Source organism: Scyliorhinus torazame, chromosome 5 (genome assembly GCF_047496885.1).
Source record: "Scyliorhinus torazame isolate Kashiwa2021f chromosome 5, sScyTor2.1, whole genome shotgun sequence".
Classification (NCBI taxonomy): domain Eukaryota; kingdom Metazoa; phylum Chordata; class Chondrichthyes; order Carcharhiniformes; family Scyliorhinidae; genus Scyliorhinus; species Scyliorhinus torazame.
Window position 1 is genome coordinate 275,899,282 of NC_092711.1, and position 144,179 is coordinate 276,043,460.

Sequence of the window (144,179 nt, forward strand, 5' to 3'; positions counted from 1 at the left end):
AAATTGTTCCAACCATCTCCATCGTAAAGACTGTCATCTTTCACATTTCCTACCTTCATCCCTTCCTAAGCCCATCTGCTACTGAAACCATGCTCTGCCCTGAGACCAATTACTCTGATGCCCCCCGGCAAGCTTCCATTCTCAATAAACTTCAGCTCAACCAAAACGCTGCTGCCTGTATAATATCATGTATCATCTCCTGCTCGTTGATCATATCTTGCCTTGCTGATGTTGTGGCTCTATATATCCCAATATTTCAAATTCTACTTAATTGAAAGTAAATTTCATTATCCCAATACCTTTTCTATCCCTACAATGCTTTGCCCATACATTCAGTTTCTCTTACACAAGATTATTGTGCAAACCTTCCTCCCTTTGCCTCATTGTGATCCTGACCAATTCTGAAAAATTGGTGGTGAAGGGGCAGAAAATCTAAGCCTTGGTGATTGGCATTCATTTTGAAATCTGAGGTCTCTCAAAAAGCAGTAACAATTGTATGTACAATATATATATATTTAACCACCTGGCATTTCCTAGCATCCTCCAGCTGTCTTAAAGAGTAGAATAGCCATGAAGATTCACTAAACCGTTGAGGAGGCTTAAAAGCCCTAATTGACCAATCACTAATACAAAAATACCCACAGTACGTGTTTATCGATCCTTGTGTGGTCCTAATAACTTGTAGGTATTAAAGAACCAATGTAATGTTTAATTAAGTGGGTGAAAAGCTAACTCATTTAAACCAGCGGCACTCAGCCTGATATCAGCCCAGCACGCTGTTACAAAAGCAGTGCATGACATGTGAATTTTGATGATATCATAAACCTTCATATCATCTGACCTCCAAGATTGGGTGTCAATGTAAAATTCAAGACTTTTTAAATGTAAAGCAGGCTAAGTCGAGGTAGGTTGTTGAATTCAGTGCTGCTCTCAAGTGAGTTGAAACCTCAGAAGAAGGTGGGTACCACTATGATTGGTTCTTAAATGTGCAAAATAGCAAACTATTTTATGTTTAAGGTTGGCTTTAAGCATTAAAATTATGTATGCTCTCTCTAATAAATGGAACATACATAAATCTCTTCCACCATGCATGCAATCACTTTTGAGTACCATCGTTGATGCAGTGGTATATAAGAGAAATGTGTAGTGTTTTGTTTGTTATGATGAGTATGTGCTTGCTACCTGATTAGAAAAATGTATTTGATTTTTTTTCTGTCATTTGATGATGAGTGATCAGCCACGTTTACTCCACAAATATGGAAGTTAGTCTATTATGGAGTTAGATTCTTAGTTCTTGAGCAGTCGCTTGAGTCCGTTTCCTCAGGAAATATTGCAACTTTAATGTCTCTGTAACCCTCACCAAAAAATGCCTGTTAGTCATAATGGGTGGTAACTGTGTTGTGACAACCTCTTTTGCCCAGACCAATTGGGGAAGCATTATCAAAATTTACAGCCATTAGCTGGTAAGACTGGTGGGAAAGTGGACAGCATAATCAAAGACCCCTCCCACCCAGCTTACTCACTCTTCCAACTTCTTCCATCGGGCAGGAGATACAAAAGTCTGAGAACGCACACAGATTCAAAAACAGCTTCTTCCCCGCTGTTACCAGACTCCTAAACGACCCTCAGGTCCTAAACTGACCTGATTAATACTGCGCTCCTGTATGCTTCACCTGATGCCGGTGTCTATGTATTTACATTGTATACCTTGTGTTGCCTATTATTTATTTTCTTTTTTAAAATTTTATTTTCATGTACTAAATGATCTGTTTGAACTGCTCACAGAAAAATATTTTTCACTGTACCTCGGTACACGTGACAATAAACAAACAAAACCGGCTATCGTGGGCCATTTTCTTTATTGGCTACACTCAGTGCCGCAGGGGTATCCACAGTACGCCCGCCGCATCACCAGAGAACTATAAATTTAAAAAAATAGTCACCCTATCCAAATAAAAAAGTTTTAAAAAACATAGTTTGAATATTTTCCAAATCGGTCGACATTCTGTGACGCACGATGGTGATGGAAAGCCTACAGTCTGTGATAACCTTGCTATGTGCCAGAACATGAAGTCATGTTGTCACTGAGCAGGGCATTCTCCCAGGAGAGAGAACAGCCAGAGAGATAACACATTAAGGCGCAGTCTCCTAACATTTGTGCTCCTAACCTAAAATGAGTCTGTGGGAAACCGAACCATTATCTCCAGAAAGCAATTGTATTGGTTTGAAATATGTATCTATATAATAAAACATAGTGCTCTCTGTAGAATGAAGCTGGCAATTTACATTTGTCCGGGGGGGGGGGGGGGGAAGAGGAGGAGCGAGCTCATGCGCACTACCCAATGTGTCACAGACTGGCGAACCCGATAGTTTACGTTTGTGGGAGGTGGGAGCTTGGTCATGCGCACTACCAAAAAGTGTCACAGACTTGCCCACCCGCCCCCCCCCCCCCCCCCGTGTGGTGGAATGACAGATCTCGCGATGGTTTTTGAATGTGACAGGAGGAAGGGGGTAGCTTTAATCCCTCCAATAACACGAGCGCGTTGAAAAGAAGCCGCGTCGATGAGGGAGAGAAAAAAAATAATAATAATAAGGCCTGCAGGTTGTTGTTTTGAAAGGCGATCGGGAGAGGAGAGCCAGGCCGCTGAGCGAGAATGAGTGAGGAGAAAGCCGGCACCTCGGGCCACATCGACGCGATGGGGGTGAGTGAGTGGATGGAACGCCGGTTCATTGTCTCCAACTTTGTAGCGAGCGGCGGCCGAACGCCGGGTATCAACGTTCGGTGGCGGGAAAAGGGCCCAAGTCCGGCAGCTGGAATGGCGCAGCTTCTCCCCGCCGGCTTTATAAACACAAACAAAAGGTGCAGCTGGCACTGCACTGTGACTCTCGGTTGATTGGTGTTTTTGTTTGGGGGGCGGGGAGGAGTGTGGCAGCGTTTTTATACGGACTTTGCCACACAAACACACCGGGTGGAGGGGGGGAAAAAAAAGATCTGAGGTTCCAAGACTGTGCGCCGTTTCCCCGGCCGTCTCGGGTTGCTCCGCCGGCAGCGGGACGAGCTGCCGCAAAGCCCGGCTGCTCCAGGCCTCGCTCTCCGACGACGTTTCAACTTAACGTGTATGATAAAATGTATTGGGTGACGTTTCAACTTAACGTGTATGATGAATATGTATTGGGTGACGTTTCAACTTAACGTGTATGATGAATATATATTGGGTGACGCGCCGGGGGGGGGGGGGGGGGTGGTGGAGGAGGAGGACAGGCACCTTCTCTCCCAAAACACACACAAGTCAGCTCCGACCCTCTTCTAAACACTCCTGCAATGCTGGGCCAGGCTCGCTGCACCCCCCGCCCCATCTGCGGGAGTGCTCTCTGTACAAATCCTGCCAGCAAAAGCAGCCTGAAAAGAAGCCAGCGCACGGGACCATCTCTTGAGAGTCGCAAATTGAATTGGTACAGATGAATAAACTCAAACTCCAGTGGAAATGGAACATAAATCATCCCTTTACTCGAAAACAAATACACAGCACCTTGTCACATCTCTCAAATGTCTCCAAAATGCAAACTCCTGGAAGTAACTTGAAGTATCTTAAATGTCACTTTGCATATCGTGATAAATACTTGCCAAACAAAGGGATGAAAGTAACAAATATTGGTGTTTCTCAAATTCTGATGTGAAGATGCCGGCGTTGGACTGGGGTGGACACAGTAAGAAGTCTTACAATACCAGGTTAAAGTCCCAACAGGTTTGTTTAGAATCACTAGCTTTCGGAGCGCACCTCCTTTATCAGGTGAGTGACTTGCCTGATGAAGGAGCTGCACTCCAAAAGCTAGTGATTCGAAACAAACCTGTTGGACTTTAACCTGGTGTTGTAAGACTTCTTACTGTTTCTTAAATTACAATTGCATGTCTTTCCACAAAAGCTGAATAATTCTGCCAGAAGGGTTAGTTTGAATCGGATGAATAGCCTATTTTCGACTCAAGATTTCAATTTTATTTCCTCTAGTACAACTGAAAGAACTTCTAATAGGAGTTGCATTCAGGACCCATGATGCTATTCTCTTTATTCTCCTTTCACTTCATGTACAGGGTCAGTGCTGATTGCAATTGAGTGACATCAATCTACACAATAGAATTTTCCTGTTGCAGTGTTTTCCCTAGTTTTCTTTCTCCCATTTCACTATTGTGATTATGTTGATACCCAATCTCAAGTGTACCATCACCCAAAATGCTGAATCCAAATGGTTTTGGTTGATGCCTACTACCCAAATACTCCAGGGACCTTTTTAACACCAGGATTCTCAAATGCTTTCATGCCTTCGAGCACCTCCACATTTCTCCTGGATCCTTTGATATTTTGACTCCCCCTGCAAGGCCCTGAAACCTCTCCTGAGTACTTCAGGACCACAGGACCTACAACCCACAGCATCCCTCTCAGTTCTTTCAAATGCTCGGAGGCCTCTAACTCCTCCCAGAATTCAATGGCCTGCCCACTCCCAATGCACCAAGACTTGATGCAAGCTTCCAACACGCCTTAGTATCCCTAACCATCCTCCCAGACCCTGGCCTCCCGAGTGTGATGATATGGCAGCTGTCATCCCACCTCAAACAATTAGCAAAAATCCCAGGCCCATACTCGCTCCCTGATATTGATGTAATAATACTTGCCGCAGAACTCCTACCTTCAATTTGGAACATCTTCTTCATGAACGTCTTCATCTCATAATTTCTTTAAAAAATTAAAATCAACAACATGTTTAAGACATCTAGAGTAATCAAGGCCACCTGGGAACAATTTCCACAATATTCAGAGTATCGAGGAACCAAAGGTAAACATGCTGTGGCGATACACTCCAATTTTAATATGTAATGGATGGGTCTTGTTCTTAATTAGAGTTGTAGTTTATAGCTACTGGAGTAATAAATGGCTAATGTTTTTCAGCAACTGGATGATCAGGCTTGCCCTGGACTTAATCAAGAAACTTCAAACATGCAGGTAAATGAACAATATCTGGTTGAGATATAAACATTCTGATATAAACACAGATATTTATTATTTAATTTTAGGCGTAACTGAGGTCTCCTAAGCTTTAGATCTTTTTGTCGTCTTCAGAGGAATTAAGTTCTAAATTTTAGTTTAATCTTTGCACCCAAGTTTTGGCTGTTGACTAACTTTCGTTATAAAGTTAGGTTTTGGTTTCCTCCTTTCACTTTAGTTTTCTCAGCATTTTCTATTTTCAGTATTAATTGTTACATTCCTCTTACAACCAATGAATGTAACGAGAGATATTGAGAAACAAGCTTGGACTTTATTTATTTGTTTCCATGCCCAGAAGATGTGGACTGCTGCCTGGTACTATGTTGCTCCTACACTACTTTTAAGTTTTAATATTTCTTCCAATTATGATGTGTTGTGACGGTGTATCTACTGTATGAAGATAGAGCCAGGAATTCCTGAGGTTTGATTATTGCTAAAATTATCTCCTAGTACCAAGTTTATTAATGACTGCACGTTGAAGGGATTAGCCTATTTGCATCAGTGGAGTTCACAAATTGCCTCCTGTCTAGAATGGTAACATTTATGTTTTACCTTATTTTACAGCTGCTTTGGTCTTATTCAGTTATTCCTGTGAGATGTTTGACTTACTTGTCCTCTGTATCTGTGAGGTTTTCTATCTATTTGCATAAATATTTTGAGTTTCTCTTCCACTGCCTACCCTAGCTCCCTCAAGCTAGGTTGATAACTCCAAACTCTGCTCATTTAAAGAGCACTCAGCATAAAAATCTATTCATCAACTATCCCTGATAATCCCAGATCACTAGTGTCAGCTCTCAAATGCTCGAGTGCTGTACTTAACTGCATTAAACTATCTAGAGCTCAGAAGATTTCCCTTCAATATTGAGAGTCATGATGTGATCTGAGAATCCCAGATGGCTTACAAAGCATGAAAAAATGTTGTGTAATTTTAATGTGACTGAAGATATGTATCTGTGTTTAGAAAATCATTAAACATGAGGGCTCACTTTCAGGTTGTTACCGACCTCCTTTATGTGCTCTAGAATCTAACCGATAAATCTAAAATAGTGTATGTATTTAATTGATTTTTGGCTTAGTTGCAGCTACATGCGTTTATTTAACCCATCTACAGCAATAATATGATATCCAACTTAAGTAGCTTTTATTATGGATCAAGTTACAAAGAGCCAAATAGTACGTTACAGTCTCTTGTGTTATTTAGATGAGTCTAAGAAGGTTGATCAATATAATGAGCATGTTTCTTTTGGCCCCTTTTCCATTCTAGAGACAATTAGCAACGATACGATCTTTTACTTGGAAAATCTTTGGGCTGTTCAAAGTAGGTAATCTTGATAGGAACTAGAATTGGTTCAGTAACAAAAGAAGGTTTAATCAGAGCTGCCGAAGAGAAATGGATTTAAAGGTGCCGGATAAGCAATAGAGATTTAAAAATTGCCAGCACAGAAGTAAAAAGAGAAAATGTTGGAGTTAAACAGCTGGCCGTTTAGTTTCTTAAAAGAGAAAGTACAGGTCAACAATTCACAGGGAGAACTTTTGTTGGAACTCAGAATATTCTAACAAAGGACCTTGAGTTTTTCCCTTTCACATACTGATGGCCTATTTTTTTATTATCGGTTATATCTGTCATGCTATTTACTAAGCAGTTCTCAGCATTATATTTCTGTACAATATATAGGGCAGTGAAGGAAGGTTAGTTTCTGAAACCTTTACTGCACTTAATTTTGTTAACCTAAGCTTCCCAGTAGCTCGTTGGGTTTGCACAGTAAGTTACTGATGACGACAACACAGGAATATCTCGCGTCTGATCTCTGGGTCATTGGTAAGTTGAGTGAGCTGAACTCAGCTGGGAATGACAAAGATGGGTGAGAAAATAGTTGTGAAGAGGACGTATGAAGGGTACAAAGGGATATAGATGGTTAAGTGAGTGGGAAGTATTTTGGCAAATGGAGTATAATGTGGGGAAAATGTAAAGTTGTCCATTTTGGCAGAAAGAATAAACAATAAGCTCTTATCTACATGGTGGGAGATTGCAGAGCACTCAGGAGCAGAGGGATATGGGTGTCCTAGTGCATGGATCTCAACAGGCTATTATACAGGTACAGCAAGCAATTAGAGCTAATAGAATGTTATCGTTTATTGTGTAGGAATATGATTACTAAGGCATGGAGGTTATACTTCAGTTGGACAGGCATTGGTGAGACCACATCTGGAGTACTGTGCACAGCACTGGTCTCCTTATTTAAAGAGAGATGTAAATGTATTCAAAGCCATTCCGAGAACGTTTCCAAAACTAATACCAGGAGTGGGCACAATGTCTTATGAGGAAAGTTTGGAAAGATTAGGTTCGTAGCTACGAGAATTTAGAAGAGTAAGAATTAGGGGCAGCACGGTAGCATTGTGGATAGCACAATTGCTTCACAGCTCCAGGGTCCCAGGTTCGATTCTGGCTTGGGTCACTGTCTGTGCGGAGTCTGCACATCCTCCCCGTGTGTGCGTGGGTTTCTTCCGGGTGCTCCGGTTTCCTCCCACAGTCCAAAGCTGTGCAGGTTAGGTGGATTGGCCATGATAAATTGCCCTTAGTGTCCAAAATTGCCCCTAGTGTTGGGTGGGGTTACTGGGTTATGGGGATCGGGTGGAGGTGTTGACCTTGGGTAGGGTGCTCTTTCCAAGAGCCGGTGCAGTCTCGATGGGCCGAATGGCCTCCTTTTGCATGTTAATCTATGTTAAAGAGGCAACTTGATCGAAGCCTTTCAGATCCTGAGGGGTAATAATACGGTGTACGTGAAGAGCATGTTTCCTCTTGTAGGAGAATCTAGGACTAGGAATCACTGTTTAAAAAATAAGTCGTCATTCATTTAAGACCGAGACGAGGAGAATTATTTTCTGAGGTTCGTGGGTCAAAGAACATCGACCATACAGTGCAGAAGGAGGCCATTCGGCCCATCGAGTCTGCACCGACCCACTGAAGCCCTCACTTCCACCCTATCCCTGTAACCCAATAACCCCTCCTAATCTTTTTTGGTCACTAAGGGCAATTTATCATGGCCAATCCACCTAACCTGCACGTCTTTGGACTGTGGGAGTAAACCGGAGCACCTGGAGGAAACCCACCCACACATGGGGAGAACGTGCAGATTCCGCACAGACAGTGACCCAAGCCGGAAATCGGATCTGGGACCCTGGCGCTGTGAAGCCACAGTGTTAATCACTTGTGCTACCGTGCTGCCCACGGTAGAACAAGTCCTGGAACTCTCTTCCTCAAAAGGCAGTGGAAGCAGAATCTTTTAATGCTTAAGGCAAAGCTGGATAAATTCTTCATTAACAAGAGGGTGAAAGGTTACTGGGGGTAAGCAGGAATGTGGGGTTGAGTTATAGGCAGATCCGCCATTATCTTATTGAACAGCGGAGCAGGCTCAAGGGGCTGGGTGGCCTCCCGCTCTTAATTCGTATGTTAGGACATTCCACTGGGAAACAAATGAGTGGTTTAGAAACAGAAAATGTAATTAAATGGAACCTTTATGTTGGTGTAAGTGTGGTCATTTGAGCGACACCAGGCAATCTGGTCAGCTGAGATCCCTGAGTTTATTTTGTGTGATGTCGGACAGGAGCAGCTGGAATAGGTGCAGTGATTGGCAAATTTATTTACTCTTTTATTGTCCACCAGGATAGCAAAAGTGTTCTATTTGGGTGAGGGAGGAAGGAGGGAGTGGTGGGGGCTCCCCACTCCCCTGCCGATTAGCCATATCCCTTCTTGGGCCGGCACCTGTCATGCGAACATCCACGCCCACTGACGGATGTCCACTGTCATCAATTTTTTCCCAACTGCGCCATACCAACCACACCCTTGTCAGCAACCCTCCCACCCTTCACCCTTGAACAAAACACCAACCCCATCCCCCCATGCCTGGCTCCTGACAACTTCCCACTTCACTCCCGTTACTAGCACACCCAGCTAGCATGGTGGCCCCCACCCAAGGCCTCCAGGCACTCTACCTGTCCCATTCCCCCCCAACCATACACCTCGAAAGAGTAACAAAAGGTGCATTGCCCTCTAAGTTTCCTCATGAAAAACGTGCCCTCGGAGGGAGGGGGGGGGGGGGGGGGCGGGGGGAACACCATCAAAAACTTTTTAAAAAAACAAACTCCTCCAAAGTTCAATATCTTCTTTCTCCTCCCAGTCCATTGGCCCTCATAAACTCCTCGCCTCCTCTGGCATGCCAAAATAGTACTCTCGCCTGTGGAAAGTCACCCACAGGCAGGCCAGGTCCAATACTCTGAACTTCACCCCCCTTTTTAAAGAGGGCAGCACGGTAGCACAGTGGTTAGCACTATGGCATCACAGCGCCAGGGTCCCAAGTTCGATTTCCACTTGGGTCACTGTCTGTGTGGTGTCTGCATGTTCTCCCTGTGTCAGTGTGGGTTTCCTCCGGGAGCTCCGGTTTCCTCCCACAGTTAAAAGATGTGCATGTTAGGTGGATTGGCCATGCTAAATTGCCCTTGGTTTAGATGGGGTTGCTGGGTTACGGCAATAGGGTTGAGGTGTGGGCTTATGTAGGGTGCTCTTTCCAAGAGCCGGTGCAGACTCGATTGGCCGAATGGCCTCCTTCTGCCCTGTAGATTCTATGATTCTATGACCCAGTTGAACCCGGCCTTCCTATTCGCCAGTTCTGCGCCCAGGTGTTGGTGCACCCAGGTACACTTCCTGGGCTGCCTCACCCATCAGTGAATCTTCTCCTTGTCCAGAAAGCGATGCAACCGCACTACCATTGAACTCGGTGGTTCGCCCGCCTGCGGCATCCTCGTCAGTGCCCTGTGCACTCAGTCTACCTCCAGGGGCCAGTCAAAGGCCCCCTCCCCCATCTGCTTCTCCAGCATCTTAGCCACATACACGCCGGCCTCTGCACCTTCGATGCCTTTGGGCATCCCCACAATCCTGAGGTTTTGTCTTCTGGAGCGACAGATCCTCCAACTCCTCGTTCAACTTCATTTGGGTCTCCCGCATCACCCCCACCTCAGCCACCAATGAAGCCAACTGCTCCTCATGCTCCCCACTGCCGCATCCACTTTATGGATCGCCCAGCCCTGGGACTCCAGCCACTGCTCCACTCTTGATCCCCGACTTAATTGGCTCCACCACCTTGGCCAGGTCCTCCAGGGCTTCTTCCCTCTGCTGGCAAAATTTTTCATTGAGGAACTCTATTACTGCTCCGTGGACCACTGCGCAGGCAGAACAGCCCCCTTGCCCCCCGACATGTTTTCCTGTGGCATACCATGAAGACTCTCCTGCTCCAGCAGCTCTTTCCTTCTTGCCTCACTCTTAATCCGTGGATCCATCCACCAGCCACACCAGAGGACTAAAGCCTTCCCCAGGCACGCCTGCACTTCTTGCACTCAAATGCTTCGTCCTACAGGCAGGGAAAAGTCGCCTTGAGCGGGAGCCACCAAATGTGCGACTGCTCACTCCTTGGCCGCCACCGGAGGTAAATGTGTGGATTCTAGACAAGAATTTTGGCTTCAGTCATGAAATAATCTCAAAAACTTGCATTTAATTAGATGGCTCCAAGTTGGGCCTTTTTGTTTGGTGCAGAAATTGGGTATCTTTTTACTTTGCAATATCTCTGGAGTTCAGAAATGGTTAATCGCACAGGTACACTGAAAAGCATGGAAGGCTCAACCATTGCTGACCTACATTGCAGCAGTTTTGCTCCTTGTCACCGTGCACCATGTATGGTTTTTCAGAGCTTCTAAATGATGTCTGCTGCATAATTTTACATCAGAGGTTTTCTCAGCTGTCTTGAATTTTCCTTGCCCAGTTAGTAGCTTGAGATTATACACCTATATTAAACTGGGTAGGTTTTGGAGTCAGAATAACTTCAGCAGACTGTCAATTCTTTGCTGTCGTGGCACTTAGCGATCATTACAAGCATTGTAATGCCCATGTAAAGAAGGCCTTCAAATAATGGACACATGCCTTCCGATTTCATTTCATTTGTGCTCTATAACAGCGGTGGTGCTAGGAATGCATGTTTCTGGCATGCACAGTTGAAATAGTGTGGAATTAAAATTTAAACAAGTTGAAACCACAACCCCAAGCAAAGTAATGAAAAAATAAATGTACATCACTCACCAACAGCTGATCTTGACAAGCTGGAGCGATGCACTAGACGTGTTTCCCCACTCCTGCCCCACACAGCACCACAAGGCAGGCTCCAGGATGGAGGTGAGAAATTCCCCAATTTTAACATTGGACATGGAACATTGGACAAGGAGCCAGTGGGGTGGACAAAATGTGTGCTGCACCTAGCCTCGGTACCTCAAGAAGGGAAGGAACAAAATCAGTACAAGGTCCCTGCTCCTGATAACTACCCAGTGGTTGCGACTCTTATGACTGTTGCTCGAAGTATAAGTGCATCACAATCACAGAGGATGACATTTGTAGCTTCGATTAAGACTGTTGCAATGCTGTGGCAGAGGCTGAATTCTGATTGGAGACATTCAAAACTAGAGTTGCATGAAAGAATGAGCACTGATTTGAGAGGTGACAACACGTCGAGGGACTTTGATGAGGAAAAGGAGGTTGGAGGTGGGGCCGTATTTGCATGGCAGAAGGGTTAAGGCGGATGTTTTGAAGAAGGGGTGGTAATGGTGGTTTTGAAAGGAGGGAGACGGTATCTGAGGCGAGGGAACAATTTTCCATATTGTTAAATGTGCATGTTGTTCACAATAACATAGGGCTTATTTGTGTGAAGTTTTCAGAATATCGCAACCGGTTGGTCGTCTCCGCATAAAGCAAGTAGCAATGCCATGTGTATGATGCTCAAACTGCTCCTGGTGCCCATAGAGATGTCATTGCTCCGCCTGTTCATTTGAAATGTTTGCAGCCATGGTGTCACTTTTTGCAAGTATTGATGGGAAATGGAGTACAAATAAAACCTGTACAGCTTAGTAAACCTCTTGACTTCATGGGTTAAACTGAAGTTTCAAAATAAAAAGTGCCTTGAGACTGATTTTATGTTGTTTCCAACTTTCAGAACTATGTTTTACCGTTGCAACTTAAAATGCCTCCAAAGACCTCAAATCCAGGGAATGATGTGGATCCTGAATACGAAGAGAAAATGGTAAGAATTTGAAAGCGTAAGACCTCCATTACATATCTTCTTGTTATGTGCCAATTATTCTCAATTATCTAACTATTAAATATACCGTAGGGTATCAGCCCTGATATTTTTTTTAAAACATAAATTTAGAGTACCCAATTCATTTTTTCCAATTAAGGGGCTATTTTAGTGTGGCCAATCTACCTATCCTGCACATTTTTGGGTTGTGGGGGCGAAACCCACACAAACACGGGGAGAATGCGCAAACTCCACACGGACAGTGACCCAGAGCCGGGATCGAACCTGGGACCTTGGCGCCACGAGGCTGCAGGGCTAACCCACTGCGCCACCGTGCTACCTTTCAGCCCTGATATTTAAGGGGTTGGCGAGTGTGGAGGTCTGTGGTTTTGCAGTCAGGAAAAGGCATTTGCTTTTGTATTTAACGGCAGGACCTAATTCCTATTTTTCCAAAAGCAGCAAATCAGATTGAAAGGATGACTGGCCGACTAGTGGATAGTCCTCCATGACCAGACCACAGCCACCATGTGTAGAGGACAATGGGAGAGAGATACATCAGATTTGGCTGGGCAGTAAACAGAGAGATCGGAAGAGGAATGGAGAAGGTCACAATGGTCTAGAGAGGGGAGGAGGAGAGAGACCGTAGAGGGCTATAGAGGAGATGGGGTTGGTATTGCGGAAGCCATAGAAGATATTAGGAGGGCATCCGATCTCTCTGGGTGTTGTTGGGGAGTTCCAATCATCGGGAGATTAACCCGTTTGCTTGGAGGGCCAGTGGGAAAGCACTCCTAGTTGCAGTCTTATTCGAAATTCAAAATTGTTTAATTTGAATTATTTGTTAATTTAGAAGTTTTTTTTAGGGGGCACAAATGGCACCATGATCTTCAGTTTGAATTTCTGGCTAATAGTTTTTTTCCAACTAAATTCTGCTGTGAAATACCAGGACCTGGCTGTAATAGTATTCTGTCCCTGGTGAATAAAATTAAGTAATATTGTGTCATTTTATTTTTATTTTGTCTTCATTTATTTGTCCAGATTAATGTTTAAAAATTAACTTTGGGGATTTTTGGTTATCTTCAGGTGGGTTTGAGGATGAGGTAGCAGAGGAAGGGACGGTAGCACAGTGCTTAGCACTGTTGCTTCTCCGTTCCAAGGTCCCAGGTTCGATTCCCGGCTTGGGTCACACTGTCTGTGGAGTCTGCACGTTCTCCCTGCGTCTGCGTGGGCTTCCTCCGGGTGCTCTGGTTTCCTCCCACAGGTCCCGAAAGACGTGCTGTTATGTAATTTAGTCATTCTGAATTCTCCCTCTATGTACCTGAACAGGTGCCGGAATGTGGCGACTAGGAGCCTTCAGTAACTTAATTGCAGTATTAATGTAAGCCTACTTGTGACAATAAAGATTTAAAAAAAAAAAAAAAAATCTCCTCCATTGTCACAGGTAACAGCGGTTCCACCATACCGTTATTATTAAAGTAGGGATTGTTTATGCGAAGGAGGAATGCTTAAAATGAAAACTATATTTTTGGGATTTCTCTTCAACAGAAAATGGACCGGACCAAAAGATTCGAATTCCTTTTAAAACAGACTGAGCTGTTTGCACATTTTATCCAACCAGCTGCTCAGAAAACCCCGTCGTCTCCACTCAAGTTAAAACTGGGAAGGCCTCGAACCAAACAAGATGAAAAGCAATCACTGCTTTCAGTTGGAGAGTAAGCACTCTGTTATTGATCAAAAATCTGGCACTTTTTACAAACTTGTTCTAATTTTCTTCGCCTTTCTAATGCCTGCTCATCGTTTGAGTGACATTTTGTATCATTCACTGTTTTCTTTAATTACCAGGGTTTTTAAACCCAAGAGCAGATTCTTGTCACAAGTTGGACAAGTGACTTTTACCCTGTGCCTTCCCCTCCTCACTTTATTTTGACTGAAAGGGTTTTTTCCAATTTACATCCTAGTTCTGATCAACTGTGTCCACCTAAAGCAGTAACTCCTCTCTTTTCAATTGCTCTTCAAATTGCTGTGTATATTTCCACCAGCTCCATCAATATCTGAAAAGAGAATAGGTAGAGTAACCACAATCTTTACACAAAATTCTACTCATTTGAATGTGAAGTGTGGATGTGAAAGTGATTAACAGTTGTATTGAGGTGGAATCATAGAATTTACAGTACAGAAGTACATGGTTTGATTTTTGAAACCAGTCCAGATGGTATTTAATGATATTCATGCAGCTGCAATTTTGTTCTGAAAGGTGTTATGATCTTGTTAGGGAGCAACAACATTTTGTCCAAAGTTTGAAAACACAGGTTACCCACATGATTCCATGGTTTTAAACAAACAAAATAGACTTTACTGTACAAAGTCAGACAAGTAAAACAATTTATAAACTCTGTTTTAAACTTAGATTCATAATTAACATGACTTGCAAACTGGTCGAACACATCACGGTATACATTAAACGATGCAACCAAGACGGCTCCATGGATTTCTCAGCAACCCACCCAGACATTAGTAACCAATGTGAGTCACACAATCTCGTTAAAACTGACTCCCTCATGAGGGATTCCAAATCTTTATTTTTAAAGATCTAGCCTCTGAATTCCCTCAAAAGCCACTTCAACTAGGACCCCTCAATAATTGCTCACCTTCCGATAGCTCAGCCTCTTCTCCAGAGACTGGGTCCTATGGGATTCACATAATTGCAGCCCTCCTAATTGCTTCTAAACACTTCCACCTCTTTCGCAGACTGCTTGTTTCACCAAGATGGCACTGCCCCTGGGAATCCAGTCTGCCATCTGCACTGAACTATAAATTCCTCCCAGGGCTTCTCTGAGCCCTTACTGCCTGGCACGAAACCAGTGGCCTTCCACCGAGCCTGATCTGCCTGGAGCCTCCTAACAGCTCCCGGAGCTGCTCTGTGAGTTGCAAAGCACACCAGCTCTTAACTGCAACTAACTTCTGCACTGAATGGCTCCCAGGGTTTTTTGAGTTCTTTCCCTGAGCTTACTAACGGTGGCACCCTTTCAGTATTCTCCGCTGCTGCAGAATACTCCGATGAATTGAAACCAGTGAATGCTCTCAAACCCCACCCAACTCCATGACGACATACCTTTTCAGTGTTCATTGAATGTTCTTATACTAATTTAGCTCCAACTCCCAAAAAGAGATCTCTATCTGGACTGCACTTTTCAAGCAGTATGAACTTCACATCTCCAGTTCTCCAGCTTTGTAAGCCAACCTGCTGTTTTATGGCTCCATCTCTTCAATTGTGACACTATTAAATAAATGTGGGTAATCCTTTGAACTGCCATTTTCTTCTAGGTGTTCTTGGAATCTCTATATCCAATGGGTAAATTTTATGTCTCCTGGCTGGGTGTGCCCGACCTGGAAGTCTGTTAAATAGTGCATGATGAAGTCGGGCCACATCCCGACGTAATTGCACGATATTTTGCAAGGTGGGCACAGGCACGGATTGGCTGTGTATCTGGCGATAATCAGAGGAGTGATTAAGGGGTTTAAAATCCCAATCGATCGCAATTTAACGTTGCCCATGCTATATTAAGTGATTGATTATTTTTATTTCCAGTACGGGATAAAATGCCGCTGCTGGCTATAATGGCTGAGGAGTTCAGCTTTTGTCGAGGTGAGATGAGGTGGTGTTCTGTCGTGTGGAAAGAGTGTTTTGTATGTTGGGTTCATCAGGGTGTTGAGCTCCACGGGGTTTTCTGTTAGCTTACGCCGGAGGGTCCCTTTGTCACCCTTTGTACACGATGGAGCCTCGTTCGCCGACCTGCTGATGGGCATTGTGTAAGGAGCAACTCCTCTGAGGAGGAGTGAAGAAAGATTGAGGAGGCAATGTGGTCCGCAGGCATCCTCCTTGGGCAGAGGTCCATGCATAGGATGCTCAGGGCTATCAGGGAGGGCAAGAAGAGCTAGGGTGTACAAGCAGCAATCAAACTACCTGGACATGATCAAGGTCCAGTGCTGCAGGAGGTTCGAGCTATCAAGGGAAGCAGTCACAAGCATCTGCCAGATGGCCAGGCTTGAGATAACCTCCAATTGAGTGGGGGGTACCCAATGGCCGTTGCTCTAAAGATCACTGCACTTTATGCCTCTGGATCATTCCAGGGTGCTCTGGGTGATCTCTGTGGAGTCTCTCAGTCAGCTGCACACAGCTGTGTTGAGCTAGTAACTGATGCACTGTTCAGGTCTGTGAGCAAATTTATCCATTTCAGCACAGACCAGGTCAGCTGGACTGAAAGGGTAAGAAATTTTGTGGCCATTGCTGGGCTCCCTCGCATTTGGAGAGTGATTGGTTATACCCATGTGGCCATCAAGGCGTCAGCTGGAAGTCTTTGTGAACAGAAAGGGCTTTCGTTCGATGAACATCCAGATTGTGTGTGACCAGAGGACCCTGATTCTGCAGACGTGTGCTTGGTACCCGGGCAGCTCCATGATTCATGCATTCTGCGTCACTCACAGGTGCCCAGGCTAGATGGGCGATTGATCGACGAGGGTTATTTGCTGAAAAGGTGGCTGATGACGCCTTTCAGACGCCCAAGGGCAGACGCAGAGGAGAGATATAACCGCTGCCAGGAATCATAGAATTTACACTGCAGAAGAAGGCCAGTCGGCCCATCGGCTCTGCACAGGGTCTTGGAAAGAGTATCCTACTTAAGAACACTCCTCCACCCTATCCCGGTAACCCCACCTAACCTTTTGGACGCTAAGGGGCAATTTATCATGGGCAATCCCCCTAACCTGCACATCTTTGGACTGTGGGGGGGGGGGGGAAACTGGAGCACCCGGAGGAAACCCACAGGGAGACACGAAGAAAGTGTAAACGCCACACGGACAGTCACTCGTGGCTGGAATTGAACCCGGGTCCTTCGCATTGTGAAGCAACAGTGTGGCCGACTGTGCCGCCCATGAGAGCGATGGTGGAAAGGACCACTGGCCTGTTGAAGATGACGTTCAAATGTCTTGACCAATCCGGGGTGCCCCGCAGTACCTGCCTGAGTGAGTGTTGCTCACTGTGGCAGTCTGCTGTGCTCTTCACAATCTTGCTTTTTCCAGGGAGGAGCCTCTTGAACAGCAGGATGATGATGCAGCGATTCCAATTGCTGACATGGACACAGTCAAGGACTTCAATGCTGATACCAGGCAGCCAGAGGGAGAGGACGACGAGGATCCGTTGAGGACCCCTCCGAGGAATGGGCACACCAGGGATGCGCTGATTCTTCATATAGGCTGGTATACCCTGCCTTCCAGCAGTGCCAGTGTGCAATACCATCATCCCAGGGACATAACACTCCTCTATTCAACAATTTCAAACAAATCAGTGGCACCGAGTGCGACCCCAACTTGTGCCTAGTGAATCCTCAGCTTATGTTTTCGGTTGCTATTTCTAGGTGCATCTATTCCTCTCATTTACAGTGGCATTGGAGATTGGTTGCTATTCCCATTGTCCGGTTGGCACAGATGACCTTGGCAGTTGTCCTTCGGTCAGCAGGCCATGAGCAGGTGTTGCTGCGGGTAGGGTTCATTTGACGACATGGTCAGGCAACCCTCAGTCGCCATGGATTCCTGTGATAGGGTGGAGGGTGTCAGAGAGGCGAGAGTCTGGTGCCTCATCTGCGACTCTGTGAGAGGGGTCCACTGAGGGATGGCGGCCACCTCTGCCACCATTCTGCGGTGAGTTCACCGATGAAGGATGAGCAACCATTGGTGTTGCTGGTTGACTCGTCCCTCTCCCACACAGGCGTGACCTTCTGAGGTCATTGCTTGTTGAAGGTCTATGTACAGCCCCAGAATTGTGTCATTGCATTTGTGGAGATGCCTCTCCATGAGACTCTCCAATCTGTCAGTGGATGAGGTTGTGTGTGCGGAGCTCAGCGTTATCCCACTATTCATTAGGACTTGAGGTCTACTCATGGAGACCTCAAGCAGACCAAGGCAAGCCAGCAGCACGGTTCAATTCCCGTACTAGCCTCCCCGAACAGGCGCCGGAATGTGGTGAGTAGGGGCTTTTCATAGTAACTTCATTTGAAGCCTACTTGTGACAATAAGCAATTTTGATTTTCATGACTGAGACCATGTCATGCAGACCCTCTGGACCTCTGTCAGACCTCCCCACGCATCCCGCTGGACATCCAGCATTTCTCGCTGTATGGAAGACTCCAGAGGCTCATCATCACCCTCGGACTTAGCATGGCCCTTGTCCGCAGCAGACTTCTGATTGCTGGTGCACTGGACACCCTACCTGCGCCATCTGCCCAGGAGAGCGTGAAGTGCCCGCACCGATGTGCCCTAACAACTCTCCCGATGCGGTACTGGCGTGAATGTCTCTGTGCTGGTGCTGGGAAGTGGTATGCGTATGCATCCATCGATGTGTCGGGTGGGGTTGTCTGCTTGCTGGATGACTCTGCCGGACTGTTCATCTGAGGGATGGAAACAAAAAGGGGTTGCCATCATTAATCATATTACACAGATTGACATCTTGGTGCCTGCTGACCATCGTGGTTGGCCTTGGTTGCATTGAGGTTTTTTAGTGCCCTGTGCAAAACTGAAGTTGCTGTGATGGAGCATAGTCTCCATCACAACCTTCATCCTAGATACCTCCCGCTTCAGCCCAAAGGGCTCTTGGCAGCAGCAGCCCCGGACTTTGGGGCGCACAGGGACATGTAGTCTCAGATCGCACGTGAGACCCGCACACGATCGCAAGGATGGCCGTTCGCCTCAGTGCCCCATTCAGCACAATGCCCATTCACTATTCACCCGTGTCAAGCGCAGAAGGTCAATGAACCTTTCCTGGCACTGGATCAAGGTTTCCAGACTAGGTCATACCCACTGGCCTCTGCTGCCACCTTGCTCCATGCCTTCTTGGTGAGTTGGGGTGGCCTTCTATCCTTCGGCATCACGACATTCCTCCTGGCTGTGACTGCCTCAACTAGGACTTAGAGGCAGTCATTGGGGAAATGGGGCACTTGCACGCCGCCTGAACTCCTCTCCTGCCTGCTGTGGTCTCTTGCTGTTGCCATGGCTCGCACAGTGTTCTTCTGCATCCTGTGGAGGCCGCTTTTGAAGTTTGCAGTTGGCCACCATTGGATACTGCACCCGCTGCATGCTCGTCCCTGCTGCACCCGCTCCACCGATTTGGCAGTGTTGCAGTTAGCCGCCTATCGCGGGCAGGATTCTCCAATAATGTCCCCATGCCGGCATGAAAACCAAGCACTCCGGCGTCAACGGTCCCCGATAATGGGGAATGCTCCCCTTCCTAGGGGGCTAGGTTGGCGCTGGAGTGGTCCCCGCAGCTCCAGTCAGCGCGGAACAGCCCGCGCGAGTTCGCGCATGCGCGCTACGGCCAGCGTGATTCCACACATGCGCAGGGGTTCCCTTCTCCGCGCCGGCTCCCGGGCAATATGGCAGAGCCCTACAGAGGCCCGGCGCAGAAGAAAATAGGCCCCCATGGAACCAGCCCGCCCGCTGGTCGGTAGGCCCCGATCGTGGGCCAGGCCATCGTGGGGACGCCCCCAACGGGGTCAGATCCCCCCCGCACACCCTCCAGGATGGCCCCTGCAGACTCACCTTCCAGGTCCCGCCATGTGGGACCTGAGTAGCCCACGCCGGCGGGACTCGGCCAAACTCATCGGCCACTCGGCCCATCAGGGCCCGGAGAATCGCCGGGTGGGCCGCTGTCAACGGCCCCCGACCGGCGCGGCGGGAACCCCCGGGGATTCTCCGACCCGGTGCTGGCTCGGAGAATCCCTGCCTGCAAGTTTCAATTGGATATGGACGGGACAAGATTCCAATTCCGCCCACTGAGTGCACCCGCCAAGGGTGAAATTCTACCCAATGTTTTAGTTTTACCATTTACAACAATACTCTTCCCAGAACTAAAAATTACCTCTTTTATTTGTCACAATGGTTTTTAAAAACACACCATCAGCAACAATAAGATGGATATTTGTAGAAACATACCAGTTTTGCTGGAGGGTAAAATTGAAACAAAATCTGAACTGGATCATTGTACTTGCAGAGAGGGTGAGGCAAGAAAAGTAGCAACATTGAATTGTGGGGGGGGTATGCAGAGGATATAGAGTGCAGTCCTTGGCAGGCTTTTGTGAACTACTGAAGCCTGAAATTACTGTCTGTGGTAATAAAAGATGAATATTTTGACTGGGTTAGCGTTACTGTTAAAATTGCAGATGGAAAATTGTCTCACAAACGTGGCATATGTTTATTTTGAAATATTGCCAAAATTAGTTTAAGCACCTCAATATTTTCCCCTTATGCTATGAGACTGGTAGACTAGGTGCTGGATTTTCTCTAAGGGTTCTGGATCCCACTGCCAGGCTGAAATGTGGGTCAGAACCTGCACTGAGGGGATAACTGTCATTGTGATTTTCCCCAATTAATGTTCATATGATACTGGGGTGGGTGGGGGGTGGGGGGTGGGGGGGGGGGGGGGGGTGCTCTCCAAGCTGGAGGGTCTTGTAGCATGTAAGGGCCTGTAGGCTCCAATGGACTGTACGTAAGAGAGAAGATGCTTCAAAGTGGGGGCATCCTGCCTCCAACATTTTTAAATATAAAATTTTAAAAATGGCTTTTGCAACCTGACCACAGCTCTTGGGTGGATGGTGCAGTGGGGAATCCACACCCACAGGGCAGCCTTTGACTGCTGCTGCATCCCAGGTATACAGGGAGTGTCTAGAATGCTGGCTCCTGCAGCTTGCTTCCGGGAAGCTACCCCCCAGGAAACTAAACTGGCCCCTGCCACTTGCAGGAACCTGGAGGCCGACTGAAAAATCCCAGTCAGATCCCTTTAATTGGCCTGAAATGCCCCTCAATTAGCATTTGTGGGTGGGTAGCCTTGTCTGGCACCCCCATCCTGTCTCTGTTAAAATGGCCTAGGGTCGTGTGAAGACCGGGAACTGGCTTGTCGGCTCACAATGCTATTTTTAATTCTCCTCCGTCTCCACTCTTGGGGCACCAACATCCTGTCCTAGCTGGCTCTTTGGCATTGTTTTGATCATTCCTTTAACAGCTCATCTGATGAGAATAACCATTCCAGCCTCCAGCGCTGATTGTAGGCTAAGTGGAACAATTCTACACCGCAGTCACAAAACAGTGTCATTTGTGACTTTGATTAAGGTTGTGGGATTCGCAAAATGGGAAAGGAGTTAATGAGATCAGGTCCCAGCAGGCAGCTGATTGGGAAGATCCACAGGAGAGAAGGATAGGACTGTTGGGTTTGCTTCTCATAAAATGAGTGCCTCGGGCCCTGCAGAGAATGTCTAGAGACTTATCCAAGGATGTTGCTAGCCTGGGAAGGTGAGATGAGGAATAGTGTTGAATTTGGACAGTGTCTGGAGGGGCAAAGTATCTGAGAGGAGATAAATAAAAGACAGCATGGTCGGGTGACCAGAAGAGAAGGAGGCAGAATAGAAGAGTTAAAAGGGAAAGAAAAAATTGAGATGGAAGTAATGGAAGGGTCAAATAGTTAATGGTTAGCTGATACGTTTGGTGCTAAATGTGTGAATGTCTTATTTGTTCACCGCTTTTAGAATGGCTTTTTGCCAGTGGAAGCCCTTCGGTTTCTTGTAGTGGCTGACTTTACAATGCGTACTGCATGGAAATTTTCCCCAAAGCTGAAAACCTGATAAAAATGCTCTCTTGTCTTCATTGTTGCGGTTGAATCTGCATTGTACATTGCAGTGGATTCATTGCAGTGACCCTAAAGTTCAATAATAGCACTGTGGATTCACTGTGATTATTGAGCATTTCCAAATAAATTTCATTCTATGTATTTTGACTGTGTCAAGCTTAAGAGTTAAAATATTTGGTGACTTCTTGAACTGTAATTTTTTCCCATGCTGTTCGGTTATAGCTGACAAAATTGTACCTTTTGTAATGACTGAAAGATGGGCTCATTGGTAATACCTGCAGTAAAGGAGCAGCCTGGATAAAGCTGGCATCGATTAAAAGATTCATGGGGCATAAAATAATATGGGCAAAAGCTTCGAACTGCATAACTGAAGAGCAAAAGGTGCCAACAGTGAAGTGTCATTGTAAAGAGTAATTATAGTGTTCTTTTCTTATCCTTTCTGTCTTGGAAGCAGCAATGGGATTAAACAGGCTGTTCTGCCAAGTTACTAAGGTTTAATTGAACAGCTGCACCAGAAATGGGGTTTGACGTTGTTTTGCGTCATAGTCTTAGTATAGAATCCACGCAAAACACATGAAAATTGGGGCCTCCTCTGACCAAGTGGATAAATAAATCACCAGGTGTACCAAGGCATAGAGGCCAGAAAGTCACCTGATGTCGTTAGCAATTCACCACATGGGCTGTACTTGCGAGGTTGGAGGGTCTGGCAGCAATTGCCTTCACATTGTAAAGTTTAACCGTATGGTTTGGAACATGCTGAGCTTGCACATTGAAATGATATGGCACATAGGACGCCTTGCCAACTGGCCCATATCTGAAACCTAACAATCTCAGGAGCTGCATCATTGCAGCAGTGATTTTATTGCCAAATGGATTTTGTTTCTTTCAGTAAACCTCTCCTCGCAAAAGGTTTGGCACAATTTTTGTTCTCTCTAAAACAGTAGGTTACATTAGAAGTTGATTTTAAATTCTCCCCACCCAGGTGAGGTGTGACAATAATATCTGTGACCGCCTAGTTCACTTGCTACACCATTACGATGCACCACCGCTACAGCTGACCTGTTTGTAGCTGCATTCTACATCTAGAGTCCAAGTTCGATAACTTGCCCGAACTACATTTTAATTACAAATAATGAGTGCTCTACCCAGTCAGACCTGCCAGTAAAACTAGCAGGATTGGTAACTGAGTTCCTCCTGAAACACAATAAATGGGAGCTCTCAGCTGCAGCCAACTTGCTCACTGGATCTTTCACTGTCTAGATTTCCATGAGTGTCTCCAACTTCTAGATCCCAACTTTCACACTTTTGCTCCTTTACTACCTTTCACCCAGGTGTCCTTTTGTTTGTCATTCTTGTTTCTGGACAGGGGAAGCCTTGCAGGGAGAATACAATAAGTGAAGGGGGCTGTGTGCTGCACACGGGGCCTAATGTCAACATTGCTTTCCTCCCTAACTGAGGAGCAGTGCAGCAGGACACTGCATTTCTCTTTCAGCTCCAGTCTCCTGGACTCGGGGAGGATTGCCCTTCTTGCCAGAGGATCTCAAAAGTCACCACAGTGCAAAATATATATGCCATGGGTCCTTTCATTAAGCAGTGGAGAAGATTGGTTATGCCAATGCCTCACTGGGTAATACTCCTGGTCTCATTTGATCTTCACTAAGGGATAGTTTCTGGCTTCAGAAAATGCTCTGATTGCTTTTAATGATGAATGTAAGCTTTTAATCTTTCGGCGAACAAGTCCTGATTGACCTGGGGCGTCATTCTCCGACCCCCCGTCGGGTCGGAGAATGGCCGTTGGCCGCCGTGAATCCCGCCCCCGCTGAAGTCTCCGCTCCCGGAGATTGGGCAGGGGCGGGAATCCGGCCGTGCCGGTTGGCGGGACCGTCCGCTGGATTCTCCGGCCCGGATGGGCCGAAGTCCCGCCCAGAAATTGCCTGTCCCGCCGGCGTAAATCAAACCTGGTATTTACCGGCGGGACCAGGCGGCGTGGGCGGGCTCCGGGGTCCTGGGGGGGGGGGACGCGGGGCGATCTGACCCCGGGGGGGTGCCCCCACGGTGGCCTGGCCCGCGATCGGGGCCCACCGATCCGCGGGCGGGCCTGTGCCATGGGGGCACTCTTTCCCTTCCGCCTCCGCCACGGCCTCCACCATGGCAGAGGCGGAAGAGACTCTCCCCACTGCGCATGCGCCGGGAAACTGACAGCGGCCGCTGACGCTCCTGCGCATGCGCCGGGAAACTGACAGCGGCCGCTGACGCTCCCCGCGCATGCGCCGCATTTCCGCGCCAGCTGGCGGGGAAACCAACGCCATTTCCGCCAGCTCGCGGGGCGGAAATCCCTCCGGCGTCGGCCTAGCCCCTCAAATGTTGGGGCTAGGCCGCCAAAGATACGGAGCATTCCGCACCTTTGGGCCGGCGCGATGCCCGTCTGATTGGCGCCGGCTTTGGCGCCAGTCGGCGGACATCCCGCCGTTGGGGGAGAATTTCGCCCCTGATGTCTGCCTGAACTTTTACGATTGTTGGTGAGTTAATTTGTTCATATTGAACACTAGAGGGATCGCGTGACTTTATACAAGATATGGCATCAGTGTTGGGGATAAAATATTTGTTTAGAGCCTGGTTACATTCAGATTGATGGACTTGTGACGGGGAAAGAGTGACTATTGTGCCAGAGCCACTTTCCTGTGCCTGATGGCTAATACCTTGATTAGTTCCTGTGGGACCTAATCCACTAATAAAGCTTGATCCACTAATAAAGCTTGGAACAGAGCTTATGAGAGGGGGAAATGGTATTTTACTTGGTGAACTATTCCTACCTTTTGTGATGTCTTAATATTTTGGAGTATCTCCAGAATGTTTTGAACATTAAGATAAAATGTAATTCAATTTAAGATCATGTGGCTATTTTAATGATCATTTGACTTTGCATTGTGACAGGGCAACACTTGGGATTCATCTGATATCTACAAAAAACTAATTTTCCAGTTTCACTTAAGACTAGAAATTATTGTCTTGTTTTGTGCACCAACATGGGATCTGAATCAGAACAGCATTCCCATTACATAACTGCTGATAGCTTTTGAGTTATTGTTGTTTTTCAGTCACAGTAGTTTAGATAGTGTGCAGCAACTATTCATTCATTATGGCGCAAGAATGCTTAACTGACCAGTGACTAAACAAATTCCTGGGCTTCTCAATTAGATTCCAACTGATGGCATTTCCAAGGCTGCCTTTGAGGCAACTCTCGCACGGACTAAATGTTACTACTATCTGGAGTAAATTGCAGCACAACACAAATGTTCAATCTTAGCAGCTGGTATTCTGTCCCTATAAGGAGGTTTCTCTCATCATTAAATCTCTGCTACTTTGGTATGTGTATGAAAGCTAAAGAATGATAGTGTGCTATCTACTCTTGTTGGGCTTTCATTTTTCAATTTTTTTACAAGCAGCACAACAGTCTTGCCCGTTTATATTCACAAGTCCTGCGAAGTTAAATTTTGGTCAGAAAGGAAGTAGGGCTAATTAGCTACATTCAAATAAACTGGCGCAATGACATTTGCCTTTCGGTTTCTTGTGACATGCGATTAAGAGACCACATCCAGCATCAGCAATGTCTTGATGATGTTTTTATGTGTATTCTCAACACTTGGGGGTGGTATTTAATGGAGGTGATGGGGAGTCTCAGCCGCCGACTGGAGAATTGGCGGGAGCCCCGCATTGCCTCCTTTGTAGAAAGCATGCCACATTAAGCGCCAATCGGGCACATAACTGGACAGCTCAGGCCTTGGCATCAAGGACCCTGTGGACGGAGATCGAACCCACCGAAAGCTGGCGGCCAGCCTGAGGCCAACAACTCTTCATTGATTGGCAGCGCCAATGGAGAGGCAGTGCCTACTGCTGGTCCTACACCCAACCAAGGCCCAGGATCGAGAATGGACCCTGGCACAGGTATATGAGGGGAGGCTGGGGTGCAGGGGGAGGAGTTCAGCAGCAAGGGGAAGGTTGTGTCTCTCAGTGACTGCCCCTCCCTGATGGCAGATTCCTTGATCAGGCACCGAGTGCCTTTGAGTGAGCCCTCGCACCCCACCCCTCCAAGAAGTTCATAAGCAACTTGGACAGGGATTACTTTGTGGGCTCCTTGCCTGCCCACTGCAGGGTGAATATCCGAAGAGTTGAGATAAGGCCCATAAGTGGGTATTAATTCTTGGCGGGGCAGGAAGGCTGACTACGAGGCTATTAGCCACAGATTTAATCTAAGCTGAGGCGGGAAGGTGGTGGGGTTGGCACCCTCCCACCTGATTAATTGTCACACCTACCGCCATGAAGGTCATTAAATTCCACCTATTGCTTCTCTAGAACCTATTAAGGACGTACATCAAAGAAGATGGCAAGTAATGTTCTAAGATTCTGTAATACATAGAACATACAGTGCAGAAGGAGGCCACTTAAGCCCTCACTTCCACCCTATTCCCCGAACCCAATAACCCCATCTAACCTTTTTGGACACTAAGGGCAATTTATCATGGTCAATCCACCTAACCTGCACGTCTTTGGACTGTGGTAGGAAACCGGAGCACCCGGAGGAAACCCACGCAGACACTGGGAGAACGTGCGGACTCCGCACAGACAGTGACCCCGCAGGGAATCAAACCTGGGACCCTGGTGCTGTGAAGCCACAGTGCTAACCACTATGCTACCGTGCTGCCCATTAATGCATAAGGTTAAGTACAAGTAATGCTGTTTAACTGCATGACATCGATTGCAGGGTTTTATTTTCCTCCGTGATCTTTATTAGTTAACAAAACTCGCCTGTGAGCGTTAATGTTTGTGTCGTGTGTGCCATTCCTTGTACTTACTATCTGGTAAATTTCCTGATTGTAATAATGGCACTGACCCCAAATGCAGATGCAATTTATTCATCAAGGTACTAGAATAACATTTGAAGTTGATGAGAAAAGCTATAATTCTACATGGCCAAATACAACTTATGTTTTGTACGAGAAGAAATTGTCAAATTGCATAAAATGCTGAAATGAACACGTTTGTCTTAATGCAGACCTGGAAGAACTTGGGGTTTTGATCACTGACATTGAGCAAGTTAACAACATCGTAGATGTTGGATATCTGTATGGGTATTGTAAATTGATACCAGAGTCTCTTGACTTAAGAGAGAGAAAAGTTAATATCCAGGCCTCTGGGTGAGTGACAAATTTTAACAAAAGGTTTCAAGGTCCCACTCGTCTTTGCTCTCCAGTGACCCCTGCTGGAGTTGTGCATGATTTGAATATGGGATCAGGTTCAGGTGTGACGTTCCCTGTAAATGAATAGTCTGTCAACACTCGCTTTGTAGTCTTGAACATGAATTCTCTTGTATAAGATACGAGAGAACATGTATCTCAATAAAGTGGTAAAAGAGGAAGGAATCATTGAAACAGGGAGCTGTTCCTTTGGGGAAATCAAGGAAGGAAAGTTGATGTCGCATTACAATAGAAATTAGGGGAATTAGTTTCTTTGTTAGTAAGAAAAATTAACATTTCTTTGATTTGGAATAATCAAAGGTAAAAATCTCATTGTCTATTGAGTAATAGCTTTAGTTATGGTATAGCTATCCGATGTGAATGATCATTTACCTTCTAGAGCTTCCTGCAGTAATAACATTTTTTTTCTACATGATTTTTGTTTTAAAGATTATGTCATAAGAGAAAAGGGAAGAAAATGACAGAGCGGAAGAGAAAGTGGTAAAGGCTAATCGGAGAGATGGGAGTTTAAGATTATCATGGATCAGATCCTGTAGTTAGATACGATTCAAGTCTTGCATTTATATCTGGATAAGACTGATTATGGAATACTAAGATTAATCTTGTGAATAAGAATAATGGTAACAAAATAAGCTTCTTATCATGCTACAGATCTGTGATTCTAATGATGTTGATCTGTATTTATCATAAGATGAAATGAAATGAAAATCACTTATTGTCACAAGTAGCTTCAAATGAAGTTACTGTGAAAAGCCCCTAGTCGCCACATTCCGGCGCCTGCTCGGGGAGGCTGGTACGGGAATTGAAACGTGCTGCTGGCCTGCCTTGGTCTGCTTTAAAAGCCAGCTCTTTAGCCCTGTACTAAACCAGTTAGGTGCAAGAGGAGGGCAGGATTGGGGGAAATAGCAGCACAAACGTACAAAATTCCTGATCGGGAAAAGCCTGCCCACACCCCTGTTGAGATGGTTTGTTTAGCTTTATGCAGGCAAGGTTTAATAAATGCAAGGGTGTTTTAAGTGTGTTCTGCATTTGTACGTTAATTGTGATTTATGCTTTTGACTATATCAATCTTTACCTTTTTGCAAATATCTAAATTACACTAATGTTACAGTATGCTGTATTTGAATTGGATAGAAGTAAGTTTAGCCTTTCTAGGAGGAGAGTCTCTTTCAGTAGAATCTAATAAACTCTGTAACTTATAGACAAGCTGCCATATACACTCACAATTCAGATCAGAAATATATATCCCCGTTTGAGGTTCAAATTGGAGAGCTGTTTTCACTGTTCATCATACCCCCATCTGGGATCCCGTCTACTGAAATTTATTTCTTCAAAGATGCAGCAGCAGCCCAGTGCCAGGGTCTTCCAATGGATGTAGGGAAAGGAGATTTGAAATCTCAAATGGGAGGCAAGACTAGCCTGTGGAGGTAGAGCTCTCATTTAAATGACACAACAAAAGAGTCAAATAGCTGTTAATGAGTATGGCTAATGCTGCGAACAACGTGGTTGCAATGAGAAGCAGTAGTGAGAAATGTATTTTCATGCAGAAGCTGCCGTTAAGGTGAATATTTTGATGGATAGAAGCTTTGTAATGTTGAAGCTCATCTTCCAAAACGTCATGCAAGTAGTTGGGTGGAAGTTTTGGAGGTGAGCAGTTCAGATGCACTGGTGTATGTCTTAACTTGTATGTGGGTGTAGAGTAAGTGATTTAATTCTACAGCTGAAAGCAGGGCAAGGGGGCCTGATAACTGAGCTGGATATCAGATGTTAAAAATCTAACCATCAACTGAAAGCTTGGAGTAGACTTCATTTGAGCTATATATCTGGCTCTGGCCACTGGAGCCATTCCCTACTTTGCTCTATTTGTAATTAGATGAAGCTGTGATAGTGGGAGAATAGACGCTCAATTTAAAAGGTGACATTCAAACATCTGCTATCTCACGGGAGGGTTTCCATTACAGTATTACTGGAGTACTGACTGATTTTACAACCATTCATTCTCACAGTAGGGTGCCTGCCATTTCATACTTTGACAACACCTTTATAGACGTTTTGATGTGAGACCAGGAATTCTAATGCTTTTTGTTATAAGGGATTGAGCACTTGAATGCATTTTTGTTGTTATAAATCTTTATGTAGCTGAAGGAATGCAAATGTAGTAAATAGGTTTTTAGTGAAGTCTGCAGTAGACTATATTTTATTTTATAGATCTTTATCTTATCTCATCTTTGTCCAAGGTAGATACCAGGTGAGTTGGTGTTGTAGGTATAATGTCAAAGGGTGGGGTGGGGGAGGGGGGGGGGGGTGGGTGGGGGTTTGGCATGAGTTGGCACAGGGGCCTATAAAGGGGACTATGGAGGTGGCTGGCTGGCACATAGGTTGCAACGAAGGGTTTGATGGACTCTGGGTGGGTGGTGGGAATCATAACTTAGCATTGAGGTTATGAGGGGCCATGGATGCTGTGTAGGTGGCATGGATATGAGGGCATGTGGAGGGTGAGTGAGGGCTGGAGGGATGTTTCTTGTTTCGTTCTTAATTTTTAAATTTTGGCCACCATGCTGCATCCCTGACAGAACCCCCCTCCCCATTCTCAGTGGGCAGCCTCCTCAGTTCTTCCATTTTTGCCTGCCCCGATTTCTAATCCAACATGCGCTCTCTCTCTCTCTCTCTCTCTCTCTCTCTCTTTTCCCCCACCGAATATGCAATTTTGAGCAGCCATTTTCGAGGTTGGATTCACAGAGCTAATAAGTGTCTCATCTGTGCATTCCATCCAGAAATATAAATTGGCACCTGTATAAGAACTAGAAGCAGGAGTAGGCCATCTGGCCCCTTGAGCCTGCTCCACCATTCAATGAGATCATGGCTGATCTTTTGTGGACTCAGCTCCACTTTCCGATCCGAACACCATAGCCCTTAATCCCTTTATTCTTCAAACAACTATCTATCTTTATCTTAAAAACATTTAATGAAGGATCTCTCTGGATGGTGCCTATGGATGTCCCATAGTTCCCCATTGTTCATAGGCTGTTAGATGAGATCAAATTAAGTATCGTCTACTGCAAATTTCGCTATATTGGAGAGAAAAAACTATTCAGTAAAACCTATTTACTACATTTACATTCCTTCAGACACATAATAAAAATAATCGCTTATTATCACGAGTAGGCTTCAATGAAGTTACTGTGAAAAGCCCCTAGTCGCCACATTCCGGCACCTGTTCGGGGAGGCCGGTACGGGAATTTGAACCCAAGCTGCTGCCTTGTTCTGCATTACAAGCCAGCTGCTTAGCCCAGTGTGCTAAACCAACTCCTGTAGCTATAGAACAACAAAAATGTATTGAAGTACACAATCCCTGATAACAAAAAGCTTTAGAATTCCTGGTCCCACATCAAAAGGTCTATAACCACTTGCAGCTGTTGGTCAAAGTGTGAAATGGTGTGTGAGTAGGGTTCTTTTGCACAGTCATCAAATTGCTTTGTGAGACTGTTTTTGAGTAAGAACACTTAATTCCTCCAATAAGAGAACCTGGAATTTTGGGCATGAAGGCATGAGATTTAGATTCTGAAGGTGCGAAGTGGGGGGAAGTTGAGGATCACCATAGTCTCATTTGTGGAATTCTTCCATGACCACTTGAAAGTAGGTTAACTCGAAATTCGGCCAATTTTTAAAACCTCTGTTCTGGGCTTTACTCGTTCTGCTGTTACACCTGCCTTGTGCCACTCCCAGTTCTACGCCAGAACGAGGCCAACAATGTTGTTTGGGCTATCAGACTCTAAATATCTTTAGAATAAGCTTATCTTTCACCTAGATCATTTTCCTGTGTAGTCGCCATAGTTTTTCCAGCATTCGACAATTATAACTAAGGTCTTCCTCTAAACAGAACAACACCACCCTCCGTTGATTAAGATCAACAGTCAGATCCTGAAAAAGTGGAACACTTTCCGCATCTTGGGAGCCTCCACTGGACATAGGCAAACATAGCTGACAAGGTTTATCGTTACCTCCAATGTGTCATCTTGGCCTTCGGCTGATTGAGGAAAAGAGTATTTAAGGACTAGGATCTCAAACTAGAGACTAAAGTCATGGTTTACTGGGCAGCAGTGACCCCCGCTTACCTCTATGCTCTGAGACTTTAGCAACCTTCAGCAGGTCCCACAAAGCACTGGAGAAGTAGGGCTTTCGAACAAGCCCCCTAATCTGATGGCAAGGAGGTGGTGAAACGGCAGTGTTCTCCCAAACCAACATGCCCAGCATTAATCACTCAAAAACCAGCTGTGCTGGGCAAGCCATAACATTCGTGTGCTTGACACCGGATTCCTGAACTAATTTTTCCACTCCGAACTTGATGGCAACAGGACACCCTCAGAAACACGTTAAAAATGTCCTTCAAAGGCAGCACGGTGGTGCAGTGGTTAGCACGGCAACCTCACGGCGCTGAGGTCCCAGGTTCGATCCCGGCTCTGGGTCACTGTCCGTGTGGAGTTTACACATTCTCCCCGTGTTTGCATGGGTTTCGCCCCCACAACCCAAAAGATGTGCAGGCTAGGTGGATTGGCCACGCTAAATTGTCCCTTAATTGGAAAAAAAAAAATGAATTGGGCATTCTAAATTTTTTTAAAAAATGTTCTTCAAGCATCCCTGAAAAGATCAAACATCCGTGCTGAATCATAGGAGTCCCTGGCTTGTGTCCGATCAAACTTGAGGGTTTAGTCGGGAAGGCACTGAACACATCAGTGGACTTAATTAGAAACACAGGCGATATTGAGGCATCCGAGAGAGTGAAGAAACCTCCTCACCTACCCAACCCGTCAAGCACCACCTATTCCAAATGTGGCAGTCATTAGATTGCATGTTGGACTAATCAGCCATCTCCAAATCCATTGAACTGGAATGGAAGCCAGTCATCCACAATCCTGAGCGACTGCCTAAGATGAATTGTAAAGAAGGCTGAGCTCACCCTCCTTGCGATAACACGAACAATAAGATTGAATGCCGGAACACAGGACATATAGAAAACCAGTGCTGCAATGCTCGGTCCATCAGCTGACTGTAGGGAAGGGAAAAATCAGATTCCCATTCCTGATTGTTATCCTGTGACTCCTGCTGCAAAGACCATATAGTCCAGCCGTGATATTCTCCATGTAGACCAAGCTGCTGACAATCACTGACATCGTGTGCTTGGCCGAGGTGCTGGTGGCTGTCAGTGAAATTCTATCTCCATAAGAAATCAGCAAAGGAAAAGGGAATAGAATTAATGGAGAAAGTAAAACTGCTGTTGCAGCAGAAAAAACACTTGCTGGCATTGTAATAAGGGGATGCGTCATGAAAGGGGAGAAGGCTGGGGAAGGGTATGTGTCTGTTTAAATAGAACTTTCTCCAAGCTGCCATCACAGTGCTGATATTTTCCTTTTAACACCATGCTGCGCTATTTACAATGCCATAGTTTTTCCTAGTGCCTTGTTCAAACATAATCAGTTTAGAATAGGAATGCTTGAACTATTTGAGCTTAAGTTGCTTCCTTATTACAGTCGGGTTTTTGTCATGTGTTTGCAAGAATGAAATCTACAGAGCACTAAAAATCTCAAAGCCCACAAGGAGGACTTAAACACCAAGAACATTGAGCAAACAATTCATTAACGTAAATACAATCATTGTATGCTGAGATAAAACTCTTCAAAAATAACATCCAAAGCAGCGAGCGCAGAAAATGACTGTTTTCACAACGGGAAATAACTAGGCACGTACCAAGAGTCGCAGCAATAAATATTGCAACACTGTTTGGGCGGCACGGTAGCACAGGGGTTAGCATTGTTGCTTCACAGCTCCAGGGTCCCAGGTTCGATTCCCGGCTTGGGTCACTATCGGGGCGGAGTCTGCAAGTTCTCCCCGTGTCTGTGTGGGTTTCCTCCAGGTACTCCGGTTTCCTACCACAATCCAAAGATGTGCAGGTTAGGTGGATTGGCCAAGCTAAATTGCCTTTAGTGTCCAAGGGTTGCTGGATTACAGGGATAGGGTGGAGGTGTGGGCTTGGGTCGGGTGCTCTATCCAAGGGCTGGTGCAGACTCAAAGGGCCGAATGGCCTCCTACCCTGTGAATTCTATGTATGAGAAGGAACGGACTCGAGTAAGTTTTCCTCAAAAAAGAAAGCTGGAAATAAAAACTCATTTTTAAAAATAGGCAAAACCATCAGAGAATTCTGGAAGAAAGTGTTGGTTTTTAAACGGCACAGTGGGATATTTCAAGTCTGGATGAATTGCAGGTGGACTCTCCGCTTGGTCAAGTTGTTTTTAACTAGTCCTACCTGGAACATTGGTGCAGAATGACTGACTGCTACATAAACATACATTAAAAAGAGTCACTGCATTCCAAAGAGCCATTAACTACGTGAGGAGGGAGGTGTTGGGAGTAATGAATGAAAAGGGGGACCTACACCTGTTGGTATAATTACCAGTTGGTACGTTCGTGTGCTGACTTTGAACATGTACACAAAGCGCAAGCAGACTTTCAATCTTTCAATGAGTGATTTTGGTTTAGAAATGTAATTTTCTCACCACACTTTGGAGGGGTGGAGGGGGGAAACAACAAAACTTAGCATATGTAGGTTTCTCAGTGGTTTGAAAGAGTGGTAATGGGTATTTGCATGTGTTAACTTCATAGCTTACCTCCTCACAACACCCCCCCGCATCATGGTGCACAGAAGGTTTGTCAGATTTTGCCCTTGTATTACATTTAAATATATAAAAATACTGATATAAAATGAATATGTTGCATTCTTGAAAATTTTGATTTTTCACTGCTGATTTACTGATTCCGATTTTGTCAATGTTAAGTAACCGCCATCGACGAACAGAGCAGGAGGAGGACGAGGAGCTACTTTCTGAGAGTAAAAAGGCATCGAATGTTTGCGTTCGATTTGAAGAATCACCATCCTGTAAGTATAGCCATCATTTGTTCTGTGGAATTATTCATGGTGGATAGAGGTCAGATTTTCACAGGTAGCAGCCAGGCAGCCTGTCCGGCTTCGGAGTCCTTTTTTCAGGATAAACTTGGACCCCTTGCGTTTATCCAAGTACCTCTGTGACATGGACTTCCGGTGGCGCTTGCGAACGGGTCGGCCGCATCAAGTGGAGCTCCCGCCGGTGGCCACTATTTGCAGTGCTTTCGGGGGTTTCCCCGATTCTTCGCTCCTCCCCCCCCCCCCCCCCCCCCCCCCCCCCCGATTATTGTCGGCCTTTGGGGCCGTCCCGGGCATCAAGCGGGGCCGGTTTGAAAACCGGCGAGGAACCCGGCGCGCGTGTGGACAAAGAGGAGAGGTTGGAGCGGCAGAAGGTAATAGATGAGATGTTGGAGATAGATAGGAGTTATGCAGAAGATGGGGACCCAGCAAAGCTGGAAAAGAGGAAGGAACTACAGGGGAGCTTTGACCGACTATCTACCAGGAAGGTGGTGCGCCAGAGTTAGAAAGGTACATGGGTTTCCGGTGGAATATTCCCAAAAATTCAAGGATGAGCTGCCATCCCTGATGGTGGGGATGTTTGAAGAGGCGATGGGGAAGGGGGTGTTGCGACAAACTTTGGGGAAAAAAGATAAGGATCCGACGGAGTGTGTGTCGTATAGGCCCATATCACTTCTGAATGTGGACGCAAAAGTATTGGCGAAGGTACTGGCGGGTAGGCTGGAGGAGTGCCTCCTGAAGGTGAAAGGTGAATATCAGACTGGGTTCGTGAGAGAGAGACAGCTCTTTTCAAACGTTAGAAGGGTATAGAGCGTCGTTATGGCACTGGCAGAGGGGAAGGAACTGAGGTGGTTGTGGCATTGGATGCTGAGAAGGTGTTTGACCAGGTAGAATGGGGGTACTTGATAGCAGTTCTGGAGTGGTTTGGGATTGGACCAAGATTTGTGAACTGGGTAAAGCTACTATATAAGCAGCCGAGGGCGAGTGTCCACACAAACAACATCAGCTCGAGATACTTTTCTCTCCACCGTGGGACAAGGCAGGGATGTCCTATGTCCCCCCTGCTGTTTGCACTCGCGATTGAGCCGTTGGCCATCGCATTAAGAAGTTCGGGGGTATGGAAAGGAATAGTGCAGGGGGATACAGCATAGGGTGTCCTTGTATGCCGATGACCTGCTGTTATACGTGTCGGAACCGAGTGTGTCGATAGGGGGAATATTGGAGCTGCTTCGAGCGTTTAGGTCTTTCTCGGGGTACAAACTAAATCTAGACAAGAGTGAGTATTTTGTGGTGTCTCGGCCAGGGGTGGGGGGGGGGGGGGGGGGGCTGCCATTCCGTAGGGCAGGGACTCATTTTAGGTACCTGGGGGTGTAGGTTGCCCGGGAGTGGGGGGGGGGGCTCCGCAGGTACAACATTTCTAGTTTGGTGGGGAGAGTGAAAACTGATCTGGCAAGGTGGGATGGTCTCCCTCTGTCACTGTCGGGTTGGGTACAGGCAGTTAAAATGAACGTGTTGCCGCGATTTCTGTTTATTTTTCAATGCCTGCTGATTTTCCTGCCAAAGGCTTTTTTTTAAGAGAGACTGAGGGAAGGATTACTTCGTTCATATGGGGAGGGAAGATGGCCAGAGTTAGAAAGGTACTGCTACAGAGGGGAAGGCAGGCAGGGGGTTTGGGTCTTCCGCACCTCATGTATTGCTACTCGATGGCGAATGTGGAGAAGGTGCGGAGCTGGGTCAGAGGGGTTGATTCCCAGTGGGTCAGAATGGAGGCGAGTTTGTGCAGGGGGTCGGGATTGAAAGCACTAGCAACAGCGCCGCTCTCGATAGCTCCGGGGAAATACTCAGGGAGTCCGGTAATAAAAGCTTAATTGAGAATTTGGAGGCAGCTTCGCCAACATGTCGGGTTGGAGGTAGGGTCAAGAGAAATGCCGATTCGGGGAACCACAGATTTGAGCCAGTGAGGTGGGATGGAAATTTTTGGAAATGGGAGGAGCAGGGGATTAAGACACTAAAAGATTTGTTTCTGAGGGGTCGCTTTTCAGGATTGAAGCGAAGTAAGGGCTGGAGCAGGGGGAAATGTTTAGATACACGCAGGTTCGAGATTTTGCCAGAAAGGAGATACAGAGCTTCCCGGTGGAGCCGGCCACCACATTGCTGGAGGAGGTGCTGACGACAGGGGGACTGGAGAAGGGGGTAATGTCAGCGGTTTGGAAGAGGAGAAGGCACCACTGGAAGGGATCAAAGCAAAGTGGGAGGAAGAGTTGGGAGAGGATATGGAGGAGGGGTTCTGGTGTGAGGTGCTCCGGAGAGTGAATGCCTCCACCTCGTGCGCGAGGTTGGGGCTGATACAGCTGAAGGTGGTATACAGAGCACACCTCACGAGGGCGAGGATGAGCCGATTCTTTGAAGGAGTAGATGTGTGTGAACTTTGCGTGGGGGGGGGGGGGGCGGCGCTAATCACGTTCATGTGTTTTGGTCCTGTCCAAAGCTAGAGGATTACTGGAAGGAGGTTTTTAGGGTAATTTCTAAAGTGGTGCACGTGAAACTGGACCCGGGCCCTCGGGTGGCCATATTCGGGGTGTCGGACCAGCCAGGGTTGGAAACGGGTGCAGAGGCAGATGTTGTAGCCTTCGCCTCGTTGATCGCCCGAAGGCGGATCCTGATAGGTTGGAGAGCAACCTCTCCACCCTGTGCCCTGGTGTGGTGGAGGGACCTGTTGGAATTCTTGACTCTTGAGAAGGTTAAGTTTGAACTGAGGGGAAGGATTGAGGGGTTCTACAATTCATGGGCATTATTCATTCTGCACTTTCAAGAACTGGATAACATCGAACATCAGTTGGGGCGTGTGTGTGGGAGGGTTGGGGGTAGGGGGGGCTGTGTGTGTTAATGGCAACTATGGGTAATCCCTAATTCCTTTTTGTCATTTGTTTGTGTGAACATGCGGGCTAATGTTTGGGGTTTGGTGGGAGGATGGGATCGTTGTTATTGATATGGAGATTGACATATTTGTTACTGATTATTGTTTATTGTTGGTGGATGTACATTTGGGAGAAAATGTGAAAAAGGAGAATAAAAATTTTTTTTTCAAAAAAGTATCTCTGTGACATGAATTTAAGTTTCAGACTTTTAAAATGAGCTGAAATGTGCAAAACCTTTCAGTGCCTGTAAGTGGTGCTACTGCACTTATAATAGTTGAGGTTACCCAATAGCATTGCCATGAACTAGCATAAAAGCAGATTTTAAAGGCAGCCTTTATTTCTTTTTTTACTGCTAATTAATCAAATTAACTCTGGCACATATTGGACAGGTTTGCGGACGGAATGAAGAGTGCCAGCACAACATAGCCTGAGTTTGTGCAAAGGCAATGGGCCCGAAGAGCATTCTGGCAATATTGCCCGAAGACTAGTTCTCTTGAACTAGCTGTGCTCCGAGCCAAGCAGTTACAGTACAGCTACAACATTTGCATCTATCTGGCAATGTAGAAGATTGTTTGGATTTATCCTGTCCATGAAGAGCAGGACCAATCCAATCTGGTCAATTATCGTGCCATTGGTCTACTCTTGATCAATAGTAAAGTGATTGAAGCGGTCATCGACAGTGTTATCAAGCAGCACTAACCCTGCAATAAACTGTTCACTGATGCCCAGTTTGGGCTACACCAATTGAAGGTGGTCATTCCCTGGCACCGGTGTGGGGCAAATGTCACTAGCCTCTTAACGGCTCAATAGCAGCCTCATTACAGCCTTGGTCGAGACATGGACAAAGAGCTGAACTTTAGGTGAGAGTGAAAGCTCTTGATATCAGGGCAACCTTTGACGGGAGTGTGGCATCAAAGAACCCTGGGAAAATTGAAATCAATGGAAATAATGTGGATAACTCCACTGATTGGAGTCCTACCTAGCATAAAGGACGATAGTTGGGTTGTTGGAGGTTAATCATCTCAGTTCCGGGAACCACTGCAAGACTCCCTCAGGGTCGTGTCCTATGCTCAACCATCTTCAGCTGCTTCATCAGTGACTTTCCCTCGATCATAAGTTTAGAAGTAGGGATGTTCACTGATGATTCCACAATGTCCAGTGCTATTTGCGAATCCTCAGGTACTGGAGCAGAACTGGACAACATGCAGGCTTTGGCTTATATGTAGCAAGTAACATTCGCGCCACCCAGGTTCCAGACAATACCCATCTCCCTATGACATTCATTGGCATTAGCATCGCTAAATGCATACAGAATTGGCATTACTGTCGCTAAGTACATACAGGAGAACCGTTTAGCTCCATATGTAGCGGATCCAACAAGGGACGATGCAATGCTGGACCTAATTCTGGGGAATGAAGCCAGACAGGTGGTTGATGTGTTGGTGGGGGAGCATTTTGGTGATGTGACCACAACATGGTTTAATTTAAATTTGTTATGGACAAAGAAATAGGCAAGTTGCAAAAAAACGTTTTGGCCAAGGTAGACTGGAAAGAGTTACTAATGGGGAAACCTACAAAAGAGCAGTGGGGGCGTACAAAGATGAAATGTGGAGAATACAGGCCCAATATGTTCCCTCTGGGGTGTAAGCAAGGTGTAACAAACCCAGAGAACCATGGATGATGAGAGACATTCAGGATATGAGAAGGAAAAGAGAGGCTTTTAACAAGTATAAGGGGAGCCAGTCTGCAGAAGAATTAATGGAGTACAGAAAGTGCAGGATGGAGCTTAAAAAATCAATTAGGAGAGCAAAGGGGGATTATGAGAAAGCTCTGGCTAGTAAAAGTAGGGAAAATCCCAAGATGTTCTAGAAGTATATCAATGGGAAGAGGATAACCATGGAAAGGGTAAGGCCCATTAAGGACCGAGGGTGAATCTGTGGGTGGAGCCAGAGGATATTGGTAGGGTGTTGAATGAATATTTCACATCTGGCTTCACCCAAGAGAATGAAGAGGTAGTTATGGAACTCTGGGAGAGAGATTGTGAGGCTCTTGAGCAAATTATCAAAGGGAGTGACCAGGTATTGGAGGGCTTAAAAGTGAACAAATCTCTAGGTCCGGATGAATTGTGTCCCAGGCTGCTGTGAGGAGGAGATTACTGGGGCTCTGACCCAAATTTTTAATTCCTCTCCAGCCACAGGGGATGTGTCAGAGGACTGAAGAACAGCTAATGCGGTCCCACAATTTAAGAAAGGCCACAGAGACAAGCCAGGGAACTACAAACCAGTGAGTCTCGTGTTAGTGTTTGGGAAACTACTGGAGAAGATTCTGAAGGAGAGAATCTATCTCCACTTGGAGAGGCAAGGTTTGATCAGGGATAGTCAGCATAGCTTTGTCAAGGCGGTCATGCGCAACAAATTTGATTGAATTTTTTGAGCATGTAACCAAGTGTATAGATGAGGGGAGTGTAGTTGATGTAGTTTACATGGATTTCAACAAAGCCTTTGACAAGGTCACACATCGGAGACTTATTAAGAAGGCAAATGCACATGGGTTACAGGGTGATTTGATAAGGTGGATTCATATTTGGCTCAGCAGTAGGAGACAGAGACTGCTTTAGTGTCTGGAAGCCAGTGACCAGTGGCGTATCACAGGGATCCGTGCTGGGCCCGCTATTGTTTTCATTTATATAAATGGCATAGATGACTATGTGGGGGGTAGGATCAGTAAGTTTGCGAATGACACAAAGATTGGCTGGGTGATTAAAACTGAGGTTGAGTGTCTTGGGTTACTGGAAGATATAGACGGGATGGTTAAATGGGTGGAAAAGTGGCAGGTGGAATTTAACCCTGAAATGTGTGAGGTGATGCACTTTGGAAGGAGTAGTTAAACAAGGAAGTATACTGTGAAAGGTCTGACGCTGAGAATTTCCGAAAACAAAGGGACTGTGGCGTGTTTGTCCATAGATCTCTGAAGGCAGAAGGGCAGGTTAATAGGGTGGTGAAAACGGCATATGGGACTCTTGCTTTTTGCTTTCGGGCCAAAAGCAGGGAGGTCATAATGGATAAAAGCAAATTACTGCGGATTCTGGAATCTGAAATGAAAGAGAAAATGCTAGAAAATCTCAGCAGGTCTGGCAGCATCTGTAGGGAGAGAAGAGGGCTAACGTTTAGAGTCCAATGACTCTTTGTCAAAGTCATCGGACTAACGAGCTAACGTTTCGAGTCCAATGACTCTTTGTCAAAGCTATCAAAGTCACCGGACTCGAAACGTTAGCACTCTTCTCTCCTTACAGATGCTGCCAGACCTGAAATTTTCCAGCATTTTCTCTTTCAGGTCATAATGGAGCTCTGTAGGCCACAGCTGGAGTACTGCGTGCAGTTCTGGTCGCCACATTATAGGAAGGATGTAATTGCACTGCAGGGGGTGCAGAGGCATTTCACCAGGATGTTGCCTGGAATGGAACATTTAAGATATGAAGAGAGGTTGTTTTCTCTGGAGCAGAGAAGACTAAGGGGTGACCTGATTGAGGTGTACAAGATTATGAGGGGCATGGACAGGGTGGGTAGGAAGCAGCTGTTTCCCCTGAGTTGAAGAGTTAGTTACAAGGGGACACAAGTTCATAGTGAGGGGTGGGAGGTTTAGGGGGGATTTGAAGCAAAAACTTTTTACCCAGAGAGTGGTGATGGTCTGGAATGCACTGCCGGGGAGGGTGGTAGAGGCGGGTTGTCTTACATCCTTTAAAAAGTATCTGGATGAGTACTTGGCATGACTTATTCAAGGCTGCGGGCCAAGTGCTGGCAAGTGGGATTAGATGGGCAGGTCAGGGCCTTTCATACTTCGGTGCAGACTTGATGGGCAGAAGGGCCTCGTTTGCACTGTAGGATTCTGTGATTCTGTAAATTCCCCAATATCGACATCGTGGTGGTTTACCATTGATTAGTAGATGACCTGGACCACGCTCTTGTGGTTACAAGAGCAGTCAGGCTGGGAAATCTGCAATGAGAAACCCACCACCTGACTTCCCAAAGCATGTCAATCAACGACAAGGCACAGTCTGGAGTGTGATGGAATACACTCCACTTGCCTGAATGAGTGCTGCTCCAACAGCATTCGTGAAGCTCAACATCATCCAGGATGAAGCAAGCTGCTTGATTGGCACCCTATCTGTAACATCAACATTCACTCCATCCACTACTGATGTCAGTGGCAGCCGTGTCTTCTATCTACACGGTGCTCTTCAGCAACTCACCAAGGCTCCTTGACAACACCTTCCAAACCCAGGACCTCTACCACTTAGAATGATGAGGGCAACAGATGTATGGGAACACCACCACCTGCAAATTCCTCTCCAAGTCACTCACTATCCTGACTTGGAAATATATCACCGTCCCTTCACTGTCACTGGGTCAAATTCCTGGAACTCCCTCTCTAACAGCACTGTGGGTGTACCTACACCACATGGACTCCAGCAGTTCAAGAAGGTCAAGGGCAGTTAGGGATGGGCAATAAATGTTGACCTACCCAGCGATGCCCACACCAAGAAAGAATAACTTTTAAAAAAGAGGGACCTTATGAAGCCGAGAGAATTTTTATGGACACGTTTTTCACTCTAGTTTTAAAAAAAAGTAATCACACTAAAACATGGGTATTCCAAATCTCTCTTGACTGTGCTGTCTGGTATGACGTTCAATTTATGTAAGGCCATTATTATTGTTAATGCCATTTTATGAATAAATGCCTGGGGTCTAAATGGGATCTGTATAGGGGAGAGTTTGAAATTCCATTGTGTACTTGCACTAACCTTTTGTTGAAACCTCTTGCCAGAAGGAATTTAATTTCCCAGCAATTCTTTTGTAGCAAGTAATAATAATAGCAATCTAGGCTCCATGGTTCAAGTAATGTGTTGCAGTTTTTTTGAGGATTGTGGCTAGGTTGCATTATATAACTTTAAGAGAGTTTTTTCTAAGTGACTATCAAGCAGTTGTCTTATAAACACCAGATGCTAGATTGAACTGATTAGTTTGCAAATATGGAATTAAAATTAAACTGACTACTTTTCAATGCCTTTTTGGTTTCCAGATGTGAAATCAGGAACGCTTCGAGACTATCAGATACGAGGGTTGAACTGGATGATCTCCCTCTATGAAAATGGCATAAATGGTATCCTTGCTGATGAAATGGTAAGGAGTGGGGACTTTTGAGGAACAGAATTGTCAGTGAATTCATCTGATTTTAAATTCTGAAGTTAAATTGACAGCCTTGAGAAGCCTAGAGGATGATTAATTTTGAACATAAATTTCCTAATTTTGAGGTTAAACCTGATGAACAATGCCCCAAAACACAATTCAAAAATTGTAGCTAAAACTGGGAGCAACCACTGTCCCCATACAATAGTTCCACTGTGACACAAGGAAGGACATCCCCTGTTTACGTCCAGGAGCACTTCACTATCTCAGCACCTACAGGATCTACTGATGTAGCGAGTAACTTCACTCTTTCTTACTGTGTACAGCCAATTGAAGATCTGGTGCCAAGGAAGTAGTTAAAATTGTGATTGGTCAGTATCTAGAACTGTGTAAACATATCAGTTTACTTAAATTATCTTTGTTCAGTCCAACATTGCTCGCAATTGATTTCACCTAGAACTGGATTTTACGGGACATTGTGTTCCCCACAGCCCCACCTAAAATTTTATTTGTGGGCTGCAAACAAGAATGCCAGCTGCCATGCAGCCAATTAATGTTTGATGGGCCGCTTATTGGCTCAGGAGAGAAAGTCCCACCTTGGAGAGCAATCGAGCAAATGGCTATAGGCCAGAAGCTCTGTAGTAGCAGCAGCGCCACATTAAAATAGTGGCCACTGTTGGGACTACAGGCAGTCCCGAAGAAGAGGAGATTATGGAGGCAGGACTTAGACCAATGTATTGGTGAGCCACGGCTGATGGGTTCCAAGGAGTGGAGATGGTGGAGTGCAGGGGAAAGAGGCTGGGGAGCGGCGGAGGGGGGAGAGATTTGAGAGACGGGGGGAGGGGGGTTTGAGATATTAGCGACTGGAGGGGTGGAGGCCTTCGCTGGGCTCGAGGGACACTCAAAAGGCTGGGGGGAGGGGCTCGAGGGACACTCAAAAGGCTGGGGGGGCCCCTCCCCTTCCCCAACAGCAGATCACCCGGTTAAAATGGCCAGGTTATCTACTTAGGATCGGTCTCACCTGCCATGGGCAAAATAGCAACAAGGGTTGGATGAGGCACTGAGGTGGCCATTAACTTAGCCCTTAGTCCAACGCCTGCCATAAAGTGGATGACAGCTTGTGGGCAGGCATGAAAGTGACAGGTAGGCTTCAAACATACCAAAGGGGGAACCCAAAATCCTAATTTTAGAGGGGGGGGGGGGGAATTCATCATTAAAGAGTTAATTATAATGTGCCCAATGCAATGTTGAGAGGATGACTGGTTGTGAGACGGGAGTCTCCACCTCTCACCATAAAATAATTTGTCGCCTGCTTTGGGTCTTTTTATACTTCAGTAGGATTATACATTTTACATTGATGCAAGTCTCCAAAGCCTCTTAACTACTTCTGCAGGTTGGAATAATTTTACTGTTTAATTGCTGTTTATTTGTTTAAAATAGGGTCTTGGTAAGACACTGCAGACCATTGCTTTGCTGGGCTACTTGAAACATTACAGGAATATACCTGGGCCACACATGGTTTTGGTACCAAAGTCCACATTGCACAATTGGATAAAAGAGTTCAAGCGCTGGGTTCCATCACTCCGTGCAGTTTGCCTTATTGGAGACAAAGATCAACGGGTAAAGAAACTTATGTTAGAAGTATTTCTAAATAATGTGTGTGTGTGTGTGTGTGTGTTTACACACACTTTTCACTTAGATAGCATTACATTTTTTTTAGGAGTATTTTAAATAAAAATTGCCAGATGTGTATTTCCCTGTTTCCCCCCCTCCCCCGCCCCCCACTTTCTATTCTGAAGACACTGGGCTTGATTCTCCGATTCTGGGGCTATGTCATCACGCCGTGTGGGAACGGTGAAAAAATGGCGTAAAACGGCCACGGATTCCCTGTTTGGCTGGGGGATAGCAGGAAGGCAGCGTAGAGCACCTGGCTCCAGCTGCCGATATGGCCCCCAGAATTGCCGGGTCCATGGCCGCACATGCGCACGGTGGCGGCCTGCAGCGGCTGCGCCGTGCAACATGGCAGGAGCCGCTCGCAGACCCGGCCCGCGAAATAGTCTCTCCCCCCCCTCCCCCTTCGGCCGGCTCACGTGCCCCCGACCACCCTCCTGCCTGCGGATTGGCCCTTTGGAGGGGGCGGAGCATCGCAAAAGCGGCGCCACCCCGATTTGGTCAAGAACTTTGATTCTCCGGCCGATTGCGATTTCGGCGACCGGAGAATCCAGCCCACTGCCTTTTTCGGAAATATATTTTTGGCTGTTTATTGCCTCCAAATCTGTGTTTGAGGAACCTTTCTCCATAGGTGAGATGGAGGGTATTGGCAGTCTTGTGGCCATGACAGGGATTATCGTTGCCGAGTCTATCTGTAGTCACCTGACTTTAGCACATTCACACTTCACAGTAGAAGTCATTGGGTCCAAAAATACTGGAACTGTGGTTGATGTATTTTCCTTCCGACACTAGGGTTGAAGACCAATTGTAGTTTCCTTAATAGTGACCCTACTAAGAGCTAACCGCGCATTCAACACGTGATCTTCTAGTCAATGCAGCTCAACGTGGTGACTTTCTGTGGATGTACATGCACACGTCTATTCGCACTTCATAGTCGCAACCTCTTCTTGCTAATAAATATGCCTGTTACTTTCAGTGATTCCCTTTGAGGATTGCACTGACTGTGCACTCTCCCTTAAAGATTTCTAATTAAGTTAAATCAAACAATGTCTTTTATATTGACTTTTCGGCACTTTTGAGCAGATCAGAGTTCCATCTGCATCCTCAAAGATGTTGCTTTGCTCAGAAATAAAAAAAATGCAGTTTTTATTTGTATGAATTCAAGGGATGTGGACATCTCTGGTTGGGCCATCATTCGCTGCCAATCCTTAATTTCCCTTGAAAAGTCCCTGAGGTGTAGATACACCCATGGTGCTGTTAGGGAGGGAGTTCCAGGATTTTGACCCAGTGACACTGAAAGAACGGCAATGTATTTTCAAGTCAGGATGTTGAGTGGCTTGAAGGGAAACTTCCAGGTGTTGAGAGACAACAGTGAAGGGAACAGTGAAGGGGTCAGTGGGCAATGTGAGGAAAGCATGGGTTGGTAGATGGAGCACATGGATTATTGATACAATTAATGTGGAGGAATATAAAACATTTTGGGAGGAAATATGAGAAGAGGCATATACTTAATGATATTTTAAGAGGAGGAGCAAAACGGGTTCAGAGAAGGGCTCAGATATACAAATTTTTGAGAATTAAATAGCAAATTTGTAAAGCATTATATTAAAGAAAATTGAATCTGAGTTTAACAAATAGGATTGTGGATTGCAAAAGTAAAAAGAGGTAATGCCAAACTAACAATTTCTCGGAAGGGCCACTTTCAAATAGTGCACTTTTATTGAAGAAAAAAGTGGCATCAGATATGAGGATGGACTAAAGAAACTTGTGGATCTTTTGTTTTTTTAAAATAATTTTTATTCAAATTTTCACAAAATATCAACAACAAAATACAGAAAGAAAAGAACAACCCCCCCCCCCCCCCCACCTATACATAAGTAATAAATTAACAGCCATCATCAACACAAAAACGCCCACTCAAGATAAAACGAACCCCCCCCCCCCTCGGTTGCTGCTGCTGACCATCTTCTAATGCTCTGCCAGGAAGTCTAGGAATGGTTGGCACCGCCTGAAGAACCTTTGCACCGATCCCCTTAAGGTACATTTCACCATCTCCAATTTAATGAACCCTGCCATATCGTTGATCCAGGATTCCGCGCTTGGGGGCCTCGCATCCTTCCATTGAAGAAGAATCCTTCGTCGGGCTACCAGGGACGCAAAGGCCAGAATACCGGCCTCTTTCGCCTCCTGCACTCCCGGCTCCCCTGCAACCCCAAATATTGCGAGCCCCCAGCCCGGCTTGACCCTGGAACCTACCACCCTCGACACTGCCCTCGCTACACCCTTCCAAAAGTTTTCCAGCGCTGGGCACACCCAGAACATGTGGGTGTGGTTTGCTGGGCTCCCTGAGCACCTAACACACCCGTCCTCGCAGCCAAAGAACTGGCTTATCCTTGCCCCGGTCATGTGAGCCCTATGCAGCACCTTAAATTGTATGAGGCTGAGCCTCGCGCAAGAGGAGGAAGAGTTCACTCTCCCCAGGGCATCCGCCCACATCCCCTTGTCAATCTCCTCACCCAACTCCTCCCACTTACCATTTAGCTCCACCACCGAGGCCTCCTCCTCCTCCTGCATCACCTGATACGTTGCCGAGATCCTCCCTTCTCCAACCCACACCCCCGACAGCACCCTGTCCTGGAACCTGCATGGCGGCAACAGTGGGAACTCCACCACCTACCGCCGAACAAAGCCCTTACCTGCATATATCTGAAGGTATTCCCGGGGGGAGCCCGAACTTCTCCTCCAGCTCACACAGGCTCGCGAACTTCCCGTCCACAAACAGTTCCCCCATCCTTCTAATATCTGCCCTGTGCCAGCTCAGGAACGCTCCGTCCATCCTCCCCGGGACAAAACGGTAGTTCCCCCGTATCGGGGACCACACTGAGGCCCCCACCTCCTCCCTGTGACGTCTCCATTGCCCCCAAATTTTGAGGGTAGCCGCCACCACCGGGCCCGTGGTGTACCTCGCTGGAGGAAGCGGCAGCGGCGCCGTCACCAGCGCCTCCAGGTTCATGCCCACACAGGACGCCATCTCCAGCCTCTTCCATGCCGCCCCCTCCCCCTCCATCACCCACTTACGCGCCATCGCCACGTTGGCGGCCCAATAATACCCACAGAGGTTAGGCAGCGCCAACCCCCCCATATCCCTGCACCGCTCCAGGAACACCCATCTCACCCTTGGGGTCTTCTGTGCCCACACAAACCCCATAATGCTCCTATTAACCCACCTGAAGAAGGCCTTGGGGATCAGGATGGGGAGGCACTGGAACAGGAACAAAAATCTCGGGAGCACCGTCATTTTAACTGACTGCACCCTACCCACCAGGGAGAGTGGCAGCACGTCCCACCTCTTGAACTCCTCCTCCATTTGCTCCACCAGTCTCGTGAAGTTAAACTTATGCAGGGCCCCCCAACTCCTAGCCACCTGGACCCCCAGGTACCTGAAACTCCTCTCTGCCCTTTTTAGTGGGAGCTCACCAATCCCCCTCTCCTGGTCCCCTGGGTGCACTACGAACAACTCGCTCTTCCCCATATTGAGCTTATACCCGGAGAAATCCCCAAACTCCCTGAGAATCCTCATCACCTCCGGCATTCCCCCCCACCGGGTCCGCCACTTTTAACAGCAAATCGTCCGCATAGAGTGACACCCGATGTTCCTCGCCACCCCGCACCAGCCCCCTCCAATTCCTCGACTCCCTCAATGCTATGGCCGGGGTCTCAATCGCCAGCGCAAAGAGCAGGGGGGACAGGGGACACCCCTGCCTTGTCCCCCGGTGTAACCGAAAATACTCTGACCTCCTTCTGTTCGTGGCCACACTCGCCACCGGGGCCTCATACAGCAACTTAACCCACCTGACAAACCCCTCCCCAAATCCAAACCTTTTCAGCACCTCCCACAGGTACCCCCACTCTACCCTATCAAAGGCCTTCATCCATCGGCGCCAATATCTCCGTCTCCCCTTCCACCGCTGGCATCGTTATAACATTCAAGAGCCTCCGTACATTCAAAACAAAGAACAAAGAAATGTACAGCACAGGAACAGGCTCTTCGGCCCTCCAAGCTCGTGCCGACCACGCTGCCCGACTAAACTACAATCTTCTACACTTCCTGGGTCCGTATCCCTCTATTCCCATCCTATTCATGTATTTGTCAAGATGCCCCTTAAATGTCACTATCGTCCCTGCTTCCACCACCTCCTCCGGTAGCGAGTTCCAGGCACCCACTACCCTCTGCGTAAAAAACTTGCCTCGTACATCTACTCTAAACCTTGCCCCTCTCACCTTAAACCTATGCCCCCTAGTAATTGACCCCTCTACCCCGGGGAAAAGCCTCTGACTATCCACTCTGTCTATGCCCCTCATAATTTTGTAGACCTCTATCAGGTCGCCCCTCAACCTCCTTCGTTCCAGTGAGAACAAACCGAGTTTATTCAACCGCTCCTCATAGCTAATGCCCTCCATACCAGGCAGCATTCTGGTAAATCTCTTCTGCACCCTCTCTAAAGCCTCCACATCCTTCTGGTAGTGTGGCGACCAGAATTGAACACTGCTCCAAGTGTGGCCTAACTAAGGTTCTATACAGCTGCAACATGACTTGCCAATTCTTATACTCAATGCCCCGGCCAATGAAGGCAAGCATGCCGTATGCCTTCTTGACTACCTTCTCCACCTGTGTTGCCCCTTTCAGTGACCTGTGGACCTGTACTCCTAGGTCTCTTTGACTTTCAATACTCTTGAGGGTTCTACCTTTCACTGTATATTCCCTACCTGCATTAGACCTTCCAAAATGCATGACCTCACATTTGTCCGGATTAAACTCCATCTGCCATCTCTCCGCCCAAGTCTACAAACAATCTAAATCCAGCTGTATCCTCTGACAGTCCTCATCGCTATCCGCAATTCCACCAACCTTTGTGTCGTTTGCAAACTTACTAATCAGACCAGTTACATTTTCCTCCAAATCATTTATATATACTACAAAGAGCAAAGGTCCCAGCACTGATCCCTGTGGAACACCACTGGTCACAGCCCTCCAATTAGAAAAGCATCCTTCCATTGCTACTCTCTGCCTTCTATGACCGAGCCAGTTCTGTATCCACCTTGCCAGCTCACCCCTGATCCCGTGTGACTTCACCTTTTGTACTAGTCTACCATGAGGGACCTTGTCAAAGGCCTTACTAAAGTCCATGTAGACAACATCCACTGCCCTACCTGCATCAATCATCTTAGTGACCTCCTCGAAAAACTCTTATTAAGTTAGTGAGACACGACCTCCCCTTCACAAAACCATGCTGCCTCTCACTAATACGTCCATTTGCTTCCAAATGGGAGTAGATCCTTTCTCGAAGAATTCTCTCCAGTAATTTCCCTACCACTGAAGTAAGGCTCACCGGCCTGTAGTTCCCTGGATTATCCTTGCTACCCTTCTTAAACAGAGGAACAACATTGGCTATTCTGCAGTCCTCCGGGACATCACCTGAAGACAGTGAGGATCCAAAGATTTCTGTCAAGGCATCAGCAATTTCCTCTCTAGCCTCCTTCAGTATTCTGGGGTAGATCCCATCAGGCCCTGGGGACTTATCTACCGTAATATTTTTTAAGGCACCCAACACCTCGTCTTTTTAGATCTCAATGTGACCCAGGCTATCTACACCCCCTTCTCCAGACTCAACATCTACCAATTTCTTCTCTTTGGTGAATACTGATGCAAAGTATTCATTTAGTACCTCACCCATTTCCTCTGGCTCCACACATAGATTCCCTTGCCAATCCTTCAGTGGGCCAACCCTTTCCCTGGCTACTCTCTTGCTTTTTATGTACGTGTAAAATGCCTTGGGATTTTCCTTAACCCTATTTGCCAATGACTTTTTGTGACCTCTTCTAGCCCTCCTGACTCCTTGCTTAAGTTCCTTCCTACTTTCCTTATATTCCACACAGGCTTCGTCTGTTCCCAGCCTTTTAGCCCTGACAAATGCCTCCTTTTTCCTTTTCACGAGGCCTACAATATCTCTCGTTATCCAAAGTTCCCGAAAATTGCCGCATTTATCCTTCTTCCTCACCGGAACATGCCGGTCCTGAATTCCTTTCAACTGACACTTAGCCTCCCACATGTCAGATGTTGATTTGCCCTCAAACATCCGCCCCCAATCTATGTTCTTCCGTTCCCGCCTAATATTGTTATAATTAGCCTTCCCCCAATTTAGCACATTCATCCTAGGACCACTCTTGTCCTTGTCCACCAGCACTTTAAAACTTACTGAATTGTGGTCACTGTTCCCGAAATGCTCCCCTACTGAAACATCTACCACCTGGCCGGGCTCATTCCCCAATACCAGGTACAGTACCGCCCCTTCCCTAGTTGGACTGTCTACATATTGTTTTAAGAAGCCCTCCTGGATGCTCCTTACAAACTCCGCCCCGTCTAAGCCCCTGGCACTATGTGAGTCCCAGTCAATATTGGGGAAGTTGAAGTCTCCCATCACCATAACCCTGTTGTTTTTACTCTTTTCCAAAATCTGTCTACCTATCTGCTCCTCTATCTCCCCTGGCTGTTGGGAGGCCTGTAGTAAACCCCCAACATTGTGACTGCACCTTTCCTATTCCTGATCTCTACCCATATAGCCTCACTGCCCTCTCAGGTGTGCTCCCGCAGTACAGCTGTGATATTCTCCCTAACCAGTAGCGCAACTCCGCCACCCCTTTTACATCCCCCTCTATCCCGCCTGAAACATCTAAATCCTGGAACGTTTAGCTGCCAATCCTGCCCTTCCCTCAACCAGGTCTCTGTAATGGCAACAACATCATAGTTCCAAGTACTAATCCAAGCTCTAAGTTCATCTGCCTTACCCGTAATACTTCTTGCATTAAGACATATGCACTTCAGGCCACCAGACCCGCTGTGTTCAGCAACTTCTCTCTGTCTGCTCTGCCTCAGAGCCCCACTGTCCCTATTCCCTAGTTCTCCCTCAATGCTCTCACCTTCTGACCTATTGCTCCCGTGCCCACGCCCCTGCCATACTAGTTTAAACCCTCCCGTGTGATACTAGCAAACCTCGCGGCCAGAATATTTATGCCTCTCCAGTTTAGATGCAACCCGTCCTTCTTGTATAGGTCACACCTGCCCCGGAAGAGCTCCCAGTGGTCCAGATAATGGAAACCCTCCCTCCTACACCAACTGTTTAGCCACGTGTTTAGCTGCTCTATCTTCCTATTCCTAGCCTCACTAGCACGTGGCACAGGGTGTAATCCCGAGATTACAACCCTAGAGGTCCTGTCTTTTAACTTTCTGCCTAGCTCCCTGAACTCCTGCTGCAGGACCTCATGCCCCTCCCTGCCTATGTCATTCGTATCAATATGTACAACGACCTCTGCCTGTTTGCCCTCCCCATTCAGGATGCCCTCTACCTGTTCGGAGACATCCTGGACCCTGGCACCAGGGAGGCAACATACCATCCTGGAGTCTCTTTCACGTGCACAGAAGCGCTTATCTGTGCCCCTGACTATAGAGTCCCCTATTACTATTGCTCTTCTGCGCTTTGACCCTCCCTTCTGAACATCAGAGCTAGCCGTGATGCCACTGCTCTGGTTGCTGCTGTTGTTTTCCCCTGATAGGCTATCCCCCCCGACAGTATCGAAAGGGGTATACCTGTTCGAGAGGGGGACAACCACAGGGGATTCCTGCACTGACTGCCTGCCCTTTCTGGTGGTCACCCATTTCTCTACCTGCACCTTGGGTGTGACCACATTTATATAACTGTGATCTGTGACGCTTTCCGCCACCTGCATGCTCCTAAGTGCATCCAATTGCTGCTCCAACCGAGCCATGCAGTCTGTGAGGAGCTCCAGTTGGGTGCACTTTTTGCAGATGAAGCCATCCGGGACGCTGGAAGCCTCCCGGACCTGCCACATCTCACAGTCAGAGCACTGCACCCCTCTAACTGACATAGCGTCAATTAATTAAAATTAAAAGTTTAAAAATTTTAAAAAATATTTTAAAATTTTTTTTTTAAAGTTACTGTTAACAATCTGTTTCCTAGCACTAGATTTCTAATATAAATGCGAAAGCTAAATATAGTACTCTCCGATCTCTGGCTTAGATACCCCTCTAAATTATAATTAAGTAATTATGTTTAATTAGTTACCAATGCTTAATTTTTTTAATTTAGTGTAGATTCCCAACCAGCCACTCAGGTCACAGCTTTTCTGTGATGTCACTTCAGTTTCCCCCCGACACACACAATTTGAAAAAGGTATAAAAGTAAAAATGACTCACTTACCTTCTTACCTTCTGAGTGTCTTAGATGTTCTCAGGTTCTCTCCCTGACAGAGACTGCTCCTGCTCCTCCTCCTCCTCCGAACGGCTCCCGAAACTAGGCCGCGATCTTTTAAAATCTCCGCTCTGACTCTGAGCTCCTGCGTTTTTTAAATCTCCCTCGCTTTTTAAATCTCCCGGCTCCCTCTCCTCTCGCGCTGTTTTCAATGCTCACTTTCCTCCCGCGCTTTTAAAATCTCCCGCGCTTTTAAAATCTCCCGGCTCTCTCTCCTCCCGCGCTTTTTAAATCTCCCGGCTTTCTCTCCACTCGCGCTGTTTTCAAAGTCCCGGCTTTCTCTCCACTTGCGCTGTTTTCAATGTCCCGGCTTTCTCTCCTCCCGCGCTTTTTAAATCTCCCGCTCTCTCTCCACTCGTGCTGTTTTCAATGTCCCGGCTCTCTCTCCACTTGCGCTGTTTTCAATGTCCCGGCTTTCGCTCCACTCGTGCTGTTTTCAATGTCCCGGCTCACTCTCCACTCGCGCTGTTTTCAATGTCCCGGCTCACTCTCCACTTGCGCTGTTTTCAATGTCCCGGCTTTCTCTCCTCCCGCGCTTTTTAAATCTCCCGCTCTCTCTCCACTCGCGCTGTTTTCAATGTCCCGGCTCACTCTCCACTTGCGCTGTTTTTAATGTCCCGGCTTTCTCTCCTCCCGCGCTTTTTAAATCTCCCGCTCTCTCTTCACTTGCGCTGTTTTCAATGTCCCGGCTTTCTCTCCTCCCGCGCTTTTTAAATCTCCCGCTCTCTCTTCACTTGCGCTGTTTTCAATGTCCCGGCTTTCTCTCCTCCCGCGCTTTTAAAATCTCCCGCTCTCTCTCCACTCGCACTATTTTCAATGTCCCGGATCACTCCACTCGCGCTTTTTAAATCTCCCGCTCTCTCTCCACTCGCACTATTTTCAATGTCCCGGCTCACTCTCCACTTTCGCTGTTTTCAATGTCCCGGCTCACTCTCCACTTTCGCTGTTTTCAATGGCCCGGCTCTCTCTCCACTTTCGCTATTTTCAATGTCCCGGCTCTCTCTCCACTTGCGCTGTTTTCAATGTCCCGGCTTTCTCTCCTCCCGCGCTGTTTTCAATGTCCCGGCTTTCTCTCCTCCCGCGCTTTTTAAATCTCCCGCTCTCTCTCCACTCGCGCTGTTTTCAATGTCCCGGCTTTCTCTCCTCCCACGCTTTTTAAATCTCCCGCTCTCTCTTCACTTGCGCTGTTTTCAATGTCCCGGCTTTCTCTCCTCCCGCGCTTTTTAAATCTCCCGCTCTCTCTTCACTTGCGCTGTTTTCAATGTCCCGGCTTTCTCTCCTCCCGCGCTTTTTAAATCTCCCGCTCTCTCTCTCCACTCGCACTATTTTCAATGTCCCGGCTCACTCTCCACTTTCGCTGTTTTCAATGGCCCGGCTCACTCTCCACTCGCGCTGTTTTCAATGTCCCGGCTTTCTCTCCACTCGCGCTATTTTCAATGTCCCGGCTTTCTCTCCTCCCGCGCTTTTTTCAATGTCCCCTGTTCGTGTTCAGCTGTCTCCCTTTCATGAACCCCGAATGACCTGCGGCACACAGTCCTCTATCCTCGTGGCTAAAATCTTCGCCAATAACTTTGCATCTACATTTGTGAGTGAGATCGGCCTGTATGACCCACATTGTAGGGGATCCTTGTCCCGCTTCAGGATCAAGGAGATATGCGCCCGAGACATCGTCGGGGGCAAAGCCCCTCCTTCCCTTACCTCATTAAAGGTCCTTACCAACAGAGGGCTCAGCAGGTCCGCATACTTCTTATAAAATCCGACCCGGAACCCATCTGGCCCCGGTGCCTTCCCCGCCTGCATGCGTCCTATCCCTTTGACCAACTCCTCCAACCCATCCAACCCCCGCCCCGACCTCCTCTACCGATTCCAGCTCCCTCTTGGCCATTCCAGCCCCGTCACCTGCCCCTCCTCCACCCTCTGGAATCTCAACCGGTCCAGAAAGCGACCCATCCCTCCCTCCTCCAGTGGGGGCTCGGACCGATGCAGTTCCTCGTAGAAGTCCCTGAAGACCCCATTGATTCCCACCCCACTTCGCACCATGCTCCCTCCCCCAACCTTAACTCCCTCGATCTCCCTAGCTGCCTCTCGCTTCCGAAGCTGGTGCGCCAGCATCCGGCTCGCCTTTTCTCCGTATTCATGTACCTCCCCCTGCGCCTTCCTCCACTGCGCCTCCGCCTTCCTGGTGGTCAACAAATGGAATTTGGCCTGGAGGCTGCGCCACTCCCCAAGCAATCCATTCTCCGGGTCCTCCGCGTACCTCCTGTTCACCCTCACCATCTCCCCCACCAGCCTCTCCCTCTCTCTCTTCTCCCTCCTCTCCTTATGGGCCTTAATGGAGATCAGCTCTCCCTGACCACAGCCTTCAGCGCCTCCCAGACCACCCCCACTTGGACCTCCCCATTGTCATTAGCCTCCAGGTACCTCTCTATGCACCCTTGGACCCGCCCGCTCACGTCCTCGTCCGCCAGCAACCCCACCTCTAAGCGCCACAGCGGGCGCTGGTCCCTCGCCTCGCCCGACTCGAGGTCATCCCAATGCGGAGCATGATCGGAAATGGCTATCGCCGAGTACTCCTTATCTTCCACTCGAAATCAGCGCCCTACTCATAACAAAGAAGTCAATCCGCCTTGTGGACATGGGTGAAGAATGAGAATTCCTTGGCCCCTGGCCTCGCAAACCTCCATGGGTCCACCCCTCCCATCTGGTCCATGAACCCCCTCAGCACCTTGGCCGCCGCCGGCCTCCTACCCGTCCTAGACCTGGAGCGATCTAGCACCGGGTCCAGCACCATATTGAAATCCGCCCCCATTATCGGAATCCGGCCCAACATACGCCGCATGAACCCTGCAACATCCCAATTCGGGGCGTATACATTGACCAACACCACCCTCTTCCCCCGCAGCTTGCCACTTACCATCACATATCTACTGCCATTGTCTGCCACGATGCTCGACACCTCAAACAACACTCTCTTCCCCACCAAGATCGCCACCCCCCCCCGATTTTTTTGCATCCAACCCCGAATGAAACACCTGGCCTACCCACCCCTTTCTCTTTTTTAAAAAATATGTTTTATTGAAATTTTTTTCCCAAACAACAATTTTTCCCCTCTTACAAAGCAAACGCAACAATAACAATACAGACATTTTTAACAATACACAAGTAACAAAACCCCTTTATCTTTGACCTAAACTAAACTAAACCCCCCCCCGCCCCCCCTCCCCCCCCCCCCCCCCCCCCCCTTCCCCCTGGGTTGCTGCTGCTGGTCATCTGTCTTCCCTCTAACGTTCCCCTAGGTAGTCGAGAAATGGCTGCCACCGCCTGGTGAACCCTTGAGCCGATCCTCTCAGGGCAAACTTTATCTGCTCCAGTTTAATGAACCCCGCCATATCATTTACCCAGGCCTCCAGTCCGGGGGGTTTCACCTCCTTCCACATGAGTAGGATCCTGCGCCGGGCTACTAGGGACGCAAAGGCCACAACGTCGGCCTCTTTCGCCTCCTGCACTCCCGGCTCTTCCGCAACTCCAAATAGAGCTAACCCCCAGCCTGGTTTGACCCGGGCCTTCAACACCCGCGAAATCACTCCCGTCACTCCCTTCCAATACCCTTCCAGTGCCGGGCACGCCCAAAACATATGTGCGTGGTTTGCCGGGCTCCCGCCACACCTCCCACATTTGTCCTCCACTCCAAAGAACCTGCTCAATCTTGCTCCCGTTATGTGTGCTCTATGTAGCACCTTAAATTGAATCAGGCTAAGCCTGGCGCATGAGGAAGAGGAATTTACCCTGCTTAGGGCATCAGCCCACATACCCTCCTCTATCTCCTCCCCTAGTTCTTCTTCCCACTTTCCTTTTAGTTCGCCCACCGACTCCTCCCCCTCTTCCTCATCTCTCGGTAAATCTCTGACACCTTGCCCTCTCCGACCCACACCCCTGAAAGCACCCTGTCCTGTATCCCCTGTGTCGGGAGCAACGGAAATTCCCTCACCTGTTGTCTAGTAAACGCCCTCACCTGCATATATCTCAAGAAATTTCCCCGGGGCAACTTATACTTTTCCTCCAATGCTCTCAAGCTCGCAAAAGTCCCATCTATAAATAAATCTCCCACCCTCCTAATTCCCAACTGGTACCAGCTCTGAAATCCTCCATCCATTCTTCCTGGGGCGAACCTATGGTTGTTCCTGATTGGGGACCCCACCAGGGCTCCCCGCACCCCTCTCTGTCGCCTCCACTGTCCCCAGATATTCAATGTTGCCACCACCACCGGGTTCGTGGTAAACTTTTTAGGTGAGATCGGTAGCGGCGCCGAAAGGTTCGGCACAACATCGTGGGCCGAAGGGCCTGTTCTGTGCTGTATTTTCTATGTTCTATGTTCTATGTTCTATGTCACCAGCGCCTCTAAACTAGTCCCTTTACAGGACTTTCTCTCCAGTCTTTTCCACGCCGCTCCCTCACCCTCCATCATCCATTTACTTATCATTGCCACATTGGCGGCCCAATAGTAATCACCCAAGTTCGGTAGTGCCAATCCTCCTCTGTCCCTACTACGCTGAAGGAACCCCCTCCTTACTCTCGGAACTTTCCCTGCCCACACGAAGCTCGTGATGCTCCTGTCTATTTTATTAAAAAAGGTCTTGGTGATTAGTATAGGGAGACATTGAAATACAAATAAGAACCTCGGGAGGACCATCATCTTAATTGCTTGCACCCTGCCCGCCAGCGATAGAGGCTGCATGTCCCACCTCTTGAAGTCCTCCTCCATTTGTTCTACCAACCGTGTCAGATTAAGTCTGTGCAAGGTTCCCCAGCTCCTAGCGATCTGAATCCCCAGGTATCAGAAGTTTCTTTCCACTTTCCTTAGAGGCAAGCCTTCTATCTCTCTACTCTGGTCCCCTGGATGTATCACAAATAATTCACTCTTCCCCATGTTTAGCCTATACCCCGAGAAATCCCCGAACCCCCTCAAAATTCGCATAACCTCTATCATCCCCCCCCCGCTGGGTCCGACACGTATAACAATAGGTCATCCGCGTATAACGAGACTCGGTGTTCTTCTCCCCCTCTAATCACCCCTCTCCATTTCCTGGAGTCTCTCAACGCCATGGCCAGAGGTTCAATTGCCAACGCGAACAACAATGGAGACAGCGGGCATCCCTGTCTTGTTCCCCTATATAGTCGGAAATACTCCGATCTATGTCGACCTGTAACTACGCTTGCCGTTGGAGCCCCATAAAGAAGTCTAACCCAGCTAATAAACCCGTTCCCAAACCCAAACCTCCTTAACACTTCCCATAAATACTCCCACTCCACCCTATCAAATGCCTTCTCTGCGTCCATTGCCGCCACTATCTCTGCCTCCCCTCCACTGGGGGCATCATTATCACCCCTAATAGTCGTCGCACGTTAACATTCAGTTGTCTCCCTTTTACGAACCCTGTCTGGTCTTCGTGCACCACCCCCGGGACACAGTCCTCTATCCTCGATGCCAGTACCTTTGCCAACAATTTGGCGTCCACGTTCAATAATGAAATGGGTCTATAGGACTCGCACTGCAACGGATCTTTATCCCTCTTCAAAATTAACGATATCGTCGCCTCCGACATCGTCGGGGGTAGAGTCCCCCCTTTCCTGGCCTCATTGAACATCCTCACCATCAACGGGGCCAACAAGTCCACATATTTTCTGTAATACTCCACCGGGAACCCGTCTGGTCCTGGGGCCTTCCCTGCTTGCATGCTTCCCAGTCCCTTAATAACCTCGTCCACCCCAATCGGTGCCCCCAGGCCTACCACCCCCCACTCCTCCACTTTCGGGAACCTCAATTGGTCCAGGAACTGCCGCATCCCCTCCTCTCCCTCTGGGGGTTGAGACCTATACAGTTCCTCATAGAAGGTCTTGAACACCTCATTTATCTTTCCTGCCCTTCGCACCGTGCCTCCCCTTTCGTCTCTAATTCCTCCTATCTCCCTCGCTGCTGCCCTCTTTCGCAATTGATGAGCCAACAGGCGACTAGCCTTTTCCCCATATTCATACCTCCTCCCCTGTGCCTTCCTCCACAGTACCTCCGCCTTTCTGGTAGTCAGAAGGTCAAATTGCGTCTGGAGTCGTCTCCTCTCCCTGTACAATTCCTCCTCCGGGGTCTCTGCAAATTCCCTATCCACCCTTAAAATCTCCCCCAGTAATCTTTCCCTTTCCTTGGCCTCTGTTTTCCTTTTGTGGGCCCCAATGGAGATCAGCTCTCCTCTGACCACCGCTTTTAGTGCTTCCCATACCAATCCCACAGGGACCTCGCCGTCGTCATTGACCTCCAGGTATCTCTCAATACACCCCCGCACTCTTGCACACACTCCCTCATCTGCCATCAGTCCCACATCTAATCGCCAGAGTGTTCTCTGCTCCCTTTCCTCTCCTAATTCCAGGTCCACCCAATGTGGGGCATGATCCGAAACCGCTATGGTTGAGTACTCAGCTTCTTCCACCCTAGAGATCAACGACCTTCCCAAAACAAAAAAATCTATCCGGGAGTACACTTTATGGACATGGGAGAAGAAGGAAAACTCCCTAGCCCTAGGTCTAAGAAATCGCCATGGATCCACTCCCCCCATTTGGTCCATAAACCTCTTAAGTACCTTGGCCGCTGCCGGCCTTCTTCCGGTCCTTGAGCTGGATCTACCTAGCCCCGGGTCCAGCACCGTATTAAAGTCCCCTCCTAAAATCAAGTTTCCTACCTCCAGGTCCGGTATACGCCCCAGCATCCGTCTCATAAATCCCGCGTCGTCCCAGTTTGGGGCATACACATTAACCAACACGACCTCCATTCCCTCCAGCCTGCCACTCACCATTACACATCTACCTCCGCTATCTGCTACGATGTTCTTTGCTTCAAATGCTACCTGTTCCCCCACCAAAATGGCCACCCCTCTATTCTTTGCGTCCAGTCCTGAGTGGAACACCTGTCCCACCCATCCTTTCCTTAGCCTAACTTGGTCCGCCACCTTTAGGTGCGTCTCTTGGAGCATAACCACGTCTGCCCTTAGTCCTTTCAAATGCGCGAGTACTCGGGCCCTTTTTATCGGTCCGTTCAGGCCTCTCACGTTCCACGTGATCAGCCTCACTAGGGGGCTACCTGCCCCCCTCCCGTGTCGACTAGCCATTACCTTCTCTAGGCCAGTCCCATATCCCGCCTCCGCGCTCCCGCTCGCTCCCCCAGCGTCGCACACCATCCCCGCCCACCCACTCTTTAGCCATTTCCTTTTGGATTTCCGCAGCAGCAACCCAGTTGTCCCCCCCACCCCTCCCCTTCCCTCCCCCCCCCCTCCCCGCTAGATCTCTTTCTAGCATGATTGCTCCCCCCATATTACTTCCGTAAGTCAGCTGACTTCAACTGACCCCGGCTACTCCTGCTCACTCCTCGACCCCCCGGTGTGGGGAACTCCCATCCGCCTTGCGCCTGTCTTCCCGCCTTATTCTTTCTGGTGCGGGAACATCCCTTTACCTGACCCGCCTCTTATGGCGCAGCTCCCTTTCCCCTCCCACTCCCCTTCCCCATTCTCCAACTATGTCCCGTCTTTCCCCCCTCACCGTTGCGCCCACATTTCCCCAATGTCTCCCCCCTTCCGAATTTACTTCTCAATTAACTTCAACCATAACATTAACAATAACATTTCCTGCAGCATCAGTCCCTCATTTCCGATCCAATTTCTCTTCTTTGATGAAGGTCCATGCTTCCTCCGCCGTCTCGAAATAATGGTGTCTCTCCTGATACGTGACCCATAGTCTTGCCGGCTGCAGCATCCCGAACGTCACCTTCCTTTTATGCAACACCTCTTTGGCTCGGTTGAAGCTCGCCCTCCTTCTCGCCACCTCCGCACTCCAATCCTGGTATACCCGTACCACTGCATTCTCCCATCTGCTACTCCGCACCTTTTTAGCCCATCTCAGGACCTCTTCTCTATCCTTAAGGCAGTAAAATCGCACGATTATCGCCCTGGGTGGTTCTCCCGTTTTTGGTCTTCTCGCCGGAATCCGATTTGCCCACTCCACCTCCAAGGGGCTCGTAGGGGCCTCAGCACCCATCAGTGAGCTCAGCATCGTACTTGCGTACGCTCCACAGTCCACTCCTTCCACACCCTCAGGGAGACCCAGTATCCGAAGGTTCTTCCTTCGCGCTCCATTTTCTAGGGCTTCGATCCTTTCAGTACACTTTTTATGAAGTGCCTCGTGCATCTGTGTCTTAACCGCCAGGCCCAGGATCTCGTCCTCAATATCTGTCACCTTCTGCTCCACCACGCGGAGCTCTGTCTCCTGGGTCTTTAATGTCTCCTTGAGCCCCTCAATTGCCTGTAGCAACGGGGTCAGCACCTCCCTCTTCAGCAGCTCCACGCACCGTCTCACAATTTCATCCTGCTCAGGCCCCCATGTCGCCTGCGCTTTCTCCGCCGCCATCTTGTACTTCTCTCTTTCTGACCCTTTGGTCGACGATTCCTCGCGCTGCAGCCGCCGCCGCCGGTTTTTTCCTCCTTCGTTTGGGGGGGACTCCCTTCTCACACACCCCACACCAGGTTGCGTCGTCGAAAAATTCCCCGTTGGGGCTCTTAAAAGAGCCCGAAGGTCCGTCGGAGCTGGAGCCGCCGAAGCGTGCGGCTAGCTAGGCATCACCGCAACCGGAAGCCCCTTCAGTGGCCTTGATGAGGTCTTTTCACAGTTGTTCCCTCTGCTGCTAGAATTCACCTTTGATACAGGCCCTCAGGTCAGCTTGCAGCTTTAAGCTTGCCCGCCCTGCCCCCGCCTGCATGCTGGAAGAGGCCCTGTTTATCCTGCAGTTGCAGCCAAATCTTTTACTGTTTCTGCCGTGTCTGGCAACCCAGAGACATACCCTTCCTGGGGGACACTGTCGGGGGAATATTGCAGCCTTCTTCCCACACCGGGAAATGTCAAACAAATGCCGTGGGGGCCCTGTAAAAGAGCCCAAAAGTCCGTTCCAAGCAGGAGCTGCCGAATATGCGACCTAGCTCTGCATAGCCGCACCCGGAAGTCCCTACCCACCCCTTTCTCAACCTTACCTAATCCGCTACCCTCCAGTGCGTCTCCTGAAACATGGCCACATCTACCTTCAGCCCCTTCAGGTGCGCGAACACCCGGGCCCGTTTGACCGGCCCGTTCAGTCCCCTTACGTTCCAGGTTATCAGCCGGATCAGGGGGCTATCCGCCGCCCCCCCTCGCCGACTAGCCATATCCCCTCCTAGGCCAGCCACGTGCCCGCGCCCCCCGCACGGCCCATTCCCCACAGCGGCAGACCCCCGCCTCGACCTCCTCTACCGACTCCAGCTCCCTCTTGGCCATTCCAGCAGCAACCCGGTTCCATCCCCCCCTTCCCAGCTAGGTCCCCCCTAGCTGCATTGGTTCCCCCCATTGCACTCACGTAAGTCAGCCGACCCCTGCTGACCCCGGCCACTCCCTCGACCCCTCCCAGTGTGAAACTCTCCCCCCCCCCCCCCCCCCCCCCCCTTTGCCCACCAGCAGGCTCTCCCCCATCCCTTTCCACTCCCAGCGCGGGAAAAAGCCCACACTTCCCAGCTCCGGCCCCGCTCCCTTCAGCCCTTAGCGCGGGAAAAAGCCCGCGCTTTCCACTCGTCCGGCCCCGCCTCCTCTGGCGCAGCTCCCTTTTCAGGCCCCGCCGGGCCGACCATCAACCCCCCAAGCCGTTTACCTGCCCCCCTCCACAAGCCCACCCGGCGGACCCAACCGAAACAGTGCCTAACCAACCCCCGAAAAACAAAGAACCAACAATGAACAAAGAACCCCCGCTCAAAATACAACACAACAATCCCCAACCATCCCTTCACCGCGGCTCCCGCCCCGACCCTCAGTCCGAGTCCAATCTTTCGGCCTGGACAAAGGCCCACGCCTCCGGGGACTCAAAATAATGATGTCGGTCCTTATAGGTGACCCGCAGACGCGCCGGCTGCAGCATGCCGAACTCCTCCCCCCCCCCCCCCCCCCAACCACTCCTATGCAGCACTGCCTTCGCCCGATTGTACCCGGCCCTCTTCTTCGCCACCTCCGCGCTCCAATCTTGGTCAATCCGGACCTCCGCGTTCTCCCACCTGCTGCTCCGCTCCTTCTTGGCCCAACTTAGCACGCACTCCCGATCAGCAAACCGGTGGAACCCACGGCGGCTCGTTGGGCTTGGGCCTCCTCGCCAGCACTCGGTATGTCCCCTCCAGCTCCAGGGGCCCCTGGAAGGACACCGCTCCCATCCGCGAATTCAGCATGGTGACCACGTAGGCCCCCACGTCCAACCCCTCCGGGATGCCCAGGATCCGCACATTCTTCCGCCTCGACCGGCCCTCCATCTCCTCGAACCTCTCCTGCCATTTTTTATGGAGAGCCTCGTGCGCCTCCACCTTCACCGCTAGGCCTAGGATCTCATCTTCGTTCTCAGAGACCTTTTGCCGGACCTCCCGGATCGCCGTCCCTTGGGCTGCCTGGGTCTCCAGCAGCTTATCGATTGACGCCTTCATCGACTCCAGCAGATCCGCTTTCAGCTCCCTAAAGCAGCCCTGAAGAAACTCCTGCTGCTCCTGCGCCCACTGCATCCATGCTGCCTGGTCTCCACCGGCCGCTATCTTGGTCTTCCTCCCTCACAACCTTCTTTTGCTTCACTGCCACTTTTTTGATCATCCCATTCCTGGTCCAAGCCATACTCTATTGGGGGAATGTTGCTATCTCCTTTCCACACCTGGAAATGTCGAGCAAGCGCCGTTACAGGCTCTAAAATGAGCCCAAAAGTCCGTTTCTAGTGGGAGCTGCCGAACGTGCGACTTAGCTCTGCATAGCCGCAACCGGAAGTCGTGGATCTTTTGTTAGATTGCAGGAATAGAACTGAGAAGGCGAGAGAGAGCTGTGACATTACAAAAATATTTGATCAGGCAAGGTGATAAAAATGAAATGGCATTGGTAATTAGCTAGAGTATTTAAATTTAGGATCATCAAAAAAGGGAGCAATTAAGAGAAATTAATTTATGCAAAAGATTATTTGGGTTTTGCTGAAAAAGATTTTCTTTGTCGAAGCTCTACGTCTTGCACTCATCAGAACAGTTCTCGAGAATACCCATGTCAAGTGGACTCTGATTGATGGAGATGTTGCCATGGAGAATGGTGACCAGCAATTATCTGCCACGCATTGTTTGAAATTTACCAGGCAGCTTGACTGTGGGCAAGGCATTGCCCTGAGGAATGAGCCGTTGGATGGCTGTCGCTTATTTTGTTCAGCTGAAACAGGCACATGTAATACAGAGGGCCCTGGATGTTGATATATGAAGCTTAGAGTACCTGCAAATGCGCCACACGGAGCCGGACTGACAATCCAAAGTTGGTTGTCAGTGCAATTTTTAGCACACTGAGGTTTAGGAAATGTTGCCTAATTGCTAAATCACACCTAACGTTGGATACTGTGTTTTGTAAGCACAGGCTGTTAGGGCACAGTCTGTATCTTGCCTATTGTGAACAGCGAAAGGGACATGCCGTTTGATACGATCACCCAGTCTTTGGGATGTATGACCTATATATCTGGCATCACACTGGCACTTAAAGTCATATACCACGTTACAAATGGCAGCATCCTGTTAATGGTGAATACCATTCACATTGGTACTACATAGCAGCAGTGTGCAACACCTGTTACTCGAATCTTTGGGATACCTTGCCTTTCCAGGGTAATCTGAGGTAGACTGGGCACTTTTCAGGGCCGAAAGTGATATACAGCACAAAATGATCAGTGTAGCCATTATCCCCCAGAATACCTTTGCACCCTATTTCACGCTTGAATGGTGAGCAAATGATTCTGGTCTTATTTCCGAGTTTGCTGATAAGGCCAACCTTTTGGCATATTGAGCTGTAAGTGTAGCTAGCTGTTTCACGCTGCTACAATGAGTTTGGAACATGTGTACTGGAAATTATACATATTAATACACAGGAAGTTTTTGCAGACAGAAGGAACGTGTACACACGTTGTGCCTGTTTCTGCTAAACATCATAAATGACAGCCATCTGCTGGTTCATTCCTCAGGGCAATGCCTTGACCAATCCGAGTCGAGCTGCCTGGTCTAAATATCAAAGAATGCATGGGCAGTTAACTGTCGGTCATCACCACTTTGTGCATTCTCCAATCAGAATCCACTTATGCCAATCAGAACGCGACTCTCGTGCAGTCTGATGCTGGTATTCTTAAGAACTGTCTCGATAAGCACAAGGTAAAAAGCTTTGACAAAAAAAATCACTTTTGTCAAAATGCTCAAGTTCTGTACGTCAAAACAACCAGTTATTTGCGATGTTCAGAAGAGATGCTAGAAACAAAATGCATAATAATTCCTAAAAGGAAAATACATAAGTAGTAAGAAAATATATTTTAAAGGGAACAGTAAAGGACAGGTGAATGGGTCAATGTGTGTGATTGGATTGGGCACTATGATCAATATGGTGGCCTTCTGTTGTAAACTTTAGTACAATATTAGCAATCCTAGGATCAACTGTTGGCCTGTATCGTGTTAGTTATGCTGGTCAGAAAGGCAAACGGCTGCTTCAGTTGGGCTCTTCACCCCGTGGGCAGAGAGAGAAGGAGGGAAAATATCATCCAGGGTTCTTGCTCCTCACGCCTGCTCCAGAATACATGTGCGATTATAGGATGAGAACAGAATTTAATGATTGCCAACAATTTCTGCCTTGGATCACACCAGAGTAATAATTTTTTTTATTGCACAGATTTGTTAAGAAGTTGACATTTTCATTGCCTCTCAGCACTTTCAGTTTAAAATTGTGGTAGTCGAGCAGGAAATTGTATAGTAATTTGTGGACATTTTCATGGGATATCATGACATGACATCGCTTGCTGTAAGAGTAGACACTCGGATGAATCACTGGAGGGTGTTGAATATCAGGAACTGGAAGCTGTATCTCAGTGGGACTTCAGAGGAAGAGATAATAGAAATGGAGGGGACCAAACAAATCAACAGTCTCTTTTTCAAGCTGGAAAAGTTTGCTTCTGTTCTAAGGGACTGGAGAAGGTACCATAACCATGGTTACCATTTCATTAGGGCTCATGACCAGGTGAATTTGGAGAGGATGTTTCCTCTTGTGGGAGAATCTAGAATTAGGGATAACTGTTTAAAAATAGGGGGTCACCCATTGTAAATGGAAAGTCCATTTTTTTCACTCCCGAGGGTGATGAGTCTTTGGAACGCTCTTCTTGAAAAGCTGGTGGAAGCAGAGATTCTTGGTAAGCAAAGTGGTGACAGGTGTGGTTTTGAGGAGACTATCAAATCAGCTATGATCTTATTAAATGGCGGAGTAGTTTCGAGGGGCTGAATGGCCTCCTCCTGGTTCATATGGTTGCATGTATTAATGTTTCTCTGTTTTTAAACCAGGCAGCCTTTATTCGGGATATTATGATGCCAGGAGAGTGGGATGTCTGTGTTACATCATATGAAATGGTCATAAAAGAAAAATCTGTTTTCAAGAAGTTTAACTGGAGATACTTGGTAATCGATGAAGCTCATAGAATCAAGAATGAAAAGTCCAAGGTAAGGATGTTCAGTTGATGCAAATATGTAGATGTAACCCGCATCTGAGAAGCTGGATGGAGGATGAGATAAAGGGTGAGGTCTTCGCAAGTGGGTGTGGGGATGATTTAGAATCGCAGTGTGATGACACCAGAACTGTGAGGCTATATCAATCTGAAAAGGATGAACAGGCTTGGGTGTCTCTTTTCTCATTAAGGTGACATCGAAACAAACCTGTTGGACTTTAACCTGGTGTTGTAAGACTTTGTACTGTCATTAAGAGACGACTGACGTTAACCTATTAGAGGCTCTCTTTAGTACCTTTTAAAATCATGAAAGGTTTTGATAGAGTGGATGCAGAGAAAGTGTTTCTACTTAGGGTAAGAAAGGAGCTTTCAAAAAGGCATTTGATAAATCCATGGGGGGAAATAATTGCAGGGATATGATGAAAAATCAGGGAAGTAGGACTAACATTCTTTGAAAGAACTGGTGCACACTCTGGGCCGAATGGCCATCTATATTGTACTATTATATCATTCTATACCATTTTTATATTATTGATTTTACAAGGCCATATCTGATGGCAAGAGCACCCACTGTAGGTCTCTCGTTCTACTATTATCAGTAAGCCAGCCAAGCAACCTCAATGAGGGATCCGTGAGAGCATGTTAGGAGCAGCACAGGCATATCTAAAAGTGAGATGCCAACTTGGTAAAGCTACAACACTGGTCTCGTATGCATTCTAAACATTACAAGCAATATGTTATACAGTGAGTCAAGTGATCCCACAACCGACAGATCAACTAAAAACTATGCTGTTTATTCACATCCAGTGTAAATAACGGTGAATAATTAAAACACTAACATGATCAAGTCGCCTTCAATGATGGTGGAACCCAGTATACTCATGTACTGGGTTCCACCATCATTGATGTCTAGCACGAGGGGACATAGCTTTAAATTGAGGGGAGATAGATATAGGACAGATGTCAGAGGTAGGTTCTTTACTCAGAGAGTAGTAAGGGCGTGGAACGCCCTGCCTGCAACAATAGTGGACTCATCAACATTAAGGGCATTCAAATGGTCATTGGGTAGACATATGGACGATAAGGGAATAGTGTAGATGGGCTTTAGAGTGGTTTCACAGGTCGGTGCAACATCGAAGGCCGAAGGGCCTGTACTGCGCTGTAATGTACTATGTCTTCTGGCCTTATGCACCCGACTCTGCTTGGTGAATTCCAAAATACTTGGGAGATTTGCCTTTGAAAGGGCTGCTGCATTCCTGATTTTGTCCATCCGTGAAATGTCGAGAAAGGGCCGCAAAGCAAGGAAGATAAAAATCGTTGAGCTTCCTTTCTGGAAAGACTCAAGTCATCCATGCTTCACAGCCATTCAGTACAGTGCTGCGAACATAGGCCTCATATCCAGCTTGACCCCAGTAGTTAGCTGGATGTTATTCCATGCACGTCTTGTGAGTCAGCAAAAGGCAGTAGCTGTTTTCCCTTGCATGTATCGAGTTCTGTGTCAAGAGCCAGGTTACCTGTCACAATATGCATCCCAGCTTGAATGGAATGTTTTGTGCTCTCAAGGGCGGGGATGAGACACCCTGTCCAATAACCACTGTTTTTATGATGCTTAAAGTAAAGGAGAACAAGTTACAGGCATGGGAGGGACAATCCTGAGTGCTGTACCATGGGTCGGCTGGTTTTCTCTTGGCCACTGTTCCTTTCAACCCAGCTTCTTTACGTAGCAGTTTGAAGCAAAAACCTTTTTCCAGTTCCGATTCATATATCAAACTTATTGTGATAGACTATTGCAAATTTATTTGCTCACAAGACTAGAGAAAGGAATAATTCATCCTTTTAAAAATTTGATTGGTAGGCTGTTTCAAATCCATCAATTAATTAATTAGATTCTGCGATAGAAGATACCCAAATCTGTGAATCTGGTGGTAGTAAGAGTGAACAGGGGTTGATTTGAAAGATTTTTCCGTTTCAAGTCCTGCGCGAGAAAAAACATTTGGTTTGGATTTCCAGGAATTAGTTGGACGAATAGAGTTTTTCACAGTGGGGATGAATTGAAGGAAACAGAATGCTGTGAAAGTTATTTACAGGTCTTAGTTTAAGTTATTTGAGTTGCGATGTGATTATTTTATTCAAAGAAGTGGAGTTGGAAGGATGACTCCTGTAATGTGTAACTTCATTGGTGTTCTGCTCATATTTTTCAAAATGCATTTTCTTGATGCTTTTGATTGGAAACATCTGATACAATGTTGTACCATTCTGAAAGATTGATTTTACGGTGTCATTAGTTCAGTAGCTAAATGCAGCGATGGAGACTGGCTTTGCTGTTATTCCCCAAGCTTGTTTCCAAGCTGTCAAGACCTGGGGCGAGATTCTCCGACCCCCCCCGCCGGGTCGGAGAATCGCCGGGGGCTGGCGTGAATCCCGCCCCCGCCGGTTGCCGAATTCTCCGGCACCGGATATTCAGCGGGGGCAGGAATCGTGCCGCGCCGGTTGGCGCCCCCCCCCACCCCCCCCCCCACCCCCCCCGCGATTCTCCGGCCCAGATGGGCCGAAGTCCCGCCGCTAAAATGCCTGTCCCGCCGGCGTAGATTAAACCACCTACCTTACTGGCGGGACAAGGTGGCGTGGGCGGGCTCCGGGGTCCTGGGGGGGGGCGCGGGGCGATCTGGCCCCGGGGGGTGCCCCCACGGTGGCCTGGCCCGCGGTCGGGGCCCACCGATCGGCAGGCCTGTGCTGTGGGGGCACTCTTTCCCTTCCGCCTTCGCCACGGTCTCCACCATGGCGGAGGCGTAAGAGACTCCCTCCACTGCGCATGCGTGGGAATGCCGTCAGCGGCCGCTAACGCTCCCGCGCATGCGCTGCCCGGAGATGTCATTTCCGCGCCAGCTGGCGGGGCACCAAAGGCCTTTTCCGCCAGCTGGCGGGGCGGAAATTCGTCCGGCGCAGGCCTAGCCCCTTAAGGTTGGGGCTCGGCCCCCAAAGCTGCGGAGCATTCCGCACCTTTGGGGCGGCGTGATGCCCGACTGATTTGTGCCGTTTTGGGCGCCAGTCGGCGGACATCGCGCCAATACCAGAGAATTACGCCCCTGGATAGGTACACTCAACAAAATGGAAGATGGGACTCATCCATGACAGTGATCTCAGATAAGAGTTAAAGTTATCTGGAGTTAGAAGGCTGGAAAGCAAAGCATAACATGGAGTAAGAAACCAACTTAATCTTTTTGCTGATAACCTGATTGTGTCACTGGCTTAAAACGGTTTCTTTTGTAAGTGGCACAACTATTGTTTGGTATGGAAAAAAGTAAAAGAGTAGATAGAAGTAACCTGTTTCAAATTATTGAGAGAATTAGATGGAAGGAGATTTAGGTCATAAAGCAAGAGGTTTAATACAAGGTTGTGAGGATGCAGAATGTACTGAAGTGTGTGAGTGATTAAATGTTAAGCATGCCAGTTTTTACACTGGTAGTTGGAGGAAAGGGAAATGAAAGGATATGGGGATCGGCAGGCATATGGGATTAGCATTATTGTTCTTATGGAAGATAAACACCAACATGGGCTGTTTGGCCTTGGCTGCCCAATCCCATGTGTGTCAATATGGCTCAGTTGGTAGCACCTTCGCCTCTGAGTCAGAAGTTGTGGATTCAGGAACCTCTCCAGGATTTGTTAAAAGCTAGGCTGACACTCCAGTGTGTTACGGGGGAGTACTGCACTGTTAACTTCTTTTTGGATTCAACATTAAATCGAGGCCCCATCGATCCTGTCAGGTGGACCTGAAAGATCCCAGGGATACTATGGTGTTACGATTAGGTCAAATCAACCAAAGTGCTCATTGTAATGGGCGGCTTAAATGCTAAAATCCGTGGAGAAACATCAGGAATGCATGTCGGTCAATGTGGTCTTGGATCGGGGAATGAAAGAGGAGAGAGATTTATATACTTTTATCATGGAAATGACATGATGATAGCAAACACCTCTAAGCAAGCAAAAAGAAGACTACACTTGGAAAAGTCCAGACAATATGTATGGAAATCAACTAGATCATCAAATGTGGGGAAGCAATGTTTCCACATTCATAGTAATTTGCAGATGTAAGTTCGGATCATTGTCTCCTTGTGGCAAAGGTTGAGCTCAAACTGAAAGTACCAAAAAGGAAATTATATGTGACCATTTATGTCTCGACACCTTCTCACATGAGAATATCAGAGAGCAGGCAGCACGGTGGCGCAGTGGTTAGCATTGCTGCCTCACGGCGCCGAGGTCCCAGGTTCGATCCCGGCTCTGGGTCACTATCTGTGTGGAGTTTGCACATTCTCCCCATGTTTGCGTGGGTTTCGCCCCTACACGCAAAAGATTTGCAGGTGGATTGGCCGCGCTAAATTGACCCTTAAATGTCACTATCGTCCCTGCTTCCACCACCTCCTCCGGTAGCGAGTTCCAGGCACCCACCTCCCTCTGTGTAAAAAAACTTGCCTCGTACATGTACTCTAAACCTTGCCCCTCGCACCATAAACTTATGCCCCCTAGTAATTGACCCCTCTACCCTGGGGAAAAGCCTCTGACTATCCACTCTGTCTATGCCCCATATAATTTTGTAGACCTCTATCAGGTCGCCCTTCAACCTGCATCATTTCTGTGAGAACAAACCAAGTTTATTCAACCGCTCCTCATAGCTAATGCCCTCCATACCAGGCAACATTCTGGTAAATCTCTTCTGCACCCTCTCTAAAGCCTCCACATCCTTCTGGTACTGTGGCAACCAGAATTGAACACTCTACTCCAAGTGTGGCCCAACTAAGGTTCTCTTCAGCTGCAACATGACTTGCCAATTCTTATACTCAATGCCCCGGCCAATGAAGGCAAGCATGCCGTATGTCTTCTTGACTACCTTCTCCACCTGTGTTGCCCCTTTCAGTGACCTGTGGACCTGTACACCTAGATCTCTCAGATTTTCAATATTCTTGAGGGTTCTACCATTCACTGTATATTCCATACCTGCATTAGACCTTCCAAAATGCATTACCTCACATTTGTCCGGATTAAACTCCATCTGCCACCTCTCCGCCCAAGTCTACAAATAATCTAAATCCTGCTGTATCCTCTGACAGTCCTCATCGCTATCCGCAATTCCACCAACCTTTGTGTCGTTTGCAAACTTACTAATCAGACCAGTTACATTTTCCTCCAAATCATTTATATATACTACAAACAGCAAAGGTCCCAGCACTGATCCCTGCGGAACACCACTAGTCACAGCCCTCCAATTAGAAAAGCGTCCTTCCATTGCTACTCTCTGCCTTCTATGACCTAGCCAGTTCTGTATCCACCTTGCCAGCTCACCCCTGATCCCGTGTGACTTCACCTTTTGTAGATGTACCATGTACCATGTACCATGGTAGATGTAGTCTACCATGAGGAACCTTGTCAAAGGCCTTACTGAAGTCCATATAGACAACATCCACTGCCCTACCTGCATCAATCATCTTTGTGACCTCCTCGAAAAACTCTATCAAGTTAGTGAGACACGACTTCCCCTTCACAAAACCATGCTGCCTCTCACAAATACGTCCATTTGCTTCCAAATGGGAGTAGACCCTGCCTCGAAACATTCTCTCCAGTAATTTCCCTACCACTGACGTAAGGCTCACCGGCCTGTAGTTCCCTGGATTATCCTTGCTACCCTTCTTAAGCAGAGGAACAACATTGGCTATTCTGCAGTCCTCCGGGACATCACCTGAAGACAGTGAGGATCCAAAGATTCCTGTCAAGGCCTCAGCAATTTCCTCTCTAGCCTCCTTCAGTATTCTGGGGTGGATCCCATCAGGCCCTGGGGACTTATCTACCTTAATATTTTTCAAGACGCCCAACACCTCGTCTTTTTAGATCTCAATGTGACCCAGGCTATCTACACACCCTTCTCCAGACTCAACATCTACCAATTCCTTCTCTTTGGTGAATACTGATGCAAAGCATTAATTTAGTACCTCACCCATTTCCTCTGGCTCCACACATAGATTCCCTTGCCTATCCTTCAGTGGGCCAACCCTTTCCCTGGCTACCCTCTTGCTTTTTATGTACATGTAAAAAGCCTTGGGATTTTCCTTAACCCTATTTGCCAATGACTTTTCGTGCCCCCTTCTAGCCCTCCTAACTCCTTGCTTAAGTCCCTTCCTACTTTCCTTACACAGGCTTTGTCTGTTCCCAGCCTTTTAGCCCTGACAAATGCCTCCTTTTTCTTTTTGACGAGGCCTACAATATCTCTCGTTATCCAAGGTCCCCGAAAATTGTCATATTTATCCTTCTTCCTCATAGGAACATGCCGGTCCTGAATTCTTTTCAACTGACACTTGAAAGCCTCCCATATGTCAGATGTTGATTTACCCTCAAACATCCGCCCCCAATCTAGGTTCTTCAGTTCCCGCCTAATATTGTTATAATTAGCCTTCCACCAATTTAGCACATTCACCCTAGGACCACTCTTATCCTTGTCCACCAGCACTTTAAAACTTACTGAATTGTGGTCACTGTTCCTGAAATGCTCCCCTACTGAAACTTCTACCACCTGGCCGGGCTCATTCCCCAATACCAGGTCCAGTACAGCCCCTTCCCTAGTTGGACTGTCTACATATTGTTTTAAGAAGCCCTCCTGGATGCTCCTTACAAACCCTGCCCCGTCTAAGCCCCTGGCACTAAGTGAGTCCCAGTCAATATTGGGGAAGTTGAAGTCTCCCATCACCACAACCCTGTTGTTTTTACTCTTTTCCAAAATCTGTCTACCTATCTGCTCCTCTATCTCCCGCTGGCTGTTGGGAGGCCTGTAGTAAACCCCTAACATTGTGATTGCACCCTTCTTATTCCTGATCTCTATCCGTATAGCCTCACTGCCCTCTGAGGTGTCCTCCCGTAGGACAGCTGTGATATTCTCCCTAACCAGTAGCGCAACTCCGCCACCCTTTTACATCCCCCTCTATCCCGCCTGAAACATCTAAATCCTGGAACGTTTAGCTGCCAATCCTGCCCTTCCCTCAACCAGGTCTCTGTAATGGCAACAACATCATAGTTCCAAGTACTAATCCAAGCTCTAAGTTCATCTGCCTTACCCGTAATACTTCTTGCATTAAAACATATGCACTTCAGGCCACCAGACCCACTGTGTTCAGCAACTTCACCCTGTCTGCTCTGCCTCAGAGCCATATGTCCCTAGTTCTCCCTCAATGCTCTCACCTTCTGACCTATTGCTCCCGTGCCCACCCCCCTGCCATACTGGATTAAATCCTCCCGTGTGACACAGGCCGCTGGTCCCACGTCCATAAAGGATAAAACTTTAAAAATGCAGAACAAGATCCAATCCCACCCAACAGAGACTGATCACCTAATCGCCGGCTCCAAATTGGCTAGGGAGGCAATGTCTGATGTGACCAAAGAGACAATGGAGCCCATCGGAAGGCCGTTCGAGCATCGTATAATATTCCAGATCAGGAGTTCTTTTTGTTCTGCAATACCAGCTAGACGAGAGCAGGAAAACAATACACATTCGAACAAATCTTTCTGTCGAGGAGACCCATCGATACAATTTGGGGTTTGTTTTCGGCGCCAGGGTAGATCAGGCAGAAAACTGTATACTTGGGGCTGCCTCTGAATTGATAAGAGGGTGGGGTCGAGCCGTGGGGTGAAATGAAAAGGAGAGAACACGAGGCATACAGCTCGACGAGATCGACAGAGCAGCATCTGGCTCTCTCTCGCTGTCCCCCTACAACCGGGACCGAAGGAAGTCTCAAACCCCAAGGTTCAGGTATGGTCCTGAGAACTTTAACTAGAGAGGACACAACAGGGTGAACGTTTCATCCGTAGCCTGCGGAATACTCAGCCCAACGCCATTCCGAGAGTCGCCTCGCATCTCCCAACTAAACCTTGGGTAATTTTGGGGGTTTAACAATAGTGAATAAGGGAACCCGGAGGGGCTGAGTTCAGTGGAGTTCAAAGGGAAGGAAATCTGTTATCAGCCACTTAAGAGCGGTTAGTATCAGTTGTGCCACATTTAGATTCACTATGCAATAAACATGCTCTGATTATTCGAATTTGAAAACTCTGTGTCAATTGCATTGTTCATCCTCTGTCAGCATGCTTGCTAAATGTAAGCCCAGACCTTCGACCCTAAATGAGTTGAGTTCGGCCGTGACCAGTAAGGCTGAACGACGCTCACACACTTGGAAACATCCTAGATCACCATCAGAATCCCTGGGTATGCCCTGTCCCACTGACAGGACAGAACCACTGGAGGTGGCAGAACTGTGCTATACAGTCGTGAGGGAGTGACCTGGAGTTACTCAAAATTGACCCTGGATCCCACGAAGTGTCATGGCATCAGGTCAAATATGGGCAAGGAGACCTGCTGTTTTTTTATTCATTCAAGGATGTAGGCTTTGCTGGCTAGTCCAGCATCCCTAATTGGGCAGTATATGCTGGCTTTTCTAGCTACACCCACATCCCATGAATGGATACATTTTTTAAATATGTCCAGTCGGTATTACATTGCCATTTGTGGGAATTGCTTTGGGAATATAAGATGCTGCTTTTCCTACATGTGATTGCACTTCAAAAATACGTCACTGGGTGTAATGGGACAACCTGAGATCATGAAAGACATTGTAGAAGAGCAATCTTTTTAATATCTTTATAATTTTGTGTCAATGAATATTGTCATAAACAAATAAAATTTATTTTGCCCTATCATTTGTGCAATTTTGCCAACATTTCTTTTTCTTTACAGCTGTCTGAAATAGTTCGGGAGTTTAAATCCACAAACCGTTTGCTACTCACAGGGACACCATTGCAGAATAATCTCCATGAGTTGTGGGCTTTGCTCAATTTCCTGTTGCCTGATGTGTTCAATTCTGCAGATGTAAGTTGAGATAACTTTGGTTGAGAATGTCCAGTGCTGGTGGCTATAGTCACGTTTCTGTCCTGAGCAGCCTGTCACTCTTCCATATAATTATACCACACCATATCTTCACGTCACCCCATCTCTTCTCTGAACTGTGTCCATTTGTTTCAAATCCATTTACACTGACTGGTATTTTCTGTTAACATTCCTCAAGTCTTTCTACACCTTTTGGGGAAAAGTATTCTGTAGACCGAGCTTCCCCTGACATGGTGAGGATTAGCTTGGGCCATGTCCCCTCATCTCATGATGAGATTATCATCTGTGTTTTATTTCCTATGGATACAGTTCCTTAAAATCTAAGAAAAGAAAATAAGTTTTCTAAATATCTGTTTGCATTAAAGTATATGTCTATGGATTTGCATAACTAAGGTTTACAGTCAATCTTTATCTATAGAGCAAACCAACTTTGTGGTGGGGGTGAGGTGGTAGTGTCAGTTCCCTGTTCTGACCTCCATTAATCTTGCTTCAGTCCCTTTTTGGGTTTTTCCTCCGGGTCCTTCTTTCATCTCTTCACCTCCGGTGCTCCTGTTTTTCTTCCTTTCATCCTCTCGATCCTGTTGTGAGTGTTCAAATGTGATTTGCTGAGGCCTGCCTGCCTCCAGTTTACTGGCTCCACACTGCATTTTACCCCATGGGGTATGAAGTCCAGCTTTGGGTTCACTCCTGCTCCTATCCTTGATCATGTACCCATTTCTAACAGCCAAACGACCGGCACTAAGATGTTAAATAAAATAACCTTCAAGTTTTCTTCAAGTTTAAGTGCAGAAATGACGACAGCCGTCCTGAAGGCCACTACCAGCTGCTGATCAGCCCCCTCCTTCAGAACTTCCCCATCTTGCTGAGCGTATGTCGGCTATTTCACCTCCTCCCTCTCCCCCAGCTTGCTTTTTCCGAGATAAACCCCCCCCCCACCCAATCCCTTGTCCTCCCATCTCATTAGGAAAAATGTAGCATATATGATGGATTGGGAAGAAGTGATTCATTGTGATCATTTGTTCTGTAGAGACCATGGAGATTCTGGGCGGGATTCTCCCGAATCCCCTGATGGCCCGACGCCGGTGTAAGAAAATGGCGCAAACCACTCCGGCGTCGGGCAAACTGGAAGTTGCGGAATCCTCCATACTTCCGGGGGCTAGGCCGACGGCGGAGGGGTTGATGCCGTGCCAATCGGCGGCAAAGCACCTGCGCGAGTTAGCGCATGCACAGAACTGCCGGCGTATTCTTGCGCATGCGGAGGGGGGTGTCTTCTCCGTGCTGGCCATGGCGGAACCCTACAGAGGCCGGCGCGGAAAGAAGGCGTGCCCCCACGGCACAGGCCCGCCCACAGATCGGTGGTCCCCGATTGCGGGCCAGGCCACCGTGGCCCCGAGGGGGGGGGGGGGGGGGGGGGGGGGGGGCAGAGCCCCCAGCGCCCCCCCCCGCCCCCCCCAGAGGACCTCGTCAGCCGGCCTACCGGCCAGGTCCTGCCGTGTGGGACCATGTCCATTTCACGCCAGCGGGACTGGCCAGTAACCGACGGCCGCTCGGCCCATTGGGGCCCTGAGAATTGTTGGGGGGGGGCCGCTGCCAGTGGCCCCCGACCAGCGTGGTGTGGTCCCCGCCCCCACCTGTAAACCGGCGCCGGAGAATCCGGCAGCTGGCGCGGAGCGGGATTGACGCCATCCCCCGGTGGGCGGTCGGAGAATCCCGCTGTCTATGTTTTAGAATTTTCTCCTCTGAGAGTTCTCCTCTGATCTTTATTGACAAAATTGGCATTAGGATTTCCACAAACCTAACTGAACCAGCCACATCATCACTGGCTACAGGAGCAGGTCGGAGGCTGGGGATTTTGCAGTGAGTGACTCACATTTTGACTCCCCAAAGCCTGTTCACCATCTACGTGGCACAAGAATGCTCTCCACTTGCCAAAATGTGTGCGGCTCCAAAATCATTCAAGAAGCTCATGAACCATCCAAGACAAAGCAACCTGTTGCTTGGCATCCCATCCTCTTAAATCTTCACTCCCTTCACTACCTGTGTGCTATGGCAGCAGGGTGTACCAACCACTGCAGCAACACGCCAAGGATTCTTCAACAACTCCACCCAAACCCATGGCCTCTACCGTCTAGAAGGACAAGGTCAGCAGGCACGTAGGAATATCACCAACTGCAACTCCTCCTACAAGCCCCCTTCCATCCTGAATTAGAAATATATTGCTGTTCTTTCATCATCACTGGATTGAAATCCCGGAACTTGTGACCTAATGGCACTATGGGTGTATCTGCAGCACACCGACAGCAACAGTTCGAGAAGGTGGCTCACCACCACCAAGGGGATCAACATTAAGTGCTGGCCTCCTGATCATTTGTTCGAAGCATGTTATGAGATCTGCATATGTGATTACCAGCTGAGTACAGGTCCAAGCTTGACACACCATCCACACTTGGCAATACTAAAGAGCCCAAATCATAGCTCATCAACCCAGGTTCATGGCTGAAGAAGAATGACTACTTCAATAATTAACTGGAACCCAGTTGACTCCTGGAACTGTTTCTATGGATTACTTGCTTCTGACAAAAGAGGACAGTGTAAAGGGTAAAAATGGGGAAAAGGAAATTTAAAAAATCATTGTGACTATCATGATAAATAATTTCAAAGGAAAAACAGATTATAGTACAAAAAGCCAACAGTTAAATGAAGTGTACATATTCCAGTGTAGAGACTGACTTTCTTCTCTCTCTCTCTACAGGATTTCGATTCTTGGTTTGACACAAACAATTGCTTGGGGGATCAGCAGCTAGTGGAGCGTTTACATGCTGTAAGTTTATCATCCCTCCTGCTTATGGCACGCTACCAAAATTTTATATCGTGAGACTATGCGGCAAAGAATATCACTTCATTGTTTGGGAGAGAAAAAATTGCATTTAAATTCAGGGATTTCGAGATTACTGAATGGAGAGGGGTTCTCAAATGGGCCAGCTCTCTGACTGGTCATGCCAGCTTTTCAACATTTGAAAATAGTTCTGGACTTTGCAAAGACAGTGTGACCTTTTGATTGGACAAGCAATCTTCAAATTCTGCTTTTCAAATTTCTCCCCTTCCTAACACTACCATTTTCTTGTTTTTAACATTTTAAGGTGCTCCGACCATTCTTGCTTCGGCGAATAAAGGCAGAAGTGGAAAAAAGTTTGCCCCCTAAAAAAGAAACCAAAATTTACGTCGGTCTCAGTAAAATGCAACGGGAGTGGTAAGCGAAGAACTGCTGTTGGAACTTGCTAATTTCCAGGCTGCTGTCTTGAGGATTTGGTAGCTTCCAACTATTTTGCTGTGTGGGTATATTTGTAAAATGGTCTCGGTGGCACTTAATCAATCTGTGCTCTATTTACCACTGGGACCAATTTACAAATGCAAGACCTTGCTGTCTTGTGCTTGCCTCTGACAAACGTACCTCAACAGAAGCTCCCATAGAAACATAGAAAAGTTGCAGCATAGAAGGGGGCCATTTGGTCCATCTTGTCCGGGCCACACCGAGGACACCCAGGTGCCCTTTCTAATCACATCTTTCTGCACCCAGTCCATAACCCTTTGGCTTACAGCACTTAAGGTGCAGAGCCAGGTACTTTATAAAAGAGTTTAGGGTCTGTGCCTCCACCACCCACTCAGGCAGCGAATTCCAGACTCCCACTGTCCGCTCCATAAGAACGTTCTTTCTCATGTCCCCTTTACACCGTCTGCCACCTATCTTGAATCTATGTCTCCTGGTTCTAGAATTCTCACCACAGGAAACAATTTTATTCTGTCCACTCTATCTCTTTCCCTCATAATTTTGTAAACTTCAATTAAGTCACCCCCTCAGCCGCCTTTGTTCCAAGGAAAGTAACCCCAACCTATGCAATCTTTCCTTCACAGCTGCACTTTTCTAACCCTGGCAACCTCTTCTGCACTGTCTCCAGAGAAACTACATCCTTCCTGTAATGTGGTGACCAGAACTGCACACACTACCTCAAGTTGTTTTTTTATAAAAAAGATCCCAATTCATTTTTTTTCCAATTAAGGGGCAATTTAGTGTGGCCAATGAGTTGTGGGGGGTGAGACCCACACAGACATGGGGAGAATGTGCAAACTCCATACTAACAGTGACCCGGGGCTGGGATCGAACCCAGATCCTCGACGGCATGAGGCAGCAGTGCTAGCCACTGTACCACCGTGCCGCCCCCCCAATACTCCAGTTATGGCCTCACCAGTGTTTTCGATAATTCCAACATTATTATAGATTATCATAGAATTTACAGTGCAGAAGGAGGCCATTCGGCCCATCGAGTCTGCACCGGCTTTTGGAAAGAGCACCCTACCCAAGGTCAACACCTCCACCCTATCCCCATAACCCAGCAACCCCACCCAACACTAAGGGCAATTTTGGACACGAAGGGCAATTTATCATGGCCAATCCACCTAACCTGCACATCTTTGTACTGTGGGAGGAAACCGGAGCACCCGGAGGAAACCCACGCATTCACGGGGAGGATGTGCAGACACCGCACAGACAGTGACCCAAGCCAGAATCGAACCTGGGACCCTGGAGCTGTGAAGCAATTGCGCTATCCACAATGCTACCGTGCTGCCCTATATCCTTTTAAATTCCACCTCTTGCACCACGAACGCGCACCCCCTTCTCCAACCTCCATTAATATTTAAATAAAAATAGAAAGTGCAGGAAAACTCAGCAGGACTGGCAGCGTCTGTGGTGAGAGAAACTGAGTTAATGTTTTGAGTACAGTATGACTCTTTTGGAGAATAAGTACTCAATTGCTTGCTTATTATCGACTTAAGATGCAGCTTGCAAAAAGGTAAATGGCAAATGCTCAAAACGTAACTGCATTGAAGTGCTGTCAGGAAAAGAGAATAGTAGCGTGGCATGTGGCGCAGTGGTTAGCACTGGGACTGTAGAGCTGAGGACCCGGTTTCGAATCCCGGCCCTAGGTCACTGTCCGTGTGTAGTTTGCACATTCTCCCCATGTCTGCGTGGGTTTCACCCCCACAACCCAAAGAGGTGCTGGTTAGGTGGATTGGCCAGGCTAAATTGCCCCTTAATTGGAAAAAGAAAAATAATTGGCTGCTCCAAATTTACAAAAAAAAAAAGAAAAAGAAGAGGAAAAGAGAATAGGATGATAAAGAAAAGCCACGTACAAGCCAGTTCTATGGTCTATGTTTCACATTCTTAGATTGATTTTAAAATTGCTGTCTGAATTCAGGTTCTGTGGCTTCAAAGTAAGTCTTAAATCGAGATATTCAATGCACTTTTTAATACAGTATTTGTTTTCACATTTTGTTCTCTCCTGAAGCTGCTGGGTCTTCATGGGTTTGATTCTAAGCAAGCTGGCAGTCCTTCATTGCTGCTGTAAGCCGCAATATTGAGTTTTGTTTTGCACCTTTAAAGCTGCACAGTAGCTTGAGGATGCAATTTACATAGTTACTTCTTGATGTTTTCAGGTACACAAAAATCTTGATGAAGGATATTGACATTCTAAACTCTGCTGGAAAGATGGACAAGATGCGCTTGTTGAATATCTTAATGCAGCTGCGAAAGTGCTGTAACCACCCATATCTCTTTGATGGTGCCGAACCTGGCCCTCCTTACACTACAGATACTCATCTGGTTTCCAATTGTGGCAAGATGGTGGTTCTGGACAAACTGCTACCTAAATTGAGAGAACAAAGTAGGTGTTTGAGGGATAGCCGGTGCTAAGTTTAATAGGATATTTTACTTGATTTTCTATTTCCTGCCTTAGAAGATCAACAAACAATGTGCGTCACTTTTCCCCTTTTGTATCTGTAAGCTCGCTTGGCCTAGTGAGCTATGCTATATAATGTGGAGACACAAGAAGTAAAATCTCTGGGCCAAGACTCTGGGCATAATTTGACTAATTCAAAATACTATTTATTTAATATCCCAATTTTGAGAATAATGCGATTGAAACTAAGGTCTTAAATTCAAAGACACTAACAGAAGTATGAAGGGTGAGTTGATGGAGGTATAATGGGGAATCAGATAGAAAGATATAATGCTAGATGAACAATAGCAAAGGTTTATAAGAGATAGGGTGTATAATCATCTGGAAAGGAATAATTTGATTAGAGATAGTCAACACGGTTATGTGAAGTTAGGTCGTACCTCACAAACCTTATTGAGTTCTTTGAGAAGGTGACCAAACAGGTGGATGAGGGTAAAGCAGTTGATGTGGTGTATATGGATTTCAGTAAAGCATTTGATAAGGTTCCCTACGGTAGGCTACTGCAGAAAATACGGAGGTATGGGATTCAGGGTGATTTAGCAGTTTGGATCAGAAATTGGCTAGCTGGAAGAAGACAAAGGGTGGTGGTTGATGGGAAGTGTTCAGACTGGAGTCCAGTTACTAGTGGTGTACCACAAGGATCTGTTTTGGGGCCACTGCTGTTTGTCATTTTTATAAATGACCTGGAGGAGGGCGTAGAAGGATGGGTGAGTAAATTTGCAGATGACACTAAAGTCGGTGGAGTTGTGGACAGTGCGGAAGGATGTTACAAGTTACAGAGGGACATAGATAAGCTGCAGCGCTGGGCTGAGAGGTGGCAAATGGAGTTTAATGCAGAAAAGTGTGAGGTGATTCATTTTGGAAGGAATAACAGGAAGACTGAGTACTGGGCTAATGGTAAGATTCTTGGCAGTGTGGATGAGCAGAGAGATCTCGGTGTCCATGTACATAGATCCCTGAAAGTTGCCACTCAGGTTGAGAGGGTTGTTAAGAAGGCGTACGGTGTGTTAGCTTTTATTGGTAGAGGGATTGAGTTTCGGAGCCATGAGGTCATGTTGCAGCTGTACAAAACTCTGGTGCGGCCGCATTTAGAGTATTGCGTGCAATTCTGGTCACCGCATTATAGGAAGGATGTGGAAGCATTGGAAAGGGTGCAGAGGAGATTTACCAGAATGTTGCCTGGTATGGAGGGAAGATCTTATGAGGAAAGGCTGAGGGACTTGAGGCTGTTTTCGTTAGAGAGAAGAATGTTAAGAGGTGACTTAATTGAGGCATACAAGATGATCAAAGGATTGGATAGGGTGGACAGTGAAAGCCTTTTTCCTCAGATGGTGATGACTAGCACGAGGGACATAGCTTTAAATTGAGGGGAGATAGATATAGGACAGACGTCAGAGGTAGGTTCTTTACTCAGAGAGTAGTAAAGGTGTGGAATGCCCTGCCTGCAACAGTAGTGGACTCGCCAACACTAAGCGTATTCAAATGGTCATTGGATAATCATATAGACGATAAGGGAATAGTGCAAATGGGCTTTAGAGTGGTTTCATAGGTCGGCGCAACATCGAGGGCTGAAGGGCCTGTACTGCGCTGTTATGTTCTATGTTCCAGAAAAAATGTTGCAGCCATAAGTAATTAAATAAGTTAAGAGTAATATTGGTTAAAAGACGAAACTCTCAATGTTGTAAAAAAAAGAACAGTAAGCCTTAAATTTGAGAGGGTTGAAAAAAGGCTTCACATCCACAATGGAGACTATTTGTGAACAATCATGCTGCTTGTTTTAAATAAACCTACTTGCTGTAACTGTTATCACCGTTTAGGAATTGAGATATGGACCCTGAAATTTTAGGCTTGCAAAGCTGCTGCTACCTACTTAAATTTGAGGGACGTTCATTCATACTTTTTCTAATAACTGCTTGTCCTAAAGGTTCGAGAGTCCTAATTTTCAGCCAGATGACCCGATTGATGGATATTCTTGAAGATTACTGTATGTGGCGTGGTTATGACTATTGTCGCCTTGATGGACAAACCCCCCATGAAGAAAGAGAGGTCTGTGATGATGCTCGTGTTCTCTCAAGTAATATGTAGTTTCCCAGCTTCTACATGGGATAAAGGTAGTAGCATTGTCCAGTGTATCACTGAGATATAGCAGCAAATCCCAAGTTTGAGCCTCATTTTATGGTAATAACCTGGCTCGGTCCTGTCATCATCTGCTATCCACATCTCGGAACTTTCCAGTTGGAGCCACCTAATCAGGAGTGAAAATCTCGGCTGCGGTTTCTCCTGCTTGTTGCTTTAGTTTAGGAACTTGGAGGTCAGTTTAATATGCCCAGCTACTGTGTTGCCTGAGGTGAGTCAGTTTTTCAGAGACCTGGGGCGTCATTCTCCGACCCCCCGCCGGGTCGGAGAATGGCCGTAGGCCGCCGTGAATCCCGCCCCCGCCGAAGTCTCCGGTACCGGACATTGGACAGGGGCGGGAATCGGGCCGCGCCGGTTGGCGGGACCCCCCGCAGGATTCTCCGGCCCGGATGGGCCGAAGTCCCGCCCAGAAATTGCCTGTCCCGCCGGCGTAAATCAAACCTGGTATTTACCGGCGGGACCAGGCGGCGTGGGCGGGCTCCGGGGTCCTGGGGAGGGGGCGCCTAACTAGGTATGACTTGGGGTCGAGTGAGATTTAAACATTTTTAAAATTTCAAACCTGACTCCAACCAGCCTCCACCTCCGGGTTTAATAGAGGCAGAATAGGGAAGGGCAGCTGACCTCTCTGGAAGGGGTTTGGCCAATTAAGTATTATAATAAGGCAGGAAGCCTCACATTAACTTGTATCAGAGATGTACTGTTGGCTCCCTGGTTGTTCCAGACCTTGGGGAAACCAAGCAGCGAATAAAGGGAGGTGGGGATTGCTTTTGGGTAAAAGGCCAGTGCTTTTACAGCACTCCCAAGTGGGTCAGGAGGAGCAAGAATGTTTCCTCCCAGACCACCAAGCTTACCTGCAACCTAGATCCAGAACCCCACCTCGTGCTCCCACTAGCATTGTAATAGGTGCCGTACCCACATCTGTGACCCCCTCCAGAGTTTACCGTGCCAGACAATGAACCAACTTGTTATGCACCAGGTTATGTTTTTATCCACATGGTTGCTTATTCGGGTTGCTGAATTGAGATTGGGTGATTTCTACTTTTGAGGGCTGCAAACCATTTAAGTACATGCTTCTTATTTATTTTTATTTCATCCAATATTGCCATTACCTCCTCCTCCTACATTTACTTCTACATTGGTCCCTGATTGGCTCCACCCTTCCTTTGAGCACCCTCTTGCTGTCTATGGATTTATAAAATATTATTCGGTTCCCTTCATGTTGGAGATTAATCTATTTCTCAAACTGTCTCTTTTTCCCTTATTTTCCATTTTTTAAGTCTTCTTTGTACTTTCAATGTTTAGCTTGGTTATCTCCTGTAATTAGAATTGCCTGAAGCTTCATTTTGACCCCCACATATTTAGTCCAGCTTTGGATGCCCTTTCTTTCTCCCTCAGTGGAATGTGTCTTCTTTATTCGAGAACAATCTCCTATTTGGTGACCGTTCATTGTCCATTTAGTGTTTTGCCTACGCAGTTCTGATTCCGATCCACCTGGGCCAGATCTAATTTTATGAATTGTTGTATCTTGTTCTTTGCCATGACTATTCTAAACCTGATAATATTATGACCACCGTTTCACTCATTCAGAGATTTTCTTTGATTTCCACCACTCGGTTTAATCATTTAGTAATTATTTTTACTTCGGCCCGAGTACATAAGGATATTTTATTGGCGACCATCAATTGTGCATTGCAGTTTTAAAAACTAAATCCTTTAGAAATGAAAAAAACTAAATGGTGGAAATCTGAAATGAAATCAAACTTGTGGAAGTACAGAAATCAGCAGACAAAGATTTGACCAGGTAATGTAGGAATTCATACATCTTGTACTTATGGACCTCATATATTGAACATTTTCTGTTGTACTTTTTTTCAGTGGTGAATATTTAAGAGTTAAAGAAACCCAGAATGTATATTTCTTTGGGCAGAAATGTAATTTCAAATGTCATTATGTTATAAAATTAAAATTCATAATTCATACATGATGGGTGTTTAGTGTCTGAGAGAAAAAAGGCAAATTAATGTTTTTGTATATGTCAAGTTGTTTGGAAAGAGCCGAACTGACTGGACCTAGCCGTTGTATTTATTGATATGTGTTTCTATCTTTATTTTAAACAGCGGGCAATAGACTCTTTTAATGCTTTCAACAGTTCGAAGTTCATATTCATGCTGAGTACCAGAGCTGGAGGCCTTGGTATCAACCTAGCAACAGCTGACGTAGTTATTTTGTATGATTCAGATTGGAATCCACAGGTGGACTTGCAAGCTATGGTATGTAATGGCGCATTTTCCTTAACATTTGGACCAGTCATTGTAATTCTTCCTGGCTCAGTAGTTAGAATATTTGCTTCTGAGTCAGAAGTTTGGAGTCAAGCCCAACTCCAGGACTCGAACACGTAATCTAGACTGATACTTTAAGTGTGGTACTAAGGGTGTTGGAGAAGCTTCCTTTTAGATGCGATGTTAAACTCGGGCTGTCACCTGTATTCACAGGTGAACGTTAGTAATACCATATCTCAATTCAAAACAAACAGGGGAGTTCTTGAAGTATCCTTGCCAATGTTCGTCCCTCAGCTAACAACGCCAAAACATATTATCTGAGCATTCAACTCATTGCTGTTTCTGACATTTAGCTGTGCAACAATGACTGCAATGCAAAGTTCTGAATTGGGTGTACGGCACTTTGGGGTGCCCTAATGTCATGAAAAGTTCAATATAAATACAGGTTCTTCTGCTGATAGATTTCTGAATTACCATATGTTTTGGCATTAGTAATCTCTGCGTTTTGAAGTAGATCATCACGCATATAGTGCAATCTGTGCTTTTGAAAAACATGACTATGAAGATGCCTTTCTTTTTTCTCCTCTTATTCGCTTGCATTCTCTTTCTCTTGCTGCCTCCTCTTCTTTACCATTTGTTTCACTGTGTGTTTCTCTTTTTCTCCCTTATTTCTCAAAAGAACTTTATTTCAAGTAAAAGCAGGTCTGTCTACATCCAAAAAGACAGCGAATGGATTAAGATTTCTGTTGGGAATCTTTGGTCAGAAATATTACTGAAAGTGTAACTTTAAAAAAAATAAAAATATATATATATATTTTTTCAGTGACCAAGATTCTACAACTTTTGTTGAACTATCACCAGTTATTTCTTTTCCCTGCCTTTTGTTATGCAGAGGATGCTGGTCCATCATATAATGAACAATATGGTGAACTGGGCAAATTAGTCATTTGTTTGTTCTCTTATCCAAGTTGTTAACTCTAGAAAATTTAGGTTAATAAATGAAATTTGATGACCTACAACTCATAAAATCAAAGGAGATGGATATTTACAGAAGAGATTTGAGGGTTGCAGAAGCAGAGTTCCATTATGCAATTCTCCTGTTTGTTTACTTTATTTCCTTCCTCCTCTCTTTGCATCTTCTTGCCTCCTTTCCTGAAGGTGCTGATAGTTTATGTGAAATATAGTGCACCAGATATTAGTCCTCTCGGGCACTCCCCTGTGTGGTCGTGTGTGTAGTTGTTGTTGAGGGGAAAGCTCTGCCATGTAGGATGCCATAACTGACCTCACTTGACATTCATAGGCATACTCTCTGACGACGAGTCACTACATTGTAATAAAGAGCAGGATCCCTAGCCCCCTTCCTTCTTTGGCAATGGCTGCATACTATTTGCAGTACCCTCCTAATAGTATCAACTAGGATTTGAACCTCGAACATGGGGTGAGATTCTCCGACCCCCCGCCGGGTCGGAGAATCGCCGGGGGCTGGCGTGAATCCCACCCCCGCCGGTTGACGAAGTCTCCGGCACCGGCGATTCGACGGGGGCGGGAATCACGCGGCGCCGGTTGGCGGGCCCCCCCGTGCGATTCTCCGGCCCGGATGGGCCGAAGTCCCGCCGCTAAAATGCCTGTCCCGCCGGCGTAAATTAAACCACCTACCTTACCGGCGGGACAAGGCGGCGCGGGCGGGCTCCGGGGTCCTGGGGGGGCGCGGGGCGATCTGGCCCCGGGGGGTGCCCCCACAGTGGCCTGGCCCGCGATTGGGGCCCACCGATCCGCGGGCGGGCCTGTGCCATGGGGGCACTCTTTCCCTTCCGCCTCTGCCACGGTCTCCACCATGGCGGAGGCAGAAGAGACTCCCTCCACTGTGCATGCGTGGGAAGCTGTCAGCGGCCGCTGACGCTCCCGCGCATGCGCCGTCCGGAGATGTCATTTCCGTGCCAGTTGGCGGGGCACCAAAGGCCTTTTCCACCAGCTGGCGAGGTGGAAATTTGTCCGGCGCCGACCTAGCCCCTCAAGGTTGGGGCTCGTCCCCCAAAGATGCGGAGCATTCCGCACCTTTGGGGCGGCACGATGCCCGTCTGATTTGCGCCGTTTTGGGCGCCAGTCGGCGGACATCGCGCCGTTTCCGGAGAATTTTGCCCCTGATCTTTATAGCTGCAATTGGTTATGCTTTTATCCACCTGGTAGCTCATTAGGGCTGCTGAAGAAGTTGGTTTTAAAATGTTTTGCTGTGACTTTGATGTACATATTTCAAAGAGGTTAAAAAGATTTACAATTCATTTGGATTTTTTAAATCAATTCTTCTTCTCCTTGAGTTCTCTGCCTGAAGGCAGGTCCAACCCCACAGCACCATGGCCTCCATCACAGGTAGGGCAAGGAGGCAGGTCCCAAATGCACCCTAGCCTGAACAGGGATTGAACCTGGTGCTGTTGGCACCAATCCGATCCACTCTCAACCAATCAGCCTCCAAGGGCTCGGGTTACTGTGGCAACAGGCACTTTTACATGCATGTTGTTACCTGGAGCTATGGATAATGAAGGTCGAGGCTTCAATGTTCTCTACAGCACATACTGACTAGGAATATCTCCCACTGTTATCACCTGCCATTTGCTTACACTGGAAGGATTTACAAGTTGATACTGAACCAGTTTGACCGCATTATGAATGCACATTTCTTGGCCACAAGTTACTCACGGCACCACAAGACATCCTTTTATCAAGACATACAGCATTTAAACAGTCATTTAAAAAGATGTTTCTTTATAATTAGGACCGTGCACATCGTATCGGCCAGAAAAAAACAGTTCGTGTGTTCCGTCTCCTCACCGACAACACAGTGGAAGAGCGGATTGTTGAAAGGGCTGAGATGAAGCTGCGACTTGATTCAATTGTTATCCAGCAAGGTATGAATGCAATTTTGACCAGGGAGATTAATCTTAGCTTTTCTGTGATTCTAAGTGTGGTACAACATTATATTCTTGCGCACTTAGAAGCATTGTGTTGAATTTCTGCTTCTGAGGTGGGAAGGTGACTCGGCAAACCCTCCGCCTCCTTTAGCTAGGTCCCTGCCTGCAATATTTTCACTCTGCGGAGGCAAGGATGGGATGGAGGTGGGCTTACATGCTCCAGAGGCAGGCCTGAGTCAACAGTAGAGGCAGCAGGTAGCGAGGCCACCAGGTTGGAACACCCTCCTCCATTTACTGGGACAGCTGCCGTTTTGTATTGGTAAGTGCCAGGTCCTCAAACTGTCACCCTCCTCGCACCGGCACCCACTTGACATGCCCTCCATATTCCCCATGTACCTAACATCTTCACACCCCATCCACGCCCCCATATATCCCAAGCTATTTGAAGCTCCATATGTTTCCTACGTAACCACCATGAGCAGACCCAGGAGCATGTCTTTGAAATGATGTTGAAAAAACCTTCCAACACATCTCATGCTGAAAAAGCTCATTCTTAAAGCGCATTAAAAATACTTAAATTCCTCAAGTCATCAATCTGTTATGAAAAAAATTAATTTCACTAATCACTTCAAAGATAAAATATCCTTCAATAACCGCTTAAGACAGTCAATTAACACATGAACTCGGTTTCCTGGTCAGATAAGTGCTCATGCAAAACCCCTGGAAAAGATAAACAATGGCGCGGGGAAGCACGGTGGCGCAGTGTCTATGTGCAGTTTGCACATTCTTCCCATTTCTACATGGGTTTCACCCCCACAACCCAAAGAAGTGCAGGTTAGGTGGATTGGCCACACTAAATTGGCCCTTAATTGAAAAAAAATAATTGGGTACTCTAAATTTAGGCAGGTGTTTTTATTCCCCCTTAAAACAAAGCTGAGGAAGAACTTTTTTTCAATGTAATAGGTCTTAGAGCATTTAAATCACTTTATATTATGACAGTAGTGTTTTCTTCTGTTTTAAATGCATAAGAGGACTTTTCTCACTGGGGAAAGTACCTTAATGCATCAACATTTACACAATGCTGGTCAATGTAATTTTCAACTTACCTTTGCAGGACTTGTAAAAAAAAAAAAAAAAAAATGTTGATAATGATTTGGCAGCTACGTCATCTCATTCATCAACGATACCTTTTTGGAAGTTTGTCTATTCCTGTAGTCATTGTAATAAAACACATCAACCTTGCCATACAGTAAGAAGTCTTACAACACCAGGTTAAAGTCCCCCCCCAACTCGTTCTCCCGCCCCACTCGCCAACAGGTTTGTTTCGATATCACTAGCTTTCGGAGCGCTGCTCCTTCCTCAGGTGAATGAAGAGGTATGTTCCAGAAACAGAAATATAGATAAATTCAAAGATGCCAGACAATGCTTGGAATGCGAGCATTAGCAGGTGATTAAATCTTTACAGATCCAGAGATGGGGTAACCCCAGGTCAAAGAGGTGTGAATTGTGTCAAGCCAGGACAGTTGGTAGGATTTCGCAGGCCAGATGGTGGGGGATGAATGTAATGCGACATGAATCCCAGGTCCCGGTTGAGGCCGCACTCGTGTGCGGAACTTGGTAAGTTTCTGCTCGGCGATTCTGCGTTGCCGCGCGTCCTGAAGGCCGCCTTGGAGAACGCTTACCCGGAGATCAGAGGCTAAATGCCCTTGACTGCTGAAGTGTTCCCCGACTGGAAGGGAACATTCCTGCCTGGTGATTGTCGCGCGATGTCCGTTCATTCGTTGTCGCAGCGTCTGCATGGTCTCGCAATGTACCACACTTCGGGACATCCTTTCCTGCAGTGTATGAGGTAGACAACGTTGGCCGAGTCGCACGAGTACATACCGCGTACACCCCATACAGTGGGTGTGATCCTCCCCTGTGTTGTGCCCAGCGCACCTCCCACTGTTCCTAGACAATATTTGGAGAGCCCAATGTGTTTGAGCTGGGCACCAAACAGCGCACGATGCTCCCGGCACTCCTGCTTCACACCCTTGCGTATTTAAATGAGTATTTAAACTAATTTAACTATGCATTTCCGGATTTGAGCCAGAGTCTCCCGGGATTCTCCACACCGCTGGCGCAGCGTGTGACTGACGGGAATCACTACTCTGCGGCCAATGGAGTCCCTAGATGGTCAGGGACAGCTCTTGACAGTGCCCACCTGGAACTGCCAGCTTGGCAAAGCAAGGGTGTAGTGCCAAGGGGTGGGGCCTGAGAGGAAGCATGACCACGGAGGGAGGGGGGAGGGGCCTTTGGTGGCCCCATAGTGGGGTGTCGGTGATTGTGAGGGAGGCGTGGGCGGTGGGCACTGGTACCAGCGATTTTGACAGGAATGGTGCCTGATGTCTATGAGTGGGGTGGGGGGGGGGGGGGGGGGGGGCACTCTACCAGTGAGTAGGATTGGGGGCAGCTGTAAGGTTGTCTGGAGATCGGGTGCCTTTAAAAATGGCACTTCCATTTCTGAGGAGCTGGCCTGGCCAGTGTCTTTAGGTGCTCACTTCTCTTTCCAGGCAGGAATCTCACCAGGAACAAATGACTGAAGTGTGGGTGGGTGGTGATGGGGATCTCGCTGGAACAGCCATCGGGATTCTCCATGTTTTTCCCGCCTGAAATGAACAGTCATTTTTTGGGAGAACTATTGAAACTAAAAGAACATGGGCTGGATTCTCCCTAGGCGAGGTCCTCCGTTTCGCCAGCAACGCACTCACGCCCACTGATTTCCTGACAGTGCGGGGTGCCCACAATGGGAAATCCCATTGGCCGGCTGCCGGGACGGAGAATCCCGTTGCCAGCGGGGACGGGCAGCACCAGGAAACGGTGAATCCCGCCCCATACGTTTTTCTTGTATTTCAAAGCGTGTCAATTGAAAAATTCCAGGAACAGGTAGCTTTTCTTTTGTTTCCCCACTTGGGACTAGGTTTCCCCAATGTTTGACATCTCCTCTGAGTCGCCAGGAACCACGTCAACCTACTGAAGGGGCCTAACCTCTCTAAAATTGTGTGTGCGGTTCAGCTGCACACTGCTGCAATAAATAGCTGCTCTAATCCTTATATCATTGTGACAAAATTTGCTGGCCATGGGGACAGGGATCCTGGAATCAGGTCCCATAGAAACATAGATAATAGAAGCAGGAGGAGGCCTTTCGGCTCTTACTATAATAAATATAATAATCGCTTATTGTCACAAGGAGGCTTCAATGAAGTTAATGTGAAAAGCACCTAGCCTGTTCGGGGAGGCTGGAACGGGAATCGAAACCGCGCTGCTGGTCTTGTTCTGCATTACAAGCCAGCTGTCTTAGCCCACTGTCTTAAACCTGCCCCTTTTCGAACATCCTCCGCCATTCATTATGATCATAGCTGATCATTACGTTCAATACCCTGATCTCTCTCTCTCTCTCTCTCTCGCTCTCTCTCCCCCCCCGCCCCCCCTTCCAGGCCATTTTGTACCTTCACTGGGTCAGTGAATTCCCCCAGTTAGTAACTTATCCCATGTAAAACAGGGGAATTGATGTTATCCCCAACACAGCAAAAAAATACCCTAATGTAGAAGAGCGGTACATTGAACTCTCATTGAGAAACGACAAGATAAATCTACTTGTACTGATTCTCATCGTAGCAAAATCCTGTTTTGGTACATGCAGTTAATTTTGGTGTCGCCCGTAGCTGGTTACAACAGGAGATTAACAGGACCACAATGTAAACATATCTGACTCGACTCCACAAGTGGTAATGAAAAATAGGGAACAAATTACATACATATGCAAAAGAAAATAGGTGCTCGGCCTTTGTTCAGTATGATTTATTACACATCGTTACTTTACAAAGCTTTGCAGAAGAGTTGTGATTCAAATGACCTAACTTCGAAAATTTTTGAAATAATTAGAAAGCACTTCTTAAGGCAAGATTTGTAATGACTTGTTCTGTAGCACACGTGAGAGCCATTTTATACATGGGAAGCCCCATAACATCCAGTGCGATTGATGAACTGCTTTTTTTTTTAGTGATATTAGTTGATGGGGAATTGTGGACCGGGACATGAGCAGAATTCTGTATCATGGGGTCTTTTATAGACAGTGAAACAGCATGCCTTTTAGCTGTGCCAGTCTAATTCAAGTCCTGGAGGAGGGATTAAACACACAGACTCCTGATCCTTTGTTGCTACCAACTGGGCCAAATTGACATATATTTTAATGATGTAGAAATCCTCTGACTGTCCTGCATTTCGTGACTTTTTATACTATTGCTACTGTCACAAAATTGGCACGGTAACAATGCCTGGATTTTGAACTTCAGAGCTTTGTGTGGATGGAACATCATGGCTACTCTAGGGGATTGAAATTGCTGGCAAGTTCAGCACTAGGAAACATGATGTACGTTACATAGAAAGGGAATTCTTAAGTTTAATGCTCTTGTTTCAAATCCTAGCAGATCAAATCTTTGAGAACTGTAGACAATTATGAAAGAATTGCAAACATGCAAATAGCATGTTTTTTTCCTCTTTACCCTAGTTTGTGCTCACTGTGACCTGAGGAAATTGCTTTTCATTTAGACAGTCAGTTTTGGTGTCAAGCAATCCCAATTAAGATATCGTGCAAGTAGACTTCAGGCACTTTCTGTTCCACAAAGTGCTTCATTCCTAACCATAGTAGAGCATTCTAGTGACATCTTTCCATACCAGCTCTTCATGGCCAGTGAAGGAATTGCAAACTGCTGCTTAATTGTGTTTTAGATACTTAACTAGAAATGGAAATGTTTACTCCCCGAACCGTATTTGAAACCATGTCCACCCAGCTTCCTCTGCGCACAAAATATTTAGTGGTCTACAGTTGTATATTCGCACAAGGATTGCAGGGAATAGAATTAGCTTCATTTATTCAGGTCAAAAGTGCATTTCATCATAGAATATAACATCCCCCTGTAATTCCATTACATTTGACAGATCTGATATCTTACCTGTGACCTTTGGCACCACAGCACCAATTTTCACAGCTACTGGAGTCTTATTTTGTTACATGTCTGCCTTTATTACTGTTGATGCTGACTGCACAGAATCGTGCCACATCATATGACAACATATTGACAGCTAACATAAAAATGAATTCAAATGTCTTCGATAGGCACGTGAAGAGTAAAAGGGCTCTCGGGAGTGTTGGGGCTGATTCAGAGCCTAAATGGAAATCTGTTGGTCAAGGCAGAAGGCATGGCTGAGGTATTTTTGCAAACGTGTTTACCGAGGAAAAGAACCTTGCCAAAGCTACTGGAGACAATGAGGTTTTTGGAGGGATAGTTGGGTGGTGGGGTATAGTTGGGTTAGAAGAATAGTTGAGTGGTCCCTGGGGGGAGCGAGGTAGGTCAGCAGTATAGTTACCCATGAGTTAGAACGTGTTTTAATTCTCCTGGTTCCTCCAGGGTAACTTCTGCTAAATGAGTCAACATCATCTGGAGTCTCCAACTTTAAACTGGAGCTTTGGAGGGTTCCAGACGCAGAGGAGCTGTCCAACAGAAGTTGAAACTTCCTGGCAACCCATGCAGTCCTTGCCTGGGGACTCCTAAGGGGGTGGAGGGGGGGGGGGTTCACCAGCATATCCTTTGGCGCACGGTCCTCCGGAGACTGGCAGATCTGGATCAATAATTCTGGAGAAATTTAACATTCACTCGGATAAGTATGGATTAATAAAGAAGGGCCAGCACATGTTTTTTTTAAGGGAAAATTGTGTTTGACTAGCAATTGAGTTTTAGCATTGATGGTGGATAGCAGCATGCAGTTCATGCCATGTATATGGACGTTTGGGTTTTGATAAAGTGTCACATGTAGGCTTGTTGGCAAAATCGAAGCCCATGCAATAAAAGGGATAGTAGCATTATAGGTATAAATTGGCTGACTGACAAAAAGCAGAGAGGTGTAGTGCACATAGCAGATTAATTCAATGCAGGGAAGTGTGCGGTGATATATTTGGATCTGAAGAATTAAGTAAATTTGCCAATGGGAGGAGGGAAAATGAAATGAACTCGCACTCGGTCTCTCTGAATGAGGTGACTAGCGAATTAGCAATGTTGTTCACGTGCCTGAGATAATCATCACGACTTGTTTATGCCTGAAGATACAAGTAGTATCCTTTTTGTTTTGTTTTTATTCTTAATTTATTTCAGTTGCTAGTCATTTAGTGTAGTAATAAATTGGAGACTCAGTAGAATGTTTTTTTAAAAAGTCATCAAGTCTGTTTCAAAGTACATCGAGACACTTTGCGTTCCTTTATTTTATTAGGCAGGCTAATTGACCAACAGACGAACAAACTAGGCAAGGATGAAATGCTGCAAATGATTCGCCATGGTGCGACGCACGTCTTTGCCACCAAAGACAGTGAGTTAACCGATGAAGACATTGACACTATATTGGAGCGAGGAGAAAAGAAGGTAGGAATGCCACATTGTTTCCTGAGTCCATGTTTTCCTGCTCTTTATGTTCCAACAGTTAGCTGCTGCAATAACTTGCTTTATGTATTTTTGTTTTTGCAATGTGAATGTTTTGACCGAGTATAGACCGTATTGATTTGTCATCTGACTGGATTAAAGGCTTCCACCTGAGCCTGTTGCTCTGATATCATCATCCAATCATGCTTTCCCGCAAGGGTTGCTGGCTAGTGATTAAGGCATCCCAGTTGAGCTTTTCCCCCTTACAAATGAAGGAGTTCAGAAGTTAATGGTGGTGCCCTGCTGCCATCCCAGTTGGCACAGACCAGGGATCAAACTTGAGCATTTCTTGGTCTGCAGAACTAAGCTCACTGCTTAGTCAGACCACCCAAATTTCTTGTACATCTTGACTTGATTGTTGAAGCACTGTACTGCATAGAGGCCCAGATTTTCCATGCGGGGAGGGGGTGGTACCCCAGAAGTTGCGCCGGTGCATTTCCCTGCTCGGAGGTTCCCATGCAAGGACTGAACAGGAATTGTGTGGGAAGGTTAACCTTCTGATGCCTCACAGTTTTGCCTCTCTGCTGGTTTCACAAACTGGCTACGATCTTTAAATGTAGCACTTTACAGCAGCTGGAGCTGTAAAGGGGTTGTAAAAGCTGGAAGAGCCTGCCACTGCTGCGGAAAATATGCAGCTCCCGACCTGGGAAAGTATAAAGGAACAAAGTAGCAATCTGACTGGGGCGGCACATGACACTGGGTTAGCATTGCTGCCACACACGCCAGGGACCCGGCTTCAATTCCGGCATGGGTGACTGTCTGTGTGGACTTTACACATTTTCCCCGTGTGTGCATGGGTTTCCTCCAGGTGCTCCAGTTTCCTCCCATAGTCCAAAGATGTGTAGGTTAGGTGGATTGGCCAAATTTCTAAATTGCCCATTGGTGTTCATGGATGTACAGGTTAGATTACAGGGATAAGGTGGGGAGTGGGACTAGGGAGGATGCTGTTTCAGAGGGTCGGTGCAGACCCGATGGGCCGAAGGGCCTTCTTCTGTACTGGAGCGGTTCTATGGACTGTGATTGCCACTCCACGGAACCATACTGATTCAATCTTTGAAGTGTCCTTTTTGTCTTTTTGATGTCATTGCATTTTATTCCTTGGAGCCCTTCCTCATTGATGGTCTTGGAGTGCAGCTTATAATATGTTATGAGAATGATTTTCTTCATTATAGACAGCCGAATTGAAAGAACGTTTGCAAAATCTTGGTGAGAATTCCCTTCGATCGTTTACAATGGAGACAGAAAGTTTATATAGTTTTGAAGGTGAAGATTACAGAGGTAAACAGAAGGTATGACTGTTATTTGCTTTGCATTTGATACTCAGTAGCAATAGTGCATTTAGATATTTTCTTACTGTTGAAAATCTTTGAATTTGTGACTTTTTAAAGTGATTTTAATTCCTTGATGTTGCAAGTGCTGCAGAATAAAACTGTTTCCATTTCAGGCAAATAGTGTTGGCACCAAGCAGTCCAGGTTTAGTATATTTTTAAAAAATATATATTTCCCCTCTTACAAAGCAAACGTAACAATAAAGAAATTTTTAACAATACACAAATAACAAAACCCCATTATCTTTTGACATAAACTAAACTAAACCCCCCCCCCCCCTTCCCCCCTGGGTTGCTGCTGCTGGTCATCTGTCTTCCCTCTAATGTTCCCCTAGGTAGTAGAGAAATGGCTGCCACCGCCTGGTGAACCCTTGAGCCGACCCTCTCAGGGCAAACTTTATCTGCTCCAATTTAATGAACCCCGCCATATCATTTACCCAAGCCTCCAGTCCGGGGGGTTTCGCCTCCTTCCACATAAGTAGGATCCTGCGCCGGGCTACTAGGGATGCAAAGGCCACAACGTCGGCCTCTTTCGCCTCCTGCACGCCCGGCTCATCCGCAACTCCAAATAGAGCGAACCCCCAGCCTGGTTTGACCCGGGCCTTCACCACCTTCGAAATCACTCCCGTCACTCCCTTCCAATACCCTTCCAGTGCCGGGCACGCCCAAAACATATGTGCGTAGTTTGCCGGGCTCCCGCCACACCTCCCACATCTGTCCTCCACTCCAAAGAACCTGCTCAATCTTGCTCCCGTTATGTGTGCTCTATGTAGCACCTTAAATTGAATCAGGCCAAGCCTGGCGCATGAGGAAGAGGAATTTACCCTGCTTAGGGCATCAGCCCACAGACCCTCCTCTATCTCCTCCCCGAGCTCTTCTTCCCACTTTCCTTTTAGTTCGCCCACCAACTCCTCCCCCTCTTCCCTCATCTCTCGGTATATCTCTGACACCTTGCCCTCTCCGACCCACACCCCTGAAAGCACTCTGTCCTGTATCCCCTGTGTCGGGAGCAGCGGATATTCCCTCACCTGTTGTCTAGTAAACGCCCTCACCTGCATATATCCCAAGAAATTTCCCCGGGGCAACCCATACTTTTCCTCCAATGCTCCCAAGCTCGCAAAAGTCCCATTTTTAAACAAATCGCCCACCCTCCTAATTCCTAACTGGTGCCAGCTCTGAAATCCTCCATCCATTCTTCCTGGGGCGAACCTATGGTTGTTCCTGATTGGGGACCCCACCAGGGCTCCCCGCACCCCTCTCTGTCGCCTCCACTGTCCCCAGATATTCAATGTTGCCGCCACCACCGGATTCGTGGTAAACTTTTTAGGTGAGAACGGTAGCGGCGCCGTCACCAGTGCCTCTAAACTCGTCCCTTTACAGGACTTTCTCTCCAGTCTTTTCCACGCCGCTCCCTCACCCTCCATCATCAATTTACGTATCACTGCCACATTGGCGGCCCAATAGTAATCGCCCAAGTTCAGTAGTGCCAATCCTCCTCTGTCCCTACTACGCTGAAGGAATACCCTCCTTACTCTCGGAACTTTCCCTGCCCACACGAAGCTCGTTTTCCTCCTGTTTATTTTATTAGAAAAGGTCTTGGTGATTAGTATAGGGAGACATTGAAATACAAATAAGAACCCCGGGAGGACCATCATCTTGATTGCTTGCACCCTGCCCGCCAGCGACAGAGGCTGCATGTCCCACCTCTTGAAGTCCTCCTCCATTTGTTCTACCAGCCGTGTCAGATTAAATCTGTGCAAGGTTCCCCAGCTCCTAGCGATCTGAATCCCCAGGTATCGGAAGTTTCTTTCCACTTTCCTTAGAGGCAAGCCTTCTATCTCTCTACTCTGGTCCCCTGGATGTATCACAAATAATTCACTCTTCCCCATGTTTAGCCTATACCCCGAGAAATCCCCGAACCCCCTCAAAATTCGCATAACCTCTATCATCCCCCCCCGCTGGGTCCGACATGTATAACAATAGGTCATCTGCGTATAATGAGACTCGGTGTTCTTCTCCCCCTCTAATCACCCCTCTCCATTTCCTGGAGTCCCTCAACGCCATGGCCAGAGGTTCAATTGCCAACGCGAACAACAATGGAGACAGCGGGCATCCCTGTCTTGTTCCCCTATATAGTCGGAAATACTCCGATCTTTGTCGACCTGTAACTACACTTTCCGTTGGAGCCCCATAAAGAAGTCTAACCCAGCTAATAAACCCGTTCCCGAACCCAAACCTCCTTAACACTTCCCATAAATACTCCCACTCCACCCTATCAAATGCCTTCTCTGCGTCCATTGCCGCCACTATCTCTGCCTCCCCCTCCACTGGGGGCATCATTATCACCCCTAATAGTCGTCGCACGTTAACATTCAGTTGTCTCCCTTTTACGAACCCTGTCTGGTCTTCGTGCACCACCCCCGGGACACAGTCCTCTATCCTCGATGCCAGTACCTTTGCCAGCAATTAGGCGTCCACGTTCAATAATGAAATAGGTCTATAGGACCCGCACTGCAACGGATCTTTATCCCTCTTCAAAATTAGCGATCAGGTTTAGTATATTGAGATGCATAACAAAATATCCTCCTGACTTACCAGTGCTAAAGATTTCTTTTTCATGCTAAAATATTCTGTAACCTGTCGAAGGATGCAGTTAGTGTAATTTTCATATTTTTACAAAGTTACTGCGGATGCATATGTAAGTGACAGTGTGACCTAAAACAGTTGAACTCACCAACACCATGATGTGTTGACACCTGCTCCAAAAGGCTATCTTATATCAGTTCCTGTTACCACAATATACTTCCTTCCTGCTACAATAGACAGACCGATTGTTAATTTATTCTTGAGCTGTGGGCAACTTGTGCTGTGTGTATAAGCCCACTCACAACTGGAATGACAGCTCCTGGACTAATTTGAGATACATTATAAAATGGTTCAGCACAGAACAAGGCCATTTGACTCATTTAATAATAATAATCGCTTATTGTCACAAGGAGGCTTCAATTAAGTTACTGTGAAAAGCCCCTAGTCACCACATTCCGGCGCCTGTTCGGGGAGGCCGGCACGGGAATTGAACCCGCGCTGCTGGTCTTGTTCTGCATTACAAGCCAAATGTTTAGCCCACTGTGCTAAACCAGCCCCTGTGCCAGCTTTTTGTAGAGCAATTAAGTACTCTCATTGTCCTACTTTTTCCCCATAGCCCTGTAAATCCTTTTCCTGAAATCTCATATTGTCATCAGGTAGAGAAGACACTGAGCTAGGTTTTGGCCTCCGAACCCTTGACAGCCACATTTAAATGAAAGTTGGAGCAGGGGAAGCCAGGGAGACCAGGCGATTTCCTCACTGTCTGCCTCGAGTGGCAGTGATCCCAGAAAGGGTTGGTGACGCTGCAAACCCACTCTCTTCAGACCTTGTATCCATATCAAAGGGTCACTTTGCTCCTGCTTGACCCTGTTTTAACAAATTTTTAAACAGAATCTTTAGCAGTTTATGGCCCCTGCTCCATGACACATTTGTGGTGAAAACCTTGCTGTACGCACAGCTACGTATATATTCTCAGCAACTTTAGGCTTCCTGTGTACGGCAGGGATTCCAATGAGATGCTGTCCTACACATTTAAATAGCCTAAACCAGTGAGATGTCTTAGGATCATGGCAGTATTGGGATGATTGATGAAAGATCCCACCCAAAGGAGTGGAAGAAGTTCCTGGTGAAAGCAACGGCAGTTTTGCATGTTGAGCATGTGGGGGTATAGTGTGGAGCATGGTATTTATTGTGAAAGGATGATGCTGAAAGCAGAAGTGCTAAGCCTGATCCAGAGTGGGATCCTAAAAATGACACCAGAACCAAAGGGACTCAATAAATTTAATTTGCATTGGATGCTGAAGATAGTGAAGTAAATTATTTTAAAACACTTTGATTACAGGTAAAGGCATCGTTGTACGTTTGATTCGTTCACTGAACCGTGCCACATTCACTGTCCGTTCTTGCCGATGGGATTCTCCGTTCCCGCTGCAGTGAATGGAGTTTTAGCGGAGTGCCAAATTCTCCGTTCTCGCTGGCAGAGGTAGTGAGACTAATTAGGAACGGAGAATCCCGGCCTTAATATGAATTACCGTTTTTTTTTCACAGTTCAAAATGGTGACCGCCCATTTCTGGAAGTGTTTCTGGAGTTTTCAAAGATCAACTTGTATGCAGTAATCTACTGTATATATGTAGCAAATATAATTTAATGATTTTGGTGTCAATTGTAAATGCAAAACTGTTCTTTTTGTCACAAACAGATTGGTTTGACAGAGTGGATTGAACCTCCCAAACGAGAGCGGAAAGCCAATTATGCAGTGGACGCATATTTCCGAGAAGCTTTACGTGTCAGCGAGCCAAGAGCCCCGAAGGTAAAGCAGTGAATAAAAATATGTTGACAAAGCTTCCTTCAAGGGAAACATTACTAATTTGAATCCAAAACTACTTCAGCCTGATGGTGTTTAAGATCATGATTAAAACAACTTGAGTGGTCCAAAAACACAGGAACAAAATAAACATTTTGCTTTCGGATTGCATACGACCTATGCGCCTTCACATCCTTGGAGTATGCTCATCTGCATAGCACATTTCTGATGATTGGGGACGTTTTTCCTTTGCACCTACTGTAACAAAATTGTAAACCTGTCTTATAAAGAATGGGGTTTGTAATTGTGTTACATCAACTACACAGGGAATATCTTGCTCTCCTCTTCTACCTGATTATTTGAATTGCCTCCCAGAACATTGGAAAAATGTGTTTCCTGACAGAAATTGTACGGGCTTAATGTTTTATATCAGATTGTGGTTGGTACTGAAATAAAATACTCTTCATAAAATGATCCTTCAGTTACTACAATCATGCACTTTGTTCCTCCTCTCTCCAAACCTCCTCGTGTTATCTCTCCCTTTGTTCAAAGCCCTGCTAGCATTTTTATCTTTGATTGTTTTATTGGTCCCCCTGGTCGTCCCAGTTCTTTTATCTCCTCCTGCATTCCCCGGTGTTCTTCTATATGATGAGAGCTGTATAAATGCAAGCTTTTATTTGATGAAATGTTTAGAACCACTGCACTAGTGTCTGAGCAGAAGGAACATTACAGGATGTCTTTGGGTTTGAAACAGTGAAACCAAATCATGGTACAAAAATCAGATGGTATTCCCCTGTCACATAACATGAAATTGTCCATTTTTATTTGTTATTTGAACATTTCTAGGGTACTTATTCTCCATAACTTGTGTCCTGGATTGCTAGTATTTTTATTTGATTTAAGCAGTCCATTGATGACATTAGAAAGGCAAGACGTGTGTATAACAGGTTGCTGATCACTTACTGCCGTTTTTGCACCATTTAACTAAAGTTTGGACTTAATCCATGATATCTCCTTTGAACACCCCCAAATCTACCCCGAATTCCTGCTTCGTGCCCAGCTTACCTTTCTCTACCGCTGTCCATTTTGAAGCACTTTAAAGTTTTGCTTTGTTAACTGTGCGATGTAAGTACAATGAGCTGGATTCTCCGCCGCGCCACATTTCTGTTTCGGCACGACGGTGGGATACTCCGTTATGCCGGCTGGTCAATGGGGTTTCCTATTGTGGGGCAGTCCCACGCCGTCGGGAATCCACCGGGCTGCCAGCAAAATGGAGCATCCCGCCGGCAGAGAGTCCAGCCCATTGTTTTTTGCAGCTGATGACCTGCAAGATATTGACTTCTATTGACATATTGGTTGAAGCTCTAACAGCAGGGTTCGTCAAGATGGGAATGTTTTCCTCTCTTTGAGGGAAATTTCTCCCTAACTTTGAAACCTCGGCGGATTCAACCTGCCATGCTTTGGGAATTTTCCTCTGTGTCCACATTGATTTCCGCAACTGTTGTTTTAGAGAGTCCTCCACCTTGTTTCGCTGCCTACGTCCCAAATGATCCATTTCAAATTTGGAGGCTTACTTCCTGTTTCCCGCTGCTTGATGGACTTGTTGTTTTCAGAAGCTTCCAGAAAAACCTGGTTTTTTTTTTTTGCTCTCTTCCCAATTGTGCCTTTCATGCTCCCCTCTCGAAAGCTCTTTCATTTCACTTTCCATATCCATCTCTCCCTGTAAAAAGATGTTCTTTTCCCCTAACAATATTGTAGAAATGTGATTTGGCACCCAGCCTGGTCTGTAACCGTTCCTTAGTAGGCAAGCACAAAGCAATCCTGGCAGAGGTCTGGGTTAACACGTGCCTACCTCTCCACTGGGGTTTGAAGTGTACTTTCTGGGAAAATTGCTAGCGATTATATTAAAAATGAATGTACCTATTCTGACACAGTAAAAGGTATGTAATGATTCAAATTGTGATGTCTTTTTGTTGGCTGCTTCGCAGTAATTTAAAAACGTGGAGACTTTCATTTCGGGTCATTTTTCTTCGAGGCATTTTATAGAGAACAAAAGGAAATGATTGAAAACATAAAAATCAAAGCAAAGTTCTTCCAAAAAATAAACGCAGAGGTCTTAAAATAAAATCAGTTTGTTCTAAACACTGGATATTTCTGTTCTGATTGTAAACGTTGTGTTTTGCAGGCACCTCGACCTCCAAAACAGCCAAGTATTCAAGATTTCCAGTTTTTTCCACCACGTCTATTTGAACTACTGGAGAAAGAAATCCTTTCTTATAGAAAAAGTATAGGCTACAAGGTATTATAGCGCAATTGATTGTCAGGAGTGGTGCTTGGCCGGAAATCTATTGAATTGCAAGTGACTGTTTACTGACATTATGAAATCATTTACAGCGTAACTGGAGGAGCTGTGTTGTGCTGAGGTACATGCAACGTTAGCAAGATCACGCAGAGTCAGTCTTTTCCCTTTGAAACTCCAGCATTCTCTATTTTTATTTTGAGATTTGCAGTGCCCGCAGCATTTTGCTTGTATTGTATAAAAGTATATCGACATTGCAGGTTGGGCATCTCTTATCCGAACACCGAAAAATTCCAAAATCCCGGGCGATACGCAGGTCCCAGCACACGCCGCCGCACATGTGCAGTTCCCAATGCGCATCAGATGCACATTTATATTCCGAAAAGTTCCGAAATCTGATGTACACACAGCCCTAAGCATTCCAGATAACGGACGCTCAACCTGCATAAGAATGTTTGTGGGTTGGAAAATGGCATTTGGGCCAACAATATCCCTTGCATAGTAACACTCGCATCAGCACAACAGCTCTAGAAAATGCACCAGCTGTGCTGAATCCAGAAAAATGTGCGTTTTCCTGAAATCTGGAGGATGCCTGTTTTGTGAGGGGCTGGAAAGTTTCCATTGGTAGATAAGCCAATTAGATATTTTCCTTGCTTTCCCCAGGACACTGCTTTAAGTGTATAAGAGTACATGTCAGTGACTTACAGCTCATTTGCGAATGGTTCCAGGTTCCCAGGAATCCTGACTTACACAATGCTGCACAGGTACAAAAGGAAGAGCAGCGGAAGATTGATGATGCACTGCCTCTGAATCAGAAGGAAGTTGAAGAAAAAGAGAAGCTTCTGACACAGGTGTATATCCAAACCTACTCCTACAAAAGAACATGTTTTTAAAAATGTGAAAACGCTGAGTTCTATATCTTTTCTTTCAATGCTAACACTAGAATATCTGAAAATGTGGATGTCTGGACTGTTTTATGCAATGATGTTACCATAATTGCAGAATGGTGTTTGTCACTCAATCAAGAGTTTTTTTTTTATTCAAAGGTTTAACATTTTAACATTTTACAAAACAAAATCATTACGCCCCCAAATACAATAAACCCTGCACCAACTCCCATCCCCCCCCCAACAGCTATATCCTCTCTGAAATGCAAAATAAACAAACCCATCTCTTGTGGAACCCCTCTCTTGCTCCCCATTAGATACCCCAGCCACGCCGAGGCACAGGGTGGAGAAGCTGACCTCTACGCACACAGAACCCGCCTGCGAGCGATCCACGAGCGAAGGCTAAAACATCTGCCCCAGCTCCCGGCGGCAGGTCCGGCACACCGAATATGGCCCGAGGGGACCCGTCTCCAAATCCACATGCAGGATCGCCGACATGGTGCCGTAAAACAATCTCCAAAACTTCTCTAACTTCGGGCAGGACCAGAACATGTGCACATGATGAGCCAGGCCCCTCCCACAAGTATCCCCTACTCCCTCAAACAGCCGGCTCATCCTTGACTTTGTCAAATGCACCCTGTGCACTACCTTCAACTGTATCAACCCCAGCCTTGCGCACAAGGTTGAGGCATTCACCCTCTGCAGCACCTCGTAGCACTGTCCCTCCTCCAGCTCCATCCCCAACTCTTCTTCCCACTTGGCCATAACCCCCTCCAAAGACAGTTTATCCTCCCCTCCAACCCCATTATCGACAGCACCTCCTCCAACAACGAGGAAGCAAAGGTCAAAAAGTCCCGCACCTGCATATACCGAAAACCCGCCTCACTCGGAAATCCAAACTTCCCGCTCAACTCCTCCAAGCTTGCAAGCCCCCCCCCCTCCAAAAAACAATCCTTCATCTCCTTCACCCCTTTATCTTCCCATCTCTGAAACATTGCATCGATCCTCCCTGACTCAAATCCATGATTCTCCCAAATCGGCATCAGCCCGACCCCGCTTCCAACCCAATGTGCTGTCAGCCAACAGAGTTGAAGATGCAATTTACATTTGCACCTTAAACATCATTCACAAAGCACACCAGAATTAATAAGCTACCTACCAATGAACAAGTGGCACTTGGAAACTAGTCAACAAATAGCTATCAAAAAAAATAGCTACCAAAGAGATGGGGAATCAACTAAATCACACACGATCCTTTATGGACATCCTTTTTGCCACCACTTGCTTTTCCACAGATTGTTAATCCTGTACAATCAATAACTACAACTAATAACGTAACAAATGTAAAAATTTAAAGTAACAGAAATGTTTTAGTGTACCTATAACTTAATTCCTGTTGGAATTCTATGCAGTACGTTTTGACCTTTAGACCTAAAGACCTTGTTGGAATTTGAACTTGGTCGTGCGCTGAATGTCTCTATCAGTTACAATCACAGCAGCTTTATGGCTGCTTCATTTGTTGCTTTGCGAGCCTTGTCTTGGGGGTTTGCTATCTTTTAAAAAAATTGTCCACTTCTATCTGGGATCATATGTGTCGCCTGGACATTGATCGTGAGTGTTTCTTCACCGAGCTATCTGCTCGAGTGCCTATTCACGTTCATCTGATGAATCGATGAGTCATCAAGTTGCCTTTAAAATTGTAATCTACGATCATATACCAACCTCATATAATTATTACTAACAGTGTTATTACTAACTTAATAGAATTGGACACAGTCTTAAATTTACATTTTGAAAATATTTCTAGAAAGTAAACTTATATTTGTTGTGGAACAATTAGAATGCTTAAAACTCTGATATTTAACTAGAGTTGATGGAAATTATAACACTTCTTGTTTAAAATCCTTCAGTCAGAAATTACTTGCTATATTTAATGATTACCTGTTATGTTTAAAAATGTATGCATTTAAGAGTCAATTGCATTAATCAAACTGACACTCTCAAATTGTTTGCTAGGGCTTCACAACTTGGAACAAGCGGGACTTCAACCAGTTTATCAAAGCCAACGAGAAGTATGGTCGAGATGACATTGATAATATTGCCCGAGAGGTTGAGGGGAAGATGCCTGAAGAAGTCATTGAGTACTCTGGTAAACCCCTTCCCACCTTTTACAAAATAAATCCACTTCTCAGTTTTGATTGGAGAACAGCAATTATAAGTCGAGGTTTGACCAAAGAAGAATCTTTTTAAAGGTATTTTGTAATCTTGTACGGCACTGTAGCTTCCCAGCGCCAGCGTTCCAGGTACGATTCCCGGCTTGGGTCACTGTGCGGAGTCTGCACATTCTCCCCATGTCTGTGTTTCGTCTGGGTGCTCCAGTGTCCTCCCACAGATCCCGAAAAATGTGCTGTTAGGTAATTTGAACATTCTGAGTTCTCCCTCCGTGTAACCGAACAGGTGCCGGAATGTGGCAGCTAGGGGCTTTTCGCAGTAACTTCATTGCAGTGTTAATGTAAGCCTACTTGTGACAATAAAGATTATTATTCTAATTATATAGTATTGCACTTTTCCCCTCAGATTTTAAACCTTCCTCCAGTTTAAATTGAACATATTATTTTAAAGAAGATCCTTAACATTGGAATCTCAGTTACACAGCGTTATGGGGGCCTCCATTCCAATGGGTGATAGAAAGTAGATGACAATTGGAAATTACCAAATCACCCAAAAACGGATGTTTTGAACAATGGGCAGAATTCTCTCGACCCCGCCAGTGGGTTCAATGGAGGGAGGGGGGTGAATTCGGTGGGAGGAAACCCAGAAACCCTCTCCATAGGCCAGTGGAAAAACACACTGGTCCAGACACCTTTGAAACAACGTGACGTGCAGAAGTCGGGACTTGCCTGGATATTGCCGGGGGCTGCCTCTGGAGAGCGGGATGGAGGCCGCCAGCGACTGTGGACTCTGGAACACCACAGCAGTGGTTGGTGGGAAGGGGGGGGAGGGCATCTTTAGATGGATCTTCCAGCTTTGGTGTCATTGAGGAGGTTCATTTTCCAGCCTCTGTGTTTCTGGGGGTCCATCTTCTTTCTTCAGTGATGTTGGGCACTGTTTATTTGGCACCCAGACATAACAGCAGGGTACGCACATTCAGGCCCGCCCGCCACGGAATATAGTGCTAAACACCCGGTTGGATAACTAATGAGATCAGGGTGCATGATATGACATGGTTTCCCATCAGCCTCCACAGCGGGAAACATTCCCTGCCCACAGGATAGGACTTTGACCCAAAGGGGGGAATTCCACACAATGGGCGAAATTCTCCCGAAACGGCGCGATGTCCGCCGACTGGCGCCAATCAGACAGGCATCGCGCCGCCCCAAAGGTGCGGAATGCTCCGCATCTTTGGGGGCCGAGCCCCAACATTGAGGGGCTAGGCCGACGCCGGAGGAATTTCTGCCACTGCCAGCTGGCGGAAATGGCCTTTGTTGCCCCGCCAGCTGGCGCGGAAATGACATGTCGGGGCGGCGCATGCGCGGGAGCGTCAGCGGCCGCTGACAGTTTCCCGCGCATGCGCAGTGGAGGGAGTCTCTTCCGCCTCCACCATGGTGGAGACCGTGGCGGAGGCGGAAGGGAAAGAGTGCCTCACGGCACAGGCCCGCCCGCAGATCGGTGGTCCCCGATCGTGGGCCAGGCCACCGTGGGGGCACCCCCCGGGGTCAGATCGCCCCCCCCCCCCCCCCCCCCCCGGACACCGGAGCCCGCCCGCGCCGCCTTGTCCCGCCGGTAAATAGGTGCTTTAATTTACGCCGGCGGGACAGGCAATTTCTTGGCGGGACTTCGGCCCATCAGGGCCAGAGAATCGAGTGGGGGGGCCCGCCAACCGGCGCGCCGCGATTCCCGCCCCCGCCGAATCTCCGGTGCCAGAGACCTCGGCAACCGGCGGGGGCGGGACTCACGGCAGCCCCCGGCGATTCTCCGACCCGGCGGGGGGGGGGGGTCAGAGAATGACGCCCATGGTCTTCAGCTAATAGCTCCTTATTCAATCGAAATTCTGGGAGATAACCAAGAAGGTTGAAATGGGAGCAAGGAAAATGGAGGTTTTGCTGTGTGGTCGAGTATTCTTAACTGGTTGTTTCAATGCCGTGATTTATAATTGAATTGTTTATTTTAGCTGTTTTCTGGGAGCGTTGCAATGAATTGCAGGATATTGAGAAGATCATGGCCCAGATTGAGCGCGGGGAGTCCAGGATTCAACGGCGGATTAGCATAAAGAAAGCTTTGGACGCAAAGGTGATTTATCATTTCAATTCTGGATTTTGTACCAAGTGCCATGCACTATTCCCTCTAACTTACATTTCTTGTGCTCGACCTATTCATTTAAGCACATGTGCCTTTGAAACTTATTGCACAACCATATATGCGTGGTAATTTAAAGAAGCCGACTTGTGCTTCAGCCTGCGCAGAAATATCTGAGCGGCACAGCTTTGTGGGAACATTAGTTGAATGCAAGCAGTTGACAGAACGAAATAGAGAACTATTCCATAATTCACATTTAATGGCACGTATCCCTCTGTTAGAATATTGTTAAATACCAGGAGTTAAATTCATAATCTAGGTTAGCTCTTCATACTGTACTGATGGTATGCTGCATAATCAGCTGAAAATTTAAGCCTGTTATAGGGGACACAAAAGACCTCATTTGAAGAAGACCATAGCATTTTCAGTGTCCTGACCATTAACAAGCTTAAGGATTATGCTGTAAACCATTACGGAAGCAGAGAATTCAACACTGGGCGCAATCTACTGGCCATGCTGCACCCAAAAAGCAGCGCACTGCTGCGATCTCGTGAGACGTCGCGACGTGATTCCCGCCCATTGTGGGTGGGATCACGTTTTGGCAATTCTGCATATTCAAGCAAGACAGCTAGTCTCACTTTAATATGCAGTTCCCTGAGGTAACCAAGGCATTGGGATCTATCCCCTTCACTTGGAGACCTCGGGCGATGCCGTTCAGTACTGGCCTCTAGAAACGGGGACCAGACGGAACGGCATCATGGGAGTTGCCCATGGGAATGGAGGCCCTTAGGTACACGTCCTCTGGGCAGGGTGGTATCCTGGCAGTGTGAGCCTAGCAGTGCTGGCCTGGCACTGTGGTGGTGCCCATGTGGCAGGGGCACTGCCAAGGTGCTAGGCTGGCATTTTTGCACGGCAGTGATAGGGCAGGGGGTGCCCTGTGCGGGTGAGGGGGTCCCAGGCGTACCTCCTTACAGTGAGTTTTGGGTAGGGCACCAGCCCGAACTCTCCCTGCATTGAGGAGTTTTGACGAGCTCTGTGCAGGAAACAGGACTAGCTGCGGCCTCTTCCGTACGTTCCCTGCTGAGACCCCATATCTAACCTGAGTCAAGTTAAATACCATTGTGTTTCTCGGCGCTGCGACTGCTGGGAAACATGGGGCTAAACATGCTTGCTATGGGACTCTGTTCTCATTTGGTTAAATGGCGTCCCCTATCTTTTCTAAAAGTCAAACACTTTTAAAGGTGATATTTGGGGCACCCTTCACGTGTACACTCTTGTAATACGACTCTTGGTACAACTGAAAGAGAAGGCGATCTTTGTGATGTGGCACGTATTGGTATCTTGGTGTGCTGTCCTAACTTCGGCCCCTCTTCCATTTTCCATTTCAGATGGCAAGGTATAAAGCCCCTTTCCATCAGCTACGTATTCAGTATGGAACTAACAAGGGAAAGAATTACACTGAGGAGGAAGACCGCTTCCTGATCTGTATGCTGCACAAGATGGGCTTTGATAAGGAAAATGTGTACGAGGAGCTGCGGCAGTGTGTGCGCAATGCCCCACAGTTCAGATTCGACTGGTTTATCAAGTCCAGGACAGCCATGGTATGAAGATGTTAGGTTAAGATTGCAATGGTCATGTGATTTTTAAATTGATGAAACTTGATTTAAAGTTCTGCATAACACTCCCCTATGGACAAGATGTGATTTAGTTAAACGGGGGCGGGGGGGGGGGGGGGGGGGGGGGGTGCAGTGAGTCAAGTATGAAACTACCCTAGTTCAACATCGATTGTCAGTAAAAATTGGCTATCTTGCTCTGCAGGGCCACAAAATGCCTAGAATGGTAAATGATCAAATGTCACAGAAGCTCTTTCAAGAGTGCTCTTCTGAGGTTGGGTCTAATTAATGTCTGAATTGGGAAGAGAGAACCTCACTCTGCATTTAATCCTCCATTTTTCGAAACAAATCTGTGAAGAATTTTAGGATGTTTTTCTGTGTCAAAGATGCTATACAATGTGTTGGTAGGTATCCCGGAAGTGTTTGACAGTGGGTCTTCCAGATTGAAACTCCCCATTATCTGGCATCCCTCCAAAAGTCTTGTAAAGACCACATTATCTTAGTTCAACCCTAAATGTCGAGATGGTGGTTGCTTTGGGGGAGAATTATAAATTGCTGTGACAAAGGGTTATCCAGACGCGAAACGTTAGTTCCCTTCGCTCATCACAGACGCTGTCAGACCTGTTGAGATTGTCCGTATTTTCTGTTTTTGTATTCCAAATTATGTAATTCGTATAATCAAATATGACAGTTGCATTCATATTCATGATCTGTATACGAGTGAGTGAGGTACAAAGCCCACTTTAATGGCTCTTAAATTGGTAGTCACAGCTCCGGAACAATTGCGTGTGTTTCTAAAGTTCCTTTAACATGGAAAGATATTCCAAGAATGGTGGCTTTGAGTTGCTTAAAGTAGAATCATAGAATTTACAGTGCAGAAGGAGGAAATTCAGCCCATCGAGTCTGCACTGGCCCTTGGGAACATCACCCTACTTAAGCCCACACCTCCACCCTATCCCAGTAACCCCACCTAACCTTTTGGACACTGAGGAGAATTTAGCATGTCCAATTCACTTAACCTGTACATCTTTGGACTGTAATTTTAAACATGACTGTAATCTTCAGAGAAATCTTTTTGCGTGTGATCTATTGTAATAAATTTGTTTTGAAACGCAGCAGGTTCCCAATAGTTCCAAATAAATTTAAGGTGTAACACATTTGTATTTTCCAAAAGGATAGCTTTAATTTGGCTATTAACAGTTTTTGAGCAAGGCACGTAAAGCTGCTCATTAAGAATAAAAAACAGCACAGGAACAGGCCCTTCGGCCCTCCAAGCCTGTACCGGTCATGATACCAACCATTGCCAAAACCCTCAGCACGTTCTTGTGCCGTATCCCTCTATACCCATCCTATCCATGTGTTTGTCAAGATGCCTTTTGAACGCCGTTAATGTATCTGCTTCCACAACCTCCCTTGGCAATGCATTCCAGGCACTCGCCACCCTCTGTGTAAAAAGCCCTGCCTCGCACATCTCCTCTAAACTTTGCCCCTCGGACCTTAAACCTGTGCTCCCTGATGACTGACCCCTTCACCCTGGGAAAAAGTGCCTGCCCATCAACTCTACCATGCCCCTCATACTCTTGCAGACCTCTATCAGGTCACCCCGCAACCTCCGTCTTTCTAATGAAAACAGTCCGAGTCTATTCAGCCTCTCCACAAGCTAACACCCTCCAGACCAGGCAACATCCTGGTAAACCTCCTCTGCACCCTCTCCAAAGCCTCCACATCCTTCTGGTAGTATGGCGATCAGAATTAGAGTCATAGAATTTACAGCGCAGAAGGAGGCCATTCAGCCCATCGAGTCTGCACCGGCCCTTGGAAAGAGCACCCTACTTAAGCCCCATGCTTCCACCCTATCCCCATTTATCCCTGTAACTCAGTAACCCCACCAAACCTTTTTGGGCACGAAGGGCAATTTATCATGGCCAATCCACCTAACCTGCACAACTTTGGACTGTGGGAGGAAACCGGAGGAAACCCACGCACACAAGGGGAGAACATGCAGACTCCACACAGACAGTGACCCAAGCCGGGAATCAAACCTAGGACCCTGGAGCTGTGAAGCCACTGTGCTAACCACTATGCTGCCGTGCTGCCCGAATTGTGCTCAGTATTGCAGCCTTATCAAGGTTCTATACAACTGCAGCATGACTTGCCAGTTTTTATACCCGATGCCCCGTCCAATGAAGGCGAGCATTCCGTATGCTTTCTTGACTACCTTGTCCACTTGTGATGCCACTTTCAAAGATTTATAGACCTGCACGCCCAGATCTCTCTGACTTTCTATATTACCAAGTGTTTTACCATTTACGGTATATTTCCCCTCTATGTTAGACCTACCAAAATGCATTACCTCACGTTTGTACGGATTAAACTCCATTTGCCATTTCTCTGCCCAAGTCTCCAATCTATCTATGTCCTGCTGTATCTTCTGACAATCCTCAACACTAATCTGCCACTCCACCAACCTTGGTGTCATCCGCGAACTTACTAATCAGATCGGCTACATTTTCCTCCAAGTCGTTTATGTACAATACAAACAACAGATGCCCAAGCACAGATCCTTGTGGAACCTTCCACTAATCATAACCTTCCATTCAGAAAAACACCCTTCTACTGCTACCCTTTGCCTTATGTGACCGAGCCAGTTCTGTATCCATCTTACCACCTCACCTCTTATCCCATGTGACTTCACCTTTTGTGTACCAGTTTGCCATGAGGCACCTTGTCAAAGGCTTTACTGAAGTCCATGTAAACAACATCCACCGCCCTCCCCATATCAATCATTTTTGTTACCTCCTCAAAAAACTCGGATCAAGTTAGTGAGGCACGACCTCCCCTTCACAAAACCATGCTGTCTATCGCTTATGAGTGCATTTGTTTCCAAATGGGTGTAAATCCTGTCCCTTCGAACTCCCTCCAATAATTTATTTACTACCGACGTGAGGCTCACTGGCCTGTAGTTTCCAGGGTTATCCCTGCTACCTTCCTTAAACTGCGGTACCACATTAGCTATTCTCCAGTCCTCTGGGATGTCACCAGTAGCCAATGAGGATACAAAGATGTCAGTCAAGGCCCCAACAATTTTCTCCCTTGCTTCCCTCCATATTCTGGGATAAATCCCATCTGGCTCAGGAGACTTGTCTCCCTTAGTATCTTTTAAAAGACCCAATACCTCCTCCTTTTCGATGTTAACATGATCCAGACTGTCCACACACCCTACCCAAGAATCTTCGTCCATAAAATCCCTTTCTTTAGTGAAACTGATGCAAAGTACTCATTTAGTACCTTGCCCATTTCCTCTGGCTCAACACATAGATTCCTTCCCACTGTCCTTAAGTGGTCCAATCCTTTTCCTGGCCACCGTCTTGCTTTTTAAATACGAATAAAAAGCTTTAGTTAAACCCATTAAGCAAATGGAAAAGGCATTTATCTCGTAACTGCTTCTGGGATTTTATAATAAATGGTTGTCATGTTTATCAGTCCCTGTTGCACAATGTAGTTCGAAACATAGAAAGTTTATAGCACTGAAGGAAGCTGACCTCAGGGGCGAAATTCTCCCCCAACGGCGCGATGTCCGCCGACTGGCGCCCAAAACGGCACCAATCAGACGGGCATCGCGCCGCCCCAAAGGTGAGGAATGCTCCGCATCTTTGGGGGCCGAGCCCCAACATTGAGGGGCTAGGCCAACGCCGGAGGGATTTCCGCCCCGCCAGCTGGCGGAAATGACGTTTGTTGCCCCGCCAGCTGGCGCGGAAATGACATTCGGGGCGGCGCATGCGCGGGAGCATCAGCGGCCGCTGACAGTTTCCCGCGCATGCGCAGTGAGGAGAGTCACTTCCGCCTCCGCCATGGTGGAGGCCGTGGCGGAGGCGGAAGGGAAAGAGTGCCCCCACGGCACAGGCCCGCCCGCGGATCGGTGGGCCTCGATCGCGGGCCAGGCCACCGTGGGGGCACCCCCTGGGGTCAGATCGCCCCCCCCGCCCCAGGACCCCGGAGCCCGCCCACGCCGCCTGGTCCCGCCGGTAAATACCAACTTTAATTTACGCCGGCGGGACAGGCAATTTCTGGGCAGGACTTCGGCCCATCCGGGCCGGAGAATTGAGCGGGGGGTCCCGCCAACCGGCACGGCCCGATTCCCGCCCCTGCCCAATCTCCGGTACCGGAGACTTCGGCGGACGGCGGGGGCGGGATTCACGCCCCTTATTTGGAGACTGATCCCTTGTTCTCGAAAATTCCACGCAGCATCTTCCCTATCAAACGCTTTAAGAATGTTATAGGTTTCAAGTGAGGTTTGTCCAGGGTTTGGGTACTGACATAATTTTGTTCCTTCATATCGTTTTTCATATCAGGAACTCCAGAGGCGCTGCAACACATTGATATCATTGATAGAGAAAGAAAACTCGGAACTTGAAGAAAAAGAACGCGCCGAGAAGAAACGGCGAGGCCCTAAAGCTGGAACGGTATTTGAAATTTTATTCTATGAGCGAAACTGGAAAAAGAGGCGTGGGTAGTTTAGGCAAGAAGCTCTAATTTTAACCCAAGATGCCTACTATGCGGGGAAACCGCTAGAAGAGGGAGCACTATACTTGCTAAAACACATATCCTACCTGCGTGATTGAACAGCTCTGCAACCTAGTGTTGAATCAGCCTACATGATTGAAGAAATTCTTCTGGAGCAGAATTGATGGGCCGAGTGGCCTAATTGTGTTCCTCCATCTTATGGTGTGTGCTCCGCATGGAGTCACTTTGGAGAATCTCAACTGGTTTCTAGTTGCCGCAATACAAATCCTGACATGGATACCCACCTTTCCAATCTCAGCGAGGTCACAAAGATTACTAGTATTGGAAATGAGAAACTATCCTTCTGCAGTAAGGGGTATTTTTCTGAGGTCTAGCACATTTGGAGCATTAGAATAATGGAATTTTACAGCACACAAAGTTGCCACTCAGCTATCATAGTCTGGCCAGCTCTCTGTAAAAACCTTCTACTTGCTATCAAATCTTTTTCGATTGTTCCTGCTTCCACACTATTTCTGGTGAGGCATCCTAGCTGTGCCCTGCATGAGGAAAAAAAAATGGTTCTTGTGCTAATAATCTTAAATCTGTACCCTCTAGTTGGAAAGGCAATGACTGATGAGGTTATCCTTTACTAATTTAGCTTATCAAACCACCTCGTAATTTTCAGCACATTTATCAGATCTCCTCATAGCCTTCTCAGAGCCTCAGGGCAAGCGTTTCCGTTTCTGAAACGCACCGACAGACTGAAATGTGAGTCAGACACTTGCGCTGTGTGGGGAAACAGTCACTCATTGTGATTTTCCCCAGGACAACCAATTAATAACGGGAGGGAAGGCTCACTATCCAGTAAAGGGTGCTGGGCAGTCTGTTAAAGCTGGGGGGGGGGGGGGGGGGGGCAATCAGAAGTCTTTCTGCTTGAAAACAGCAGCAGGCTGTAATGGAAGGTAAGTAAGGGAATGTACATAAGTAATGGAAAGTAAGCCCTCTCTCCAACTATTTTTAAATTAGAAAATGGGTTTTACAGCCAGACCACCAGCGTGAGCCAGTGAAATCCCTGTTGGGTGGCTGGGGTCTGCCACTGGAAGGCCTCCAGGTCCCAAAGCTGAGGGATCCAGTGAGCTGACTAGATAGTATGCCTAGATGATCTCCTTTCATTGGCCTTAACTGGCCCTTAACGAAAAGTGTCAGCTGCCCATGACGTGCTGGCAGCTAGCTCTGCCATCTCCCATCATGCCAACACCAGAAGGGCCTGGGGGCAGGATGGAGCCAGGGAACCAACCTACAGGCCAACAGGGCTATTTTTAACTCCTGTTCATCCTGGTGAGACTTAAATTAAGCCCCCTCTTTCTGTAACTAAATCCTGTCATCTATAGCATCAGCAGAGTTAATCTCTTCTGTATCTTATCCATGGCTTTGTGACACCTTTCTTTTGGCAGGCCTCTTCAGTTTCCTTGCCCGTGATGGAAGGTGTACATTCTGAACACTTGCGCCCAGAAATGGCAGTTAGGGTCCTAATTACATTGTAGGACTCCGATTTCCAAGCTGAAAAGGGACCTGTCATCTGAAACATGCAGGTGGTAGGCCCCTTTTAAATGGAGTCGCTGAATCTTTGATGATCGCAGTGTTGGCATATGTAAAGTCATCCACTCTGGGCATAAAAAAGACAGAACAGGGTCCTTTAAAAATGGCGAACAGCTTGAAATACATGAGATTGAAAGAGATTTGGAGGTCCAGGTACATGGATCGTTAAAATGCTATGAACAGGTACAGAAAGGAATCAAGAAGATTAATGGAATACTGGCCTTTATATCTAGAAGGATAAAAGTTATGCTTCAGTAATACAAAGATCTGGCTAAACCACACTTGGAGTTCTGGGTGTGGTTCTGTACACCAATCTTGAAGGGAGATCAGCATAGATTTACTGGTCTCCAAGGGTTAAGCTGTGAGGAGAGATTACACAAACAACGGGTGTATTTCCTGAAATTTAGAAAATTAAGCAGCAACTTGATTAAAGTTTTTAATCTATTAAGAGAAACCGATAGGGTAGATTGGTATGAACTACTTCGGCCAGGGCATACGGTGTAAAAGATCGAGCCAGACTTTTCATGAGTGAAATTTGGAAACACTTCTTCATACAAAGGGAGGCAAAAGTTTGAAACCTTCCACCGAAGCGGTAATTGATGCTCGATCAGTTAATTTTAAATCTGAGATTGGTAGATTGTTGTTAGCCAAATGGATTATGGGATGTGGGATAAAGGTGTTTATATATAGTTAGGCGACAGGTTCGCCACAATCTCATTGAATGACGCAACAGGCTAAATGGCCTACTCATATTCCTGTGTTAGACTATCAACCTCATCATGAATTCACCATGTTAATAATGGTCTGCAAAGATAGTGAAAATTGACCTGATTGAATGCTCAAAATGGAAAATATTTCATTTGACTAACGTTCTTCATTTGAATGAACACAGAAGTTCACATCAAAGTTGGCGGTCATAGGGATATGAAAGAAGGGAAATTCATGCTGGTAATATTAAAACCAGATTTGCCATTTTGTTTCCACTGATTTCAATGTAGAAAAGCAAGGATTTCATCCTTTTACATGAATGAGCAAGCATAAATGAGTGTTTGTATTTAAAAAGTCAAAAGAAGATATTTGAAGTGGATCATTTTGAATAACGTTGCACTTTTCTGCGCAACATTTTAATTAGGTTTTCCGGGATTATAAAAAACAAATGAACCTAGAACAATAAGTACTTTTTGAACTCCTGTAGGATGGAGACAATTGTCCGGCATCTCTGTGAAGTATTTATTCTCATTGTCTGCCTCAGGAATTTGGAAAATGATTGAGGGGAACACTTCCATGAAAGACACTTCAAGAGCAGAGCTGCATAAATTACCCTCTCTCCTGCACTTTCTAATATAGATTTCATCAGAGGAACAAAATCTCTGCTTCTGGCAGTGAACATCTATTTCTACTTTTCTTTTTGTATTAACCATTTTTAGTTTGTGCACCAACATGGAAAGGCTAGTTTTGCAGCAGCAAAAGTGAGATTGTGTTGTGAAGACAAAGGGTTCCTGATGTTCGGTTGTAGCACCTTTTAATGATTGCATCTCTACCAGCATTACTTCAAGTTTCTCCACACCATCTGGTTCACTTACATCTCCCAGACGGCTTGTTAGCATTCACTCGAAGGGGAATAAGTGGGGGAGAAAATATTTGAAAATGAATGATATATTTTTGACCTTTAGGAAATTAAAGTAATAATTTGATTGAGAGCTTTTAAAATTTGTCCCCCTGCTTTATACATACCTCTTCAGAGCTGAGTCCAACCTTTACTGAAATGCTTTCCTCCATTTGGTGCCAACCTGCTGAAATTGTATCCAAGTAACTCCTCTTGGTATTGTCAGCCCAGCCACTGAATGCCTTTGGACTATATTAACAGTGAGGGCTGCACAGTCGATTGTGTCCAATACTGTCCAAACTGTATGTTGTCCTGGTCGGGATTCTTGGACAGCAGTTGGGCACAGAAACCCTGGATAGAGTGGGTTTTTCTTCTTTCCTTTCCCAGCCCAGAGTGCCAAGATCGGTTGCTGCCCCCAAAGCTCCTGATGCAGCTAAGAAATATGCAAAACTTGGAATAGTACCCGGAGGTTGTTTGACTGAATAGATCTGTGCAGCCCTCACTGTTAATATAGTCCACTGGCATTCAATGGCTGGGCTGACAATACCAAGAGGAGTTACTTGGCTACATCTGATAGTGCCATTACTCTGGAACTACTGTTTCTAATATATGCATAAAAATGGCAACAATTAATAGGGAGTTTGTCCTTCAAGCTATGACTGATGTAGTCAAGTTGTCTATTTACTCTGTTGTTGCCGTTGTGGGAGATGAAATTCTATTTCCTATGACAGCCGGGCGCAGGAGGATTAAAATGCTCTGTGAAGTTTAACGAATTAAAGCAATTATTAGATTGAAATTCCGCTGTTAACAGTCGGTCAGTCGGCATCTGAAAGAAAAAAGACAGGTTTATGTTTTGAGTAGGGACACTTTGTTAGATCAAAGGCCCTCCAACGAGCACTTTCATCTGTCTTTTCTCTTTCAGGTGCCTGTGGCTTTGTGCACTTGCAGTATTTTCTGCTTTTGTTTCAGATTGTTTTATATCTGTATCTTAATTATTTATTTACTGTTAGGCACAAAAGAGAAGGGCAGAATCCACTCCAGAAACGGCTGGACGAAAAGATTGGAAGAAAATGAAGAATTGAAGTTTCTTGCTCAGTTGAAGACTGCATCCTGGTTAACACTATAGTTTCATTTTGTATCCTTTGCTCAGTTGTATATTCATTAGAAAAATGTTCAGTTGATGCAGTATAATACATTTTATGGAATAATAAATGCCTTTGGAAGACACGTTTGCACCTGAGAATGTAGGTTTGCTTTAGTATTCTGCTATCTTTAAATCTATTCCATTCCAGTATTTTATGTCCTTCAATTGTATGTACAGTGATCTACTTGTATTTGTATGGTTTACAACTTGCATGTATTTTAATATGTTTGCTGTTTATAAAAGTGAAACCAGAGGGTCCTCTTTTATTGAGTGGGTATTGGAGCAGATTTGAGTTTAAAGTATTCAGTGAGGTATTTGTCAGGACCTCTGAGCCAGTTTACCAAAAGATTCCTTTTTTAATAAAATAACTTGTCTCTTGGATGTTTCCCGTTTAGTTTGTTTAACAGTTTCACATGTAAACTAATGAAATATTGGAGGAAAAAATTCTCAGCCTCTATAAGGTTTGTGTATTTTTTACCTTTTTAGCACACGTATGTGTTTGAGAGTTTTATTGGAGTTCAACTTTTTTGTTCAGTTTGTTTAGGCAACAGCTCCTTTCCCACCTGGCCGGTTCCTGTGCCAAAGCGAATGTACCGGTTGATTAACATTCCATGCCAGTATACATGGCCAACTGTAAGGCATCAGTACTTCTGGGTTCATATAAGCCTCTTCTGCCCATGGCTGTGATCCACTCTGGTCTCCGAAACTGCTGTTAGTGTCCGTATCAGTACCGCCTACAGCACCTTTAGAAGCACTTCTGCTAGCCATAGCTCTGTGCAAATCTATGTTGGTGTTGAGACCAAATGAGAAATAGTAATGTTGGCTACAAAGTTCCTCATCCAACATTCTCTGCAATTGTAAGAGAATGGTGCTGACCAAGTCATTTCCCTGAACACAAAGTTTCTGCGTCACAATATTGTTTTGCTCTTGACTACATATGTATTTATCTTGAATGAACTGGCTCTCAAGTGATAGGCCAGTTACCTGGGCACTATTGTAAGGATTTGATTCTAAACTTGGTACATTTGTTGCAGTTGTAGCTTGAGGGGAGGTGGTGGCATAGTGCTATTGTTACTGGACTAGTAACCAGAGACCCAGAGTAATGCTCTGGGGACCCAGGTTCAAATCCCGCCCCTGCAGATGGTGAAATTTGAATTCAATAAAAATCTGGAATTAAATGTCTAATGGTGACCATGAAACCCACCTTGTTGTAAAAACTCATCTGGTTCACTAATAGGGCAGCATGGTAGCACAAGTGGATAGCACTGTGGCTTCACAGCGCCAGGGTTGATTCCCCACTGGGGCACTGTCTGCAGAAGCTGCATGTTCTCCCCGTGTCTGCGTGGGTTTCCTCCAACAGGCCAAAGATGTGCAAGTTAGGTGGATTGGCCATGATAAATTGCCCTTCGTGACCAAAAAGGTTAGGAGGGGTTATTGGGTTACGGGGAAGTGAGGGCTTGGGTGGGTCGGTGCAGACTCGATGGGCTGAATGGCCTCCTTCTGCACTGGATGTTCTATGTTCTAATGTCCTTTAGAGAAGGAAATCTTTATCCTTACCTGGTCTGGCCTACATATGACTCCAGAATCACAGCAACTCTTAATTGTCCCCTCAATTAAGGGATGGGCAATAAATTAGGGATGGGCAATAAATGCTGGCACAGCCTGCGATGTCCGAATAAAGAAAAAAACAAAAACAAATTAGGAGCAGAAGTTGGAACTTCAGCCCTTCCAGCCTGCTCTGCCATTCAATCAGATCATGCCAGATGATCTCTTCCTGGTCTCAAATCCCCACCTGTTGCCCATATTCCTTTAACCCGTTTTTAAAAATCAAAGATATATCATCTCTTTCTTGAAACAATTTAATTACTCCAATTCCACCGCACTATGGGGCAGCGAGTTCCACAAATTTACACCCTCTGTGAGAAGTAGTTCCTCCTCATCTCAGTTCTAAATCTACCGTCGCTCAAACTATATCAGTGACCTCTCATTCTAGATTTCCCCACAAGGGGGAACATTTGGTCTACGTTTACTTTATCAATCCCATTTAGTTTCGATCAGATCCCCTCTCAGCCTTCTAAATTCCAGCGAGTATAAGCCCTAACTGTTTAATCTCTCCTCATACATCATCCCTGGAATCAGTCTGGTGAACCTCCTCTGTACTGCCTCCAATGCCACCAGATCTTTCCTCAAATAAGGAGACCAAACTGGACACAATACTCCAGATGTGGTCTCACCAACACCCTATACAATTGCAACAATGCTTCTCCACTTTTATACTCTTCCTTTTGCAATAAACATTAGATCACATTTGCCTTTTTACCAGCAATTGTGAGAAAAGTTTCAAGAAGAGGGAAAACCGGAGGCAAGAAAGAGGGGAAACTGAAAGTGTGGGGAGTAATTTTCAAAGGATGTGGGGGGGAAGAGAACAAATGTTGGTTCCACATGTAAATGGTACTAACTCATTGAGATTGTGCTGATCATCAGTAGCAAAACTGGTAACACCGAATCTCATAACCAACTGAATACAATAATGCATAATAGCTTCTGCCTGGAAATCTAGTTCAAAACACTTACAGACAGCATGTTGTTGATGCTGCACTAACATGTCCCAGGTGCAAACTTTGAGAAATGCTTTTCGGAGTTGGCAAAGTTATACGTGGATAAAGGTAATCGTGAGGTTTATTTTGAGACATGTATTATACAGAGGGTGCCAGCTGCTGCCATGCATTCTGATGCCTCCATTTGTTCAGTCTCAGCCCTTGGTAGCTATATTTATTCATCCTTCCTATGGGTCAGTGAAGTCATGAGTTTTCCATTGTAATGCTGATGGTAACCTATGTACAATGAATGAGTCACTGTCAGAATTACATTCAGACCTGATTGGGCAATACAGACATGAAGTGGGTCTGCTACGATTCTCCACCTTCAGCTTCCAACATAGATTGCTTCAGAACAATAAGGCCTGGGAAATGTGCCCTGATTCCTCCCTGTAGTCCTACTGCCCAGCAAAGATTATTATAAAATTTAGCTACCCCCTGCACACACACACACATACACTGCGTACGGAATCTGAAACCTTCCTAAATGCATAACTTACTGGTGAGCCATTAAGGAAACTCCTTTGTCTCTCATGATCATGTTTCAATATAATATTTTGGACAGGTAATGACAGTATCAACAGTCGTTGCATATTTAGAATGATGGGTTGAATATTTGCCACCATTCTGGGCAGAATTTGCTGGCATAGATAGTGCAACAATTGATGCTGCATTTTCCACTATTCATCTAAATGTAAATCTCTTCAACAAAAAAATGACAGTAGTAGCCAGTACTGTAATGCAATTCAGAGCATCCGATTAAGTTTGCAATCCTTCGAATTTTCAATTAAGTGTCAATCAGTGTGTGTGACTGGCTACCTGATATGATTTTGAAATAATTTACACAGCAAACTTAAAAATTGTCTGAAAATTAACAGAATAGTAAGTTTGTCCAAAAAAAAATATCAAACATCAATAAACATTTCAATTGTAAATTCGAGTGGGAGCCTGACATTCATAGTAATCTACAGGCCTGTGATGTACGATGAATCGTCTCCCATTATATAGCAGCTGTCTGGAAGGCAAATTGTAATGTTCACGTTTCAAGCAATGAAACCGGTAAAAATTGAACATTCAATGGCATATTAAAGATGCAGTCTATGGGTACAAAAGATATCAAAACCAATAAAAAGTATTTTTAAAACTTGTGATTAAATGTTGTCTCAACTCAGAACTTGGCAATTCCAACCTGCTTTTTGCACTGATGAACATATCTCAAAATTGAAAGAAAACAACGAAACAAACACCTATTCATATAATACAAAAACAGAAAATTTTGGATAAACTCAGCAGGTCTGGCAGTATCTAGAGAGAGAAACAGAGTTAACATTCCAGATCTGCAGAACTGAAGCGAGGTAGACCTATGCAGATCTATATTGTTCGAAAGTAGGTGGGGCAGAATGGAAGAACAGGGATTGGTTGGGGCAAAGGAGATATGGGCAAGGGGTTGTTAATGCTGACATTAAGGGAAGAGTGCTGATGGTAGGATAAAGTGAGAGCAGAATATGTTAAATCGGAGCAATTGAGCAGCCAGGGACAGTTGGCCATGTGGAGGAGGGGGTAAGGTTGTGTTGGAGCAGGCCAGGATGCTGAAAAGCAACTGACCACCAACTACAAGACAGTGGGGGGGGGGGTCAATGGGCAGAATTTTCTGGGAAAATTACAAAGTGTCATTTTGGGCGAGAAAATCAATGCAATTCCTGTGAGCACCAGCGGTGCGATCCAGATCGCAATTTTCAGGCAATTTGAATTTATTTTTCCTCCACGTGAAACCGTGCCTGAGGCGTGAAGTGTCTGATGCACCTGCCTCAGGGGTTATCTGAGCTAATCGATGAAGGGGATGTTGCATCTAAACGGCTCCACAGCACATGCTCTTATTTAAGCCAGGAGGATGGCAGCTAGGGGACCAGCTCCTAGATTTACAGGAGGGACCTTCAGCCGTTTGCTGGTTACCGTGGAGGGGAGGCAGGCCACAATATATCTTCAGGTTGGCAGAAGGCCCTCCAGCAAGTTGACAAATCCCGCCTAGGATCATCTGTACTAGTCACCAAGAGTCTTACACCATCTTCTGTAAATTGGAAGAAATTATGGGATGAGGGGGAATGAATTGTGTGCTGTTCGTGTCGGGTGGCCTGATTATATTACAAGAACACTTGTAGCTAAACGATTTATTAACATTAACTGTGGGTGAACTATATACAAAACAACAGATGAATAATAGTATGATCATGCACAAGCAACCTCTCCCCTGCTCTCCAGTCGCTCTGTGGTCACCTGATTCTAACATTCACTTGTATGCTAGTGAGGCTTCTAGTGGTCAGTCGGTGAATTATAACGCAACCATGATATCACTACATCCCCTTTCCTTTGAATAAATTAATACATTATCATCAGTATATTTACATGTGATATGAGCCTGAGTCTCACAGTATTATTATTTTAATTTTAAAACTGGTTTAACAAATATATATATAAGAACAGCAAGCATAGTATGTACAAATAGTCCAAATCTACCAATTGAGTCGATCAGGTTTTCTCCTGACTGGTTTGTCTTCTCAAAGTTTGACCTTGCTGCTCAGAACTTGTCGATACAATGTTCTCCATAACAATCTCATGCTCAGGAACTAAACTAGCTGACACTGCAGCTGACATTGATTCTGACATAGATTTGTCATCCATCACATTGTTGTGAAAGTCTTCTCTGGTTTACAAGTGCACGTGACGATTTCCTCTTAAAACCAACCCATGCACAACAATTTATTCTTAAAACTAACCCTTCTGTCTGTACATTGTAGGAACGAGGTACTACTTCTTCAATGGCTTTTCTTGTCCAATTACCTGAATCTTCTATTCTCACAATGTCATCACAACTCAGAGGTGGTAAAGTTCTAGACACTCTATCATAGAACTGCTTTTGTTTTGCTTTAATGTTTTTCATTTCCTGCAGTACTACTGCATTCTTCCCCTTTTCCAAGTATGGAAGTGTGGTACGCAACCTTCTATTCATGAGTAACTCTGCTGGCGATCAATCATGTGACAATGATAACACTTTGTAATGTGATTTTGCAAGATATGGATCAGATTGGCTGCCATTTGCTTTCTGAAATGATTGTTTTACAATATGTACACTTTTTGTTCAGATCTTTGGGATCTATGCCTATACCAGCATCACCATTTTTTGTTTCACACATACCATGGAATTTACCCCATTGGTAGGTTCTTCTATCTTTTTGATAACTTGTGGTTTTGTATCTGATATGGGTGGTAGGGTAGAAATGAAATTGACATACAGATCTACATCTTCAGCAATTTCAACACAAATAGTTTGTATCGGTGCTTTAGATGATGCATGTTCTTTAAATTGTATCTCGTTGGTGAATGGTAGTGCGCTAAATCAATGAACACATCGCTGAATTTGCTGATAATGTTCTCAGAATCATTGGAGTGTTGATCCAATCCTTTGTAGATACTATATACCAACTAGACCTAATTCTTCACTAGACTGATCACCAGTAATAAATCCAAGCCCTCCGATACAATACAGAATGGGATGGAATAAACTGTGTTCTTCACCACCACACACCGGTCACAAGCATCATAACATTTAATGCTTGAACCATTAAAATCTCTCAGACGTATCTTGTGATTTCTTCCAATGGGGCTGAATTTTTAGCTTTTTAAAATGCTGATTAAATTGGCTTTGGCACCTGTGTCTAACTTCAATTGGACCACTGTACCATTCACTTCAAGTGGTAGCAGCCATTTGTCCTCAACAACAGCATTTATTTTAAATGGAGCATCAGTTTGCATTTTTTTAAGTGCTGGAGAATTTGTTGACGTCTCCAAAAAATTATTCTTCTCTGTTATTACTCCAACAAACAATGATGTTTCATCACTGGAGATTGTGTCTGCCACTGCGCTGACTGATCTGGGATTGAGCTTTGAGTAACAGTTCTGAGCAAAGTGATTTTTTTCTTTCCATCTGGAACAAAATTTGCCAAACTCTGAACACTGCCAAATATTTGCCTTTCACCACATCTTTTACACTGAAATACTTTGTCCTGATTTCTAATCTGTTTGTTGGTGTGTGAGGAGCTGCTGGAACATTCTTGTCTTTTTAGAAAAAGGGCAGCATCCAGAGTGCTTTCTTCCAAGAAGACGGCACAATTACTGAGAAACATTTTAAAATGCTGTGCAGCTAGCTTGTGAACCTGACAAATCTTAACTGTTTGTTCCAAAGGCAGCTCTGATTCCCAACAACCGTTCCCTCAGCTTATTTTCATTCACACAAAACACAATCTGGTCCCGAATCTTGGGTGATTCCACTACAGAAAATTACAAGTTGTAGTTTTTAACTTTAAATCAATGGTGAAATGATCTATGGACTCTCCAGTCTTCTGTAAATGTGATCTAAACACATAGTGCTCATACATTTCATTCTTTCTGGGGATGCAATGTGCATCAAATCTTCAAATTACTTTAAACATTTTTTTACTACCTTCATCGTTTGCGAATTTAACAATTTTGCAGCCCCTGGCCAAGGATGCAGATTCTCAACAGCATGCTTAGCAGTGGCAGCATGTCATTATCATTTAAAGTTTGCATGATTTCTGCATTAATGGAAGGAAGAGGTGGGTGAGGATAGGGATACAAACTTCCATCGCAATTCCTATGACAGTTTTCGGGCCTTGTTCAATTTTATATCTTTAGGCTCCAAAATAAAAACAAGAAATGTTGGAAATACTCAGCTGGTCATAGAATCATTAAAGCACTACAGTGCAGAAGAAGGCCATTCGGCCCATCGAGCCTGCATCGACCCGCTGAAAGAGCACCCCACCTAGGCCCAATTCCCCTACCCTATCCCGGTAACCTAGGGTCAATTTTGCCTGCCCAATCCACCTAACCTGCACATCTTTGGACTGTGGGAGGAAACCCACACAGACACGGAAAGAATGCGTGCAAACTCCACACCGATAGTTACCCAAGGCCAGAATTGAACCCGGGTCCCTGGCGCTGTGAGGCAGCAGTGCTAACTACTGTGCCACCATGCTGGAGAACAAAACAGCTAACATTTCAGTTCGATGACCTTTTATCGGAAGCAGAATTTCAATTCTATGGTAAGTAATTGTAAAATAATTTTTGCTTTGTTTGCCTTGGTTGTTCTATTCTTCAACCGCAATGATATCCATGAAGCATAAGCCTCCATTTTGATTTCTCAGTTTCAAGGAAATGAAACAAAGCAGCAAACACAGACAACTCAGCAGCATTAAACGCGAACCTAATATTTCTTCATTTCAAGTTCCTTGTTCTTTGTAATGTATTCTATTTTCTGTTTTACAGTGAACATCACGAGAATTCATGACTCCAATGCTAATTATCTGAACGAAACTCAAGAGAGGCGGAATGGTCCTCACATTAACACATCCAAGAGTCCTAAAGAACATACTTGTCACTTAAAAAGAAACAGATGATTAAGTTTAGTCTTCGTGCACAGGCACCTAATTTCAATGCACATTTCAATATGCTGCAATATGTAAAATCAATGTGTGGGACTGTTATTGATATAGTCAGAAGCAGAAATGTCAGATGACTGATAGGGTAGGTGATCACAGGCTTGTACAAGGCAAAGACAGGGCTACAGAAATATTCAGGATCCAATTGTTTTGTAAAGATAGTAGATTTTCTTTTGAAAAATGGAAGCAAATTGACAGCAGGATTTCCATATTTATTTGCTCAGAATGCAAATTGAAATAGCCTTGAGGTTTTTTTCTCATTAAAAAAAGGTCTTGGCTTTGTATATTTTAGTCAATAAACCATTTTTTTGGAATGGTTCATGCAAAGCTAATTGGTTATATCAGTATGAATAGTTTGAATTCCTTTTTCCCCCTCAGTTGGTCTCCAATAGTGAAAATTTTATGAGGAATCAATAAAATGTCTTTTGATTTCACAGGCCACAAGGGGGAGCAAGAAGACTACATTAAGAAGTAAAAGCACACTGCCTTGGTGGATCAGTGTATTTATTCAGTGCGGAGCTGAGCCATATGCACAGGATTGCTCTGAGTTTGCTGGTCCTAACTGGGGTAGCAGCAGCTTCATTACAACTGGCCACAGAATCCAGCGTTAGGAAAACAAATCAGTCAAAGCTCTTGGTCCTGTTCCCCAGCCAGTGACCCTCCCCAGAACGCGTGTGTGTGCAGCTGTCAGAAGACAGCGTCTGGAGCTTGCCTGTTATATCTCTCAGCAGCTGACTGGCGATGCTAACAGTGCGATACACTGTCAAGACTTATACATGACGAATGGCCCCTTGAGTAAGGCATTAGAAACCATCTCAGCCAGGGGTCAACAACTTCTTTGGGAGAGTGGAGGAAAGCAGATCTGAAAATCTTTGTTTTTTCTTTTTAAAATGCTGACTGCATGTTCTTTATTTCTGGCATTTTTTATTACATTAGATTTTCAGCGTTTGCAGAACAACTTTTGCATTAAATGTTTCTTTGCTATTCACCAGGCAGTGTGTGCATCCACCCTATAGGTATTTACACCACCCTCCATCGACTTTTGTTTAACTGCAGGAGTTAAATAGTGGAGCAAGTCAGCCTCAGGAGTCCTGAACACAATCTTATACACACTGCTTTAAGACTCACTGAGGGAGAGGGGAGGGAGGTTTGCACTATAATGATACATTAATTATAATCTGCAGGTTTAGAGATTCCCTCAATATCACTGAATGCATTATTAATGTTTCCATTAAGCAATTGTCTTGATGCAGGTTGAAGCCAGTCACCTGGATTATGCACTCAACACCATCCTGACAGGCCAGGGTTGTCTCTGCTAAATTCTGAATCTGGTCATTCCGAAGTTTATGGAGTCAGGAGAGGTATTCCAAGAGTAACCTTTGTGTGTTTGGGGCTGCGTTTGTAGCTTCCCCCTCAACAAGCACGGTAGCATTGTGGATAGCACAATTGCTTCACAGCTCCAGGGTCCAAGGTTCAATTCCGGCTTGGGTCACTGTCTGTGTGGAGTCTGCACATCCTCCCTGTGTGTGCGTGGGTTTCCTCCGGGTGCTCCGGTTTCCTCCCACAGTCCAAAGATGTGCAGGTTAGGTGGATTGGCCATGATAAATTGCCCTTAGTGTCCAAAATTGCCCTTAGTGTTGGGTGGGGTTTCTGGGTTATGGGGATAGGGTGGAGGTGTTGACCTTGGGGAGGGTGCTCTTTCCACAAGCTGGTGCAGACTCGATGGGCCGAATGGCATCCTTCTGCACTGTAAATTCTATGATAATCCATGAACAAGAAGTTCCTGGAAAAGCCACCTATAGCTAGGAGGTGGTGTCACATCCTCAACCCAGGACAATCAGCCTGCTCTCCGTTGCCTCTTTATGAATTGAATTGCTTTAATAATTTTAAAGAAGTAATTCTCTCTCTCATTTTTGCAGGGCAGGGTATAGGCTCCAGCCTGGCCTTCGGTGTGTCCGATGCCTGTTTTTGGTCAGGTACATTTGGTGAGATTCATAGCACCTGCCCCGATGCCAAGTGTCACATCTTCTTGCTATGTCTGCGCTAAGTAAAGATTTGGAAAGGCAATGTCCTTGAATATATTATCAGGTGCTATAACATTTGGAAGCTGACTTTGAACTTTATGCTGGGCATGTAGCAATGCTCGTCTGTTTCTCCTGAACAGCGATCCCTGTTCTGTTTTGACTAAGTGTGCCCTTGGTGCTACTTGTTTCAGAACTTTTGCAACGTGTTGCCAGCCTCCTTCTGGTTTCTGAATTCGTACAAAGTTAACTTCTCGAAGTTCAAGCAGAGGTTTGATTTATTTATCATAGTCCTCGTTTTTTTCCTCTTTTTTTGTTGCTGTGATACGTTCATGTATCTCTTTATTATCCATTTCAGGAATGGCGATCTCAGGTAATGTGGTTCTTAGTCATCTACCCATTAACATCTGAGCAGGTGATAATCCAGTTGACAGTGGTGTCGTTCTGTTCGCTAACAACGCCAACGATATATCTTGACCATCATCAATCACTTTGCGGAATAACTTCTTTATTATTCCTACTCCTTTCTCTGCTTTTCCATTAGACTGAGATTAACATGGGCTAGCAGTAATATAATTGAAATTACATTGCTTTGCAAACTGTGTCCACTCCCAACTCGAGAAACACGAACCATTGTGAGAGACAACATTGAGAGGTATCCCATGGCGTGCAAAAATTGATTTTGTTGCCTTTATCACTGATCTGGCAGTCGAATTGTTCAGCATCATCACCTCTGGAAAGTTGGGGTAATAGTCTATGACCAATAGATAGTCATGACCCTGGAAATAGAATAAACCCGTGCCCACTTTGCGCCATGGGCTGGAAACAATTTCCACCTGTTGCATGCTTTCTTTGCCCTGTGCTGGCTGATACATCTGACAAATTATACATGCTTGAACATATTGATCGATATCTCTGTTTATTCGCAGCCAATATACTGACTGACTGGCCTTCCTGCGACATTTTTCGATGCCTTGATGACCCTCTGCTGCAGAATTCCTAAATGTAAGCTGGCAGGAATCACTATCCTATCTCCCTTGAGCTGGAAACCATCTACTGTAGAAAGATCATCTCTTAGATCCTGATAGGCAGATCAACATCCAGCAGGCCGTTCTTCTTTTAGGTATTGTTTCACCTTCTGGAGCGTCAAATCCTTTTCAGTTTCGGCTTTGATTATCTGTAGTTTGCGGTCAGACACTGGTAGTATCTTGGTAAAGAAACACGCTTGAGATTCCACTATTTGGACCATCTCAGGTTCTGATATTTCATCATCAGTGGTTGCCCTGAATTCTGATGTGTCAACAACACCTAAGTCTTCCCTTGACTCTTCATCTTGGTCAGCTGAAGTACTGGTTGAGTGAATTCTTTCAACTAGCTGCAATCTTTCACAAGCATCCATTCCAATTAATGATGATTTCTCACCCTCTACCACCTCGAAGTCGATGGGTAGCTCGATGTTCCTATTCTTAACAACAAGACAGCAGGATCCTTTTGTGACTATCATGTTACCATTGTAATCTTCGACTCTACATGTGGATTGCTTTATTAGTGGTTTGTCATGAGCTTGCCTTAAAGGTCATTCAGTGATAATATTTGCATGCCCTCCTGTGTCAATTTTAAATGTTATTAGTTTTCCATTTATTTGTAATGAGACAGTCCACTCCTTAATTATCTTCGAGAGCGCTTGTACTGGTCTTTCATTTCGATCCAGTAAATTAATCCTAGTGATTGCTTCTATCAAGAAAGTATCCAAAAGTGAATATGGTGAGCAATCCTCCCCATCCGCTATGACGTTGGATTTTCTTCTTCACTCTTCACACTTTGGATCTGTCTGAAATCACTGCAGGACTTTTTAAACTTGGTTACTGGAACAGTTGCTGATAAACGACACTCTACTGCAAAGTGATACAACTTGCAACAATTGGAACATTGCCTTTTGCCGGACAGTTTTTTTTACTGTAGGCATGACCGCAGCGTGTGCACATCATCACGCTCATGATGTCACTTTCAAAATGGCCACTGGCCGTTGCACGCAGTTTTCTTTGCTGCAACACAGCATTAATGGCGTCAGCCACATTTCCTGATTTTATGCTCTTTTCTTTTGCCACAATCTCTGCATATTCACTCAATGCCTGTTCACTGGTCTTGCACATATTAATCGCGTCTTCAAGCGGTAAAACCGGTTGACTAAGCATTTTCTCGCACAAACGTTCATCATTTATCCCAAACACAACTTGATCACGCAGCATAGAATTGGAGGCTGAGGAAAAATTACAGGACTGCGCTTGCAACTTTAAAGCTGTCACGAATTAATCTATTGACTCCCTCCTTAACTGCAGCCTTTTCCTGAACATGTAGCACTCATAGGTCTTATTCACCTGCTTCTTACAGGGTGTATCGAACTTTTGTAGCACCATGCTGTATGTATTTTTATCCTCATCTGTACTGAATTCAAACAGATTATGAAGTTCTAATGCTTGCGGTCCAGCCAAATTTAATAGGAGTGCTATTTTCCTTTGGTCTGAGACACTTACAAGCGCGGAGGCAGAAAGGAAAATTTCAAACTGCAGTTTAAAGAAAGCCCAGTTCTGGCATAGTTTACCATGTGTCCTGAAGCGGTCAGGCTTCTTGAGAGCTTCCATCTTCTGATTAGTCTCTGTCGTAGATTTTCTGAGTTCTGTAGCTTCTGGATTGCTTAGTCAATCTCCTAATGCTATTCTTTCCGAATCTAACTGTTGTTTACTGATAGAAATAGACTCTGTAATGATCTCTGTAGGTGCATGCACACAAGGGGTTAATGGGTAGATAGCAGCACCACATTATCACTAGAGGGCTGGACCAACAGGGGTATAAAAGGCAGCCACACGGGGTCTCTCGGTCTCTCTCGTGGGTGTGCTGTGAACAGGGTAACATCAGAATCACATAGATAGTTAGTGGAGTTACATTTAGTTATAATTGTTAAATCTTGTTAACCAATTCCTAGTTTCCATGTTAAAGTCAAGAACTCATGCATTAATAGTTATAGTTACTCAATAAATCTTTGTTGTGACTGGATGAGTTCGAGTCTTAAACAAGATTCAGAGGACCTCACCATCAACAAAGGATTGAGTAACACATGTTATCGACCACATGGTACCAGCGAGTGTTGGCCTTAACAACAAAAACAGAAACTAGCTAGATTAGGTTCGACAGACAAGAAAAAAACTAAAAAAACTCGGGAAAGATATTCGGCCAAGGAAGGCATCGCTACACTCGGATCTCTCAGGCACAAACCGGTAAGATGGAATCACTTACAGCTCCGGAACACCTCAGAACCTCTGGTAATCTCCAGTATAATTGGAAGATTTTCCTGCAACAATTTAATTTGTTTCTGGAAATTAAGGACATGATTGCTGCGCTAGATTCCAAAAAAAAGCATACCTCTTATCTGCGGCAGGGAAACCGGCCATGGAGATATATAACTCATATACCTACGCCGAAGGCGAGGACAAGGATAAGTGGGACAAAATTATAAAAAATTTGATATCCACTGCAAATCGGAGGTGAATGAAACATTTGAAAGCTTCAAGTTCACCAGGCGTATACAAAGACCAGGATAATCGTTCAGCAGCTTTCTCACTGACTTAAAGCTGCTGGCCCAATCCTGTAATTATGAGACCCTCTGTGACTCCCTCATCAGTGACCAACTTGTCAGTGGCATCTCTGATGAGGGACTCAGAAAATCTCACCTTAAGCACAGAAATCTTAATCTTGAAATGGCTACACAACTATGTTCTGCTCACGAAATCACTGAAGCACAATATCAACAGTTTATTTACCGGGGCCAAGGCCTCCACCACGAGGTTGGAGCTGTCAAAATGGTGACCCAGGCTTCTCGAAGGCGCTCCTCCACCGGCAATCCCGCGCGCGCGAATCTGCAAGTGGCCCACACACATGCGCAGTTCGCACGGAGACTGGAACCGGCTGAGAATGCTACTGCGCATGCGCGAGCATGGCAGGACGGTGTTATGATGTGTCATATCTGCGAACACGCTCACTTAAAAGGGCAATGTCCAGCTTATGGCAAACAGTGCCTGAGGTGTGGAAAGTACAACCACTATGCCTTCAAATGTCAAGCTGTGCTACAGATGACTTCCACGGGACAACAACTAAGACCCTGCGACGTTCGGAACGTGGCATCTATGGACCGCCAACCAATATTCAGTGATTACCTGTCCGATAATGATGACCTTGCTTATGATGACTCCTACAGTGTGGACACGGTTACAGTAACTGAGGAACCTTATATCACCACGCCTCATCCAAAATGCCCGAGAGTGAACAAAAAGGGGTTTAAAGTCTCAAAACAAAAAATTATTTTCTCCAGCGACAGAATGAAGCTCGAGCCTCCACCCACAGTTAAAGATCACTGCCGTACCACTCTGAAACATACCGTTTGCAACACCCAAAGAGAAGAGCACAATAACAAATCCATAGCAAAAGATTTGTTCATTGACGATGATTACTCAGGAGATGAGTTCCTCATTGGACAAATAGAGCACCATGACACATCCTTGACAAGAAGCGATGATTTGCTCGCTGACGAATGCCACTCAGCCATGGATCAGTTCTCCAGATCTGATGGTCATCGCAGCAGCAACATGGGTGCCAAGTCCCATACGAGTCTCATGGTGGGAGAATCCAGTACCATGACGACATAGCAGCTCGTCGACAAAATGGATGACAACCACATGTCACATATCCGAGCAGAAGGCGACGCCACGCAGAGAGCACAGATTGACTCCACTGAGGGAGTCACCCAACCCAGCTTGCAAAAAAGATGACATACGGGGTCAACACTGCAAGCACAAAAGAAAGTCCGCTACTAACATCAAATTACTTCGACCATTCCGATGTCTCGTGAAGTCCTCACGGACACACATAAACACTGACGGTGGTCACAACGACATGACGACATCAACACTGCCACCTCAACGACAGGCGAAGAGATCAACCCACCTGATCAAACGCATACAGTCTGGACTCACAAAGGTTTTCATTAGGATTGGACTTTTTAAACGTTGATTGACTTTGTACAGTCATTATTACCATCACATTCTGCACACAGCGTTACTTGTTTTATCTGTTCTCAGTTGACTTAATTCATTATGTTTGTTCAGTTTTCGTTACACCATACAGAAAATCTGTCACACATTAAAAAGGGGGGATGTAGTGATCGCTGTAGGTGCATGCACACAAGGGGTTAAAGGGTAGATAGCAGCACCACGTGATCATTGGAGGGCTGGATCCCGGAAGTGCGGTAGGTTTTAGTCAGACAGGCATCATGATCGGTGCAGGCTTGGAGGGCCAAAGGGCTTGTTCCTGTGCTGTATTTTTTTTGTTCTTTGTTCCTAAATGATTAGCTCCTTTAATATGACACGCAACTAGAAGCTCGAAGTCAGGCTTACGTTGTTCCACAAATTAGTTATCCAATCTATGTTTTGTTTCCCCAGCGCAGAGGAGACCTTATTCTGAACTCCGAATACAGTATGCTAAATTGAAAGAAGTGCAAACAAGTCACTGTTTCACCTGCAAGCTGTGTTTGGGGCCTTGGGCAGTCAGGAGAAAGGAGGTAAAAGGCCACATGTTGCATGGAGTGGTGTTAGAGGCATAAAAGGCAGCCACATGGGGTCTCTCGGTCTCATGGGTGTGCTGTGAACAGGGTAACATCAGAATCACATAGATAGTGGAGTTACATTTAGTTATAATTGTTAAATCTTGTTAACCAATTCCTAGTTTCCATGTTAAGGTCAAGAATTCATGCATTAATAGTTATAGCTACTCAATAAATCTTTGTTGTTACTGGACGAGTTCGAGTCTTCAACAAGATTCAGAGGACCTCACCATCAACCAAGGATTGAGTAACACGTGTTATCGACCACGCAGGTAACACCACAGACTCCTGGTGGCATGTGGCGTTCTTTTTGTTGCTTATTTCAGGATGGTTGTCTAGTGTTCACAAAGACCACAAAATAGCTTTAACTTAAACAAAGCTATACATTTCTTAACACTACTAACTTGGATTCGACATGTACTCCTAATGAATACACAGTTGATTAATAACATCTAAACTACACTCATCTACAGCTATTCTCACTACTGGTATTCTCTGGGGCGTCTGCAATGCTCCGCCTCCACTGGGACAAATTCCCGACAGTGAGGTTCATTTGTGCTTTTAAAAACATGGCTGCTGAGGGAGAGAGGGGATACGGAAAGTGCCCAACATCGCTATAGTTTGATGACAGTCATGCCACTTGCTGGGGGTGCATCTGCCAGGGCTGGGGACAGTAGCTGGGGGTGGCCAGGAGGTGGGCTGTGGGGATAGGGTGGGCAGGCACAAAACACCATTGCCACGGTCTGCAAGGCAGCCATGCAGCGGCGCATGCCGCTGACTGCCACTGTGAACTTTGGGAAATTTCACCTCGCCAAGTCCTGTTTGGAGGAGATGTGCGAGGCACGTTTTTTACACAGAAGGTGGTGAGTGCCTGGAACGTGCTGCCGGGGGAAGTGGTGGAAGCAGATACGATAGTAATGTTTAAGAGGCACCTTGATGAACACATGAATAGGATGGGAATAGAGGGATACGGATCCCGGAAGTGCGGTAGGTTTTAGTCAGACAGGCATCATGATCGGTGCAGGCTTGGAGGGCCAAAGGGCTTGTTCCTGTGCTGTATTTATTTTGTTCTTTGTTCCTAAATGATTAGCTCCTTTAATATGACACGCAACTAGAAGCTCGAAGTCAGGCTTACGTTGTTCCACAAATTAGTTATCCAATCTATGTTTTGTTTCCCCAGCGCAGAGGAGACCTTATTCTGAACTCTGAATACAGTATGCTAAATTGAAAGAAGTGCAAACAAGTCACTGTTTCACCTGCAAGCTGTGTTTGGGGCCTTGGGCAGTCAGGAGAAAGGAGGTAAAAGGCCACATGTTGCATGGAGTGGTGTTAGAGGAAAGGGAGACTGTGTTGGGAGTGACTGAGGAGTAGATCCAAGAGAATGGTCCCTTCAAAATGCTGGAATCGCGGTAGGATGCTTCTGACAGCTTTCAAAAGATTTGTCCAGGAAAGTTCATGTGCTTGGATATTGCATGCAAGTCAATCAGTCATTGTGTAAACCTCACATGTAGAATGATCAGTTGTGTTCTGCTGCTACACTGCGCAGGATTGGGAGATGCGAATGAGGAACTTTGTTAAAAAGCAAATTGAAAATATCTAGCTCTGCCACTTATATTGTATGAAGCTTGATAACTAGAGTAAGTGTGATGTGTTTTCCATCATTTATTTCAGGGTGTGTATTTGGTACTAGTGAGAGGCAGGTAGCTACTTACTAAAATACATAATTTTTCCAACCGGCATAATGGAAAATATATCAAAGTGATAATAGGATACAGAAAAGATAATTTGTAAAGAAATTACAGTGAATACTAAAGTTAATGGTATGGAACATCATCTAAATTTACCTCATAAAGTTAGAGACAATCAGCATGCTCAGGATTTAAATGAGGTCTAAACCAATATTTGTTTATTGAGTTTGTTTATTGCAGTAAAATGAATCAAACTACAATTAAGTATTTGAGTCTATTAATGTCAGGCATTTACTAACCGCACAAAGCATTTCCCTTATGATGAAGAAATAAGAGGCCCCATAGTGAGTGTTATCCATTGGTTGTCATGGTTCACAGAATTTCAATCACGGTGGATCTCAGGGCCTATTTCCTCACTTAGCACGTCGTGTGTTGATCAGGTGCCTGACTTTATAGCTGGGTAAACTTTGCGAGCATTACGAAATGGAGATTATGAATTAACAAAACAAAATATAGAGGAGACCAGGATAGTGAGTGCTGGGTGCACCTTCAGCTTTTATATGCATCGCCTCCCAACATGCTGTGTCCCTGAGAAACCTTAAAATGAAGATTGTTTCACTTGCAACTGTTTGTTTCTCTGGATACAATCTTGTTGTACAATTTATGCAGATTTTAGTACAGCATTTAAAAAAAATAAATGATGCATATCCTTACAATGGTTTTCATAACCTGACAGGAACATGCCTAATTTGCCCAGTTTACAGTGTGTCTGGCTATGTTAAACATTTTAATTATTTAATATTCCCAATTATTGATGTATCATGCTCAGTTAAAGAATCTTTTATTTAGTTACACTACCACTTTTACATCAATACAAAGCAGTTTAGGAAGTGTAATTACATGAAGTTAAATTGTGCATCAGGTTCTTATTTTACTCCTGAGTGCACTAAAACTGAGTGATATCAAATCCCCTGAAGACACCAGGGTGATTTTCCATTACCAGTTGCCCATTTCTCTCCTGTGCATCTGGCAATTTCAACTGGGGGCATGGAGGAACCTTGCGCACCACATTGGCATCAGAATATTATTGCGGTAAATGTAGGAAACTGCTGTCAGCTAGTGGAGCCACATACATCAGCAGCACATGTTTAAGCGGAATTCTGTTCCCCAGCCACAGACTCCAACCCTCTCCCTGGCTACTGTCTGCAGTTGAATCTGACCTTTTTTAATCTTGGCATCCTATTTGATTGTTAGCTGAGCTTCTGACCCCATATCCTCTCTGTCATAATATCCACTCATGTATATAATGAGATGCAGGCAGGCAGTGATTGACATACAGGATGACCAGTAAGCACACAACACAGTGCAGCCAATCACCAGACAGGACACTACCATTATAAAGCTAGAGGGCACGAGGTTTCCCGCTCTCTCGGGACCCAGCCACTGAGACAGTCAGAGTCCACGAGCTAGCAAGTGCAAACACCATGCGATAGCTAGTAAGTCTGGTCAGACTACTACAAGGTCTCCAGTCAGTTCAGTATAGTGTTGACCCACAGCTGAATATGTATGTCAGTTCCATCGTTGAATAAAACAGTGTTGTATCTTCTCCAGTGTTAGACGTCTGTTTCTAGCTTCCCTGCATTGAGTGCAGTCCACATGAACCTACCTGCCTAACACATCACTCTCCACCACCAAGACTGCCTCCATCCACCTCTGTAACATGGCCTGCCTCCCTCTCCCCAAGAGCCCTCAACACACCTGCTGCTGAAACCCCTCCCTATTCTGTTATTTTATTCAGCCCCACAACCTTTTAAGATCTCTGTGCCCCTCCAATTCTGGCCTCTTGCGCATCCCTGTGTTTTTCTCAAGTATATTTACTAAGATTTTACATTTTAACAACCATCGCAACAAAACCACAAAACTGATTGTTATACCCTGCCTACTTACCATTGGCTGGGGACTAGTGACAATCCCACAATCCTGTGGGAGTATGAGCTTCCCCAATGAGAGGGGGCGGAGAAACCATTAGTTAAACTCCAAGTATAAATAAATCTGGCCAGTTTGGAAACAGCAGGACGGAGTGTGCAGCAAGGGAAGTTGCTCCTGCTGTTATATATATATGTTATTGTAAATAAATGTTATTACTTTGTATCCTTAAAACTCATGCTGGATTCTTCGTGGCCCTCACAAAACTGGCGATGAAGGTTAAAGTGAATAGCTGTCTACACTGCTGAAGCCACCTCCCTGGATTTTTGTTGGATACATGTTGGAAGTTGTTTTCTATTATACCATGCCTCTGTACGGATGTTTGGATGTTTTTGATGCTGCGCTGGAAAGCTGGAACCAGTACACACAACGGATGTGTTACTATTTCTGGGCAAACAATATCACCGAAAACGAGCGCCAGGTGGTCATATTGCTCACCGACTGCGGCCCGCATACGTTTGAGGTGATTAGGAGCCTTACGTACCCAGCTGCGCCGGACACCAAAATGTTTGATGAACTTGTGTATGTAGTGGGGCAACATTTTAACCCAACCCCGTCCACGATAGTCCAGCGTTACCGGTTTAATACCGCTGAGAGGACCCCTGGAGAATCCCTTGCCGATTTTCTATCCAGGCTACGCAGGATTGCGGAGTACTGTGACTATGGTGAGACCTTGTCAGAAATGTTACGCGACCGTTTGGTTTGCGGTATTAATGCGGCCACCCAGAGAAAGTTGTTAGCTGACTCAACATTGACTTTTCAACAGGCCATTCAAATAGTATTGTCCCGAGAGAGCGCAGAACGAGGAGTGCAGGAGCTACAGGGAATGGAAGTGCATGCCTTGGGGCGCAACCCCTTCCGTCCGAAAATGTGCCCCCGCACTCCGGCGGTACCTTGGGTGAGCCAACATCCGGACCGACGCCAGTGGCCGTCAGACATTCCTCCCCGAAGGGAGCCTTCTCCAGAACCAATGGATGAGGAGCCATGTCCGTGTCAGACTTGTAGGCGCCGACCCCGTCGCGGATGGCGGTCCTGGGGGCGCCAGAGGTGCCGTCATTCCAACTGAAACTGGGACCAGCCCAGGGGTCGTAACTGGGACCAGCCCAGGGGCCGTACCTTCCATGTGGATGAACCTGCGGCGACTACTCCTGAGGACGTGGAGACGGAGGACGACTGCCTGCAGCTGCATTGTGTGGCAGCTCCCCGTGTGGCCCCCATTAAGGTGGCAGTACGGGTCAATGGCCACCCGCTTGAGATGGAGTTGGACATTGGCGCAGCGGTCTCCGTGATCGCCCAGAGGACATTCGACCGCATCAAGCAGGGTATACAGACCCTTACATTAACCGACTCATAGGCCAGGTTGGCCACCTACACGGGGGAACCACTGGATGTTGCAGGAACTACAATGACCCCTGTTGTTTATAGACGCCAGGAGGGGCGTTTCTCACTTATCGTGGTGCGTGGCCATGGGCCCAGCCTGTTGGGTCGGGACTGGTTGCGCCATTTGCGGTTGCAATGGCAGCACATCCTCCAAACAGTTTCTGAAGGGTTGACTGAGGTGCTAGGATGATACCCAGATGTATTCCAGCCCGGTTTGGGGAAAATAAAAGGGGCCGTATCCAAGTCGAACCAGGAGCCATGCCGCGCTATTTCCGGGCACGCCCGGTGCCTTACGCCTTGCTCGAGAAGGTAGAAGGGGAGCTCACTAGTTTGGAGAGTTTGGGTATTATCAGGCCCGTCCGTTTTGCTGACTGGGCAGCACCAATTGTACCTGTAATGAAGCCAGATGCCACAGTTCGCTTGTGTGGCGACTATAAATTTGCAGTGAATACGGCTTCCCGACTCGACCGATATCCAATGCCTCGCATAGAGTATCTCTACGCGAAGCTTGCAGGTGGACTCTCGTTCACAAAATTAGATATGAGTCACGCCTACCTGCAGTTAGAGCTGGACCCTGCCTCCCGACCATATGTAACGATTAATACACACCGGGGCCTGTATGAATATACACGGTTGCCCTTTGGAGTATCCTCTGCCTGCGCAATTTTTCAACGTGTTATGGAGGGCATTTTGAGAGGTTTACCACGTGTTGCTGTCTACTTAGATGACGTTTTGATTACAGGGACGTCGGAGCAGGAATATTTGGAAAATCTGGAGGCTGTCCTTAGACGTTTTACGGAGGCTGGAGTCCGTTTACGTTGCACAAAGTGCGTATTTCAAGCAAAGGAAGTAGTCTACCTCGGTCATCGGGTGGACCGTGAAGGTTTGCACCCCGTCGCAGAGAAGATGCGTGCAATTCAACAGGCCCCCGCCCCGACTGACACTTTGCATCTTCGTTCTTTTCTCGGTCTCGTAAACTATTACGGGAAGTTCCTCCCCAATCTGGCAACTACGCTGGCCCCTTTGCACCTTCTGCTAAAGAAAATCACACCTGGGTTTGGGGTCAGCCGCAAGAAACCGCTTTCCGGCGGGTAAAGCAACAATTGTCGTCGTCTGGGCTACTAACCCGCTATGGTCCTGGAAAGCCTTTGCTCGTCACATGTGATGCATCCCCGTATGGTATTGGAGCCGTCCTGTCCCACAAGATGGAGAACGGGGCCGAGCGACCGATAGCTTTCGCCTCCTGCACATTGACTGCAGCGGAGAAAAAGTACGCGCAGATCGAGAAGGAGGGCCTGGCAGTGGTTTTTGCAGTGAAACGCTTCCACCAGTACGTGTATGACCACCATTTCACTATCGTGACTGATCATAAGCCTCTGCTGGGACTTTTCAGAGAGGATAAGCCAATACCGCCCATTGCTTCCGCACGGATCCAGCGCTGGGCTTTGTTGCTTGCTGCGTACGAGTATTCTCTGGAGCACAAACCAGGTACGCAGATAGCAAATGCCGACGCACTGAGCCGATTGCCTTTATCGACCAGCCACATGTCGACCCCCACGACCGGTGAGGTGGTTGCAACCCTAAATTTTATGGACACCTTGCCTGTCACGGCATCACAGATCCATGAATGGACCCAGACGGAGACAGAACTGTCAAAGGTTCGGCACATAGTCCTCTATGGTGGGCAGCATAGACAGCACCCAGGCGAATTGCGGGCATTTTCCTCCAAGCTGTCAGAGTTCAGCGTGGAAGACGGCATCCTCTTGTGGGGGACGCGTGTGATTGTCCCGGAAAAAGGCCAGGAGCTGATACTAACAGACTTGCACAATGGGCATCCAGGTGTGACCAAAATGAAAATGTTGGCCCGGAGTTATGTCTGGTGGCCAGGCCTCGACACCGACATTGAGAAGGTGGCCCAAAACTGCTCCATTTGCCAGGAACATCAGAAGCTTCCGCTGGCCGCGCCCTTACATCACTGGGAATGGCCAGGGCGGCCTTGGGCACGCTTGCATGCAGATTTCGCAGGCCCTTTTCAAGGATCCATGTTCCTTCTATTAATTGACGCCCAGTCTAAATGGCTAGAGGTGCATAAGATGCAGGGGACAACGTCCTGCGCAACAATTGAAAAGATCCGTTTGTCGTTTAGTACGCATGGCCTCCCCGAGGTGCTGGTCACGGATAATGGCACTCCATTCACGAGTGAGGAGTTTGCGAGGTTCACGAAGATGAACGGCATACGCCATATCCGCACTGCCCCTTCAAATGTGTTGGTAGAGCACGCAGTGCAGACATTCAAAAGAGGCCTAAAGAAGCAGTCTTCCGGATCAATGAACACGAGACTGGCTCGCTTTTTGTTTATGTATAGGACCATGCGGTGACTGGGGTAGCTCCCGCAGAACTCCTAATGGGCCGGAGACTTCGCACCCGCCTTAGTATGGTGTTCCCGGACATTGGCGCAAAAGTACGCCGCACACAAGAACGGCAGGGACAGGGATTTTCTCGGCATCGGCCGGTTCGGCAGTTTGCGCCCGGTGACCCAGTGTTCGTTCGGAATTTTGCTGGTGGTGCCCAGTGGGTTCCTGACGTAATTTTTCACCAAACGGGCCCTATATCTTACCAGGTGCAAGCCCAGGGACGTCTCCAGCGCAAACATGTAGACCACGTTCGGTCCAGAAGACTATCCCCTCAAAAGATTCCCCGCCCCCGGAGCTCATTTCTACAGCCGCAGAGACCAGAGACAAGGGAAGGTAGTCCTCACAATCTTCCACTGGTGCCTCACTCGAAGCCTGCGCAGGTCGTTACAGAACCGAATGAAGATAGAGACGCTGACATGACGGAGGCAGCAGACTCTGACTCCAAGATGGAGACACAGGATGCATCAGAGGGGGAATCCTCGGGTCCACGGGCCGTGGATGTACAACCGTTGCGCCGTTCATCACAGAAGCGCCGGTCTCCGTCTCGTTATACGCCGCCTGATCCAGTGCCGCGTGCAAATGGTGTCCGGCCTGCGGCAAAATGAGTCCGACGCCCTCCTTCGCCAGGGTCCTCGGTGGATTCCTTGGACTTTGGGGGGGAGGGATGTTATAACCTGCCTACTCACCATTGGCTGGGGACTAATGACAATCCCACAATCCTGTGGGAGTATGAGCTTCCCCAATGAGGGGGGCGGAGAAACCATTAGTAAACTCCAAGTATAAATAAAGCTGGCCAGTTTGGAAACAGCAGGAAGGAGTGTGCAGCAAGGGAAGTTGCTGTGTTATTGTAAATAAATGTTATTACTTTGTATCCTTAAAACTCGTGCTGGATTCTTCCTGGCCCTCACAAAACTGATACAGCACAGCAAGCAAAATAGAAGGCTCAGCATAAATTAATACAGAGGGGGACAGGAGAACAGCAGTAGAATGAGCTTGATACAATCATTAGTCATAACCTGATGCCTCTATAAACCCAAACAGAGAGCAAGGGAGGAACAGGATAAGGTACTAAGTGCATTCCAATCACTCAAGTGTGTGATTGCAATGAACTGGCCTCTCCTCGATGTGGTCAATCTCTGTAAACATTCGGGTTTCACCACTTAGAGTCACTGATCCATGAAGCAAGAAGAATGAATCAAGACTGCAGCTGGTTTGTGGGAGCTGTCAATCACAGCCCACTACCAGAAAGTTATGAATGCTTTGCAGCAGATGGATCAGTGGGGTTGAAACACAGGTCACAGCTATTCTCCTTTAAGGAATGGACACATAGAGCCTCCAGGTAAATGTTACAGCTGTAATTTGTTTCACTGCCCCTGTCTGGATGGCTCTCTAGCTTCCAGACAGGATCTCTACTATGGGGTGGAGCAGACTGTGGAGAGGAGGGGGTCCCTCTAGCCAGAGGGTGGGGGGGGGGGGTGGTGGGGGGGGGGGTGTCCCTCTAGCCAGGGGGTCCCTCTAGCTAGGGGGTCCCTGTGGGACCCAATTTAATTAGGGTGTCTTTGTGGGAGGTTCCTTCTGTTATGGGATTCCTGGGGGGGGGGCGCGGTCTCCCTATTCATGGGGACCCTTGCGGGGGTCTCCCAATTGAGGGGGTCCCGGGGCAGGGGGGTTCTGAAAGTGAAATGGTGAGAAGGTAGTGCATTGTGGGGGAAGGGCGGCCCTCAAATGGACTCTGGGGTAAACTCCCCGACATGGTCACTCCCCTGACTCACCGTGAGTTCCACCACTCCGTGGCCACACTGGTACAGACCACAAATGATCCATGCCCACGTGATTCCCAGCTTTGGGGACCGGAGATGCACGGATGGCCAGAGAATAGGGTGCCAGGTCCTCTAAATGGATGTAAATGGATCATTCCATGGGCTAGTGAAGCCACAATTGGAACATGTAATAAAAATCTTCAAGCTTAAACAGCTTATGCTTTGCTGAAAATAAAACATTTTGTCGAAGCTTTTCGACTTGCACTCATCAGGACAATCTCAATAATATGAATGTCGGGGGACAACAATTTTCCACTCTATGGGAAGAGAATGCTGATTGATTGGTAAATGGACTCTGATTGGTAGAGACGTTCTCATAGAGAATGCATTAGTCAATGATGACTGACATTCATTGTTTAAAAATTTAAAAATTATATTCTTGGTAGGATTTTTCCCATTATTTTACAACTAACGCAACAAATAACGGAAAACGTGATTCAAAATGGGTACAGTCAGAACAAGAGTTCTTGCCAGCATAAATATAAGCAAAACAGTACAGAAGAGATTCGTAACAGGCCAATTGAGGATCAGAGTCTCTAGCTTATATATCGGATCAATATAACAATGAGAAACCACAGAGAGTGGGGGGAAAAGATCAAGATCATATTAATACAGAAGGATAAAAATACAAGTTGCATATCTCAAAGTATACTGATTCAGGCTAATAACTTGAGATGAATTAAATTGAATTGAAATTAGACAAATTCACTCATGGAAATCCCAACAGAAGCACGTTAGTCAAGGTGGAGCCTCCAAATGTAAGATAGGTGTCCCATTCTTTATGGAATGCATCAGATTTAGAGTGGAGAACAGATGTCAGAAATTCTCTGCGGATCCATTCCACAATCAGTTTTGTATAGAAGGATAGTTGTCAGTAATCCAGGATATTCTTACAAGAGGCAAAATAGAATATTATATGTCCTTTTTTCATTAGAATCCGTGATTCTCCCGTTTGGGAGACTCAGAATAGGAAATACAGGATTAGACTCTGAAGCTCTCTCAAAAATCCTATCCAGTTCCCTGACCACACCTGACCAATAGGCGTGAATCTTGATACAGGCACATAAACAATGTAAATAGTCACCCTTGACTAGCTGGCCCTTTAGGCACACCAGGGATATATCAGGATGTCTAATGCTCGGTGTAATATGAACACAGTGTGGTACTTTGAACTGGGT

General features: G+C 46.4%; 1 protein-coding gene across 2 annotated transcripts; it reads left to right on the forward strand.

Annotated features, from left to right (window-relative positions):
- Positions 1 to 2,477: 2,477 nt before the first annotated feature.
- On the forward strand, positions 2,478 to 118,308 carry smarca1 (SNF2 related chromatin remodeling ATPase 1). Of its 2 annotated transcripts, XM_072505610.1 has the most exons (26): positions 2,478 to 2,702; positions 4,944 to 4,997; positions 12,071 to 12,157; positions 13,697 to 13,863; positions 27,506 to 27,556; positions 33,907 to 34,007; positions 42,029 to 42,129; positions 43,576 to 43,755; positions 65,558 to 65,713; positions 74,486 to 74,617; positions 77,388 to 77,456; positions 77,776 to 77,885; positions 80,129 to 80,355; positions 82,355 to 82,476; positions 84,684 to 84,836; positions 87,616 to 87,748; positions 94,058 to 94,206; positions 95,436 to 95,552; positions 99,878 to 99,988; positions 102,168 to 102,281; positions 103,010 to 103,132; positions 105,185 to 105,317; positions 107,340 to 107,458; positions 108,853 to 109,065; positions 113,430 to 113,540; positions 117,796 to 118,308. In XM_072505610.1, the coding sequence occupies exons 1-26, from the start codon at positions 2,655 to 2,657 to the stop codon at positions 117,865 to 117,867; spliced, it is 3,153 nt and encodes a 1,050-aa protein (XP_072361711.1). In that variant the 5' UTR covers positions 2,478 to 2,654; the 3' UTR covers positions 117,868 to 118,308. The 2 variants fall into 2 exon arrangements, with proteins under 2 accessions (XP_072361711.1, XP_072361712.1); XM_072505611.1 differs by lacking the exon at positions 27,506 to 27,556 and having other exon boundaries at positions 2,479 to 2,702.
- Positions 118,309 to 144,179: the final 25,871 nt, after the last annotated feature.

What these genes read in the sequence shown, in the direction of transcription:
- smarca1 (XM_072505610.1), top strand. Translation starts at nt 2,655, where the DNA reads ATGAGTGAGGAGAAAGCCGGCACCTCGGGCCACATCGACGCGATGGGG. An exon ending in TTCAATTGTTATCCAGCAAG is followed by an intron (nt 87,749 to 94,057) that starts GTATGAATGCAA and finishes TTATTTTATTAG; the next exon opens with GCAGGCTAATTGACCAACAG. An exon ending in TCAAGTCCAGGACAGCCATG is followed by an intron (nt 109,066 to 113,429) that starts GTATGAAGATGT and finishes TTTTCATATCAG; the next exon opens with GAACTCCAGAGGCGCTGCAA.